This window comes from Pelodiscus sinensis, chromosome 1, assembly GCF_052426305.1.
Source record: "Pelodiscus sinensis isolate ZL-2025 chromosome 1, ASM5242630v1, whole genome shotgun sequence".
NCBI classification, from domain to species: Eukaryota; Metazoa; Chordata; order Testudines; family Trionychidae; genus Pelodiscus; species Pelodiscus sinensis.
Window position 1 is genome coordinate 194,592,055 of NC_143052.1, and position 144,179 is coordinate 194,736,233.

The following is a 144,179-nucleotide window of genomic DNA, read 5'->3' on the forward strand; positions in this document are numbered from 1 at the left end:
GTTAATGCAACATGGATTCTGGAAACACGTATCACTTATCCCTGGAAAGCCATGGCAGAGAAAGACAATACATTCCATTATTAAACTAATTTACAGCGATGCTAAGAATGCTCTTGCAAGTTAGTTTTGTTTCCCCTGATTACTGTCTGAGAATGTGGTTGGCGTCAGTGACAAGTGTAAAAGAAGAAAAACGAAACACACCATGAAATCAATTCACAGCAATGCCACCTGCAGGATGCTTTGAGTTAGTTTCATTTCTCCTGTTTTCTGTCATCACCAGCTCTACCCACAGTACAAAGCATAGAACAAAGATAATCTGTATTAGTTTCCTTGGACTGAGGATGAAGCAGGTCAGAATTTTTCTGTCTCCTCTTTTCAGTAAGTATTTAAACGTTTGTATCTCTTCATATCTGAATGTGGGTCGGTTGGCAGATGCTGCAAGGAAATCTGAAATGAGAGGAATAAATAAATTACTGAACCCAAACTTTTTTTCTCTATGAAATTTTAACTCTCTCTACGAGCATAAGGACACAACATACAAAATAAATACAACATTTGCTATCTCTTTATGACGATGTGCTAAATTGTTAAAGAATGATGCATTTTTAGAGGAGGTTTGAGAGACAGCCTGGATAACCCTCCAATAGCTTTCAGTGCTGTGAGCCCTTAAATTTCCTTGCAGTGCCTGCCAGACTTTCATTTTCTGTGTGGGGCTGCATGAAGTATAACAGGGGATGTGATTTAGACATAGGTGTAACTTGACTTCTTCTATATTGGGGGGGGGGGCAGAGGGTAGGGGACTTATACTTACTATTAATAGTGTTAACTTCCAGATTTACTGATTGACAGACCCCTCCAGACACCCCCACAGTTGCATAAGAGAACCCCCATATCCCATCCTCCTTGCCCCAAGGAGGGGCCGACAGACCCCCTGTACCCTATTTGGACTTCCCCAGATGCTGCACCTCTACTCTGGGAAGGGATGAAAGGCCCCCTGGATCCTGCATCCTCCTGCCCCAAAAGGAGGGATTGACAGATCACCCCTCACTCCCAGCAATGATCCCCTCCCCTACATTTCCATAGGAAATGCTCCAGAGCCTGCTGTCCTGTGGACTCCTCCCCCCCCCCCATAAGAAACTCCCCACAGGCCTGGCTACCCTGGGGCAGGACTGATGAGATAACCCTGCACCCCTTCACTCTGGGGAGGGACCAACACCTCCCCCCCCACACACACACACCTTCCCATAGGGAACCTGCAGCCAACTCTGGCATCCCCTGTCCTAGGAAGGAACAGATGGATGCAATACACACTTGCCTGGGAATACTCTCCCTGCATCCATCCACAGGGAATCCCCCAGGAACCCACCCTCTGACCTGGGAGGGCCCCAACAGAACCCCATGCCTCCCACACTCCCCTGAGGGAACCCCAGAATCCAGCACCATAACACAGGAACTCCCCAGGATCTCTCAGCACCTGCCTGTGGGTGAGACTGACAGACACACGCCCCACACTCCCAAAGCAAGGGAGGGACTGAGTGTCCCCCCCCAACATACTGCTAGCAGGGATTTTCCCTAAAATATTGCTTCTTCGCCACTCCAGGTAGGGCCCAATAGCCCTCCCCCCCCTCCCCACACACACACATTCCTTCCAGAGGACCCTCCTGCACTCTACATGGACAAGCCTGGCAAATTCCACTTTGGTCACTAGGAAAGGGGTGTAGGACCCCAGTATGAGTTCCCCCTCACCATGTAGGATTGCCCCACCTGCCCTTTGCAGGGGGTGGTGCAGAGTTGCATGGGGGATGGGGGTACAAAGCAGGGAGATCCCTGCACTCCTCCTCTACCGCCTTTCCTGTTGCTGGGGGAGAATCTCTCCATGAGAAGAGAGACACCTGCTGACAGGTATTTTGAAATAAATTACTACACTAAACTGGTGTGATTATATTGTTTTGACAAGTATAATATGCAGAACTGTACTATGTGCAGAATTTTTAATTTTTTGGTGGTGAATTCCCTCAGAAGTAAAATAAGGGGTCAGAACCTCAGCTGGTACAAGCTAACACCAACCCATGGGTTGGAAAAGAACTATTCCAGCTGATTCCAGCAATGCTCTGGCACCAACAGTAATAGACTCACTTTGAAATAGTAATAACTGTGTACAGCGCTAAATCCACTCACTCCGATCTCTCATTTCAGGAGCAGTATAGAAGAATTTCAGGACCAAACTTTTTTGCTTTTCAGTGACAGTTGATGAACAAGTCCTGTGGCAGCTGGGTATCTTCCTCTGTTAAGCAAAGGCGCAGGCTGGTAGCGCGTAAAAAGTCACAGCGTGCGATGCAGGCACCATCACCAGTGTTCCTTGGCACCCCAGTCATGCAGTCAAATGCAGCTGTTGCACCATTTTTGCCAACACAGGCAACAGCACTTTTGGGGGGATCACAACCAATCCAACCTAAAGAAGCTTTTGCAGTAACGCAAGCAACCACAGGAGCTACTGCAGTTCCTCACCTTTTGCTGCAGAGCGCCCCTCCAGAGAGGAATGAGGCACTTCAGAAACAGGTAGCAGCAGCCCAACGTGTGGAGTCTGGGAACTATCAAGAGAAGATGAAACAGCAAGGAGGAACCTATGACTTTGAAGAGCAACAGAATAAGGCAAGTTAGGTACTTAGCACATGAGTGAAAATTAATGCTTCACATTTCAGTGCTCAGCTGCTGATTCGTAGGGTTGAATTTTCAGCAATCTGGTCTCAACTTCTCTACACTGGAGTAGCGGACACAGATAAAAACAATTCTGTCTCTGTGATTGTGCATGCCAGTCTAGGCACCAGTCCTGCAAACACCTATGCACATGTTTAACTTTATACATGTGTGTAAATCCCTTTGACTCCTATAGTACTTTGTAAATTTAAGCACATGCATAAATCTTAACACGATCAGGGGCTAGGCGCTCAGTCATGTAATTACTAAGATTTGCACCTGCATCTCCTCTACAGGTATAAAAAAACAAAGGTAGGCAAATTAAATAAAAGGGCCACCGCCTAACTCCAACTTTCCCTAGGACATGTATATCTCGCCCCTGGTATACACTAGGGAGTAAGGTCAAATTAAGATACACAGCTTCAGCTACGTTAATTGCATAGCTTACGCTGAAGTATCTGAACTTGATTTTTGGTGCTGTCCACACTGCAGGAAGTCAAAGGGAGCACACTCTCCCTTCAACTTCCCTTACTCCTCATAGAAGCAGGACTACTAATGTGTCTTCACTAGACCCACTATTCTGAACTCTAGAAGATTGACTGTGGCAGCTCTGATCATGTATCATGGGATTTGGGTTTTTGTTCTTTCACATAAAGCTCCAGTGCATTCAATAGAGATACAGAGGCTCTTAATATTTCCTAAGTTTGTTCTTATAATCTCAGTGTTATGCATTTGAGGGTTTTACATTAAAATTAATAAACCAGTTCAGGGATGTTGAATTGCATTTAATCAGCTAATCAAGTAGTTGCTTACACCTCTAAACTAGTTATCTAGTAAGGTTATTAGATAATAATCATTGCAGTTATGATCGGAGATTCAAATATTATTCCCTTGGTGTTAAGAATTGTCGAACTTATCATAGAAGATAGCGATTCTGCATTTGTATTTCCATATATTTATTTCCTGAAACAGTGTTCTTAATTCAGGGTGGAAGATGTGCATTTAAATTTTTATCTATGTACACAGATACCAGATTTTAGATTAAAATAGGAAGCTACCTGCCCTGTCAAACAAACAAAAAAATACTAATTTTCTCAAAGAGACATGGATACCATAAATGCAGCAACCTGCTTGAGACCTGGAGAATTTGCAAGAAGGAAGAATTTGGAGGAGACAGCAGGATGTCAGTCAATTATGGACACTTAGGGTACGTCTATACTACAGAGTTTTGTCGGAAAAACAGACATTTTTCCGACAAAACCTGAGTTATGTCCATACTACAAGTGCATTCTTTTGACAGTAAATCGAAGGAACAGAGGAGTTTTTCTGGCATTGGTATTTCTCTTTCTACAAGGAAGAAGCCTTTTTGCAAAAGAGCTCTTTTGCAAAAAGGCGCATGTGGATGGGGAGAAGGGAATTCTTTTGGAAGAAGAGGGAAGAGGAAAAAGCACAGGTGCTCTGGTGGCCATTCTGTCTATAGCAATCAAAGCTTTCTTTCAAGAGATCATCCATTCAGTCTGGATGCTATCTTTAGAAAAAGCACATCGCTTTTTCAAGGTACTTTTGCAGTGTGGATGTTCTGTTTTGCAAGAAGTTTTTTCGGAAGAGATCTTCTGAAAAAAGCTTCTTGCGCAAGAAGCCTGCAATCTAGATGTAGCTTATTCCAAGTGTAGCTTATTCCAAGTGTAGCTTATTCCAAGGCTAAATCGAAAGAGCTTATTTTGAAATTTGGTGCTGTTTACACAGCACCAAATTTCAAAATAAAGCACTATTCCGACAAATACCTTAAACCTCGTGGACTAAGAGTTACAGGGATGCTGGAATAGTGCACTGACTAGTTCAGGAAATAGTGAGCGCTTTTACAGACACAGCATTGCTATTTCGGGATACTTCCAGTATCTCAAAAGAGCAACACAGTCTAGACTTACCCTAAGATGTATTTTGAAGAGCACCATGAATAGCAGCTCTAATAAAAAGGCAGTTTGTTTAATAAAAATGGAGTTCTTCTATGTTTATGCATCAGACATTACGTAATTAAATTTAAAAAAAAAATAATCCAGTGCATTTATTCTTTCCCTGGGCACAATATCCTGCCCTGGACATGAGGAGGTAGGTCAAGGATCAACATAAACCAAAAATTATTAGACCATAAAGAAATTACAGTAGATTCTCACTTTTCTTCTGCATTATCTGACTCACATGCAAACTATGTTTCTCCAGAGCACACAGCAACAATATAATAGGGATAATGTACTGAGGTTTCTTATTACTAAGACCATCATTATTTTACTATATATATATTGCAATAAATGTTCTAGCATATTATGATGCACTATAAAAATCTGCAGTTGCCAAAAATAACTGAACAACATACAGTATTGTGTTCTTGCTTTTCCTATGTATTCCCTTACCTGCTAAATTATTTATAGTGGATATTTCAACCATTGCTGCAAATTAGCTAAATTATGCTGAAATGGCAAATGTTCTTACCATATCAAGAATACTTCCGAAGGCAGGTAGCTCAAAGTACAAAGCTAGTGGTATTGTGGTTTGAAGTACATAGCTTGCTGATGTACACTATTTATGGCACAAATATATAACTGCCTGATTCTGTGAAATAAGAGCTCAAATTAAATGAAAGGCTATTCTAACAGAGTGCAGAATACACCTTGAGCAGCCAATATGAGGAGAAGATCCGTCCCTGTATCGATCTCATTGACTCCCTGAGAGCGCTCGGAGTAGAAAAGGACCTGGCCTTGCCAGCAATTGCAGTGATTGGAGACCAGAGTTCTGGAAAAAGCTCCGTTCTAGAAGCTCTGTCTGGAGTTGCTCTTCCCAGAGGCAGTGGTAAGAATTTACCTTTTGGCTTTTCATCTTGGAAATCTGACATTTGCCTAAGTTGCAATGATGTGTTTCTATCTGGCATTCTGTAATTCATGTCACTTTAGAATCACTGAAAGTGGGGTACATAAGAACGGCCATACTGGGTCAGACCAAAGGTCCATCTAGCCCAGTATCTGGTCTTCCAACAGTGGCCAATGCCAGTTATCTGTTCTGTTCATTCCCGCGGGGGGCAATCATCAACTGATCCTTCCCTTGTCACCCATTCCCAGCTTCTCACAACATAAGCAGGAACTCTATTCCTATCCATCCTGGCTTATAAGCATTGATGGACCTATCCTCCAGGAATGTATCTAGTTCTTTTTATAACCCTGTTTAAAGTCCTGGTCTTCACAATGTCCTCTGACAAGGAGTTCCACAGGCTGATGGTGGGTGGTATGAAGAGATACTTCCTTTTGTTTGTTTTAAATCTATTAATTTCACTTGGGTTACATCTAGACTGCTTTCTTCTGCCAAAATATGATATGGAAATTCAGAGCTAATTTGCATATCTTGTCCCAATAATACAATTGGAAGAGGTTTTGTCTAAAAGGAAAGCAGTTCAGATGAGGTTCTTTTGGGGGGGGAAACCCTTTTTCAAAAGAATCCTTTTTCCTAAAAAATATGAGGTGTGCAGAGTTCTTTTGAAAAAGGGTGTTTTTTTCCCCCAAAAGAACCACATGTAAACTGCTTTCTTTTTTGACAAAACCACTTCCAATTACGTGATTGGAAGATATGCAAATTAGCTCCAAATTTGCATATCTTCTTTCAGCAGAAGAAAGCAGTCTAGATGTAGCCTTGGTGACCAATAGTTCTTGTGTTATAGGAACAAGTAACTTTTCCTTATTCATTTTCTCCATACCAGTCATGATTTTATAGACCTCTATCATATCTCCCCTTAGTCTCTTCTTTTCTAAAATGAAAAGTCCTAGTCTTTAATCTCTCCTCATACAGAAACCATTCTAAACCCTAATTTTTGTTGACCTTTTCTGAACTCTTCCAATATATCTTGAGATGGGATGAATAACTGCATGCATTATACCAGTGATTCCCAATCTTTTTCCCATGGAGGAACCCCTAAAATAATTTTTCATATCCCAAGGAACCCCTACCTATGAAAATGTTTGCTTGGCCAGAAAATGTTGACAGCGGGGAGTGTAATTCCATTACTGCTAAATTATTGTCAAGAAAATTTATTTGTAAAGAGCTGGGGTTTTATATGTCAGCTTACATTGTAAAAAAACAATTTTTTATTTATTTCACAATTTCTCGTGGAACCCCTGACAATGGTCTGCAGAACCTCAGGGTTTTGTGGAACCCTGGTTGGGAAACACTGCATTGTACTATGAATTTATATAGAGGCAAAATATTTTCTGTCTTATCTAGTCCTTTCTTAATGATTCCCAACACGCTGTTCACTTTTTTGATTGCAGCTGCACATTGAGTTTTTAGAGAACTATTCACAATGACTCGGGGTTCTTTCTTGAGTGTTAACAGCTAGTTTAGATCAGGGCTTTGGAGCGGAGCCCGGAGCTGGAGCGCGGAGCAGTGGAGCTGCAGGTTTTTGCTGGGAGCTGGAGCAGAGCTGGAGCACAGAAAATCTTGACTGCTCTACTGCTCCAGGTTTTTTTTTTTTTTTTTTTTCATTTTCAATCCAAAATGAATGATATTTTAGCAAGAAAATCCTAAATGTGCCAAAAAGTTTCAGATTGTATAACAATTGACATTAACATCTACTTTACCACTTTACTTAATAAGTCACAGTTATTCTCACTTTGGCCGAAATCAAGATTTAATGTACAGATACAAAATTACAAAGTTTTTAGGAGATACGTTTTATTAAAGAATCAGATAATTATCAGACATCCGGCAACATTGCAGATTGCGTCCACTTTTGTGCCAAGGTTAGGCGAGTATGTACTCACATAGATTAGTTAGATAAGTATGTGTTTATCTTCAACCTTGTAACGTGTAGCCTCGTTATTTCCCAACAATTAATGTCGTAGAACAGCGATAGCATGTACTAACGCTACAACACAACACATATTTTTATAGTTAAAAATTAATTTGAGTCGGAGTGGAGTCAGAGCGGAGCTGGAGCAGTCACTATTGCTGCCGGAGCGGAGCTGGAGCAGAGCAATTAAAAAATGTGATTGCTCCAAATCCCTGGTTTAGATTTCATTATTGTACATGTATAGTTGAGATTGATTGATTGTTTTCCAAAGTCCATATCAAAATTGAATTTCAGCTGCCATTTTGTTGAGTAACCCTGTTTTGTGAGATCCTTTTGAAGCTCTTCAGTTTGTTGTGGACTTAACTTTTTTGAGCAATCTCACTGTTTACTTCTTTTTGCAGATGACTTATGAATATGTTGACAAGGCAGCAGGTATCACAGGTCGGGGAAACTTCCCAAACTGCCAGACATGGCCCCACCCACACTCCACTGCTAGAATGCCTTCTGTAGGCCCTGCCCACCCACCCTCTCTGTGGTGCTTCCCTCCCCTAGCGCTGCCTTCACTCACTACCCATGCATGCTGTATAGTCCTAGTACAGACCCCTGGTGGTACACTATTGCTTACCTCTCTCCATTCTGAAAACTGACCACTTATTCCTACCATTTGTTTCCTATCTTTTAGCCAATTACCAGTCCTTGAGAGGACCTTCCCTCTTACCCCATGACAACTTACTTTGCTTAAGAGCCTTTCATGAGGGACCTTGTCAGAGGCTTTCTGAAAATCTAAATACACTATGTCCTCTAAATGCCCCTTGTCAAAGTGATTATTGATTCCCTTCAAAAAATTGTTAATAGTGATGAGGAGTGATTTCCCTTTAGAGAAACAATGTCAACACTTCCTCAACAAACTATGTTAATCTGTCTGACAATATTATTCTTCGATGTAATTTCAACTGGTTTTCCTGGTACTGAGTCAGGTTTACCAGCCTGTAATTGCCAGAGTCACCTCAGGAGTCCTTTTTTAAAAAAATGTGTCACATTAGCTATCCTCCAGTTGTTTGGTACAGAAGCACAATATGGAGCCTTTGCTGGCACTATAGGACACTTGCCTATAGCTCTTATGATCCTGGCAGCAGTTTAGGCATTCAAAAGACCTTCTCTCTCAGCATATGCTGAAGCTAGTGTCTAAACAGGAGACATGAGCATTGAAATGCTCTATGTCACAGCCTGGCAAAATATGTTTTTCTGAGCCACTTTACTCTAAGAACAGAAGATCTGCCAGAGACAAGGCTGGTAAACCACAGAACTCTAGAACAGCTTTGCCATGCCTTTGCTTCACCTTCACACCTCCTGGGTGTGAGTTAGGCCAAAGTGGAAATCACACCTCTATTTGTACCTATCAAGTTCAGCTGCTATTTCCTATGGGAAAGACCCATGAAGATTAACAGACCCAAAACCAAGAGGATTCTATTTAAAAAAAATCAGGGCTGGATGTTTTTCTAAATCATATGCACTAGCATGACAGGATGCAGTACTGGCCTGAGGCAGGAGTCACAGGGTGCAGTTCTATGGCCTGTGTTATGTAGGAACTCAGACTAGATGGTCATAATGGTCCTTTCTGGCTTTAAAATGTATTCAAACCTAATAGAGTTCTAAAGAAATCACTCCTCATACCGATAGAAATACCTTACCAGATTGTTTAAGCAATCCTATACAACACAATCACTTCCCTATTCTAGAGCAGGATCAGAGTACAATTCTATAGTGGGTGCCTGATACATAAAATGTCTATTCAAGGAATAAAACATCTAGGGTTCACATGCCTTAAATGATTCCTCTCTGTTCAGATGTATATACCTGGTTTCCAATCCCCATGTTAACTGTATGAAATAGCTCTCAAACAAATGCAAGATCTCGTGAAACAAAGTACAGTACTTTAAACATGGTCACTGCCCAATGCTGCATACATACCATCAGGATGATAGTTTTACTCATTGCCCTGCCTATGCCGAGCTCTCAGTTATTCCATGGTGTGTAAGCTCTGCGAACACACTGAAAACCTTTGGCCATTTTTCAGCTGGCAGTAGGAAAAGCTACATTCTGTGGTTTGCGCTGTCTACTGTATCCATTCAAAGTAACAAGGACAATTGTTAATAGGATGAACTCTCTTTATGGACAACTTTAGGTATTGTTACCAGATGCCCCTTAGAGCTCAAACTGAAAAAATTGGCTCCTCAGCAGGAATGGAAAGGGACAATTAGTTACCAGGATATAAATGAAGAACTCCATGATCCTTCAGTGGTTGAAAAAGAAATAAGAAAAGGTAAGCAGCACTATTTCTTGCATTCTGATAAAATTAATCAGATCCTCCTCTTTCATCCTTTATTCCCTTCTGTTAGCCAGAATAACATGTCCCAGATTAACCCCTGACCATAACTGCCCAGGAAGCCACATTCACAGCTGGAATAACTCACAATTCAGCTGAACTCAATGGCACTGCTGCATTTTTACAGCAGAAGTTATTTGCTCCAGGACTTTTCAGGCCAGCTCAGGCCATAGAGTATCTGAGTTATCATCTTGTACTTGGGCAATATCAGGATTCTTAGGGAAGACTAAAAAAAAAATGCATGCAGCTAGCTAGTTGTGTTCCATGATGGGTGAGAACAGCTCTCAGGGATAGGAGAGATACCAGCTTATGTTCTGAAGCAAAAGGTTTCATTGTCCTTGTTTTACCTTGCATACTTACATACATTGTTCTTGGTTTTAGGTATGAGTCACTGCGTAGGTGGGTCATAGCTATGAACGCTAGCTCAGCACAGGCTACTAAGCAACAGGGCAGGGGCACTCCAAAATGGAGGTTATTCTGTCATTAAAATTCACCATGCCAGGAACAGTGGTGGGTTCCTGTGTCACCTTAGTGATGAATAAAAAGCCAAACCCATTGTTTCCTTAGGCATTCCAGCCTCTGGCACTCCACCCAGACAACAGGATTTTATGGTCTACATCATTTCATCAATGATGTAGATATTGGGATAGAGAGTATGCTTATTAAGTTTGCAGATGATACCAAACTGGGTGGGGTTGCAACTTCTTTGGAGGATAGGGACATAATTCAAAATGACCTTAGCAAGTTAGAGAAATGGTCAGAGGTAAACAGGATGAGGTTTAATAAAGAGAAATGCAAAGTGCTCCACTTAGGAAGGAACAATCAGTTCCATACATACAAGATGGGAAGCAACTGTCTAGGAAGGAGCATGGCGGAAAGGGATCTAGGGGTCATAGTGGACCACAAGTTGAATATGAGCCAACAGTGTGATGCTGTTGCAAAAAAAGCAAATATGATTCTAGGTTGTATCAACAGGTGTGTTGTAAGCAAAACTCGTGAAGTCATTCTGCCGCTCTACTCTGCACTAGTTAGGCCTCAGCTGGAGTACTGTGTCCAGTTCTGGGCGCCACATTTCAAGAAAGATGTGGAGAAATTGGAAAGGGTACAGAGAAGAGCGACAAGAATGATTAAAGGTCTAGAGAACATGACCTATGAAGCCAGGCTTCATGAACTGGGCTTGTTTAGTTTGGAAAAAAGAAGATTAAGGGGGGACATGATAGCGGTTTTCAAATATCTAAAAGGGTGTCACAAGGAGGAAGGCGAAAATTTGTTCCTCTTGGTTTCTGAGGACAGGACAAGGAGTAATGGGCTTAAAGTGCAGCAGGGGAGGTTTAGATTGGACATTAGGAAAAAATTCCTAACTGTCAGGGTGGTCAAATATTGGAATAAATTGCCAAGGGAGGTGGTGGAATCTCCCTCTCTGGAGATATTTAAGAACAGGTTAGATAGACATCTGTCAGGGATGGTGTAGACGGAGCTTGATCCTGCCTTGAGGGCGGGGGGCTGGACTCGATGACCTCTCAAGGTCCCTTCCAGTCCTATTATTCTATGATTCTATGATTCTATGAAAGGTTACTGAAAACCAGATTCACCATACATAAGGTTCTTCTAATGCCAAAGGGTCAAACATGCACAACAGGTAAAATTACACACTTTAGCATTTTACCAAATATCACACACATGTCAGTCCTTTAGTTTTAGATTTCTTTTATATCAATAAATCTTTAGCAAAGTGAGTTAGTACAAGATTAAACGGAACACACACAACTGATCTTTTAGAGTCTGTATGTCAGGATCAGAGCAAAAATACGTCTGCTAATTTACAAAGTCTCTCTGAGCCACAAACAAGTTGGGGATCATCAGTCCCTTGTTCAAAGCTGCTTTTCTAGAAAACAGTCCAGAGGGGTGAACCAGGAATGAAGACAAAGTGAGTCCCATTCTCTTTTTTTATACTTTCAGCCCATGTACCTAGAAAGTTGCCGGCAGAAAGATGGATTCTTAGGTCACATCTTGCTGAGTCTCTTGTCAGCCATTGCTCAGCCCTCTGAAATAGCTCAAGGAGGGGCACACTGGGTGTCTAAGTTGAGACCTTCAATAAGTCATTCAACACAAGGACTGTTAGCCCTGATCAAAATCTGACTGGCAGGGGCTATGCAGGAACACAACACATGTTTGAGATTGAAGTGGTATTTCTGCTATGTATTTCTAAAACAAACATGATCGGAGCCACAGGGGCAGATGACGATTTTGCGGGACCCAGGGGAGCACAATTTTGCGGGGCCCCTCTTTGACATGGTGCATGCACGGTGGCGCCACGGCGCATGCGTGGGGCTTCTTGAAGCGAGGAGCCCGGGGCGGCCGCCCTGCTCACCCTGCCCTATATCCGCCCCTGCGGAGCCATCCCATCCCTAGGGCTGACTGGTGCAACCACCCCCAGCCCTTGTGCTTTGGGGAACCCCACACTTTGAGGGATGCAGAGTCCAGAGTGGCAAGGGACAGAAACAGGCACCAGCAACAGCAAGCAACCTGTCCCCAGCCCCTCAGACTCCTGTGGCTCCTGGCATCCCTTGGGAGAGGAAAAGGTGTGGTGGGGGCTTGGTGGGAGGGGTGGAGCAAGTGCAAGAAGAGGTGAGATGGGGTAGGAACAGGTAGGCTATGTCTACACTGGCGGCTTCTTGCGCAAGAACATCTTGCACAAGGGTTCTTGTGCAAGAAGTCTTATGCAAGAAAATGTCCACACTGCCATGTGCGCGCTGTGCTTTTGCGCAAGAGCTCCCATGGCAGTGTGGATGCTCTCTTGCGCAAGAAAGCTCTGATTGCCATTTTAGCCATAGGGCTCTCTTGCGCAAGAAATCCCTGCCGAGCGTTCACACTGCCCTCTTCCACAAGAACTCCTGCGAAAGAGGGCTTGCACCTGTTAAAAAAGAGCTTAGCTCTTGCGCAAGAAGCCCTCTCTTACCACGTGGTACCGTAAATTTCCTTGCACAGGAACGGGCGGGCAGTGTGGACGCTCTGCGGATTCTTGCACAAGAACGGCCATACTTGCGCAAGAAGCTGTGAGTGTAGACATAGCCGTAGGGTTTGAGGGGTTGTCCTAGGTCCCACATCCCCTACCAACAGCACTGAATATGATACATGCATAAAAACAGCAGTCTAACTCTTTTCTATTACTACTTTATATGATACATTTTACAAAATTACCATATATTTTGTACTCCGTGGTAACTGTGATACACACTGCCATCTTCCTTTCACACAGCATCACAGTGTACATCTATTCTCCAAGGTTTTCAAGAAATAATTTACAAAAAACCTGGTCAGGAAGCAAGGTAAGTGACATGCAAGTGAAATAAGCGAATCATGCTTCTGAAGGTTTCTCATGAGTTGTTTACCAAATAACTTTTTCAAAGAAACTGCAGCAATCAACAGCTATAAAATGATGTTGCATTTAATTGATAAACCAGTCAAATGTACTTGCAGGCTTCTGTGACCTGGTGTTTGATTTTGACTGTGTGGTCGGATGGCTAAAATAGAGTATGGGAACGCAATATTCTTCCATTCTGGTCATAGCTCTGCCACTGATTTGCTATATAATCTTGGGAGAGATGTTAAAAGGTTAACTGGTAAGCATATAGCTTACTGCCCTTGTCAGCAAAGTCTGGTAGTGGCCAGACCCGCTGGACCAGAGCAACACCGGCCTGAGAGGAGGGACCCCACAGCTGTGGTAGGGTGGAGGGACTGAGTAAGGGGACCTCACAGCTGTGGCAGGAGCTTATAGCCACAACGGGGCTGGGTGGTGGGCTGGGCAGCAGGACCTGAGTCAAAATGGTTCAGAGCTTTTGTTTAACCAGTTAACCAGTTTAACATTCCTAAATCTTTGACAAGTCACTTAATCTCTATGCCTCATTTCATCCATTTATAGAATGTGGATAATAACCCTTTAGTACCTTGTAAGGTTGTCAGGATTAACTAATGTGTGTCTAGAATTTTAAAGATGAGGAACCATTTATGTACACGCTAAGTATTATAATAATTATATCACTGTTTTCTAAGCCATCTTCAGATATTTGATTTTTGTACATTGGGTTTTCAGAAAGTTTTAATTCACAGACAATGCGTTCTTTATTAGAGTTCAAATCCTGCACTGGAGTCCAATCCTGACCCATTAATTTCTATGGGATTTTGCCTTTGTAAAATAGAGTCCCAAAATACCTCCCTTAAAAAAGGCTGCAACAGGAACTTTCCACTTCTAATATGTTCTAATCTGAAATTCTCATGATGGACTTCCAACAATTTGCTTTTCTTTCCTTTTTCTCCTTTCTAGCCCAGAATGCAATTGCTGGTGAAGGAGTGGGCATTAGCAGGGAATTAATTTCCCTAGAAATTAGTTCCCCAAATGTTCCAGATCTGACGCTGATCGATCTTCCAGGAATTGCAAGGGTAGCTGTAGGGAATCAGCCACAAGACATTGGAGAACAGGTAATGCAACATGCATAGAAGAGCAGTGGAGATGGCAGATGTGGCCAGAGTGGTCGGAAGTGCAGCTGTGAGAGGCCTTTGGAGAACAATTATTTTGAATTAGCAGTATCAGATCATCCACAATAATGCTATTTTAAAATAACAATTTCAAAATAAGTGTTATTCCCTGAGGAAAGTGGTAGTAGATTTCAAATAACTAGCCTGTTATTTCAAAATAACGGATTTGGTAGTATGGACGCCCTGCGGAGTATCTCAAAATTAGGGGGAGGGGGTTATTTCAAAGTAAATTTCTAGTGTAGATCAGGGTTTAGAGAAATAGATTAGCCTTTATAGTGAGAACCATTTTCCCTCTATTTGTACCTCCCCATTTACTTCTGTCACAATTTGATACACATGATTGATACAATTCTACCTCCTCAGATAAGAAGAAGCCTGGCATCTAATGGTATTTGTCACATCAAACTTTACTGCTTTTCTTTCTTACCATATTTTATTACAGATCAAAAAGCTAATTAAAAAATTTATTGATAAGCAAGAGACAATAAACTTGGTAGTGGTGCCAAGTAACGTGGATATTGCAACAACAGAGGCCCTGAAAATGGCTCAAGAAGTGGACCCTGATGGAGAGAGAACTCTAGGTAAGACATGCTTTTAAATATACAAACGGGGGGAAGGCAGGTCGTAGAGTTCTAATATTTCCCCCTCTCCACATCCCTGCAAACACCTACCCACTATGGTGGGGGAGGGAAAGGGGGAACATGAATTTTGTGCATCAATAAAAGGAAACTGACATGTAATGCAGGGTTGAGGAAAATATGACCCCATTGGCTGGATCCAGCCAGTGGACACAGCAGGGCACCTCAGGCAGGCTCCCTTACCTGCCCTGCCAGCCCACACGCCACTCAGAAAAACGGCTGCCAGAGCCATTTGTCTTTCAACAGCTGCAAGCACATGCTCCCCCTGCCTCTGCCTCTTTGAAGCAGTCAGAATGCAGCATCTCTCCACCTCCCTCTTCTCAAGCTCATAGCTCTGCAGACCCATATGGCCCCTGCAGGGCAGGCACGGAGGCTGCCTGAGAAACCCATTGAGCTGTTGGCTGGTGGTCACTGAGATAAGTCTTCCAGCCAAACCCTGCCTCTGGCTCCCCAGCTCTTCCTCCCGCTCCTCCTGTACTCCCCCTCCCCCCGCAAGACTCTACACCCTGATCCATGGCCCCAGGTCACAACCCAAATGCCTTCAACCCCTTGTGAACCCTAGCCTCTTTCTCTAGGTCACAAACCCCTCCTTCGCCCAAACTCTCTCCAGGAGTGGTCCAAGGCGGGCTGCAGCAGCTGACGCCCCTGCCTGCATGGCCATCAATGGCTGTGAAGTAATCATTGGGTGCCCGGGCGCCCCGTGACATCATCATCGGGCGCCCCGGGCCGGCGGTGCCCTAGGCGACTGCCGAGTCTGCCTAGGCTCACAGGCGGCCCCGGACTCCCTCAGACTGCCCTCCCCCATGCAATCCAATACTTTACCCCCACACTCCCTTCTGCATCCATCCTCCATCCCAGACTGCTTACCTCCTCATTTAATATCATGGAACACTGAGGCTCTTACCCACTTATCAAATTCTTGGAGTGCCCCCTCCCAACAAAAATAATTGCCTGCTCCTGATCTAAAGGGATAGCTAAATTTAGGGCCCTACGGCCAATGATATTATGCCAATAAATACCTTGAAAACAGAATATGTTAAAAATCTTCCCTCATAATTTCTTTGATTATCTAATCTTCTCCTCATGTTACTCGACAGGGATCCTGACAAAACCAGATTTGGTGGACAGAGGAACTGAGGAGTCGGTTGTTGACATTGTCCGAAACCTTGTCATCCACCTAAGAAAGGGTTATATGATTGTTAAATGTCGTGGGCAGCAAGACATTCATGACAACCTAACCCTGGCCTCTGCAATCCAGAAGGAGAGAGCATTCTTTGAGGAGCATGAACATTTTAGGTACTTTTCAAACAGTTAAAAGGCCTAATCCACAATCCATTGAGGTCAATGGAAAGATCCCTGCTGACTCCAGTCAGATTTGGATTAGGCCCATAATGAGAATTATCCTCAGGTCAGTTTAGGATGGGGTGTTTCTTTGTTTAGTTTCCTTTTGTTTGTGTGGTAGTTTCCAAAATACAAGACTTTACATGCCAAACAACTTTTTGACTTATACCAAACAACACTTCAGATTCAAGTTTGATTTAAGCTCTGATCCAGAAAGAGAAGAGAAGATAGATAATTTTAAAGAGAAGCTAGATAATTTCATGGAGGTTAGGGCCATAAAAGGCTATTAGCCAGGGGATAGAAATGGTGTCCCTGGCCTCTGTTTGTCAGAGGCTGGAGAAGGATGGCAGGAGACAAATCACTTGATCATTGTCTTCGGTCCACCCTCTCTGGGGCACCTGATGCTGGCCACTGTCAGCAGACAGGATACTGGACTAGATGGACCTTTGGTCTGACCCAGTACGGCCGTTCTTATGTATGTTCAGAAAACCATTAAACTTGGTGATCATTAAACTCTGAAGTAGTCCCAATGAAGTCAAGTTCTGCACATGCTTTAAAGTGCCTTGCTGGCTCTGGCATTTAACATGTATAGTTCTATTCACTAGAAAATATGGTGAAACACACAGGAATGCTATGGTCTGTGTTAGGAGAATGCAGTCCTCCATAGATGATTGCTCTTTAGCATTTCATGCATAAAGAGTATTTTTAAACCTGAAAGAGGTTCTGAGTCACTATCCCTACCACGTAGAGGTACATTTATCTCTATAATACACAAATAAATATGGATATTCTTATCTTGTGATCTTTCTGAAACAGGTGTCAAACTTCTCTAATTCTCAGTCTGTTCAGCAAACAGCTCATTGTTTAGAATCCAATCTTGCACAAAAGCAGACTTGTCAGGATGTGTTGAGGCAACAGCTGTACCTTCACCAGCGTTCCCCTGCCTCATCAGAAGAAACTGTTACGTGTTTTGTTCTGCAGAACTAGGGAAGACCTTGCAATCTTGTTCAGCAAATGGAAGTTGCTGACATTTATATTCCTTACTCTTTCAGAGTTCTTCTGCAGGAGAATAAGGCTACTATCCCCATTTTGGCAGAGAAACTTACAGCTGAGCTTGTGGAACACATTAATGTAAGCTAACAAAGAAACTGTTTACATCGGTGACCTTTACAAAATAGGATTCAATCTTGCATTTTTTGGAGGACTGGGCCTATAAACATTATTTATTTGAATAGTCTTTAATTATCTTTCTGGATTGCAGTCTGCAAGCACATGGCCCATTATGCTGAGCCTGAGTCAGATGTAGAGCTGAGTGGATAACTGTTTTTGGTTGGTTGGTTGGTTTTTTTAGTTCAGCTGCCAATCCAGAGGTATTATCAGGGGATTTTTCCCCCCAAAGTGTTTGGAATCTATCAGTAAAATAGAATAGTCCAGCTCTTTCCCAGTTAAAATTATATGAACTTGACCTTATAGTGTCAGCTTGTCCAAAACTGCTTCTTTCTGTGGAAAAAAAAGCAATCGGAAACATTTCCACCAGCAATAGTCAGCTGATCCCTGTTATGTTTAGCCTTGTTGCTGTCCTACTATTTAACCATGGTCAAATCACTTAATCTATGACCCCCCCTCCCTTCTCCTCCTCCTCTCTTTTTAAAGTAGGGATTCTGATCCTTGCTTTCCTTTGTAAAGTGCTTTGAAGCCTATGGATAAAGTAGTGTTAATTAGAGCAAGTTATCAGTTAACTTTTGGAATCATGAAAAATATATAATAAATGAAACATTTCAGATGCTACATAGTCTTTTTATTCACTGTTTAATCATAAGAAAAAGACTGCTGAGATGCACTGCTTCTCCAAATAGGATGCTGCACTAGACAAGCAAGATACCTTTAAAAAAAAAAAAAGTAAGGAAAGCACAAAAGAACACTTCCTCACAGCCTGCTCTGCAGTCTAAAATCAACACTGCCTTTCTTGATTTTTATGGGCAGCACAGGATTTATATATCTCCATGTCATACCCTGAAATTTCTTTCTACTTAAAATGGAATTGTCCGATCTGTTCAAGTATTTTTTTTCTACCCCTAGAAATCTTTGCCTGTTTTAGAAGAACAAATAAACATCCAGCTCCAAAAAGCAACTGAAGAGTTACGCAAATATGGCAAAGGCGCACCCAAAACAGAAGGCGAGAAGCTGTTTTTCCTAATAGATGTGAGTATAAATGTGTATTTGCTTGTGTGGCGCACCTAAGGGAGCAGAATAAATGACTACATTTTCATGAATTTCAAAAGGGAACAAATTCATTTCTTCCATTAACTTTGTAGGGCTTTCATGGCTTACAACATATAAGGCTAAGTGCATCCCTGGATTTAAACCATAGCTGTGTTTGGCTCATGGTGGCCAGTTGAAAGAGCTTCAACAATCTCCTTATTATGAGCCCCAGCCTGATGTGATGGGTCTATTACTGGTGGGGTAGGTCAGACCCAATGGCCTGAAATGTACAGGAGATCTGACTGGATGTTCATGGCAATCCTTTCTGCCCTTTAACATCCATGAGACCTACTGTGGTGAATGGTTGTTCCCGTAGTACTAATTAAGCTGCTCCCACAGACACCACCTTCCAGTCTTTCAAGTGCACCCCTGTCATAATGCAGAACTGTGCCTCCACTTCTCTTCAAAGTGCAATACTCTGATCCAACTCCCACCCCCCAGACTGGGTCTCCAGCTTACACCTCCCTGGCTGCCAATTGTTACCTGGGCTTTGGCCTGCTAGAGTTCTCCTCTGGGATACTGTTATCATATACATGCAGGGAAACAAACACAATATATTTTCTCCAAAAAGTTCACAGGCCTTAGAAGTGGATATAAAATATCAGACTTACAGGTCTTACTCAAGCTTACCCTCTCTGGCCACAGCTCAGGCAGGTCTAGCTTCTTTTCCATCTCGGAGCTGGAAGAACCAGTTTACACTGCTTACACAAGCTCCCTCTGCCTCTGAATCAGACCTCAGCTGTTTCATGGATACACTCAAGGCTACCCCTTCTCGCTCACTTGGATCCTTTTGCTCTATAGCAGGGGTGTTCAAACTTTTTTCAAAGAGGGCCAGATTTGATGAAGTGAACATGCGTGAGGGCCGACCATTTTGCCTGACATTCTTTGAACCATTAAAATTAAATGCAAATTAACTATTTTATGCAAAGTTTATTGCAAACGGCATACTTTTCATTTCGTCACATGGATGACAAATCTAAACAGGTGTTAAATCACTCTGCCTTTCATATCTGAAGGCCAGATGAAAAAAAAATCCAGGAAGCTGAAATATATGTCAGGAACATTGTAAAGTACATTACATATTATTGGTAATAAAGGTTGTCTGTCAACTTTTAAGTTCAAAAAATATGAACAGGAACATAACACCAAGTATACATGTTGTGTCCAAATATATTTATAACTGATTTAGACCAACTGACATTAACTGAGATTTTACAATGTATTCATCTCAATACATATGGATTCGTTGGGGGCCATAAAAGATAGATATTGCCAAATTACCTGTGGGGCCGTATTAAACCGGAACACGGGCTGCAATTGGCCCGCGGGCCGGACTTTGGACATGCCTGCTCTATAGTCTGTGAAGTCTCAGCTTTGGCAAAACAATCATTAATTTCACTGGCACCTGGAAGTAGAGTCTCCCACTAATGGCCACATTGCTCTTGTAGCTGCTATGAAGGTGTGCACCTGAAACTGGCTGACTTGCTCATTCTAGTTTTGTTTTCTGTATAAGCCAATCTCCAACTCTGGTCTGATTTAACCCTTTGAGTTCAAGTAAGCAGCAATACAAAATAGAACAGGGAAAACAGGTCACACATAATATTCAGAAAAAATAATACAGAGAGTGAACCCCTTATATCCACATATCTAGCTGGTCTCAGCAAAACTGCATCTCTTGGGCTGAAAAATGAAGCTGACAATAGTAGGATAGCATATGCTATCTTCTACTCAGCCTTGCAATGACAATAGCACCCTTATTGGTCTCTGTAGAAACTGGTTACTGCTAACTATTGTGATGCCTGCTCAGTGGTCTGTATGAAGTGATTTGGTCTCAGCAGTTCTCAGTGAAGTGTCCATAGTAAGGAAAAAATAAACTCCTCAATCCATGCTTATTGCTAGCTCTCTCAGCTAGGACTAAATGAGTACTGAGAATGAATTACCCCTCGGCTACGTCTACACTGGCACGTTCTCACGCAAAAACTCTTTTGCGGAGGAGTTCTTCTGCAAAAACTCTTCCAGAAGAGAGCGTCTACACTGGCATGTGCTTTTCTGCAAGAGATGTGCTTTTGTGCAAGAACATCAATGCCAGTGTAGGTGTTCTCTTGCGCAAGAAAGTTCTGATGGCCATTTTAACCATAGGGCTTTTTTGCACAAGAAATTAATGTTGCCTGTCTACACTGGCCTCTTGCGCAAGAACAGTTGCACAGAAGGGCTTATTCCTGAGTGGAAGCATCAGAGTTCTTGCGCAAGAAGCCCTGATTTCGTACATTAGAATGTCAGTTTACTTGCGCAAGAACACGCGGCCAGTGTAGTCAGGCAGCAAGTTTTTGCGCAAGAGCAGCCGATTTTGTGCAAGATCGCAGCAGTGTAGACACAGCCCTCCAGAATAAAACTGAAACACATGCAGAATGTTGGGGAAGAAGCTTGTACATCTGCTGTCCTTGCAGATAACTAGATAACTTCAGACTCAAAGGCTCTCAGGAGCAGTACATTTTTTTTTTAAATGAACAAGATTTTCCAAAAGTAGATGTTTAAAATTGGGGACCTCAAGCCGTATATAGGCATCCAAACAAAAGGTCTGGTTTTTCAAAAAAATGTCAGGCACTCATCCATGGCCACAAATATCAGACCACTTATAGGAGCTTCAATCTAGATTTAAGAGCCTCACTTTAGGCATCCATTTCTGAACAGCATGGCTGAGGTTAGATCAGACTGTAGAGTAAAGAGAGAGAGGGACAAAGAAGGTGAATTACAATTTAAGTTGGGATTTTCAAAAACATCAAAATAAATTAGCAGCATAAATCCCATGACTTTTAAAGAAGTTCAATGCTGGACAGAACTTGGTCAATATGAGAGTGTAGTCCATGTTTGTCTCAATGATTTCCATAACAGACATCATTGGTTTACAAATATAAGATGGTTGTCTATTTTTCTAACTGCCAGACCTGCAGTCTCAACCTGGGATCTGCAAATCAAGCTGGAGACTTTTCTTTTTTAATGCCCTCCCCAGTAATAGGTTCTGCAGACCAAAATAGGCCCACATTGATACCTCTGCAACTCTACCAACTCTCACTGGCTTTTCATAAATCTAACTGGAATTTAGTAAAAGATTGCCTTGATCCACAAGGGAAATAAAATTCAAGTTCACTCTTGCTTAGCTGTGTTGCCTTTACAGAATTCAGAATGGGTTTTTTTGTTTTTCTCTTTAAACCTCATTACAGAAAATCAAACTCTTTAATCAAGAAATCATGAATACAGTGGTGGGAGAAGAAAAGTTGCTGCTTAATCAAATTAAACTATTTACAAAAATCCGTGCAGAGTTTCAAAAATGGGGGAAAATACTTGATGAGAGCGCATTGACTGGTAAGTACAGGGGGGATTGCCTGTAAAGCTGCTATGAAATACTCCATTTATATTGACTGAAGTTGTAATACAGCTAATAGATTATGTTAATGAAAATAAAAGCTTGAAGTGATGAAAACTTATCTGTCAAGATGTTGACTAATTAATGCTTAGATACCTGGTTGGCGATCCCCCAGCTGTTGTGAATTCTCAGAGCGCCACTGAAGTCAATAGCATGCTCCCACCTTCCATTGAGGCCAATAGTGCCAGGGCAATTTCAGCAGCTGACAATATGCCCCCTGGTTCTTTGAATAATTTATGTTAAAAGGAGATTTTAAAGTGCAGAGGTAGCAATGTATGTGTAATAAAATAACCATTACAAAAAATAGGTTTCACATATAACCCAGATCTAAAAGGAGACTATAGCTCACAGACATTTAATTTTAAGGTAAGCTCAAAACTTTTTTAAACCTCTCAGAACATCCATTAACTCTTGTGAACATGTAGCACCACCTTTTTGTTGAGCAACCCCTATTATGTTTTTTTTAACTGTTTATGCATATGTACATAAATGTTGCTAAATAATTCTTAAATGAATAGTTACATGATGAATAAAGGGGTATTCTGTGGATTGAATATAAGGACATACCTCACTGAGGGACAACTACATTTAGACCTGGGTATAGTCTATTGTCTAATCTGTCTTGTCTCACTGCATATCCAGAACCAGTTAATCTATATGTATTCGATGCATGGGAAAAAACCCCACAGGAAAACAAGGGAAAAGATGAGAGAGCAGGTGAACAAACACAAGAAAAATAGGAGAGCAAGTAAAAACTAGTTTCTTTATGATGGGACTTATTCCCTTTGAGAATCAGCTGGGGGGGGGTGAATGGGAGGCACACCTACATTGAGGGTAAAATGGGATACCTCCAGTTTCATTTAGAAAGCAACTTGAGATTCACATAGGAAAGGCACTGTGTGAGGCCGGTATTAGTTATATAACTAGAGTCGTTGTAAGTTCATGAAATGGTTCTAATTAGAACAGAATAAGTATTAAAAATAGCCTATAAATGAAAGTTCAAACTTAGGAAATTATGCAGGTTTTGGAGCATCCTGTTCTAAAGTACATTGGAAGATGTTCTAGGTGACTGGTTAATTTTACAAACCTTGTACACCTTCCTTCTAAAAGTGGTGTGTTGTGGTTTTGGTTTGCTTTGCTTCCCAAATTCCTCTTTGATACATGAAACTACACAATGATTTTTTTGTAGTGTGACTATAAGCCCAAAATTTCCTGTAGTCTCTTGGAACTCGAGAGGAATGGTTTCTAAAATCAAATGCAGCATTACCTGTGTACCTCCTGTCTCCAGTCATGCTTAGTTATGATATATTTTTCTAAATCCACCCATGATCAGTAAAGATTGGATACATTTTAAAGCACTTGTACACACATCAAAGGGAATAAATACGATTTAGGATGGCAAACTTCTATAGCGTTAACATTGTTTTAGAGATGGTGCCTGAGCATATCAGAAGGCCTAGAGTAGACTTCCTTGTTTGTGGTAGTTTTTCATCTTCCTCTAAATAAAGCATCAAGTATTGGCCACTGCTGATAAGGTATCAGACTGATAGGAGATGCTATACTGGCCCTTGTTCCAGCTTTCCATTAGTTTACATACTTAGTGAATGAAACAGCTCATTCTTAGAAGTAATTGCATATTTTGGCTCATAAATCAACCTGCATAAATGCCCAGCTGAGTTCTTTCAGTCAAGTATCTTGAGAACAAAGCTAAACTTTTAAATCCATAATTTTTTTAAATAAAATGATTGGATATAGTGTATTTAAATAGTGCTATTTTAATGTTCTAGTTAGAAAAACTATACAACATGAAGTGTGGAGATTTGAACAACAGTATCGTGGAAGAGAGCTCCCAGGTTTTGTCAGTTACAAGGCATTTGAGACCATTGTAAGACAGCAAATCACAATACTAGAAGAACCAGCTATTGAGATACTGAAGAAAGTAAATGGTGAGTTTCATTTATTAAGCTTATCCTAAGCTTCAGCAATATTAATTTGTCTACATTTTGGTTAACATGCCGAGAGCTATATTTTACCTGCTTCAAGCAGGGGAAAACTAATCTGAATCAAACCAGGGTCAAGCCATGAAACATTTCTAGACCTTAATCCTCTGTGCCTGACCTTTAGACTGTGATAGGACACATATCTAAATGGACAGTATTTCTGAAAGTTGTAAATGGACCACAATAAGAAAATAGGAAAATGAAAAATCATCAGATAGGACATGAATCAAACATTGAAGAGCTAAGCAGAGTTCCAAGGCATTGACCTTTGGATAGATATGCTGAATGACCAAGTTTTCACAAATCTGGTGCTGTCAGTAGCTCAGTAATCACATTTATGTTGTTAGCTTTATTTTATCTCTCTTTTCTCCCCTCAGAAATTGTCCGAAAATCTTTTACCAAGGTTGCCAAAGATCATTTTGAGGATTTTCACAATCTTAACAGAGCTGCTAAGGTGAGACGCCACATCTTCTCCAGAGAAGAGCACAAAAAATGGTTAAACTTAAAGGCCTGGAAAACATGACCTATGAAGGAAGATTGATTAAAATTGGGTTTGTTTAGTCTGCAAAAGAGAAGACTGAGAGTGGACTTGATAACAGCTTTCAAGTACCTAAAAGGTTGTTACAAGGAGGAGGGAGAAAAATTATTCTCCTTAACCTCTGAGGACAGGATAAGAAGCAATGGGCTTAAATTTACAGAAAGGGAGGCTTAGGTTAGACACTAGGAAATGCTTCCTGGTTGTCCAAGTAGTTAAGCCCTAGAAAAAATTGCCGAGGGAGACTGTGGAATCTCTTTCCTCTGAGGTTTTTAGAACAGGTTACACAAACATCTGACAGGGGTGATCTAGTAATTCCATAGTCCTGCCTTGAATGGTGGGAACTGGACTAGATGACTTCAAGGTATCTTCCCACCTGATACTTATATCAGGTTACATAGACCCATAGAAGACAAGTAATACTGAATGCCAATAATTTAGTGTGTATAAAACTATATTTTACTTCTTCACTCTTGATCACTTATTTCATTGTTGTATCTTTAAACAACTTGTGGAGATTCCTGCAGACATATCATCCTTATGAATGTCATGCAATAAGGTAACAGAGAAACTGAAATGGAAAATGTTATATACGGCTGTTTTGTCATTCAGTAACATTTTGTCACCATTTCACACCATATATGCATAAAGCACTATACACAAAGATTGAGTCCAGTCCCAAAGAGTTTACAAGCTCAGATTTCAGTCAGTCCCAGAGATTTAGTCAAACATGCAGCATGCTGATGGGGCTGGTTAGGAGACTTTTATATACAATGGGACTTTAAAAAAAAAAGTGACTACAGTTACTGAAGTAAGTTTTGAAAAGACTTTAAGGGAGGAGAGGTTAGAAGATATAAATGGATAGTCAGGGAGATGCAGGGGCTCGGCAGCTCTGAAAAAATCAGGCAGCAATCAGGTGAGCGTCTGAGCAAAGAGGGAAGGGAGAATAGAGGGAAATGATAGGAGAGGGAGGAAGGAAAGGAGTTGTGATGTGGAAGTCCTGGAAGCTGAGAACAATACAGAATTTGGCTCGGGAAGGAGTGTAAATCTTGTGAGGATTTTAAGAAGGCTTGAATAAATTGTAGCACTATCAAGAACTGGACGATTTGTCCATCTATTTGGGTGGATTGGACAGGTAAGGTATCCAGAAGGCCAAAGAGAAAAGGTTGCTATACCTGACCCACTAGCTGAAGGTTGGTTTGTTTGAGAATGGACAATGGTGTGAATTTTCATGATGAGACTGAGGGGAACTAAGTTCATGTCAAGGCCTGCAGAAGTCAGGCAGTTAAAATACAGCAGTGTGGGGGCAGGGGATGGGGGGGGGGATGACAGACAGAGGCTGTATGTAGCATCATCCCTAACTATGTGCCATATTCGAATATATTGCATGATCCAGGGAACTATAGGCCAGTCAGTCTTACCTCGGTTCCTGGAAAAATCATGGAAGGGATCCTTAAGGAATCCATTTTGAGGCACTTGGAAGAGAGGAAAGTGATCAGGAATAGTCAGCATGGATTCACAAAGGGCAAGTCGTGCCTGACGAATCTGATTAGCTTCTATGATGAGGTAACTGGCTCTGTGGACATGGGAAAGTCAGTGGATGTGATATACCTTGACTTTAGCAAGGCTTTTGATACGATCTCCCACAATATTCTTGCCAGCAAGTTAAGGGAATGTGGATTGGATAAATGGACGGTAACATGGATAGAAAGCTGGCTAGAAGGCCGGGCCCAGAGGGTAGTAATCAACGGCTCGATGTCAGGATGGCGGTCGGTTTCTAGTGGAGTGCCCCAAGGTTTGGTTCTGGGACCGGTTTTGTTCAATATCTTTATTAATGACCTAGATGAGGGGATGGATTGCACCCTCAGCAATTTTGCAGATGACACTAAGCTAGGGGGAGAGGTAGATATGCTTGAGGGCAGAGATAGGGTACAGAGTGACTTAGACAAATTGGAGGATTGGGCCACAAGAAATCTGATGAGGTTCAACAAAGACAAGTGCAGAGTCCTGCACTTGGGACGGAAGAATCCCAAACAATCTGTAAGCATTGTTACAGGTAGGGACCAACCAGCTAAGTAGTAGTTCTACAGAAAACTGGCGGTTATAGTGGATGAGAAGCTGGATATGAGGCAACAGTGTGCCCTTGTAGCCAAGAAGGCTAATGGCATTTTAGTGTGCATTAGGAGGAGCATTGAGAGCAGATCTAGAGAAGTGATTATTCTCCTTTATTCAGCTCTGGTGAGGCCACATCTGGAGTATTGTGTCCAGTTCTGGGCCCCCCACTACAAAAACGTTGTGGACGCATTGGAGAGGGTCCAGCGGGGGGGCAACCAAAATGATTAGGGGGATGGAGCATATGACCTATGAGGAGAGGCTGAGGGAGTTGGGTCCATTTAGTCTGCAGAAGCGAAGAGTGAGGGCGGATTTGATAGCAGCCTTCAACTTCCTGAAGGGAGGTTCCAAAGAGGGTAGAAAGAGGCTGTTCTCAGTAGTGACAGATGGCAGAACAAGGAGCAATGGTCTCAAGGGGTATGTCGACACTACCCTCCTAGTTCGAACTAGGAGGGTAATGTATGCATACCGCACTTGCTAATGAAGCCCGGGATTTGAATTTCCCAGGCTTCATTAGCATAAACGGGGAGCCGCCATTTTTAAATCCCCGCTGCTTCGAACCCCGTGCAGCGTGGCTACACGGGGCTCGAACTAGGTAGTTCGGACTAGGGTGCCTATTCCGAACTACCGGTATACCTCGTTTCACGAGGAGTAACGGTAGTTCGGAATAGGCACCTAGTCCGAACTACCTAGTTCGAGCCCCGTGTAGCCACGCTGCACGGGGTTCGAAGCAGCGGGGATTTAAAAATGGCGGCTCCCCGCTTATGCTAATGAAGCCCGGGAAATTCAAATCCCGGGCTTCATTAGCAAGTGCGGTATGCATACATTACCCCGCTAGTTTGAACTAGCGGGGTAGTGTAGACATACCCAAGTTGTGGTGGGAGAGGTCCGGGTTGGATATTAGGAAAAACTATTTCACTAGGAGAGTGGTGAAGCACTGGAAGGGGTTACCTAGGGAAGTAGTGGAGTCTCCATCCCTAGAGGGCTGTGTCTAGACTGGCAAGTTTTTCTGCAAAAGCAGCTGCTTTTGCAGAAAAGCTTGCCAGCTGTCTACACTGACCACTTGAATTTCTGCAAGAACACTGACTTCCTACTGTCTGAAATCAGTGCTTCTTGCGGAAATACTATGCTGCTCCCGTTCGGAAAGGGCCAGTGTAGACCCAAAAATGGCGATCGGGTCTTTTTTTCGCAAAAGCGCGTCTAGATTGGCACGGACGCTTTTCCGCAAAAAGTGCTTTTGCGGAAAAGTATCTGTCAGTCTAGATGCTCTTTTCCACAAATGCTTTTAACGGAAAACTTTTCCGTTAAAAGCATTTGCGGAAAATCATGCCAGTCTAGATGTAGCCGAGGTATTTAAGTCTCGGCTTGACAAAGCCCTCGCTGGGTTGATTTAGTTGGGATTGGTCCTGCCTAGAGCAGGGGACTGGACTTGATGACCTTCTGAGGTCTCTTCCAGCTCTATGGTTCTATGATTCTATGTGCCATATCAGAATATATTGCATGATCTCTTCACTGTTTCCCCAGCTCTGCAGACAATCTCTCGGGAGCAGCTGGCTATTGGCAGTTCTTGCCCACACGTGTAATGGACAATGTATACTCTCCTGCCTCCTTGAACTGCCTGACAGGAAGCTAGAATCTAGCAGTTTACCATGTGCTCTTTAGGAACCCTGGGACACCATGTCCCATGTTACCAGTTAGATGGGCTAGTCTTGTACTCACCTGCATCACCTGATGCTTAGTAGATATTGATAGTTCTCTTTACCCCTTCCAATCCCTTTACAGGACAAAATTGAAGACATTAGAGACAAACAAGCCCAGGAAGCTGAAATGATGATCCGAGTCCAGTTTAAATTGGAGCAGCTTGTATACTGCCAAGACAATGTTTACAGCGAAGACTTAAAAGTTATCAGGGAAGAAACCCCAAAGGAAGCAACCAAGAGTCAGAACCCAGTCTCCTTGAATTTCAATTTTGGAACTATTCCAACCCAGAACCACTCTGCCATTAAGGAAATGGGTTATCACCTGACAGCATACTTCAATGTGAGTTTATGGATTTCTTCCTCCCCCTTCATGTCCACAGATAACCACTTTTGTTGCATTAACTGGAATTTTGAACAGCCAATGAAAAATGTCTGTAGGCAAATTCAGAAGTGATATGAAAGGCATGTATAATATCAGTGATCAGAATCGTTACTTGGATGTAGTTACAGAGTTCATAGATAGCAGAGGCCTGCTTCATCCTGCTCTGATTTTTGATTGTCTACCTCAGTTTTCAACTCACACCAACTTAATGACCATGCTATTTCTGAATGTATCCCCACATCAGATGAATGCCTTGCTTTTTAGGGGAGCTTTAGCCTGCTTTGCAAAAATGCATCACTGGCAAAATTCAAGTGCAATGGCACAAAATGGATGCATGTATAGTATAGATGCATTGATTTGTATCTACTACTAGAGGCAGCTACTGAACAAGCAGGGCTCTGTTCCCTCCCTAAAAAAAATAGAAACCATATCTAGCTCCTGTTACTAGAAGCAGTTATTTTAACTATAGATGCTATGAATTAGGGTGAAAAGACAAAAAAGATCCTACTTTTAAATCCTCTCTCACACTTACGGAGTCCTAAAGTGCTCCACATGGCAATTGGTTAAATAATGTCAGAGCAGTGAATCTGTGACAGAGAATCATTGGGCACTTGGAATAGGCTTGCCAGATGTCTGGCCAAAAAGGGACCCTAGCAGTAAATGGCAGTGCTTACTAGAAGAGCCTAGTGGGAGGTGCAGTGAGGCTAAGGTAGGCTCCCTGCCCAGCTTGACTCTGTGAACCTTCTGGAAGCAGTGGCATGTCTGTTTCCTACCCCAACAGCTTGCCATAGGGGCAGCCAGGGGACTGTAAGCACTGCCTCTGCCCCATGTGCCAGCTCTGCAGCTTCCACTGACCAGGAACAGCAGGCAATGGGAGCTGGGAGGCGGTATACAACATAGGCTCCTCAACACTTCACCTAGAAGCTGGACGGGGGAGACATGTCACTGCTTCCGGTAACTGAGGTAATTGCTCTAGAGTCTGCATCCCAATCCTCTGCCCCAGAAGTGATCCTCCTTCTCCTGCTCTCAATCCCAACCCAGAGCCCACATCCCCGTGAGAGCTTTCTGCCTCTCCTGCACCCCAAATCCCTGAACCAGCCTGGTGAAAATGAACAAGTTTAGTGAGGGTGAGGAACGGGGGGAGGGGGGGAAGAGGGAGGGCAATGGGAAGAGAAAGCTTTGCAGGCGGGGCAGGTCACTGGGAAGGGTGTTCAGTTTTGTTCAAGTAGAAAGTTGGCTACACTAACTCAGCAGTATTTTCAAGAGACCCTATGCAGTTAGTTCCACTGAATTTTCTAGCGGAGTTAGGCATTTTTGTCACTTAAAAAAAGAGGGGGGATTTAAGCACTGAGGAAAATGTTACCCTACAGCATTTGAAAGGAATAATGTTTGGCAATAGACTGGAATTTCTCTCAAAGTGAGCTTGACTTATGTTCCTTCTGTTAGTCAGGTTGAATAGCTTGTCTGAATTATGAATTGCTGCCTCACTTGTACTCTGGTTTGTTAGATTAAAAGGGAAATAGCTTTCCTTTTCCTTGGTTCTAAAACTCCTCCCAAAGATGACCTCCTTTAAGCCTAGGGGAGCCCTGTACTTCCCAGGACTAATAGACATGCCAAAGTAAGTTCTGGATCATGGGAGTTGATTTTGAGCTGTGCCCGTTTGATTGTCCCAAATGGGTTACATGTTAAAGGATTCAGGCTAGAACCTTAAGAATTGAAATCTGTGATATAATTATGAATGTAGGAGATAGTATATTAGGTGGAGTCCCAGTCCACTAATCTTCCCCCTCCCCCCACACACACACCCCACCCCAGCAGTTTGTAGAAGCAGGTCCATCACGTACTATGGCTTCTGTGGAGGGAGTTTGAGCTTGCACTTCTCAATAGCCTTATTTACTAGGTAGCACTCTGTTGGCAAATGTCAGCATTGATCTGGTTATAAAAGCAGTTACAAGTGACTGGTCTGCCTTGTGTTCATGCTCATGAGAAAATGTTGAGACTTTTTAAAATTAAGAACAGTTTCATTCATGTTTTCAAGTGTGAGGAAAATATGCATCTCAGCTGTCAATCATTTCATGAGACTAATTCATGAAGATATTTACTGAAAATCACTTGACACAATTTTGTAGCTTCTTACTGACTTTCACCATAGTGTCCTTCTCATATTGTCTCTGATAATGTTTTGTACCCATATTCTGTTTCCAGAGTGCAGGTAAACGTCTCTCCAGTCAAATTCCTCTGATCATCCAGTTCTACATCCTTCAGGACTTTGGAGATAAACTACAGAATTCAATGCTGCAACTTATACAAGAAAAAGAGGAATTAAGCTTCTTTCTTCAGGAACGGAAAGATGCTGCTGATCAGAGGCAGTTTCTGAGTGGACGAATTAATCGTCTGACACAAGCTCGCCATCGCTTAATAAAATCTTCTGTGATGTAGCCTCTCTGCTTAAACAGTCTGTTTCAAATATTAGTCTTTGGTTCTGAAAAGATCTATATCAGAGCTTTGTATAACCCATTAGAAATTGTGCATCTGTCTACACTGACCTTATATACTTCAGTTTATTTTATAGTATGAATTTTCTATGTTTTCCTGCAATTGTTAATGAAGGAAGTTTGATTGTGTTCATTTTAATAAGTGAGGACATGGGCCCTCCAGTATAAAACACACACCTTGTATTGGCAAATGAATTAAACCATGTTCCTGTGCTGTAGAACAGAAAGTACAATTTTAAAAAATTGTAGAAGAAAAATGTATGTTTTCTTCTACATACTCTTTCAGTTGTGAAAACTAATTACACTGGTCTACAATTTTTTAGAAGTCGTCTGCTTCAGAGATAAAATGTGCTATTTATTATGTATTTTGATGTGCTGAATTCAAATATGACAATTAAAACAACTGATTGGCTACTGTTTCCAAGATATTTAAGTTTTTACACTTTACGTCTATGTATATTGTGTAGATAGTAGAGTTTTAATTATAAATTGTAAACCTAGGTCTTTTCATGTGTTTATGGTTGCTTTACATGATAATATTTCACCTGTCCTGTTTATGTAACACTTTAAAAATCAGCAAAAGGGTTATATAAATAAAATGTATTATGAAACAAAAGGCAAAAAACTATTATGTACATAGTTTAGTCCTATTCAGTGTCTACTCGGTGCTTCTTGGCTTGTCTCTTGTATTCATGAAATGGAGCATCTCTTGTCACTGTCCAGCAATAGTCTGCAAGCATTGATGGGCTCCATTTGCCCTGATAGCGTTTCTCCATTGTTGCAATGTCCTGGTGAAATCGCTCGCCGTGCTCGTCGCTCACTGTGACATGTTGCAACCAAAGCTTTTGTATGCCTTGAGGAGGTTTTCCACCAACAACCTGTAGTTGTCTGCCTTGTTGTTTCCGAGAAAATTTATTGCCACTAACTGGAAGGCTTTCCATGCCATCTTTTCCTTGACACGCAATGCATGGTCAAATGCATCATCTCGAAGAAGTTCATGAATCTGAGGACCAACAAAGACACCTTCCTTTATCTTAGCTTCACTTAACCTTGGAAATTTTCCACGGAGGTACTTGAAAGCTGCTTGTGGTTTGTCCATGGCCTTGACAAAGTTCTTCATCAGACCCAGCTTGATGTGTAAGGGTGGTAACAAATCTTCCTTGATTCAATAAGTGGTGGATGCTGAACACTTTTCCTCCCAGGTTCCAATAACTGTCGGAGTGGCCAATCTATCTTGATGTAGTGGGAATCTCTTGCACGACTATCCCATTCGCAGAGAAAACAGCAGTACTTTGTGTATCCAGTCTGTAGACCAAGCAAGAGAGCAACAACCTTCAAATCGCCACAAAGCTGCCACTGATGTTGGTCATAGTTTATGCACCTCAAAAGTTGTTTCATGTTGTCATAGGTTTCCTTTGTATGGACTGCATGACCAACTGGAATTGATGGCAAAACATTGCCATTATGCAGCAAAACAGCTTCATCTTCGTCTTCGATGAATCAATGAACAGTCTCCACTCATCTGGATCGTGAATGATGTTGAGGGCTGCCATCACACCATCGATGTTGTTGCAGGCTACAAGATCACCTTCCATGAAGAAGAATGGGACAAGATCCTTTTGACGGTCACAGAACATGGAAACCCTAACATCACCTGCCAGGAGATTCCATTGCTGTAGTCTGGAGCCCAACAGTTCTGCCTTACTCTTGGGTAGTTCCAAATCCCTGACAAGGTCATTCAGTTCACCTTGTGTTATGAGGTGTGGGTCAGAGGAGGAGGATGGGAGAAAATGTGGGTTCTGTGACATTGATGGTTCAGGACCAGCAGTTTCATCCTCTTCCTCGTCTGACTCAAGTGAGAATGATTCTGGTGCATCAGGAACCGGCAGTCCTTCTCCGTGCGGTACTGGGTGTATAGCTGATGGAATGTTTGGATAATGCACAGTCCACTTTTTCTTCTTTGACACACCTTTCCCAACTGGAGGCACCATGCAGAAGTAACAATTGCTGGTATGATCTGCTGGCTCTCTCCAAATCATTGGCACTGCAAAAGGCATAGATTTCCTTTTCCTGTTCAACTAGAGCCAATCAACAATTGTAAGCATCATTTTCATTCTCAGTGACCCAGAACTAGTAACGTTTGACTACATTTATTTCAGAAGCATTTTGGCTGTAGAGCAGTGTTAGTGTAACATTTTGAAATTTTTGTTCTTTAAATTTTCTATATATTTAAAAAAAAAACACACCACCTTTTCCTGGGGGACAATAGCCTGATGTCATCATGTCACTCTGGCATTCCACAGGCTGCCTGCCCCAGACACGGACTTGCACTAGGGCCACTTGCTTACGCCGCTGTTGTTCTTGGTGCTCATGGCTGCTGGTCCAGCCAGCTCAAGAGAAGCTCCAGGTGCAGAGAGAAGCACCCTGCCTACCACCCCATCTCCACCTAGCCCAGAGTGGCCACCTCCTCTGCCCAGGGCCAAGCCACTCTACTGAGACCTCAGACTGCCTCCCTCCCATCCAGCCTCATGTGGGGCTGCAGCAACAAGTAGCTTTTCTGCAAGGCAGGCAAGGAGATGGCTGGCAGCACTGACCTGAGCGATCTGGGCCCCCTTTGCCTGGCACTGCAGACCCTCATCCTCTGTCCTCTCCCGAGCGGTGCTTGCTTCCTGCTGCGGGGCGGGGGCAGGATAGCCCAGAGCCTTGCTGCACAGGGAAGAAGCGCTCCCGGGCTGGGTGAACAGCAGTGGACGAACATGCTCTTCTGGAGCCTTTCCCTGTGCTCTCATTGGCCAGAATCTGGCTAACGGGAACAGCAGGAGGACAAAAGACAAGTGCCCCCACTCCCTCATGGCCAGCCCCTCACTCAACCCCCCACCCAGAACTGCTTCTGCCCCCTATCTCCCATCCAGACCTTGCACCATCAGCCCCTCCTGCACCCCACCCAGATCCTGCAGTCCCATCCCTATTCCACTACTGGCAGCCCTGTCCTGCACACTCAACCCCTCATTTCTGGCCCCACCTAAGATCCTGGGGGGGGGGGGGGGACTACAAAATCCACTAACCCTGGACCCCCAGAAGAGTTAATCTGGCCTCAGTCCTCTCTCTCCCCTCCTCCCTCTGGGGCTGGAGTATCAGGGTAGTGAGACTGATTTTTCAGCAGGTCAGTTGCCCCTGACCCAAAAAAGTTCCCCACCCCTGGCATTAATGAAGACAATGTTGAAACCTTTTTGTGTTGGAAATAATATTTTCCTTTACTTAAAATGAAGCCTGGCCAACAAGTCCCCAATTAGGGCCCAGACCACATCTGGCTGCAGCATCCTGTTCCCAATCCCTATCCTGAGGCAGGCCCTGCAGTCCAGTTCCCAGCTGGCTACAGAAAGGGCTGGCGGCGGCCCCGCTCCTGCTACAGCATAGGTAGGAGGAGAGGCCACGATCCCGCTGTGGCAGATGGAGGAAGGTTGGTGAGTGCAGCAAACAGGGGGTACAGCCACCTAGTAGTATGTCACTCTGCCAGTGGAGTGTGAGGATCTGAAGTTGTTCGAACGTGAGACACCTGATGCCCTGACCCAAGCACTGGCAAAGAAACTAACCTTAATGTGGTTCAATACATTTAGTTGAGACTAAGTAGTTTCTATCAGTGTGCGCTGTAATTACGTTTGTATGAAACTCTCAAGTATAGTGTAACTGAGGTTAATACCATCAGACAGTTCATAGCCTACCCAAGGGCACCTTTGGTCTGACCTAGTATGGCCATTCGGATGTGCTTATATAAAGCTAAAATGCATTTGCCCCCCTCTAACCCACTAGACCTCACTCCCCTTCAAGAGCAGAGAGCGCGCCCAGGAATCCTGACAGGGTCTCTTTCTCCACAGAGTTAGTAACAAAGTAAGAATATACATTAAAATGTTAAGTCTAACCAGTGTTCCTTAAGTGACATACCACAAGATGTCAATGTTAATTTTGTTTCTTTTATATAGGAACTAGGAGACTGCACCCCCTGCTCACTACGCTTGCCAACCCCCCCTCATCTGGGGAGGGATAGGGTCTCTTCCCCTCCTGGTCCTCTCACCCCTCGGTCTCTCCCCCACTCCTGGCCCTCTCACCCCAGCTCTCTCCCTCATGCGCACCCTGGGGCCCACTTATCCCTCCTCCCCCATCTTCCTGGCTCTCTCATCCCTTCTTCCCCCACTCCACTGGCAGCTGGGGGGGCCAGGCCAAGGCTGCACCAGCCCTGGCTTTCCCCCCAATCTAGGGGTTGTTTGAGGAGACTGGGGGCGGGAGAGAAAGGAAGGGGGCACAGCTCCTGCCCCCCCCCCCCCAGGAGGGGGAGCAGCTCGCAGCTCCCACTCTCCCCTGAGCACTGGGGAGGGAAGAGGCTGCGCAGCTCGTGGCTTCCATGAGAGTGCCGGGAGTGACAGGCAAAGGAGACCCAGGTAAGTGCTACTGGATGCATCCTCACCCGCCTTGCATGGCACGTGGTTGAGCAGGAAGGAGCCCGGCTGGGCTTGGGTCTCCTCAGATGCCCTTAGCAGGGGGCTGAGTGCCGGGAGTTTCAGGTTGTTTGTGGGTGGGGGGGGGGGGTGTAAATGAGGGGGCTGGGGGCAGTGTGTGGAGAGGCTGCAGCCGTAGGGCTGGTAGCATGGCGAGAGGCTGTTCTGGGTGTGGAGCTGGGGGCAGGGCCACATGAATGACCTGTGAGGTCACTGTCATCCCACAGGAAGAGGGATTAGATACAGTGCTCCTGTCAGCTAACTACTAAATGGTCTGATAAAAGAAGTACAGTTTTTCAGGACCTTCGTAGCCCCAGATGGAGATGATGTGGGGGAGGGGAGCGGAGGAGGGTTGTCTTCCCTTCCTCCCCATCTGGTGCTTGGCTTGTACTGAGCATGCTCAGTAATGCTGCTGAAGCCTCTGTCCTCAGTCTGTTCCCCACATGCTCTCACTCTTTCCACCCTGCCCCCCATCACGGCATGCACAGTTTGGCCCTCTCTTACCAAAATCTGAAATGGCACCCTTGAGACTACCATAAGGTAGTCCCTGGATAGAGAGGATGTGTGTACATAACTCATGGTTGACCTATGTTTGTTAGCCTCTATGGAAGAACTGAGGGGCTAGTGAGAGTTATCTGTAGTGTTAGCTTCCATGTTACATCATTGCAGCTTTCTTAGTCCTACTTAGCTCCAGAAACCAAAGTATCTCTTCATAAGATGTTCATTAGTGTGATTCAGTCAACAGTAATGTGGGATTGTGGTCTAAAAAGAAAAAGCACTGAAAGTGTAACACTTCTATGACTCACAACTTTTCTCTGGTTAAACTTTAAATTATCCTTCACATGCAATCAATATCAGAGGGGTAGCCGTGTTAGTCTGAATCTGCAAAAGCGACGAGGAGTCCTGTGGCACCTTATAGACTAACTGAAGTGTAGGAGCATAAGCTTTCGTGGGCAAAGACCCACTTCGTCAGATGCATGTAGTGGGTCTTTGCCCACGAAAGCTTATGCTCCTACACTTCAGAGTCTATAAGGTGCCACAGGACTCCTCGTCGCTTATGCAATCAATAGCGAATAACAATCTTTAGTATCTTCAGAACACAGCATGTGCCCCTTACAACTAAAGATAGAAGGTTGAATTTGAATCTGTACTAGTACGATCCATTAATGTAGCAAAAGAGCTACTTCCCCTCAACCTTTACAATGATCAGTAGACTCACAGCTGGGGAGAAAGCTCAAGTATCACTAGATTTGTCCTTTTCATTGAAGTTATTTGGTGGGGTGGAGGTGGTACTTGGCACTTCTGAAAGTCAGGCCAAGTAACTTATTTAAAGGACTGCCAGGAATCTTGCTAAAAGGTTGATGGAAGCTCCATAGATGACCCATCAAGTGCATAAATCCAAGTATGCTTCATCTCTTAAGCTCCCCAGGTACTTTATAAACTTTCAATCAAAACAAAACAATTGAAGGACGTAGAACTAGGATAACAAATTACTGCAAGGAGAAATGATTTGTAAAAGATTTATTAGTTGTGCCACTCGTGTACAAGACAACTGCATTTGTTTTCTTTATATCACAAGAAGAAAAAATTGTGCTTAAAAAAAGTCATTGCCCTGAAGAGTCATTTTCTGAAGGAATGACTAATGGCCTTTTTCCCCCATTGAACATTCTAGCCTTTACAACTATTTTAAAAATTATTTACGTGGCACTGATACATAAGATTATGGCTCCAAAACTAAACTGGAGTTTTCACCAACAGACGCTTTGGTCATTCCACTCCATTAGAATTGAAGAGTAGGGAAAGAGACATACAAAGTATCATTACCATTGATCAATTTGTCAGAGCTATACCAATGTTTAATTTAATTTGTCTGCTAAAATAGCTAGAGGTTAGACATGTTCAGAGAACATTCTATGGAGTTAAACATCAAATTACTGTACTCTAAAACTGAGGTAGTAATGTGTTTAGATGGAAAGGGTTTAATTTTCTTAAATCTCTATTTTCAGCCTTCTCTACCTACGCTGTGATCACAGAATGACCACATGGAAGAGCACAGCAAAGCATTGTTCTTCGCATTTCAGAAGGGAATTTTCAGAGTCAAATAGCAACACCCACATCATAAACCTGAACATGCTGTTAATACACGGTGTCCTGCAACAAACCAGAAGAGCTTGTCAAGATAGGCTGCTGGGAACAGCAGTTATCATATTTCTCATGTATACTAGATGTAGGACCTAGGAAAGGCAACAGTGAAGAACAATGGCACATTTTCAATTACAAAGCTAAATGCCGATCCTGTTTATGTTGGGAGTAAATCCAAAGAGATCAGCCTGGCTGTTACTGCTCTTGCAAAGATCCTGAGGATTTTTAATTACCTGAATATATGCCATGACATTTCTCCTTGTCTCTAGTGTCCAATACATGAAACAGCTTCCCTTCAAGAAAAATGCCAAGACTGACATTCGCCATGTGTTTTCCTCTTTAAGTCACTAGCTAGGACCCCAGAGATTCATATTCACACCATGAGTTAGTTTAAAATTAAAGTATGCCAATAAGGCAAGTGTCAAAAAACCCTGCTTGTAATTGATAATTTCAGTTACAAGTGATAATTTCAGTTACAACTGTGATTATAGAAAATCCTATACATTTGGAAGCGACAAAATGAAAAGAACATGTCAGTTACCAGTTTAAGCAACTTTGTGCCACCAGTCACCATCATGAGAAAGGTGCGTGTTGTGAATCTTCTACTTCATTAAATAGATCAGTCACTGCAGCCAGCACAGAACTGAGTGTGCAAAACTTGACGACATTTCCAAGTAGTTTAAAAAATAATTAAGAACCTACAAATTCTTTTAAAAAGTACATAAACAAGAAAGCCATTGTTCCATTTAGGGCTGTTCTTGAAAGTGATTCAGCAAGAATAGCAGATACCATGATCATCTATTTGCCTGTTTAAAAAAAAAAAAAAATAGTAGTGAATATCAAATGGCTCAGTTTAAAAAGTGCTCTCAATTATTTGATATGATAAAGCCAATTAATGGCTCTCAAAATGTGATGGTACTTTTCATAATTTGAGTAATGAGGATTTGGAATAGTAAAATCAGGATTTCCTTTAACTCAAAGTACTTAAATCATGACTTGAGGACTTCAGTACATCAGCCAGTGGTTAGGAGTGGGTGGGTGAGGCTCTGTGGCCTGCAATGTGCAGGATGTCAGACTTTCCGGTCATGATGGTTTTTTCTGACCTTAAGTCTAAATTCAATACGTCTGAATGAAATACTGAAGAAAGAGCCTGAATATATATTGTACCTGCATATTTCTGTAAATCCAGTCAGTGAACACAGTCATATTTCCATAAACTCCAGGTTTTCTCAAACTGGCACAGCCAGATCCCCAGCTTGTGTCGCCAACTAGCCACCACACTGAGTTTTTCTCAGTTACTAATGGACCTCCACTGTCACCCTGGGCAAAGACACAAGCACACAAGCATGCTATTAGTGACCTAGCCCGTTGGAAAGAGCTGATAAATATAGATTAAAAATTGCAGCCAATTCTCAGAGCTAACAATAAAAATCCCACTAAGTATTGCTTCCCTACTGCATCTAAAACCAAACGTATTTTGCTGCAACGCCCTGTGGAAATCCATGTCCAAGGCATGCCCTTCTTTTTATAAGAAACAGAGATGTAGGGTCCAGAACCCCACCCCACTGCTCCCTGGCCCAGGACATATTTCAGGCCAGCAGCCTCAGCAGGACACAGCCAGTTATGCTGTGCACACTCCTGTGTCTCTGCCTCTGGAACCTGCCAGTATCACTAACAGGCTGCTAGCCTTGGCATGATCCCCATCGCACGTGTGCAAGAGCCTAAGCAGAAAGAGAAAAACTGCCTCCCAAGGGAAGTGGGGGCATCTCAGCCTTTGCAGAGGTCAGAGAATTGCAATGACCCATCCCATCGCTCTTGCACTGGGAGACCGAGCCTCTCACAGTCCATCTCTCCCTCCTCATTATTCTAGCCTGGCAGCAGGAGGCTTAGGTATTGAAGAAATTCTTATTTTATCAGTGATGTTTTGAAGACACAAGATTCTTGTCACATCCTTGCTTCCCTAATATGGTTGGGAAATGGGGCACAAGGTTAAAAGGGCACGCTCCTCAGTTTCACACACAAATGATCTAACAAGTGCTACCTCAGTCACAGTACTACAAGGTTAACTTACATGCCCCCAAAAAAACAAAAACGAAGAACAAACACATTGTCAGTTGTGTATTCAGGGTGAGAGAGGACTGGTTTCCCCTTTTCTCAAAAGCAAGAGAAAAGTGCTGCTAAATTTTCAAAAGGTCACTCATTTTCAGGGCTCCGTGAAATTGTTACAGATTTGCATGTGAAAATGAGGATCTAGCACTTTTCACAAATAGAGCAACAAGTGGATACTGGCATCAATGACTGAGGAACTGGGATGGGAGAATGCAACTAGCAGCTCTCTCTCGAAGTTCTCTCAGCATGATGAATATGGGAAGTCCGACTGCAGCTCCAAAGACAGTCACTTGTCTATTTAGATGGACCTGACATAGTCACTGGCAAGTGTTAAAATAATTTAAAAAAAGTCTTTAAGAGCTTAAATAAACAGTTTATTTACCTGGCAGGAATCCTTTCCTCCTTTCAGATATCCAGCACATATCATGGTAGGCAAAACTAAGCCATTATAGACTGTGGCAGAATTACATGTATTGTGGTCTATTAAAGGCACCATTACAGCATTCAAGACGTCTGAAGACTTACCTAAAGTTGAAACATACACGCACACATACAAAAATGAAGTTAGAACAGGCACATGCCCTAATGATGTTCCACCCTCCACCATGGTCTGAGAAATCTCTCCTTTTCCTACTCACTCACTGCAGCTTTACACATACCACTACAGCCCTGTCTTCTTGTCTCAAGGAGAGAAGGAGACAGAGGATATTCCTTCTAAAGAATATAAACACCACACCACTCTTATTCCCTCCGGGTATGTCTACACTACAAAGTTAATTTGAAATAACAGCCATTATTTCGAATTAACTTCAATAGCATCTACACATACAAACTGCGATTTCGAAATAAATTCGAAATAGTGGAGCCCTTATTTCGAATTTGGTAAACAACATTCTACAAGGAATAACACCAAATTCGAAATAGCTAATTCGAAATAAGTGCAGTGCAGACACTTATTTTGAATTAGGGGGCCTCCAGCCCTTCCCAGTTCCCCCTGGTGGGCACTCTGGGCACAACCAGGAGAACTCATCTGCTCCCCCCCAGCCCCGGAGCCCTTAAAGCGTCAAACTCTGGCCACATGCAAGAGCCAGGCCTGCCAGCAGCCACAGACCCTCAGCCAGTGGCCACATGATGGCAGCCAGTGGCAGCCAACTGTCCCCCGTCTAATCCCATAGCACCCAGGGGCCATAGACGGTGTGTGCCCTCATGGACTAGTGCGGAGATCATGGACCACATTGAGTTTTGGGGGGAGGCCCCCAATGTCCATGATCTCCGCACTAGGTGGAGGAATGCGGCTGTCTATGGTCGCATAGCAGCCACTATGGCCAGGAAAGGCCACAAGCACACCCAAGAGCAGGTGCGCCTGAAGGTGAAGGAGCTTCGGCAGGCGAACACCAGGGCCACCAGGGGCGGCACCGCAACAGGGGCTGACACCTGCCCCTGCTTCCCCGCCCTCGACCGAATCCTGGGTGGCAGGGCAGTCTGCGCCAGCCTGGGAGGCAGCGAGCTGGGACTGGAGGGCCCTGACCCGGGCACACCAGAGGGGCCACCACCAGCTGTCCCAGCACCAGGGTCGGCAGGGTCATCCAGGGAGGCCATACCAGGTAAGTGCCAGCACTGTCCCCTACCCGGGGGGAGGCGAAGACGGAGACCAGGGATGGCACACATGGGCTATGCCTCCCACGGATCACACAGTCACCTGTGCACGTGAGAGCATGTGCCATGCCACCCTTGGGCAGGTGGCTCCAGCTGCGTGACACCCAGGGGCCGTGGTCCAATAGGCACATGAGTGTGTGAAGAGACCTGACACACTCCTGACCCCAGGGCGGGACCCAGCAGGACGCTCTCCCTTCACATACACCCTCTACACAGAGGCAGGGGACATCTCCCCCCCGCCACCCCAGCCACACTACACACAGCACAGGGGCATGGGTGTGGTCTTGGGGCAGCTCCCAGTCCTGGGGAGAGCCAGACATCCTGACCATGGCCTCTGTGCAAGCACAGCGGCTCTGACGGTGCAGGGAACGGTTGCCCTCACGTCGTGGGGGGGCTGGGCATCATCCACTGTGTCCCCAGGGAGAACTGACCACTTCTCTTCTTTCTCTACAGTTGCACCAGCTGCTCGTCCCGGGCGCACCACCCAGCCCGGGACATGCTCCTGCACCCGCGGCCTCAGCAGGACCACCACCACGTGGCAGGAGTACCGGGACCAGCACCTGGGGGCCCTGCGAGCCCTGCACTGCACCATCCAGACCCTGCTGCAGAGCATGCTGCCCTGTGCCGGTCCTACGCCTGCTGCCCCCCCAACTACTGTTCCTCCTCCCACTATTGCCCCCCTCCCACCTCTTCCTCCTCAACCTCCACACCCTCCTTCCCATCCCCCCCGGGGACGCCGAGGCCCCCTCCTTCGCCGTGCTGGGTGGTGGCTGGCCTGGTGAGACCCCCAGCCCTGAGCTTCCCCTCCCCCTTCCTTGCTTCCCCCTTCTCCTAGTTTTCCCCCTCCCCACTCCCATCCTCTCCCGCCTCCTTCCCCCCCCCCCCCCCCCCCCCCCCCCCCCCCCCCCCCCCGCCTCTCCAGAGTTTCATTCTCCCTCCCCAGTTGCGGTAAATAAAGACAGTTTCTATTTTTGAAAATACGTGTCTCATTTGATATCAGGAAGGGGGGCCTAGGGAAGGGTAAGTGGAAGGATGAGAGGGAGGAATGAGGCACAAGGCCCCAGTGGGGCAGACTGGGGAGGCTTCTCAGGGTGAAGCTCTCCCACAGGGTCCCCTGGATCCTAACAGCCCCTCAATGGCGCTCCCAGATGGCAGCCTGCAGACAGCGCAGCCAGGCTGCTGGCAATGTGTCCATGAGACGCAGCAGAGTCCCCGGGGGGCAGGACTGGTTCCATGTTGCAGAATGCCGTGATGTCCCGAGTGAGGGCAAGCAGAGCACAGTTCTCTTTCCAATTGCCTGCTGTGGCAGAGTCAGTCGCTCTCCTGAGACCCTGACCACTGTTCTGACCACTGTCCCACACTTTGAGGGCTGCAGCAGGGCCCTCACCTGCAAAGTTTTTGTCCTTGGGCCTTCCCGGCCCTTAGCATAAAGGATGTTGTATGGGGCTGAAGCCCTGGGCCATTCACAGCTGCCCAGAAAGCCCTCTTTCCCCCCCAAGTCCTTTAACCTGGTCTGTCACACTACCTAACCCATGAATACCCACAGTCTGCTGGTGACGATGAGCATTTTTTAGTTTAGTACAAACTAAGAACAAAACTGGAAGAGCGTCCCAGTATGAGACAATCAGAAGTCTCACCCCCTTGCTGTACTGCTCCCCATCCAGATATCCAGCACTCTTGATTAGATTGGAACAACATTCCAGGGTTGGGCAAACAAACTGGTCCGACAGTATCTGTGAAGTAAGAATATAGTGATCAGCAAGTCTAAGTGAGAGAACATAAACAAAAAAGCCAATTTAATTAGGGAGTCTCCCACACAGGAGACCCACACTACATTGAATACAAGGGACTGCTGGTACACAGTAGCTCTTTTAAATAAAAAGGCTTCTCCCCTGTCCCTTTAGCTTCCTAACAGCTATGCAAACGTTGGGGTCACAAAGGCTGCCAGCCTGAGATCGCTGAAGACCTCTATATTCACAAGTATTTGAGACTGGGGAGGAGGAGGAGTGTAGGCTTCCACGTTTCTCAGCCTGCACCTAAGGTTTCAGCCTCTGGGGATTCCGAGGGAGAGGAGTTCCCTCTCCATCACTCAAGGAACTGTTATTTAACTAACAAGTTGGTGCCAGGGAGGCAAAGGGGGGAAAATTGCCCAGGAGCCTGGGCAATTTAAAAGGGCCCAGTAACCAGCAGCTGCTGCCAGCAGTGCAGCTAGGCTAAAGCAAGCTTCCTACCTCACACCACGCTGATCTGAGAAGCGGTGGGCCACAGCCCCAGCAGGAGGTGTTGCTGTGCACTTCCCCCATTTTGAGCACCAACTCGGCAGCTCCCATTGGCCAGCTGCAGGGGGTGATGCCTGCAGGCAGAGGCCTGTGGCAGAGACACACACACCCTCATCCCCAGTCTAGGAGAGCTGTCACAGGGGTGTGCTGATCTGTTTTAGGAGCTGCCCAAAGTAAGCCCCACCCTTTTCATCCTCCCTGCCCTAGCCCAGAGCCTGCACTCAAACTCCCTCTCACAACCTCACCCCCTCCCATACCCAAACTCCCTCCCACAGCCTGCAACCACACTCTAACCTCCTGTCCCAGCCTGGTGAAAGAGATGGGGGGGGGGAATGAACAATGGAAGGAGGGTGGATGAAAGGAGTGGGAATAGGCAAGGCTCTTGGGTTTGCAAGATGTGACTGTTGACAACCCTACCAGGTGGGCATGTGCAAGCCCTGGCTATGACGGAGGAGAACTCCCAGTAGCACAGTAAGCAGCTCATGGGGACCCAGCCAGCAGAGACACCATTGCTCAAATATCAGACAGACTGTAGCCATATGGGCACAGCTCCTGTGAGCATGGGAGCCCACTGTTCTGCCCCGAGGCCTGGCATTACTGTTGGCGAGCCTAGTTAGTGCTGACTGTTTTGACGTAGTTGGGTTTTTGTTTGTTGTTTTTGGTGGGGGGGGGAGGTAGAGGGAGCAAGACATGGAGGTGAGACACTGATTCACTGGGACACAGGCTGAGGGCAAACATTGGTCAAGAATGCTTAATTCACATGAGCATTGTGTACTTTCCACGCAAAGTCCCATAGAAATTAGCATGCTGCTTCTTCCAGGGATTGCAAATCAGTTGTGTACCACATGTCTACTCAACCGTAATGTATTTGTTAAGCAAAACTTTGTCTGCACTCTAGCATGTAGGACTCATGCTATTCTTAGTGAAAGACACACTTGCCTATCATTAGCCAGAATTTTCTTCATGCTTTTCCTGTCATTTTTCCAAGTGCTGTGCACTGTTTTTCTTCATGGCATCTTAACTGAAAAGTCTTAGGACTTCAAATAATTTGAAAAGTCTCATGAATGCCTTCCAGTTTGGGGCAATGGAGTCGAGAGCATCCTCTCTGACATGTGGGTTACACAGGCATCTCTCTCTGGGTTTGCACTATCCACAGTCTTCCAGTTTTCACCTAGTTTGAAATGAAGCTCAGTGGCCAAGAAGAGCCAACCTCAGTTTTGCACACTCTTGCAGGGATCTGAAATTGTTTTGTTTCTTTCAGTAACCTGTTTTAGGTGGTCTTGATCCCCAGTGCACCATTCAGGGCAAGGTACAGAAGTTTGTAACAGAGCCTGGGAGTTCTGTACCTCCAAATGGACTATGATTTTAAGTGAATTTCATTATCAAGTGCTTTGTAGGTGTCTGCTATTTTGATGGACAGGACACTATGAGTTCTAGCTAGACTGAAAATCCCTGACAAATGGACAATGTTGGGTACGCACACTGAAGTTAGTGTCTTTCCCTATGCACTTCCTCTTTTCATAAAAAGATCTCTCATCATATTAGATACTTAAGTCCCATTTGCTGCAGCATACCCCTTGCACATACCGGCTCTCTAGAAGGCCACTTTGATTAGTTAATAAAATGACCAGGTCATCAACACATAGCAAGGATTTCATTTCTCATTCATTAAGAATCCTAGGGTCCAGCAGAGTTGGCAGGTTATTTAAGCACTGATGGCTGATAAAACATAAGTTTAATTGGGTGCAAATTTATTAGAGTTTCTATTTTGTAGCTGCTTAGCATTCAGTCCTGGCTCACTGACCATGTGTTATTAAAGTATCTTTCCATGCTTTGTCTTTTTCTCTCATTTTCTAAGTGTCCCAAAAGTAAGCCCTTCCTCTTTGATGGCTGACAACAATTAATAACTAAATAAATGAATGAAAGGAGGTGGGCAATTTTTGCAGCTGATTTTTTTTTTGGTGATAGCACCCAAACACAGAATACATACCAGTAAACCTCAGCGGTGTCTGTAACTTCATCAGGGCAATGTCATTGTCTTTAGAATCTGAATTATAATTTGGGTGGGAAATTATTTTCGTCACTTTGTATCCGCTTCTGTAGCGTGTTTCTGATTGTGTCAGAATCCCAGCATACACAGTCCAATAGTATGGAGAAGAAAGCTGTCTAGAGAGTAAAATAAGATTATTTGCTTCTGTGTTAACCCAAAGTCCCATCTACTCTCTCTTGCAACAATCAAATGATTTCAGATCTCCCTGACTTTTATCCACAATCAGTGGCGCTGGAACTACTTTACACATTTTCACCCCTCACTGCCCCAGGCTGAGGAGCTCCAGGCAGAGGCCAAGAGCAGAGTCCTAAGCTGTTGGAGGGTCCCAGCAATAGTGGAGCCTCCAGGGCTGATGGCCTAGACCCAGGAGCCAGTGAACTGCAGAGCTGTCAGGGACAAAGCGCAGCGAAGCCAGCAGGGCCGTTGGGACACTGGAGGCCTGTTGGGACCCTGTAGGCTGCTAGGAAAATATTAGAGTCCAGGATCTCCATGGCAGTATTCTCTGAAATGAATCCAGTTTCACATACAGGCCAGTTAGACAGGCCGAACTGCAGAGTCTCTGTGCGTAGATGAGACAGTGATGTTCAGAAGAGGAATTTGGGTTTAGCAGGAAGTGATGAACCTTTTGGGTAAGGTAGAGCTTATACAGAAAGGACAGGCTGTACCTAAACCAAAATGGAAGCAGACTGCTGGCAATTTAAATTAAAAAGGCTGTAGAGGAATGGTCTGCAGTGTAAGAAGTTGGGCCTGTTCGAAGAGATCTGTTTGGGGTTCTGGCTCAATACTTTCATCACAATGACTTAGATAATGACATTCACTTGTAAAGTTTGCGTAGGATACCAAGCTAGGAGGGGTTGAAAGTGCTTTGGAGGATAGAATTGTAATTCAAAATGATCGGGACAAACTGGAGAAATGATCCGAGGCAAATAGGATGAAATTTGACAAGCACAAATGCAGAGTATTGCCCTTAGGAAGGAACAATCAGTTGCACAGATACAAAATGGAAAGTGACTACTTAGGAAGGAGTACTGAGGACAGAGATCTAGGGTTCGAAGGGGAAGCTAAATAGGAGTTAACAGCATGACACTGTTGAGGGGGGAAAAAAAAGCAAACATTATTCAGGAATGTATTAGCAGGATGGTCTAGATGGTGCTTGGTCCTGCCATTAGTGCGAGGGTGTGGACTGGATGACCTCTCAAGGTTCCTTCAGTTCTACTATTCTGTGATTGCTGGAGATGTTGTGAAGGCAAAAGTAAACTGGGTTCAAAAAGGAATTAGGTACATTCATGGAGGCCAGGACAATCAATGGCTATTAAGCAAGATGGCCAGAGACAGAATGCCATGCTCGGACTGCTAAACGCTGGGACTGGACAACAGGGGGTGGATCATCCCCCTCAGTAAATTGCCCTGTTGTTCTATTCACTCCCTCTGAAGCATCTGGCACTGCCAGTGCTGAGAGAAACAACACTGAGCTAAATGGACCATTGGTCTGACCCAGTATGGCCCTTCCCATGTTCTCCTGTCAGATCCCCAAAACTCCTGCTCGGGTGCCACTGAAAACTGTATGTGCATCCATGCTGTCTCCTCAGTCCTGAGCTGCTTTGTCATCTCAGCACCTAGCTCACACTTAAGATACACTGGGATTCACAAACTAGGCATTCCCCACCTACCTCATCTTCAGAAACTGATATGCTCTGAGAGCACCTTAAAGCAGAATCACTGGATTGGGTTCACAAAAGCCAGCCAGAAGAGATGGTGGTCATTTACACCCAACAGCACAGTGGTTAGGGCACTCATCTGAGAGGTGGGAGACCTGGGTTCAAATCCTCTCTCAATATCCAGCAGAAGGAGGAACTGAACCCAGTCTCTGACATTCTGGGTGAATGCTCTAATGATGGGACACCTGACTATAAACCACCACCAGAGAGAGACTCCTAAACCAGGTCAGTCCTAACTCCCAGGAAAGGCACACAGTAGTGAGTCTCAGGTGGAGATACAGACTTTTCTCAGATCCAAAGTTAGACACTGACATCCCTCGGAGAGGTAGGGCTTAGCACCCACCCCTCTCCTTACCATTTTCTATTGGCTAACTCAGGCGGCTCCCTGCTCAGCTTGCTGCTTTTGTATGGATCTCATCCTTAGTGCATAATACTCCCCACGGTATTGCATAGGGAACCTGGGTACTGATGATTCCACTAGGGGCAACGTGCCTAGATTTAGGCATTGCAGTGCTGAACCTTAGTCCTCTGTGGCTCTCGCCCTCAGAACAAGATGGGAAAGGCAACAGAAAACTACTGATTTTTATAGCATGAATTTACAATATGGGCCCGGGCCATATTTAATATTTCTGGCAGAGATTCTAAGAGGTCTTAAGGGAAAGACTGTATGAACTGCACTGCTGACCCAGGCAAACAGCTTAAAAATTGCATCCATTTTCCATGGTGATGATACATTTAAATAAAAAAATTGTATTGAAAAGCAGAGGTAATTAGTATTTTGTATGGTCTTAACTGGAATTAGCTTTGTGCTTTCTGAAGTAGGTTTCTTCCCCCAAGCAATCAGCATAATTACGCAAAGCTCTCTGTATCCTCAAGTGTACCCTATATTATATAGCAGGGCTGGATACAATAGTGCCTGCAGGGCAGATACAGTCCATCTAACATTTCTGTCCAGCTGGCCATGACTCCTGATAACTGCAGCTCTCAAGCTACATTAGGGTCTTTAGTTGCCCTCTCACAATTTCCAGGCTGAAAAAAGTCCCACAGCGCAGTGGGGCCCACTGTGGAAACTGACCAACGGGAGCTGCTTGAGGTTGCAGGCACAACACCGAGGGCCACTGCCTCTCTCCCCCAAGAGGCTTGCAGAGATATGCCAACAGCAGCCAGCCGCTTCTGGGAGCAGTAAGGGGCCATGGCAGGCAGCCAGCCTGCCTAAGCCATGCTGCACCACTGACTGAGAGCGGTCTATGATAAGTACCACCCAGCCAGAGCCTACACCTTGCACTCCCTCCTGCACCCAAACTCCCTCCCATTAATTAATACAGGACAAATAGGAGGCCTGTGACAACTTACCAAAATTCATGAAGTGGCCCCCCACCAAGAAAATTATTGTCCACCCCTGCCATATAGGGATGTACAATTTAAAAAACAAACAAAAACAAACAAACAAACAAAAAAAGAGAGAGAGAGAAAGGAGCAGACCCCATCCATGACAGGAATGGAACAGATATTTCCCTTTGAAGGAAACAGCTAATTTCCAATTACCCTCTTACTAAATGATTTTCCTTTAATAGGATTTAAAATGGTGAGAAGTTAGAATACTATAGAATTGCAGTGTCCAACCAGTTCTGAAGCAGTCGTCACCTATAGTGGCTACTGCTACAGCAAACTAGCCACACTCAACCAGCCAAATCACCAGTATGGCTAGTGGCTAGCTGCTGGACACCACAGCCATAGAACATACATGCAGATCGTCTCTCCCTACCCCCACGTGCACATGCAATCGGTGCAAGATGTGTGTGGACAACGGGGGGAAAAATGATCAATTCCGTTTGAAATCCAGGAGTTCTCTCAGATTTAACTTTCCCTACAACCAAAAGTCAGTTTGTCCACCATCCCAAACATCTATACCCAACCATATGTTGTACAATATTAGAATTTCCTCGCTTTGGGGAATCAATTGACAGAAAGCAGTGACATGGGACTTACCCTTCCACACAGTGAGCTGCTGTCACTATCCATTCAGGGGTGATAATGGAGCCTCCACATACATGGGAGCCTTGGACTTGAAGGCTGATCTGCCACGGCCATTCCTTCAGTGCAGAAGCACTTCCACCCACAATTCTGCCACTGGGACTCACATTTTTACTGGACAGGCCACACTCTGAAAAATACACAAAAATGGGGTGTATGGAAGAGAGGCTGTGTGCAGCTCTTATAGTCTGAAAGTCTCAGGACAATGATAATTCAAAATTAAATTGGGATTTTCCCATTTTAAAAAGCCATCACCAATTAAAGAACAGGAACCCTGGAGGCTGAAGATTTTAAAAGAGGTTCATCAACACAAGTGCATCATGACCAGTGTTCCCTCTAACATTTTCTAGCCTTGGGCAGGTTGAAATTTTGGGCAACACTAATATTGAAATAGCGTCTAGATGTGCACCAATACAAACAAAAATACACACACACACACACACACACACACACAGTAAATTAGCGTATATAGCCTGCAGGTTGTACACGTTTTTACAAACCCTGTCCCCCCCCTCCCCCCCCGGTGGGTATACAAGTTTATTTTTACCCATTAGAATTGGGTCAGCTCCACTCTGCTGTGGGGAGGGACTGACGAGCTTCCAGTGCACCTGCGCTGTGCTCTCCATTCCCCCACCCGCAGGAGGGTGGGTTGAGTCTCGCTGCGGCTGTACGGAGCCTGGGCGTGAGTGCGACTCCCCTCCCGCAGGCCGGCCAGTTCGCCTGCGCTGCACTTTCCATTCCCCCCGGTATGTGTAATCACTGTGCATTAGCCTACAGAACTCATGGGTTATACACATCCATGGGTAATCCAAGTGGGTTTTTTTTTTTTTTTTTTTTTTAAACACAGCAAAGAAAACCACAGGTTATACAAGAGTGCGGGTTATATACGCTAAAACACGGTGTATATATTAGAGAGAGAGAGATAATAAGGATGTTAAAATGGTTAACCATTTTAACTCGGAGCTTGTTGCCCAGTCCTACTGCAGCAGTGAGGTCCCACTGCCCAGCTGCCAGCCCCTCTGTGGCTGGGGTTGCTCCGGCCTGGTGAGGCTGGCTGTCACCAGAGTTCACAGGCAAGGGCTGGTTAACTGTTAAATGTACCAATATGTCTCATGCTTACCAGTTAACAAACCTAATATATAAAGCCCCAGAACAAATGAATACATGGCTTCAGGATTTGTAGACAGATGCACGTTTCAAAGAGCTTGCAAATAAGGTTTCATCTCACAAAACAACTAGCATCACACCTAGTACTTGCTACTTCTGTCTCATAAAAGCCAGAATTCTACCACATAGCAAATATCTGGCCTTAATGCAATACAATATACCATGTATTTATTAACAACACAGGATTTTTAAAAAAATTATTAAGATCAGAGTCTGCAACACTCCAAAAAAGTCTGTTAAAAGAATCTTTTTCTTTCTTACCATATGCCACTAATACCTATGTAGACTTTATTTGAAATGTAATCATGCAAATGTCCTGGCACACACACCCCACACCCCATGGAGCCTGCTTTCCCCCACCAACCCAGCCAAAGAGGACTGCAGTGAGTCAGGGACATCCCAAACAAACTGCCCCCACCTTACTGCACAGATACCAGCACCCACCAACCTCCTTCCCCCACATCTACACCTGTGCTGTCTGCTCTCCCAGCCCATCTAGGGGCTAGGATAAAATCCTGCTTCTCAAACTAGCAGGCACCAGCAGTCTGTCCTGTTCTAACTCCCAACTAAAGCACAAACAAATTATTCATAACTCCCCCTCCCCGCCTCCACCTCACCCAATGTCAGCACCTACCCACCCTCTTTTTCCCCCATGGACCCCAATCAGTCAGACCCTTATCTCCCCCTTTCTAGGAGGCTTAAGTGCTGAGTTTCTGCCTCCCTCACCTCGCACATATGGTATCCTCCTAGGGTTACCAGATGGGTTTCAAAAAAATACCGGACACACGTGATCTCAGAATGGGGGGACGGACCAGCTGGGAGGGGAACAGGGCTGGCCAGGAGAGGGTCGGTGGGAGCAGGGCTGACCAGGGAGTGGAGAGGAGACCGGCCAGTGGGAAGCAGGGCTGGCCGAGAGGATCGGGGCTGGCAGGGGCAGATCAGGAGGAACCAGCTGGTGGGAAGCAGGGCTGGTTGGAGGGGGTCGGGGGACCAGGGCTGGCAGGAGAGATCGGGGGAACCAGCAGGCAGGGAGTAGGGATGATCAGGATGGGGTCAAGAGAAGCAGGGTTGGCTGGGGGAGATCAGGGGAAGGAACCAGCTAGCAGGAAGCAAGGCTGGCTGGAAAAGGGTCGTGGGGAGTGGGGAGTGGGGCTGGCTGGAGGGAACCGGCCTGCTGGGAGCAGGGCTGACCCGGGTGCACGCAGATCCCAGAGTGCTGCCCATCCCACACATGGTCCCGACGGGGCACACGGGCGAGTCCAGCCCCAGGGATTCCATCATGCCCCCACCCTCCTCCTCTCGACTGCATAGCTGCGTACTGTCTGACTGGCAGACACGCTCATGCTGCGTGAGCATGTCTATGAGCCAGGCAGTACGCAGCTACGTACCAATACTCCTGATAATAATAAAACTTATTTAAATTAGAAAATACCAGACATTGATATGTCCGATATTTTCTCAATTTGTTTCCTGGACAGAAAGCTCAAAAACCGGACTGTCTGGTTCAAAACCAGACACCTGACAACCCTCGATCCTCCAAACTCCCCTCCCCTCTGACACCCACCTTGGCCAATCACTCCCTCCCTCTTCCTCCTCCCCTAGCCACTTATTGTCTCCTTATCTCCCTTGTTATCTGCTCTGGGAGCTACTCAATTTCAAACACGGAGTAGCTCCAGTTAGCTGCTTGCTTAGCAAGAGGACGCCCCATCCACCACCAGTTGAACTCCCTGCCTGTGCAGGAGCTTTGAACTTCTGAATGGAACTCAGAAAACAGCTGTGTGGTCAGGCAGCTTATGGAACTTAGGTCATCACATTCTGGATGGGTCTCAGACTGAATTTGAGGACCTTTGGCTCTGAAAGCATATGCCAGTGGGTCTCAGGGGTACATCAAGTAGGTATTTGCTAGTTTTACAATAGAAAACATAAAAAGTGCTAGTGAAGTGAATGCATACTACAATTTCATACAGACAGTGACATATTTATACTGTTCTATGTATTGATACACTGAAATATAAGGGCACCCATTCCAATTGATTTTATAATTATATGGTAAAAATGAGAATAACCATTTTTTGTGTGTTTTGAGACTTCTGTATTTTTATATCTGATTTTGTAAGCAAGTAGATTTTAAGTGAACTGAAACTTGGGAGTAAGCAAGATAAAACAGACTCCTGAAAGGAATACAAGTACAGGCAGTCCCCGGGTTACGTGGATCCGACTTATGTCGGATCCGTACTTACAAAGGGGGCTTTTCTCGCCCCGGAGGACGTGGGCGGCGGGACCGCCCAGACGCGCCGCGGTCCTGCTGCCTACTTCCTCCGGGGCGAGAAAAGCTGCTCCGCGTCTCCCTGGGGGGGGGGGGGAAGAAGCCAGCAGACCAGGCAGACGCGGAGCAAAGCCGCGGAGGACGCGGGCGGCGGGACCACCCAGACGCGCCGCGATCCCACCGCCCGGGTCCTCCGTGGCTTTGCTCCACGTCTCCCTGGTCTGCTGGGGGGGGGAAGGGCGCGCAGCTAGTGCGCTCCCCGCCCCCCCCAGCAGACCTTCTCGCGGACGCCTGTGGTAGAGCAGCTGGTTGGTCCCACTGCGCCGCTCCTCAGCGCTACTGGACCAACCCGGCAGCACCCCAGCTGCTCTGCCCCAGGCATCCTGATTCAGCCACTGCTGGTCAGTTACAGCAGTGGCTGGTCAGTTACAGCAGCGGCTGAATCAGGACGCCTGGGGCAGAGCAGCTGGGGTGCTGCTGGGTTGGTCCAGTAGCGCTGAGGTGCGGTGCTGCGGGGACCTACCCGGCAGTGCCCCAGCTGCTATGTCCCAGGCATCCAGATTCAGCTGCTGTTGAAACTGATCAGCAGCTGATTCCAGGAAGCCCGGGGCAGAGCAACTCTGCCTCGGGTTTCCTGTAGTCAGCCGCTGGTCAGTTTCAGCAGCGACTAAATCTGGACGCCAGTTCCGACTTACGTACAAATTCAACTTAAGAACAAACTTACAGTCCCTATCTTGTACGTAACCCGGGGACTGCCTGTAGTCTGGAAAGATTAAGAGCCACTGGCATAAGCTTCTGCTGCCTAAGCTTCTGTGCCATTGCCAGTAGCAGAATCTTAACCTGCCTTACATGGTTCACCCACTAGAGGGGGACGTAGACTCACACTAGTATCTACATAGACGACATACATACATCTTTTCTACTCTTGGTGAGTTATTCAGTAGCTTTGTAAATTGTTTGTCAGGGTGTCTAAATTAGTCAGAATCAGCACTCTCACAAATGCATGAGTTCCAGATTCTATACTAAAGGCCCAGTTCTTGCTTACACTGCTCTTGCAGTGAGAACTTTTGTAGATAGCCTTTGGATGGGAAATGAAAGGGTGGTTCCTTTTAATCATCAGCATTTCAGGTGTAAGACAAGCAAACCCCCCTCCTTTTCCGCCCCCTCAGTACGTGGTCCCCAAATTTAATCCTTAAAAAAAAAATCTTACTAATGAAGTGATAGAGAGGAGTGGCCATGTTACTTCAACAAAATGTTGTGGGATTAGCTTAATTTTTCATTCCACTTTTCTTTCCATCACACTCAGGGATGTAGTCTGGACACAGCATTTTTGGGAAAAAAAGCAGGAGTTTAGACAGAGCATTTTCAACAGAAATGCCCCGTTTTGAAAGGTCCTATACTCTGTCAAAAATGCCCCGTCTAAACTGCCTATATTTTTTTTTCAAAAAAGCCCTGGTTTTGAAAAAAAAAAAAAAAAAAAAAAAAAAAAGCAAGCAGCGTCGGCCACCATTATGCAAATGAAGCATGGGAAATTCAAATCCTGGCTTCGTTTGCAATATTGACATGCCTAATTTACATCCCTTTACTGAAAAGGGGATGTAGTCTAGAGGTAGCCTTAGAGAAGGCAGATGCATGATTGTTTGTAATTGACCGACAGGAGAATGACGACTGGGGTGAGCGGAGAACAGAGTTGTATAACTGTATGAATCTGTACCACACCGTCACACATGCTAGCATTCTTGTACTATCCCCCAGACAAGGGAGAAAGAAGAGCTCGTCACAGATATAGGCTGAAAGGCCAGACAACATCGTATTCTGATAATTCTGGATTGTATGCGCCATTGTAGGGATAAATATAAGGACTTAGGACCAGAGAGGATCTTCTGGGTCATCATGTTCAGCCCCCCTCTACTGAAGATAAACACTGTCATAATAAGTCTTCTATATACTGTAAGTATGTGAATTATCATTACTACAGATACAATGATCTTCCCCCTAGGTGCTTGCCAGGAAGGCAGACTGTCCTTGCAAAACCATATAATTAAATGCCCCTTATCTATTTAGAACAAGGTATCTTACCATCAAGCGGGGGAAACTACACATATGCATAAGCAGAACTGAGAACGTTTCTGCCTCCGCCCCCCCGAGACACAGAAAATAAAAATTACTATGAATGATGAGAGCATCCACATATAGGAGTTAAAGAAACTAGAAGGAACATTTCACAGTCAGGATTCATGAAAAAAAAAATGCTACTGGCACGTCATTCCTCAATTGCCCTTTATGATGGGCTTCTCGGACTTGCCTCTAACACATTAGATACTTGGCACTGTCAAACATGAATCTGGAGTAAATGACTTATTGATCTGATTTTTACAGGGCAATTTCTATATACATGTAATCTTGAGCAGATTATTCAAAGGATCTGATCAAAGTTGGCAACAATACTTTAGACAAAGAACATTTAGGATCCACCAGCCAGCATGTCTCCACTAACTCTCCCTCAATCTGCTAGTCCCTCTCATCCCCGATTCTGCATGTAAACTACAATCACAATACATAGCTCATCAGAATAAGATGTGCTTCAGCACACAATCCTTGCACATCTTGACTTCTAGGCAGTCACTGGAAGCAGACAAATTTAAAAGTTACATTCTTCTAAAGAAATAGAAAACACTTACTTACGCAACGCAGAGATACCACCGCTCCCGATACACAAGAGGCACTAAAATAAATCAGCACACAGTTAGCCTTTACTAGAACATATAAAAACTCTGCTTAGAGAATAGTAGTCAGACGATTCTCTAGCCGCAGATCACATTGCACCCTCTATCCAGCCTCATTTGTCTCCTTCCGTTTCAGAAATCTCCAAGGTATTAATCCTTCCCCCACTCACTGCCCTGCCAGTGCCCACCCAGCCTTCACTTCTGTCTCCTCCATTCACCATGAGAGCATTAGTGGGAAGCATGCAGCTCTGACAGTAACACAGACTTTGAGACACATCGGCTGAGTCTACACTGCCACCTTTCAGCCCTACAACTTTAGCTGTTCAGAGGTTTGAAAAACTCACTCTGAACTCTAAGTCTTTGCACTGAAAAGCACCAGTCTAGATCTCCCAGCAATAAAGCATAACTGCCTACGTTACAATCAGTACAGTGAAGAGTGAAGTGAAGAGCAGAGAAAGAGAGGCGTGAGCACATTAGTCTCTATCCCTCCAGATGGAGGGTGCAGTCCTCAACTCTTCATCTTTACTACATAATTTAGAAATGTGCAGCTATCTGTCTGTCCATCTGTGAGCATGTTTGTCCAAGACCTCCTAAATGGTAAGAGCTAGGACCTCCAACTTCAGTGTACAGCTTCCTCTTATGTTAACTTAAAACAAGGTTTTAAGGTGCCAGGACATTGGGATGTGCCTAAAGTTAGATTTCCCCCCCCCCCCTCATAAAATGGAAAAGGAGGTAGACAGAGCCTTTGCGGCAGCCTCCCCTACCCCCACATTCTGCTGCCTCTTTTAGAGGCACTAGCGCAGGGGGAGTGGGCAGATGGCACTGTGGAGACGGTGCTGGGGGAACTGGCTTTTAAGTTGGCACTTCCCCACATCCCTCTGATAGGGCATGTCTACACTACCACCCTAGTTCGAACTAGGGTGGTAGTGTAGACATACCCATACAGAGGCAGCAAGAGGTGGGGGGGGGGGGGAAGCGAGTAGTCAACTCAACTAACCGATAAGCCTAGGCTTATCAGATAGTCAACTACTCACTTACGTTCCTAGTAGGTGGGAGTTATACCGCATGATGACCATGGGTGGGGAGAGGGCAGCAAGGGGCCAGAGATGGGGACCAGGACAGGTGTAACCCCACTGGGCCAGCAGAGTACAGGGGTGGAGAAAGGGACAGCTATCTACTATGTATTTCAGAGTTTGTGTCTCTGTGTCTGTCTCTCCCCCCAGTTGGGATACATGCAACCCTCCTTCAGTTGTGCCCACTGCAATCGCAGCAGCCATGGACAGGTGTTTCTCCCCTTGGCTCAAGACGTTGCAGTAGTCTTCTCTCTCTCCCTGGGGCAGCCTGCGTACTGAACGCTCAGCCCCATCTCAACCCCAAAACGATGATTTAAATGACGAAAACTTATTTGAGTTAAGGACCCAAGCAATGCTGGATAAATCTTCTAGTACAGCAATATTTTATAAAATAAAAAGGGGGAGGGAACTGAAGAATTTTCTAAGCACAGCTATCAACACACCAGAGAACTGAAATAAGAACATTTAGTAAAATACTTTAATTTAGGATCTATTATTCTAGTGTCTTTTTAACTCTGCTCCCTGAATATTCATACAATTCTAAACAAATAATACAAAAATAATCCTGAGAGTAATTTAATACTTTATGGCTAACGTCATCAGTTTTCCCCAGAACAGTCTTTTGGATGGTGTGCAAGAATTAGGATGGAACACAAGAGGAGGGGGGAAAAAAAAAATCAGTATCCTCAAGAAATTAAGCTTCAGTAAACGGGAATTAGAAAAATAAGTTTTAAAGAGACATTGCCAGGAATTATTTAAAAGTTGTGGATTTAATATAATGAACAGTAGTTATTGTGATCAGCCACAAGAACTTCTCTTCCCCCATGTTAAAAAATAAAGTAGAACAGGGTGAATAATGGATTTAATTCAATTCACTGGCACGTGTGAAAGAGTCCAAACATTGTTTGATGTCAAATTAAATGTTTTATTTGACCTGAAACAAATGGTTGCATAAATTTTAATAATTTAATATAATTTTTAAAAAGAAAATTGACTCAGTCATTTCAAAACATCCCATCTTAAAAAAAAAATAATAATCCCCACACACCACCACATCCATACAAATGTTTGATTGTTTTTTATAGAGGGGAAAAAAAACAAAGAAAAAAAAAGCAATACAATTTGGCAAAAGTTTACATGAATTGGTGAAATCTCATTGTCACCAAACGTGCATATTTTGCCAAAAAAATAATAATGCAAAACATTTTGACTAGCTCTAATAATTCCCAGAGGTGTTTGCATTACAGTGATGAAGGAAGCTGCCTTGTTTCCAATTGTTAAAAGTAAATAAAAATAAAAAATGCTTATATGAAATACAAGTACCTTTTATACAGTTTTTTGTACAGGTCTATGTTCCCAGCACTTGTATTCAACTTCATAAAGTTTGTAGAAACTCTTTCAGCTATTCTTTGACTATAGTAATAAGAATTTCTGTACAAAACAAAAGATTTAATAAGAAACTCAGATATTTCAAATCCTATCAGAAAGTTCTTCTAGTAATGCGAAACTATCCACTAAAATGTAAAGCTTACAACATGAACGACAATATTATGGAATATTACATCATAAAAACCCCAAGGATAATGTACCATGGCAGAACTAAAATTTAATTTCTAAGTAAATATCTTCTATGTCCACTTTTACAGTTCAATAAGACCTTGCTTTCATCTAACTTTTTCATGGTGAAAATTTCCAAGTTCTGACCACACTAACCCATCACTCCAATCACCTCCTGGATAGAAATGCAGCCACACCAGCCCATCTGCATTTGAGAGTCTTTCCCTTCCCCCATCTATCACTCCCAGCAGCAGCAACATAGGTAAATTGCAGCCTATTTCAAGTAGAAAAAAACAAGTTACTGTGCTTGGAATTTGTCCAGAAATTGCAGTTAAATGTCAACGCACTTGTGAAAGAGCATAATAAATCCTTTAGTGTCCTCCTAAGTCCGGGTTGTCTATGTAACATGGGTCACAACGAATAGGTTTCTATAAAGTTTTATGTTCAGTTAGTATGTTCAGTCCAAGAAAATCTTAAGCAAGCAGGGCTGTGGGGGCGGGGGAGAAATGAAAAGACAGTTGCTATGGGGCACAGCCATTTAAAAGGGCACCGAGATCCAGGCCCTTTAAACTGCTGCCAGAGCCCCACATGGCATGGCCCGAGTAGAGCTGGAGTCAGCTGGGGGAGGCACGACATGGTCCAAGTGGTATTGAGGGGGGCTGCCCCTTCTGACTAAGTGTCCACCACTTCTGGGGGCCAGGAGCCAAACCCGCTCTCTCCCCCAGTGAAGTCTGTCACCGGCACTGTAAGCGAGCACTATGTGCGTGCATGTATTGCTGCACAAAGACAACTAACAACTATTGTTTCTTCAAAAACATGTAGTGCGTATGCCATCTACATCACTGATTCAGCAACACCTAGTGATTTTCGTTTTAACTGGGACTGTTTTCTATTCATGAAAATTAAACTAGCAACAGAAAAACGCAGTAACTGATTCTTTGAAAAATTTAATAAAATGGTTGTGTTGACTGTACACCTTTCATGATTAGATTATTATACTTACTCATTGTATCCCATATCTTTACAAGCTATCTTTCCATGGTCATCATTCCAGTCGTCATAGCATACTGGATGCCAGGATTTGCTGACAGATGAATAGACCTCCAAGATAAAATTTGGTCCATAGAGTCTAACTGCAATCAAGACAGAAAACATTGCTGACCATCTTGTTCCAAGCCTACAATTTTCATATTCCTAAAATGTATTTTACACCTATTACTTTTGCGAGCAAGCTCCAAAAGCAGTAGAACTGCAAGATTAAAAAAAATAAAAAGATAGAAGGACATTGTTTCAGTTTAGTTCTTCATTTGATGTCACTTTTTCGATCACTAGTTTCAGAGATTCCTTTTACATTCATTTTTTATGAAATATAAATCAAAAAAGCAATTGTTGCTTCCACAAAAATTGTCAGGGGCCCTAGAGACAGATGTAGCACCTGAAATTACCTTTTGCTTTTAAAGAAAAAAATTCCAGATGATGCTATAATTTGACACTCATTATGAAGTTTTCATTTACTAAATTTTTACATGTCAGTTTAATTCCCTTTTCTAAAGCCATCTGAGTGAGTTATTACCTTAAGTTGTATTTACATTTTAAAGTTCATTTTATGAACATTTTAAAATTAACACAACTCTTTCCCATGCTCCACCCTCAGCCTGAGTTTATGGCAATAACAGACAAGGTGATGAAAGGGTAAGAAATTGTCCTGTACGAATATAAAAGATCATGAAGCAAAGAATTTAACATGGAACAGCTTGCCTCATAACATCAAGCCCTAATACTTATTTGATTTGAAGAGATAGTGTGTCCTAAAGGTAAGACAGAAAAGTTCAACATGAAAAGTTAAAGTGAAAGATAATGGTTGGAATAAGCTATATTACTGAAAAGGGACCCAATTATGCAACCAAACTAGAAAAATCATCCTTTAAAAAAAAAAAAAAAAAAAAAAAAAAAAACACAGCTAACTGTTGGTACTATGCAGAATACATTGGAAGATCAGAGTTCCAAATACATGTATAAGTGGTGGGATTTTTTTTTTTTAAACAAAAACCTTTGTTTGGTTAGAAAACAAACTTTTGCAGTAAAGGTTCGGTTTCAATGGTCCAGGACAGATTCTCTGGCCAGAAAGAGACTGATGATCGCCACTACCATAAGTAGTTGGGGTAGTTACTGAGACATAAGGAACCCTCATATAAATCCCAGTTCTGTCTAAACTGGAGCAGGGACGTGAACCCAGGTTTCCTACTGCCCAGGTGGACTATTCTGATCTGGATAGCCAGTTGTTTCTCTGAAGTGTTTGAAGAGAGTGAAATCTCAAAAACATTCATGGGAGAGGAAAATAGTTTCCCACCCAGCTTTTATAATACGATCAAATGGAGCAGTATGTCCTCTTCAAGACCATTTTCTGGGAAGTCATATTATGGAACACAGATATTAAGAACAAGGTAGATGTGGCTTTTCAGTGTGCACATTAATGATGTTCACAACCAAGTATTCTCTGGTGACTACAGCCAGCTCATCATGAAAGTCTCCCTCTCTTCATTTCTTCAGCTGAAATCACTAAAATCAGTCAGTCTCTTATGCTGAAAGTTATTATAAAGCATTCTTTGGAAGGTGATGCTTTTAAGGGTGGTACAGGTTGGACTTCGTTGGTCCGGCACCCTCAAGATCTGTCTGGTCTTGGACAAGGGGATTTGTCAGACCAGGGAAGGTCCCTCCCCTTGTGGTTGTGCTGCCACCGGGCTAAGGCTCCAGCCTGCCCCTTCTGCTGCTTCAGCCCCCGGGACTCTCCCCAGCCCTGCTGCTGCCAGGGCTGGAGTGCCACGGCTAGACCTGCACAGCCAGGGAAGAGCTATGCAGCTGCCAGGCTCCATGGCTGGGGCTAGAGTTCTGCAGCCAGGGCACAAGAATGGGGCTTGAGCTCTGTGGCCTAGGCCAGAGCTCCCTGGGTGCCGCTGAGGCTGGAGCTCCCCAGACGCTGGAGCCAGAACACATCCAGAGCTCCAGAGATGGGGCCAGAGGTCCATGGCTGCAGCCAGGCTATAATTCCCTGGCTGCTGGAGCCAGGGAACTCTGCTGGGGCCAGAACTCCACACTATGCCATCTGTCCTCCACCCACACATAGAGATAGCTGGGAGCCCCGAGTGTGAGTCACCGGTGCCCCTTACGGTGCTCCTGCCCTGCCGCCAGTCCTCCCTCTTCCTGGGTTCTGTGATCCAGGAACATAGGTGGGTGATGCTGGACCATAGATGTTGCCGGACCAGGAAGCCACGGTTAAAGGAGATACCACCTGTAGCAAGCTTCCATCTTTGTTTTGCTTTTGTTACGCTAGCACACACTAAGGGTATGTCTACACTACAGCACCAATTCGAACTAACTTAATTCGAATTAGTTAATTTGAAATAAGCTAATTCGAATTAGTGCATCTAGACTTAAAAACTAATTTGAATTAGCGTTTCGCTAATTCAAAATAGCATGTCCACACTGAGCGGACCCTGAACCGAAGTTAAGGCTGGCCAGAACCAGTGCCGGTAGGGCATCAGGTTATGACTTAGAGTATGGAGATGCTGCCTCAGGCTAGCCGAGGGCTGTGCTTAAAGGGACCCGACCCCCACCCAGGAGAGACAGTTCTCAGGGTTCCCCGCTTGCTTGTCTAACTCGATAAAGGACAGCAAAGCAGTCCTGTCTTGGAGTGCCCTGAGTGCCCACACTCGGCACATCATAGCACTCGGCCATCAGCCCGGCTGCACTTGCCGCAGGCTGCCATCTGGGGGAGGTCAATCATGGGGCTGTCAGGATCCAGGAGGCCCTGCAGGAAAGCTTCCACCCCGAGGAGCCCGCAGAGCCATCCCAGTCCTCCCCATCGGCGGCTCATGCCCCATTCCTCCCTCACCTCCTTTCACTTACCCTTCCCTAGGCCCCCTTCCTGATGTAAAAAATAAAGGACACGTGCGTTCAAAAATAGTAACTCTTTATTTAACAAAACTGGGGAGGGGGGATTAACCTCTGGGGAGACTGGGAAAAGGAGGTGGGAGAGGGGAAGAGAGAGGGTGGGAGAGGGGAGGGGGAAACCTGGGAGGAGGGAGCTGGTAGTGGGAAGCCAGGGGAAGAAGGAGGAGGGGAAGTATCAAACTATGGTATGCCATATCTTCATACTCCATATCTTGGAAAGGGTGCAGAAAAGGGCAACTAAAATGATTAGGGGTTTGGAACAGGTCCCATATGAAGAGAGGCTAAAGAGACTTGGACTTTTCAGCTTAGAAGAGAGGAGACTGAGGGGGGATATGATAGAGGTCTATAAATCATGAGTGGCGTGGAGAGGGTGAATAAAGAAAAGTTCTTCATTAGTTCCCATAATATAAGGGCTAGAGGACACCAAATGAAATTATTGGGTAGCAGGCTTAAAACTAATAAAAGAAAGTTCTTCTTCACACAGTGCATAGGCAACCTGTGGAACTCCTTGCCACAGGAGGCTGTGAAGGCTAGAACTATAACAGAGTTTAAAGAGAAGTTAGATACATTCATGGAGGTTCGGTCCATGGAGTGCTATTAGCCAGGGGGTAGGAATGGTGTCCCTGGCCTCTCTTTGTGGAAGGCTGGAGATGGATGGCACGAGACAAATGGCATGGTCATTGTCTTTGGTCCATCACCTCTGAAGTACCTCGTGCTGGCCGCTGTTGGCAGACAGGCTACTGGGCTAGATGGACCTTTGGTCTGACCCAGTATGGCCATTCTTATGTTCTAAGCTCAGGGCTCAGGGTCGAGGGTCTCACTGGACCAACTTGATTTTCATGCAAACCTGCTCCTGGGTTCGCATGCGGCCTTTGGTGGCCAGGCTGGCAGCTATCCTGCCCTAGACAGCTGCTTTCCTGTGCCTGCTGCGGAGATCGTGGACGTTGGAGGCCTCCCCTCAAGCCTCGATGAGGTCCACGATTTCCGCACTAGACCAGGTGGGCGCCCGCCTCTTGCAGCCCCAGGCAGGCTTCTGTGAGCCGCCAGCCCGGTCCTGGGAAGAGGCGGAGGGCTGGGTGGCAGCGGATGGCTGGGTCATGCCGTGCCAAGTGCAGGGTCTGCTGGCTGGATGCTGGCAGGCTTGCAACTGGCACAAGCACTGTAGCCAGACCATGCCCCTTTAAGGGCTCCGGGGCCGGGAGGGGGGCAGAAAAGTTTCCCTGGTTTGGCCCAGAGTGGCCACCAGGGCAACCTGGGAAGGACTAGCCTCCAACTAGTTCGAATTAAGTGCCTACACAGCCCTTAATTTGAACTACTTAATTCGAACTAGGCGTTACTCATTGTAGAATGAGGTTTACCTAGTTCGAATTAAGCACTCTGCTAGTTCAATTTAAATTCAAATTAGCGGTTTGTATGTGTAGCCCCTATTAAAGTTAATTTGAACGAACGGCTGTTAGTTTGAATTAACTTTGCAGTGTAGACATACCCTAATATTGAGACAGATAGATTTTTTTATGGGTGAAGCATGCTAGGGAGAGGTTGAAAAGTGAGGAGAGCGGGTGGAAAAAGAAATGTAATAAGAAATGAGCCAATCCATGTCACTGAACTCAAGAAGATAGTATCCCCTGCTCTGCAAGCCACAGACTGCTGTAAGCAAGCAGCTGCCCAACAGGCAATGCAGACATTTCTAGAGCTTTGTCTATATTAGTCTTTTGTCTACCTTAGTTTAAAGTCACACCTTAAACTAAAACAAAATACAGGATTATGTAGCACTTTAAAGACTAACAAGATGGTTTATTAGATGATGAGCTTTCGTGGGCCAGACCCACTTCCTCAGATCAAATAGTGGAAGAAAATAGTCACAACCATATATACCAAAGGATACAATTAAAAAAATGAACACATATGAAAAGGACAAATCACATTTCAGAACAGAAGGGAGATGCGGGGAGGGGGGAGGTAAATGTCTGTGAGCTAATGGTATTAGAGGTGATAATTGGGGAAGCTACCTTTCTAATGGGTAAGATAGTTAGCGTCTTTGTTGAGACCGATGCATAGAGTGTCGAATTTTATGGTTGTGACTATTTTCTTCCACTATTTGATCTGAGGAAGTGGGTCTGACCCACGAAAGCTCATCATCTAATAAACCATCTTGTTAGTCTTTAAAGTGCTACATAGTCCTGTATTTTGTTTCAGCTACACTAGACTAACACAGCTACATTTCTATCACCTTAAACTAAGACAGTGCCACTTTGTAATGCAGACTAGGGCTTAGAAAGGAAAATGCATCAAGAGGCTTCCAAGGAGTTTTATGCACACTTACCACATCGGTTTTCATCTTCTCCGTTGGAGCAGTCAGCCACTCCATCACACCACTGAGATGGTGACACACATGTTCCTGAAGATCCACACTGTATTGATGAGCCAAGACAGCTATTGGTCACTACAAGAGGATCGGCGTGCAAAGGAGACAGATGTGTGGGCATTAAAAAGGATCTTTAAGATAAGAAGTCAGCTACAAATGGTTATGATTTCTACTGAGTTTTCTGAGACAGTTTCAATTCCACCAAGGCATATGTTGAAAGACCTTTGGATTGTACAATTTGAGGAACACACATGCAAAAGAAATATGGGCAAGAGGGTTGGTAAAATGGAAGACTGTATACAGTAAACCCTTTTAAATGCACATTTATACAGCACATTTTTGACATAACACAATTTTCTTTTGTAACCCACTTTTATGTCGCGTGCATTAAATAGAAGGCTCCCAGGAGAGAGTTTGAGCGCAGAAGAGTGCTTGGGGTAGAGAGCTGAGGGCTCAGGGTTTCAGATCTAGAGGGTGCTCACCTTGGGAGGCTCCCCATACTTGCTGCTCCCGGCAGAGGATGAGGCATGGCCAGGCTGCTCTTCACACTGCCTCTGCCCACAGGTGCCCTCTGCCTCACCACCTCATAGTCAGGGCTCAGCGAGAGATCTGCCTAGCCATGCCTCCACCAGAAACAGCAGGCACAAGGAACTGTTTGTTTGCAGAGAAACATCTGATGTAAGCCCTGCCCCCCCAAATCCAGTACCCTGAGTTTGCTCCCACAATCCAATTCCTTGCCCTGAGCATCCTCCCTCATCCAACTCCTTCCCAAGGTCCACACCTTCCATCCCCTCTTCCACCCCCAACATGTGCAACATTGTCATGTCTGGGAATATAACCCTATTTTCCCCCCTCACTATTCTTCAGTTGATCTAAACACATTTTTATGTGTGTGAGAGGTCCCAGTTTATGGGATTCCAGAGAATTCAGATGAGTAAGAGGTTTCTGCTGAGTCAAGGACATTGATCAAATGTAAATATATTTGAAGTTAAAGGAAAAGACAACAGTAACACTGATTACAACAAATAATTAAGTTTTAAAAATTTAAAACAAGTTGCATTCCTAAAAGACAGGTAACAAAAGTTTTCTGTTCTAATTTACCACTCACTAGAAGATGAAAATCAAAGGCTCAACACATTTTAGCTTTGAACAGAAGATCTACCACCACAAACAACACATTCTTACCAAAATACCAGATAAGGACAGCTGCAATTACGGCACCAATCAGTAGTATTGCAATAGAAAAAATGATGCACAGAGTTTTCTTAAGATCTGCAATTAAAAAGGGAAAAAAAGAAGAGTTAGATTTACAAACAAATTATTGTATTAGCCTAGGTCCCATACCTATCTCCCTGCAAACAAACTCAGATGGACAGCTTTCAGTCTCTGCTATGCAGATGTGAATCTACAATTCAGATGTTCAATCACTCCATCTCATCATTTCACAGAACCACCCAGCTCTGCACACCTTTTACAAAAGAAGTACAATAGTAATGGATTTGGGTCTACCTACCACCCTCAGGGACCAAGAAGTGCTTCTGGGATACTCCCTCAAGATAAGAGTTTAAAGGAAATAAGTTTCATCTGTTGGACACATGCAATAAGTCTACATGAAAAGTAATCCAGACAAATCTTACTTGATGTGCACAGTTTCGCTGATGGCGGCTTTGGCTGTACTACTGGGGGAGCTGATTGAGGAGTAGGAACTCTTGGGACATAATGTGGCACTGATGGAGGATAATACGTAGGAGGGTATTGTGGATACATGTTAGTATTCACAGGCTGTCGGACAAAATAGAAGTTTTCTGGCTGATAGCCATGATTTTCATAGTATGGTGGTAGTCCCTAAATAGAAAATAAAGGTGAAAGTAAGGGGGGAAATAATTTCAAAGTTAGAACAATATAAAAGTTCCTAAAATACTTTGTCTCTTATGTAAATACAATGAACACCCAAGAATTCTCATTGGACAACATCTGGGTTGGTATTTGGTCCTGCCGTAAGGGCAGGGGACTGGACTCGATAACCTCTCAAGGTTCCTTCCAGTTCTATGAGATCAGTATCTCTCACTAATTCAGAAATTAATCATACTCATGAACACAAAAAATAGATATACTCTTAGGGTTGCCAGGTGTCCAGTTTTGAACTGGACAGTCCAGTATTTGAGTTTTCTGTCCAGGAAACAAATTGAGAAAATACCAGAGGGGGTGGGGCAGGGCCAGGGCAGGATGGAACCCCCAGGACCAGACTCGCTCGCACGCCCCACCAGGGCTGTGAGCAGGACAGGCAGCTCCCCGGGATCTGTATGCATCCTGGTCAGCACCACTCCCCGCCAGCTGGTTCTTCCCCAGCCAGCCCCACCCCCCCAAGCCCTCCTGGCCAGCCCTGCTCCCCACTAGCTGGTCCCGCCCCCCCCCCCCGATGTCCCCTGGCTAGCCCCGCTCCCCCCAACCCCACTCCCCTCCCAGCCAGTCCCCCCCATCTGCTGTTCTGAGATCAAGTGTGTCCGGTATTTTTTTGAAAGACATCTGGTAACCCTATACACAAACTCTCCTGGGAAGAGGAGCAAAAGACTTAAAGGGACATTTAACTGAGGGATTAATTTAAAAAAAAATACAACTAGTTTCCAAATAGATCACCCTTTAGGTTTTAAATTTAGATTTTAAATTCCTTTAGAAAAAATAGATTTTTTTGCTTCTTTATATTTATAAAGGTCTCTTCCATAGTTAGTTTCTGCTTTATTTTCACTTTTTTTTTTAAATAAAAACTGGTAAAATAGCATATTTTCTGACAAGTTATTTCAGCTGAAATAACTTGGAGAATAGTTACTATGTTAGATTCAAATTTTTTAGTGATAAATTTGTTTTTCCAGTTGACAGTGTTCCTTCATTGCTAATTATCAGATCTCACTATAGCACTCTGCCAAAACGTCATTACTTTTAACAAATACACCACAAAATACATACCGCTACATTCTATATTCTAACACTAACATCTCATAATAATCAACAAGATACAACTTGTCATGCACAACGTTTTATGTTGCATTTTTTCTCCTCTTAGCCATAGAACATAATCAACAACTTCTACTGTAGTTGTATGATGGGCAGTTTTGTATTCTCATAGTACCCTGAAGAGGGTAGCAGAATACTAGATTCATAAACTACATCCATCACTGTGAATCACTGACTTGAAACATTAGTTCATTAATCTATCCCCACATTACCCTAGCAGGCAGGTAAACATTTTTCTCATTTTATAGATTAGGAAACTAAAGTCAAAAAACTTTTTTTAAGAGAAAGATATGTATACCTATGCTCACTTTTAATGACCCTGGTTATTAATTAATTCATTTAATTACTAGGCTGCTACACACAGAAGACAAATCTGAATATTTAACTACTTACTGAGTTTGCAGACATCTTTGCTTTATCAAAAGTGCTGAGACAGCAAAAGTGTTTGGAAAACTTGGGATAACCTGTAAATATAGACAAAAGCAAAAAATACACATTCAGAACATTCTGCTTAGAGCTGGCTGAAAAACTTGTGAGCAGTTTTCAGCTGGATAATGCCATTTCCACAAAATTAACACATTTTGCATGAATAGATGATCTCAAAATTAATAATAGGGAAGTACTGAAATATGTATGTAATATGTAAGAATGTTTTGATCTTATCAAACCAATAAAGGTTAAAACTAAATATTTCAGAATATTGCATTTGTTAAATAAACCTAATAGAATAATATCTAAGAGCTAAGCCTAACAGGAAAACTTCAAACACACAACAATATTGTTGAGGAGGATGGTCAATGACTGTTAACTAACAAGAATCAAAACTAAGAGAGCTGTTTCCCTCTCCTACACTATAAAATAAACACGGATTCTAAATTATATTATGGACTAAGAATGAAATGGCATTAAAAAATTCAATTTTCCAAAGGCAATTCAGTTGGATCAACTATGTGCACCCAGGAAAGAAATCTGAAGGAAGGTGCTCTCTGCTAAGCACTCCTGTTGTGAGCAGTGAAGGAGAGGCAGAAAGGAATGTTCCTGTTCAAGTATAAGCTCAAAGTTCATCTTTACATTCAAGATAAAGGCAAACAAATGTGCTTTATGAAATTTAAACACACTGATGCAGCCTTAACTATTGTACAGCAACAAACAACAGCCAGCTGCCAAACTGTACCCTTCCCCCCCCCCCAAGGTCAACTGTGCATAATGCTCGCTCTGATCACAAAAGTACTAACACACTCAAACCTTGTCTTCACCTAAGAAAGGTGCAATTTTTTGTCTCAGGGTACACCTATAAACACACACCCCTGTGCGTCCAGCTCACAGGGCTATGTAAATGCAGTGTAGATGTCCAGGCTCAGGCTGGAGCCCATGAATGGGGAGGGGAAGGATGCAAGTGTGGCTTAAACTGTTAGAACAGGCCTGCACAACTCAGAAAGCGGCAAGGGCCATATTACTCCAAAGAAAACAGCTGCGAGCTGCAAGGGTAGGTTTGGGGACAGGTGATACTTTATTAAGAAATTTTCAATTAAAATCAGGCATGCACAACATACAGATCCCAATGCCCTTACCCTCTCCTCTCCCAGCATCACCCTATCCCCACTCCCACTGACACCTTCACTCCTGCCCTTTTCCTCATTGTCTCCACTTGGCCCCCTGGCATTTGTCTCTCCTGCACCCTGTCCCTTGGTGCCTTCCCCTTTCTCCTGACTTGCCCCCTCCCCTCAGCACAAGCTCCTTCCCCTCCCCTACCTGGCTTCTGCCTTCCAGTTTGCGGGGCTGCCGGAGCCTTTTTGAATCGGGTGGTCGCCGGCCGATATCACGACAACATGTTACGCCAGCATCCTGGCGTCTGCCAGAGTCCCACCCTCTAGCTTGTGCCAGAGCTACTCGCTGGTAGCCCGGCGGCGAGAATCACCGCACTTTCCTCTCCCTGGTGGCGCTCCGTTTCTCTGCCCGGCCGGCAGATCGGATGGGGCCGTGCTGCCCGTAGTCATCACGGGCTGCACAGTGACCCCCTGCAGGCCGCATGCAGCCCGTGGGCTGTATGTTGTGCAGGCCTGTGTTAGAACATACCAACACTCCACAGCAATTTAAAATAGGAAGGCAGGCAAGGGGGAGAAACAAAGGGGGGCACACAACAGAACCAGTCAAAGCTACAGGATAAATTTAGGTTTGCAGAATGCTAATATAGAAGGCCCCCGACTTGCGACGTGATTTGGTTCCAGGGGAAGCGTTGCAAGTCGGGGGCGTTGTAATTCGAACCCTCATTTACTATAGGCGCTGTGCACTATCATAAATGCGGGCCAAGGACATAAGTCGGGGGTATTCAGTAGGGTTGCCAGGTGTCCGGTTTTGAACCGGACAGTCCAGTATTTGAGCTTTCTGTTCAGGAAACAAATTGAGAAAATATAAATGTCCGGTATTTTCTAAGTACGATGTAATGTAGATTGTCATGTAATGTCAAGTGTGTCCCGTATTTTTGTTGAAACCATCTGGCAACCCTAGTTTTCAGCCCTTTCCACACTTACAAAAATGGTTTTAAGTGCAGGGGGTCAGAACTCGGGCGGTCGCAAGTTTGGGGCCTCCTGTAGTCTCATTTGGGCAGGACGCAGGAGTTAACAGCATTTTCTTTTACTTACAGGAAAGTCAATGAATCCAGTGAACGCAAGTTGGCAGAACCTCAAATTTATATCTCATCCATTCTTACTTAGTGGTGTAAACTGGTGGCATGCAATTCTGCCCCACCTCAGTGGTTAAGTAACACTTTACAGAAAGAGTTCTTCCACTCTCTGGAAAAACTAAATGCAAACAGAATGGTAATCAACGCAGCCTAAAACTTGCTGCTTTGTCTACCTCTTAAGTAAAAGACTTAGTTACATCTTCATTACAGACACTTCATGGCCCAGTTACAAAGCTGCCATAACGCGGACAATTGCTATCACAACAGAAGGGGGATTTCCACTGCTGTCATTAATCCACCCCTACCCCGAAGAGGTGGTAGTAAACTAGATCAATGGAAGAATTCTTCCATCAACTCAAAATTATTTAAATTGGAGCTTAGGTTGGCCCATGTCTCTCAGAGGTGTGAATTTCTCATGCCTCTGAGCAACATAGCTAGGTCGACCTAAGTTTAGTTATAAACTAAGCCAGGGCTAGTCAACACCCAGCCTGCGGGCCACATGAGGCCCGTGGTCCATTTGTTTGCAGCCCGTGGTACAGTTTGGGTTGATATGCATTTTAGTAGTTACATTCCCGCACTGTCATAGCTCATTAAAAGTGTTGTCGTATGAGTTGAAATTGGGTAAATATTGCAGTTTATTAATATCAGCAGAACTGACTTAAATGGGGCCTGCATGTTGTGTAGTCTTACCTTAATCTTTGTATTTGTGCCTGTCCATGTGAAAGAAGCAATTTGCATGTATATGCAACCACACTTAAGCTGCGGCACTTGGCATGTGCTGTGGCCCCCGGGGCTTCCAAAGTTGAGTAGCCCTGGACTAAGCCTTAAGCCTTCTCTGCACAACAGCAGTACAGCTATGGCCTGTTGGCAATGCCTGTGTAAACCTACAATATAAAAGTAGACTACAGCAATAGAAGATTTTTCCCATCTGAGCAATGGTAGCTAGGCCAACAGAAATATTTATTCTGCCATTTTAGCTGCACCTACAGCATGGATTAGGTCAGCATACTGCACAGGGTTGTGGATTTTTAACACTACAGATACTATAACTATGTCAACCCAAAATTAAGGTAGATCATGCCACATACTGCCACTACGAAGAAAGAACACTAGGCATGTTTACCCTCCATAGTATAAGATACTTCTAGGAATTTTATACATGTCTCATTCCCCCATTATCCTTTGTTATTTCACCATTTCTCTGTGTTTTCAAAAAGAACTCAAGATGTAGCGTACAGATGTAAGCAATTACTTGACTATCTGATAAGCAGCGAGAGAGGATGGGGGAGGGAGCAGAAGCTGGTGGGAGCTGACTTTTAAGACGGCTTCCCCCAGCACCATCTCCGTGGGGGAGGGCAGTGGTACAGAGGGCAAACAGCGTGAGTGGGGACTGAAACAGACCCCGCTCACACCGGTTCCCACTGGAGCGCTTCAGCCTTTGAAATGTACAAGAGTGCTGTGGGCCTCTTGTACAATTCAAAGGCTGAAGCACCGCAGTGGGAACACAAGGTCAGCAGAGACTGCCTAAGCACTATCTCCCTTGTGCCACCTGCTCCCCCTGCTGCCTCTATCTTCAGCCTTTATCAGAGGCAAAGGGGACGGGAGGGATAGGGGAGGCTGCTGCACAGCCCTGGCTGTTGTGAACAGGGCCTGGTGCTAGAGTATTGCTGTCTGCTGCAAACAGGGGCTGCTGGACTCAGCATGAGCTGGAACTGCACAGCCCCGGCTTACATTTAAAATGCAGAGTTGCAACATAGGTGGCTCCCAGAGCTGGCATGTACTGGGACTGCTCAGTCCCAGCTCGAGCCGGCTCCTGGAGCTATGCTCTGCAGAGTGGCCCTGTCGACTAATCGTGTAGTTGATACAAGTTGTATGATTAGCCTGATAACAGCATTTTAACATCCTTAATGTAGTGCCTTGTCAGTCAGTGGCTTCTGTACCAGAATTACCAATACAAGTGTTATTAACCTGCCCTCCACTTGCAGACTGACAATTGTTGTGTTATCAAGTCATAAAATATAGGTCCTAGCAATATACCATCTATTCATATTTATACAAAAGTACTAAAAGTCATATTATATTTTGAAATATTTTAAAGTACGATAGGCTGTATATCAATGTCTATTTAAAATACCAGCCTCCTTATATAAAATAGTACTAGATTTTAAAATGTCATGAGAGTAGTGACATACTAGCTATTATGAGTGACTCTTCATCTTCTAGCAATTAAAGCTGCATCTGATATCCATACTATGTAAAAACAAACTACATGTTTTTTCCAGAGTATAGTGTTAACTCTCAAACTAGAATTTTCTTCTAATAGTATAAAAGAAATGGCAGAAATGAAAAGGTTTTAAGATGACTGACTTTTAATAAAGCTTAACTTTAATATCTCTATGTTGATAACTGAGATAAATGCCTCATTATTCACTTGTGAAATAACTTTCCATCATATCCTTATTTATAAGATGGGTAGGAGCTTGTCTCCCTCCGTCCCCCCGCAGCCCAATGGCAGTAGATTAAAAATGCCAATTCAACTTCCATGTAACTCATTGGGACTGCTTATCAGACTGTAGCTCTCTTGCTGAAGGAATTGTGAATTTTTAACATGCCCAGTCTACGGAAGTTGAAGTGGGCTCCTGACTAGATACCCTCTCAGAACTCTTTTCCTCGGCACTATATCCATGCTCGTGAACAGTGCCTTGAATATGAGAGCCTTATAAGGCTGTACCATTGGCTGATAACCCATTTACAGAGAAGGAAACCTTTTGGAAGACCACCAGCAATACTTCCTGAAGCACTTTTGCTCATCTTCAAGACTAGCCATTCAAGGTAAAATACTGAACATTCCTGCAACAAACCCCAGTGCCAACTCTGTCTACACATCTATCTATACAAGTGACTCCATCACAGAAGCCAACCACATAAGCCACGACATTCAGGGCGCATACAACTGCACATCCTAATGCAGGGCTTGGCAAAAATATGGCCCGGGGGCTGGCTCCGGCCCACAGACACCGTGCAGGGACCCTCAGGAATGCAGCTGCCGCAGTACAAAACGCAGTCCTGCGGCTCTCTGCTCTCAGCCACTCTCTCAGCTCCTTATGGCTGGAAACAGCCAGCCAATCGGAGCGGAGAGATTGGCCTGAGCAACTGGGGCAGCGCAAGCCTTTGCCCACCCAGAGTTGAGAGCCACGTGGAGGGAGGAGGCTGCATTTTCAAGCGGCCTGGGGCTGCAGCAGGTAGGGAGACCATCCTGCATTGGGGGTGCTGCAGCCTGCTGGCCAGGAGACACTTAGGTAAACTCCTCCCAGCCAGCACCTGAGTCTGGCACCTCACCCCCTTCTACACCCCAACTCCCTCCCCCAGGTCACCATCCAAACCCTCTGCACCCCCTGCCCCACGTGAAAACTCTCTCCCAGACCCTGTACTCCCTCCTACACCCCTTCCCCAGGCCAGAATCCTCTCCTGCACCCACACCCCCTCCCTTACCCTGTACCCCAACCTCCTTACCCAGATCACAACCCCCTCCTTCACTCTGCACCCAACCTCCATCCTAGACCCTGCACCCCCTCCACGGAAAAGTGCGGCCCTTGATTACTTACCAAAACCTTGGAGTGCCCCCCCCACCAAAAATTATTGCCCACCCCTGTCCTAATGGGATATATCCTATCAAGTGCTAGCAGTGCCTCCCTCCGCCATGAATATTGGCCAAACCAGACAGTTTCTACAAAAAAGGATACAAACTCATACATCAGAAATGGTAGCACACAAACCTGTAGGGGAACATTTTAACCGGCCTAGACACTCAATCATGGATTTAAAAGTAGCCTTTCTTCTACAATGAAATTTCACCAACTAATGACAAAGAGAGCCTAGAGCTGGAATTCATCTCAGTTACCCTGGTCTTGAACAAAGACATGAACTAGTTGGTGCATTACAAAAGCAATTCTCCTGCCTTTAATTTCCACATAAAAAGCTATGTATGAGACACATCCAGCCCACTTAATTAGCCTCATTGACACAGGTACTACATTTGACAAGTACTACTTCTGCTGTTATCTTTTTGGTTTCTGTTACTTCCATTCCAATTCATCTGATGAAGTGGGTTCTGCCCATGAAAGCTCATGATTCTATGTATTTTGGTTCGTCTCTAAGATGCCACAGGACTATTCATTATACTTACTTTGGGGTGTCCAAAAAAGGTTTTACCTGCCTTTGGACACGTGTATAGTTTTTTGCTTATTAAAATTTCCACTAAAGTTATAGATCAAATTAATTATGATATTGTGACTATGTGGTCAGTCCAGGATCGGGGAAAATCTGTTGTTTTTTCTCTTCAAAAGATTTGTTTTGTCAGCTTGCAGGCCTGCCAGTGCATATTTGTAAATAAAACCAGTAAGAGTATCTCAAACCATGAATCAGAAATGTTTGCGTAAATAAAAATTACTATGACTGAACCAGAAACTTTCCAAAAGCCTTATGTAAACGGATGGGGTTAATTTATTTTCAGTACAGGCAGTTCCCGGGTTACGTACAAGATAGGGACTGTAGGTTTGTTCTTAAGTTGAATTTGTACGTAAGTCGGAACTGGCGTCCAGATTCAGTCACTGCTGAAACTGACTAGCGGCTGACTACAGGAAGCCCGAGGCAGAGTTGCTCTGCCCCGGGCTTCCTGGAATCAGCCGCTGATCAGTTTCAACAGGCTGAATCTGGACGCCAGTTCCGACTTACATACAGATTCAACTTAAGAACCCCAGGCATCCCCAAGTCAGCTATTGCTGAAACTGATCAGCGGCTGATTCCAGGAAGCCCGGGGCAGAGCAGACCAGGGAGACACGGAGCAGCTTTTCTCGCCCCGGAGGACGCGGGCAGCGGGACCGCGGCACATCTGGGCATCCTGCCACTCCCGTCCTCTGGGGCGAGAAAAACCCCGTTCGTAACTGCGGATCCGACCTAAGTCGGATCCGCGTAACCCAGGGACTGCCTGTACTTATATGGGAAATAGCTTATTAAAGGAGGGAAAAAAGGCCACATCACGGTTCTTTGGTAGTCAAAAGAGAGAGTATCTGTTAAGGAGGGAGAGGCCTATTCAAATATTCTCTATAAAAGGTTTTTCTTCACATTAAAGCGCTGTTGCAGCAGCACTTTAAAGTGGCAGTGTGGCCACAGTAAAGCACTGAGAGAGCTCTCCCAGTGCTCTAGGTCAGATGTGACCAACCTGAGCCTGAGAAGGAGCCACAGTTTACCAATGAACATTGCCAAAGAGCTACAGTAATTTGTCAGCAGTCTTCATCAAGTGCCTCCTCTCCCATCTCCAGCATCTTTTGCCCACCAGCAGCCCCACTGATCAGCACTTCCTCTTCCTGCCCTGTGCCTCCTGCCCATTGCAATCAGCTGTTTCATGGCACTCAGGAGGCTCTGTGGGGGAGGGAAGGAGTGAGGGCACAATATGCTTGGAGGAAGAAGTGGAGCCAGAAGTGGAGCACTGGAAATTTGGCATGTCATTACAGCCCTGGAGTCTGTGCCTGAGCAAGCCACCACATATTAACTTTAGAAGAACCACATGTGGTTCTAGAGCAGTGATTCCCAATCTTTTCCAGATGGGGACCCATTTTGACAATTCAGGAAGACTAGGTGACCCAGGGCAATTCAAAAAATGTGTAAGTGGCTCCTTAAGAGCCACCCGGTGACCCTTTTGAAATGTAATGGCGACCCATATTTGGGTCTTGACCCATAGGTTGGGAAACCCTGCTCTAGGTAAACTACCTTTACAAAAGCGGTATCTATGGTGGCTGTAAAGTGCCAGTATGAGCCAGGCTACAGCACTGGGAGCCACTGCTAACTTGCTGCACTTGGGGTTCACATCCCTGAGCAAGACAGTTACAGCACAGTAACTTGCTGGTGTAAACAAGCCTAAAATATGGGTTGTTATTAAGTATTTCCTTGGCTATGCAAGACTTGATCATGACACACAATTCAGAACTTTTTCCTTAGATGACCTCACAACCCTCAAACAAAAAAAAACTGTGAATCAATACATGAAAGATGTTTGAATAATCAACATGCAAATAATCAGAAAGAATTCTGAAAACATGGGATTTTTTGTCATCCTTTCTTACCTCTTCCCTACCCCTAACCCCCTCCCCCCCACACACATAGTTTCTCCCCCAGGCACTTCCTCCAGAGTAGAAGAATGTCACATAACAAGCACAGTTGAATGTACTGTACAGGATTGCCAAGCAGAGGATGCTGTAAAGCTTATTTGGAGAGTAGATACATTTTCCAAGACTAACTGAGCTTTAGACATATCCCTAATATATCATTGAATCTGAACCATTGACCTTGCCAAAACCCCTTTAGTCACTGCTGTAATCTGCTGCCCCCAGGGACCTGGCAAACCACTGTGCAACAACAAACATGGAATTTTAGCCATGAACACGCAGCATAGACACTGGCAATATCCAACCAGTCATAGATCTCGGGAAAGGGAAGCTCAAGTCCTACTGTATTTTAATTATTATTGTATAGTTACTAATATGGCATTTTAATAGTTCTAATGTTTAATACAGAGTACAAAGTGCTTCACTAATGTTCTTAAGAAATTGGGGAAAATTCCTCCAAAAGATTACTAGCCAACTGATTCCATGCTATGGGAAATCTTCAGCTACTCTGTGTCAATGCTACCAATGTCTTAATTCAGTTGTAACAGTAAGTTTTGAACCTCAAAAAATACAGTCTGTAAAAATCAGGCATTTCCTCCCAGTCTACCCAATTTGAAAATGAGCCAAACAAACTATTAAGAAAAGACAACATCAAATCCCTGTTTGCTTGTTCTAATCAGTCATGGTTCAAACATGCATGTGTAGCTAAAACTAAAAATAGAACAAAACACCTGTAATTGATCACTATTCCTTTGTTCTAAATGTCGTAGATTCTTTACATTTGAACAATACCATTAAATATTTGAAATCATTGTGGTATTTGAGAACTTATTGCACACTGTAAGAAAGACCTCTCAGAGCATAATGTCCCCAAAAGTCCCACCAGTTAAGTGCATTTACTCAATTACTAAAACAAGTAAACCAGGGGCAGGGAACCTTTTTTGGGTCTAGGGCTGCTGACCTACAGAAAAATCAGTTGGGGGCTGCACACAAGTGAGAAGCAAAAAACAAAACAAAAACAAAGCAAAAACAAAACAAAACAAAAAACCCTCAAAAACAAACCCCTCACTGATGTAGCCCCCAATTGAGGAGAAAGACACTCCCCACATTCCCTTTGCCCACTAGAGCCTGGAGGGAGGGGCAGCCTAGTAAATGTTGTATGCTCCAGTCCTGTGGTGGGGCAGCAGAGGGGCTGGAGCACCAGTGCAGGCTCCCAAATGCTGGGGAGGTTCTGAGCCTCGGGGGCTGGATCCAGGCAAGGTGGGGGCCACATTCGGCCCCTGGGCCTAAGGTTCCCCACCCCTGAAGTAAGCAGTCTCACAGTGGAACAACCAAGGTCTGAGTTTAAGAGCCAAATTCGTGATCAACATTGCCCAAAAAAGCCACAATAGTGCTAATGCATAGTTTTATTTACATTAGGAATATATATTCATATTTAAACAGTATGACAAGAGAAATATTCAGCATTTTCTGTATTATTTACCCAGCAAAATAACTGACCATTATTATGTCAATTACAATGGTTAAAAGCATCCTGACTGATTAATAATTAATTCACACAATGGTTAATAGCATGCGTTTCAAAGAGCCACGGGGGGCACTTTAAAAAGCCACTTATGGCTCACAAACCTGAGTCTGAGTATCACTGCTCTAGGGGAAGGAATTGATGCTCACAAATTCCTGACTTTTAATCTCGGCTCTACCAATGACTCAAAGTTCAACAGTAAGTAATCTTTTTTCTGACTCCATTTCCCCCTCTGAAAAATAGCAATAGCACTTACACACCACACACAGCATTCTGAATTACTGAATAATCGCACAAAGCTTTGGAAATGAAATCTGCTATTATTAGTTACATTCGCTTCCTCAGAATTGGCTATGGCTACACTGGAGAGCTTAGAGTAGAGCGGCCATAAACTCTCTCAGGTAGCCACTCTAAGCCAACATATTCCATCCAGTCTCCATGAGTGACAATAGCTATGTTGGTGCTAAAAGCTCTCCCATAGACATAGCGCTCTCCACACTGGTGCTTATATCAGTGTATCTTATGTCACTCAGGTTTTCACACACTACTGAGCAACATAAATTATACCAACATTAATTGTAGCATAGACACAGAAGGAAAGACAGCATTAGTTTTGATAGCAACAAAACAAGGCAAGTAGTACTTTCAGGGCAAGTACTTAAGCAAACACACTCACCTTAGTCTAGATATCTCCAGCCTCAAGACAACAATGTAAATGTCCTCCACCTTTGTACTCACTATACATTTTTAGCACTCTAGCTTCCTGAAACTTGAATCTTAGAGGATTACCTAGTTTCAGACACATGAATCAGCAGCAATTATTTATAGCTCTATGTAAGAGCAAGTATTTTATGAGGAAGGATAAGGAAGTATAAAATAAAACATAAGTAAACAAGCTAAATGGTAAATGATGCAGAAGCATGGCCCGAAACAATAAGTCATAACTAAACAAAATACGCAATTAAAAGTTAGCATTACATTACAGCTCGAAAAGTTATCACAGAATGGTTACTTTAGATAGGTCTACAAAACAGAGCTTCCAATGACACAGCTGTACCACTGCAGTGGTGCCATTGTAAGATCTCTTGGGAAGCCACTCTATGCCAATGTGAAAGCACTCTCCCATATTCATAATTAAACTACCCACAATGAGCAGCATTAGCTTTGTCAGCCCAAGAAGCTCTCATGCTGAAAAGTACTAGCCACACTACCACTTATGACAACATAATTTATGTTTCTCAGGGGGAGGGGAGTTTTGCCAATATAACTGGTAGGGTAAATATGCCCTTACCTAGCAATGTACATTGCAGTCTATTAAAATCTCCACATTATTATTTGTTAGTATAGTAATTCCAGCGGATCCTGAGCCAATTGTGCTAGACATTACATACATAAGAGAATCGCTGCCCCCAAAATTAAAATGTAATGGGAGAAAAAAAAACAGAATTCCCATTTCACAGATGGAGAAGTGGGGCACAGGCAGATTAAGAGACTTGTCCAAATTCACATAGAAAGCAGTAGTACAATTCTATTGCAAAGCTTTATCTTTGAAATGATATACTGTACTATACTTTATAGCCCTTTTGTTATGGATACCACAAATCATCCCTCCCTTTTATCAGTTCCCATAACTCAATTGTGATCACCTCCAGCTTGTCAATAAGATTACTGAAGAATTTTAGCAGGGTGGGAAAGGAGAAAACAACAGGGAAATGAATTGTTTTACAGATTCTCTTTGTGTGGTCTTATCACACATTGCCTAGTCTTTCCTACTCAGAGAAGATGTAGGGAGCAAGGGCAATATGCCTACTTAACAAGCAATACCTATTAGACTAATACACTTGTGTGTAAACATATTTTGTAATACAATTGTTAAAATATTCCAATTACTTTTCAAAAAGTATTTAATTTCGATAATCCATGCTCATTTGAGCTCTTGAACTGTATGTTCATCAAAATATTGACATCTTTGATTTCACCAGGGAAATATTACCAAATGCTTCTGTTACAATGTCCAAACACATTCTGGGGGGGGGGAGGAGAAAATCATTCCTGAGCCCTCTCTAAAGGTGTTCAAACAACCCCTCAACCACTCTAAGCTCTTTACTAGAAGCAAACTCCACACAGACCTGGTCACACCAATTCAAAGCAGCATCAGATCCTGCCACAACAGATGCAAAAATCTGCAGGCATATCTCCACTGCTACAGCGATCAACACACCACATAAAGACCAGACCCATTCCTATCACAGCACCCAGTGTACCTCATCCAGTAAACTAAATGTTCCAACTGCAACTATGTAGATGAAATAAAGCAACCACTATGTTCTCAATCTCTCACAGGAAAATGATGCAAGACAAAAATACTCCATTGCCTGCAACTGAATACTTTCCAGGAAGTGATCACTCTATATCAGTCTTCATCCTCAAAAGAGCCCTTCACAACACTTTCAAAAGATGAACCTGGGAGCTTAAATTCATCACTTAGCCAGACACAAAAAGTCATCCATTGAGCAGAGGCAGTGGGCATTGTTACAATAATATGTAACTCACTAACAATGCTCTGCTCAGATGCTTTCCAGCTCCTTTCCTCCCTATGACTGGCCAGGTGTTAATGGGCCACTTCGTTATGCTAAACAATCTGTTCCAGCTTGTATTTATTTACTGTGACACTCTGAATTCAAATCCCAGACCTCAAGTTGAGCCTTGTGAGGCTAGAAAGCTTCCCTCTCTCACCAACAGAAGTTGGTGACTATTACCTCACCCATCTGATTTCTCTGAACACATTGAGATAATTTAGCACTCTTGTTGGAATTTATCCTTGTGCAAAGGGGCCAACAGGAGATCTGTGTGCCACTGAAGTTCCACTTAGCCCTCAAAAATGTGCTTTTGTTGACATATGAGTGTGAGCTGGTACTTCACACCGGAGTGAATTCCATCTAATGCGCATAGGCTGAAGCACAGAGCCTCAATCACAAAAACCAAGATATTGTGAAAAAGATCATTCAAGTGTCAAGTAGAACTGGGAATTTTTTGACAACATTTTTCTTCTTGAAAAATGCTTCTTTGCTGAAATCAAAACTATTTTGCAGGAAACAGTTGGCTTCAATAAATTGTTAAATTTTTTAAAAAATTCAGAAAATGTGGGATCAATTTGGACATTTTCAAGATGAAGAATTCCAGCCTTCCATTTTGAAACTTAAAAAAAAGTAAGAGAAAAAAAATCAAAAGGAAATATTTTGATGAGCACAAACCAATTTGGAGGGAGGGGAATTTTTCAGTTCCTAAAAAAATTAACCTTGTCTTGATTCAGCACATAGAATTTCATCCCATCAACAACAAACTCAAGATGGGAAAATTATTTCAGCTTTAGTATCTGGAGAGAAGACTCACACATTGACAAAACATAAAGCTCCTATGTTCCTTGATGGTTTCAGAATACTGTATAACTGCTGTACTCTCCACTACAGTACTTAAAAGGTTTAAGAAAAACTGAAATGGTTCTATTTACATTGCATGCATACATTTCCAGTCCAGTCCACGGAACAGCAACGTTCCCAGGGCTCACATGCCACTAGTGCTCCCTCCAGATAAGTGTCACAGGGAAGAACTAGAGAGCCATATGGCAGTAGCAACATCCAATTTCAGCAAAAGAGCAACTCACCACACCCACATCACCTGACCCAGCATTCATAACAGAGGTACTTGTGTTTTTATTCTGGTAGGGAACAAAAATAATATCATGTGACTCAATTGGCCTACTACTATTCCACACTAGCAAACCAGAAATGGGAAGCACAAGGGGCAATGAAAAATGTTTGAATCCATTTAAAAAAATAGGTGGTCAATACTTGTCATTTACTAGTACTTGCTTTAGGAGAGAAAAATAGGCTAACTCCAAATAAGTATTCTGCTCTACAATTATTTATACTACAAAAGGTATCTAATTTATTATTTTGATTCTGCAACTTGCTCTGCATGTATAGACCCATGCATCTATATGTCATCCATTGACTTTATTAGAATGGTGCATGGGAACAGGGAACAGCAGCTTGAAGATTGGGATTTTAAAAACCTGAACTCCTTCAAAAAGTTACCTTGGTCAATACTAGGTATGTCAGTGGTTAACCAGTAAGCATCACCTTTATTGAGTGACGCTTACCAGTTACCAGTTAACCCATGTACCGGCTTGGTCCAAACATTCCCACACCGTGGGCAAAGGGCATTCCAGCCCAGACAGTGCAGCTCCCACAGGGCAGGCAGGGAGGCCACTCCACCCCATTTAAGCAGTTAACCAGTTAAATGTAACCTTTAACCAGTTAACTGATTAAACAGGATTTTACATCCTTAGTCAATAGCAATGTTCCCTGTAAGCTGTGCACTCATGTGGGAACACTGGTCAATACCCTAAACTGCTATTTAAAGTTGGTAGGATCTTTCCTGGTAGCACTACTGTGCTATATTTTACCTATATTAATAGTTTCTAAAATTATACTAAACACACAAGACAGACAAAAGTGTCAAAATAAAAGTTAAATTTCTCAGTCTGTTTACTTTAGTCAAGCCTTAATTTGTATTTCTCAGCTTATATGTTTTAACCCAACCTAATTTGAACTTGTTTTTCCTATAAGTCCCATGCACATTTGTATATCAGCAATGATTATAGCAAATTGCCTATCTTCATTAAATTTACCTCTACAGAATTTTTTCCTGATGATCAGCTGAAGTAACAAATCATTGAAATCAACATCCTTTACCCTCATTTTCCACTGTGGGCTGTTCCTTCTAGGTCTTTTAGAATATAAGCTTGCTAAGAAAGGACTGTCATTTCATGCCTTTTACAGAGCCTGGGACATTGTTATCACTTAATAAATGAGGTTTTAAAAACTGGGTATTTAAAAGAAAGAAAGGAGGAGTCCTGTGGCACCTTATAGGCAACCCGAAGTGTTGGAGCATAACCCACAGGACTCCTCGCCGCTTTTGCAGATTCAGACTAACACTGCTACCCCTCTGATAAAAGAAAGAAATTAACTCAAAATATGTCTCTCTCTTTAATCTACTTGGATTAATCCAGCCCTTACTGAAGAAAATGAGAATTGTTCTATTGACTTCATAGGTGTCAAATATTTCATTCCTAGAATCCATAGTTAATTTGGGCTGGGATTGAGGGGTGAATAGATTGGGGTTGGGGAGAGATACTGTATTAATTTAGTTTCAAGTGCATGACATTTGTACCTAAAATCCTTTGTACGAATCCATACAGATCAATGCTATTGCTAATGAATTATGAGTACAGGACTAGTAAAGAATTCTGAAAAAAAAAAAACCTTAAAAATAACCAATAGTATTGCAATGACTTAGAGACTAATAAAATTTGTAGATAGTATCATGAACTTTCATGGCACAATCCTCTTCTTCAGAATTCTGAGTGAGCTATTCTCAGCTCTGACAGGCACTCACAATAGTGTGACCTTGGACAATTGCTCAATCTCTCTCCGTTCCCCAGTTCCCTTCCCCCAAAACTGTGAAACATGGATAATATTTATCTAGGGAAGTATTAGGAGGTACAATTTAGTGCTTGTAGAACACTTATGCCTTTTTTCCAGGGATATCAAAGTATTCTATATTCCACCCGTGGTATTCACTCACCCTTGCCCATTCCTCATACCTACTGAGGTGCAGAAGATGGAAAAATATATTTGTCCAGGGTTTTGTGTTGTGCCCACTGCTGTACTCAAGAGATGTGTATGATGAGCAAGGGCATACCATGGTAGGTGGCTGAGTTATGCAGTCCCTAATCCTTCAGTCCTTACAAGAGTAGCACTTGCTATTGGCCCCATGGAAACCCAATGAGCTACTCGCATGGGTAAAGACTATTTGCACAATATCATAAATCAGACATTTCTCTGATAACAATATAAGGAAGTGTCCTTTTTTGCCTGTCAGATACTCTGTTACTATTATATACAGTTACTAAATATAAAGATCGGGATGTACAGGTTATTGTTTTGCACTTCAAAATGCTTTCCACCCAAGGACCTCAAAGTGTTTTGCAAATATTAGTAAAGCCTCACTGTTAGCTACTCTGTGCCTCGATTTCCCCATTGGTGAAATGGGGATAACAGATGCTTTCCTATCTGAATCCCCCACTAGCAGATAGCACCTGGTATTAACAACAAACAAACGTGCTAGGCACTCCTGAGATTATGTTTGTTAGATCCTTCTTCCCCTAGATTAGAACATCAAAGATGAGCCTAAAACTGACAAATGTCCAACAGCTAAGAAAAGGCAGGTGGTAGCAATCTCATTCCCTTTGTGCTTAGATGATCTCAGGGACAAAAGCCATCCTTTCCTCGTCTAATTACATCTCTTTGTGGGACACCTGCCTGGCACGGAGGATGGGTTATTTATGAAGTACCAGCTGTCATACAGAGGGACTAGAAGGGGCATCATAGGGTCCCTTTGGAAAGGCAACATTTCCTGTTCCCCACACACTCCCAGGGGAGACGGGCTGCTGAATGTTTGCCCAACACCCTGCAGACGGAAGGGGTCATTGCTCAGCAACAGCGACCCACCCACTAACCAAATCCCAGGCTGATCTCTCCCCCAACCAAGTCCCCGTCTTACGGCCGCTGTAGACAAGCCCGCCCCCGTGATTAACAAACGGAGCCGACACGAACTCCCAGGCGAGGCTCCCTGTCTTGGCAAAAAACTGCCGGAGCCACCGAGGCGCTGCCTTTGCCCGGCCAGCCGCCAAGTCCCTGCCAAGGACGCCCACGACGTTGCCGGTCCGGCCGGCAGGGTCTAGCCCCGGCACGTGTCCAGCCCCAGGCCAGCGCGCCCCACTCACCAGCCCGCTCAGCCGGGAAGCCTCGGAGCTCTGCCCAGCGGCGGGGAGGGGCCCCGGGTTTGCCCTGCTGCTCCCCCGGGGCCAGGACTGCGCCCCCTGCCCGGCGGGAAAGCCACGGAGCCGGCTGCAAGCGGGGAGGAGCCTGGCGGGGGCAGGGGGAGTCCCCGCCCTCCCTTCCATCGCCTGCCCCGGCGCGGAGTCCCGGGGTGAGCCCGGGCTGGAAAAGCCTGAGCGCCGCTCCCTGCGGCTGGCCCGGGCAGACCCGCCCCCAGGGGAGCGCCCCCCGGCTCGGGTGGGGAAGGAGCTGTCGGGGGTCGCGAGGCCAGCTGGGGAGCTCTGTGCGCTTACAAAAGCCGCGGGCAGCCGCCGAGTCTCCGTGCGCCCCTCTCACCGTCCCTAGGCAAGCGCAGCCGGGCTGGGGCTTGTCCTGTAGCCTTTGCAACCGCCCCGCTCCCGCTGAGCCCGCACGCTCTGCTCAGGGGAGTGAGGTCCCGCCTGACGGGTGCCAGGTGCAGCCCGCCTCAGGGGAGCGGGAGGCGGGCGTTCAGTCAGGCTGCCATCTCGGAAAAGGCAGGAGAGGGGCCAGTTAGAGGAGCAGCTGGGCTCGTCCCCCTCAAGGACCCTGCCGGGTGTCTTTGATTCGGTCCTTTCCCCTCAAGAAACCACGTGCAGCAGCCACTTCTCCCCCCCGGCGATGTCTGCCGCGCACACATTCCAGGAAAGAGCAGAGCCCTTTCTGACACCTCACCTTCCCCGCCCTTTGCTTTCATTGGTCTTGCTTTGGCACGGGAGGGGACAAAGCGTTACCCTTAATGGGCTCAGACACCAGGAGGATACGGGGCAAGGTTATTCCTGTTTTAGACGTCGTCTTTATTATTTGAAGCAGCCTCTGCCCATAGTGGCCCAAAGCTCACTATGGGCAGAGGCTACTCTGGCAGCAGCACCTGTCTGTGGGGTCCCAGCTGGGAGCTGGACCCTCCCTGGACAGGGACACCAAACAGACCCAGTTCGTGGTGACCCGGCTGGCCGTGCACAGGAGCTGCTGGGCTCAGCGTGAGCCAGGACTGAGCAGTCCAGGCTCACCCTGGTCTGCAATGCTGTGCTTCTGCATTTTAAATGTAATAAGCGCTTAGCAGCTCTTACTACACTTAAAATGTAGAGCCACAGCACTGTGGCTCCTGGATCTGGGACTGCGGGATCCCAGCTTGAGCCAGCTCCTGGAGCTAACCCAGCTGTGGCTCTGCAGAGCAACCCTTATTAATTGTGTAGTTGATACAAATTGTATTAACTATGTGATTAGCCAGATAACCACAATTTGACATCCTTATTAGGCCCAGGCCAGAGTAAATAACTCTGACATGGTTTTCTTTTACCTGAGATAAGCTATTGCTGTTTTGGGTAAGAATTTCAAGTAACAAGTTTCTTAGTGGATTAGAATAAAGTGGATTATTTTATTTATTTTAACTTAAGTAACTTTGACCTGTTGGTTTTCACTTGCAATCACTTAAATCACTTTTGTTTATTATCAAGAGCAGTGTCAATAATTGTTACCTGGGGAAGGAGGAAGAAGCAACCACTGCACATATCTCTTGTTCATTGATAGAGGGCTGACTTAATCTTTTTCTGTGTAAAATTTTACACAGAGTTAGATGGATTTATTTGGCATTTGGTTTCCTGGATGCTGAGACCTTATAGCTGAGCCCTTCCAGAGCTGAACTGGTTCAGCATCTGTATTGTTCTTCAGATGGCCAATAACCCCAACTCCGTGCCATGGCTGTGGGAGACTGGAGCTTCTGGCCCAGCAGGGCAGGAAGGTGGGCATTAGTTGCTTGATCAGCACATCGGGGGACATCTCTGTGATCCAACTCCTCCCAGAGACCATATGGATCCACACATATGTTTGCCAGTGTGGATTCAATTATTGACTGAGGTAGGGGGTGTAGTGTAGTCTAGGCCTCAGTGCAGTTCTATTGAAATGAGTGAAGTTCCATCAGTTTACACCACTTGAGGATCTGGGCCAATGAGTGCACGTCAGATGTGGACATATTCAATCAGTTTTTCAAGAAAAATGTTACATTCCTATTCATTGCTTGTCAGCTATCTAGACCCCAGGGAATACATCCAATCAAAGAATAGACTGCTATTCCTCTTGACCCCAGGAGCCAATCACAGTTCAGGGCCCTGAAAGCTGGAAACTGGTACTTTTGATGAAAACTTATTTATTTACAAGAAAGGTACAAAATCCTGTTTTCCCAAAAGAAGGAGACACCAAAAAACAGCAGTCAGTTTCTTTGTTTGCCAAGTCCCTTTCTAGCCAACACTATGTACCCCAAAAGCTTTTACTTGTCACTTTATCTCAAGGCTGTATTTCTGTTCTTCCAGGCTGTGTGCGCTTGGCATTCTCTCTCTCTCTCTCTTCTGTCCCCTCTGTCTCTCCTTGTGTGATGTATCTGTCCCTCACAAACAGACCAAACTTCTTGGGACACAATACTGAGCTGCTACTCAGCTATTCCATGTGCCTGTGTTTTTTTGGGAGCTCCTGTTATGTTTCAACCACCTAATTATAATAGTTCTGCACATTTAGCCTGAATGGAAAGTGGTGACCATTCCAAATTGTCCTTAATCTCTGAGTACAGGACAAGAAGCAATGGGCTTAAATTGCAGCAAGGGAGGTTTAGGTTGGACATTAGGAAAAACTTCCTAACTGTCAATGGTGGTTAAAACACTGTAATAAATTACCTAACGAGATTGTGGAATCTCCATCACTGGAGATATTTAAGAGCAGGCTAGGCAGAAACCTGTCAGGAATTATTTAGACAGTGCTTGATCCTGCCGTGAGGACAGGGGACTGGACTTGATGACCTCTCAGGGTCCTTTCCAGTTCTAAGTATTCTATGATTAAAATTTTAGGTACTTATCTATATGCCTAAATATAAATGTCTTTATTTTCAAAGATTCCTACTATGTCTTAACTCTGATTCTTGCCTTCTTGTGACATGCTCTCAGCATTATGTGCCTTATGTTCATTTTGCATGTCCATTGATCATCAAAACAATACAGGCTACATTATCTTCATACCTATGTGCACTCAATTCTTTTTCAAATCAACTTGCATCCAACCTGTAACTTAGTCCACTCTTTATATCACTATTGAATTTTGAAGACATGTTTAACAGAGATGTGGTTAAGACTCAAGAGAGCCTGAGGTAAAGCCTTCTCAGCACCAGGGCCCAGGCTCTCAAGTACTGCTTCAAAGAAAATCTGGAAGAATCTAACCTTTTTTCATGTTATGCCATAAACCTCACCTTTTTGCCATAGTTTTTCTTTCAAAACTAGAGTACAGGCAGTCCCCGGGTTACGTACAAGATAGGGACTGTAGGTTTGTTCTTAAGTTGAATCTGTATGTAAGTCGGAACTGGCGTCCAGATTCAGCCGCTGCTGAAACTGATCAGTTTCAACAGCGGCTGAATCTGGACGCCAGTTCTGACTTACATACAGATTCAACTTAAGAACCCCAGGCATCCCCAAGTCAGCTGCTGCTGAAACTGATCAGCGGCTGATTCCAGGAAGCCCGGGGCAGGGGCTTCCTGTAGTCAGCCACTGGTCAGTTTCAGCAGCGGCTGACTTGGGGACGCCTGGGGCAGAGCAGCTGGGGTGCTGCTGGGTTGGTCCAGTAGCGCGGCCGCTCCTCGGCGCTACTGGACCAACCCAGCAGCACCCAAGCTGCTCTGCCCCAGGCGTCCTGATTCAGCCGCTGCTGAAACTGACCAGCAGTGGCTGAATCAGGATGCCTGGGGCAGAGCAGCTGGGGTGCTGCCGGGTTGGTCCAGTAGCGCCCAGAGCGGCGCTATGGGACCAACCGGCAGCGCCCCAGCTGCTGTACCACAGGCGTCCGGAGCAAAGCCGCGGAGCACAGGGGCAGCGGGACAGCTCAGACGCGCTGTGGCTGTCCTGCTGCCCTTGGGCTCCGCGGCTTTGCTCTGCTTTGCTCCCCGTCTCCCTGGTCTGCAGACCAGGGGAACAGGGAGCAAAGCGGCGGAACACGCGGGCAGCGGACAGCCCAGACGCGTCTGGGCTGCCCGCGTGTTCCGCCGCTTTGCTTCCTCTCCCTGGTCTGCTGGAGACCAGGGAGAGGGCCCCATTCGTAACTGTGGGTCCGACATAAGTCGGATCCGCGTAACTCGGGGACTGCCTGTAGAAGTAAACATCCAAAGTAAAGCTCACAGTTATACCAAAGAGTAGCATAGAGGATTTAGAGGCTTTCAGTATTCAGAAACACAGAATATTGGGGGAAGGGAGAAATTCTTCTCTATCACCTTGCCCTGGAGGAGCAATACTGTCAAGAGTCTTCATAAGCAACCCTTCCTTCTCTCTATATGCATACCACAAAGTGAGCCTCAGTGAGCAGCTTATCTGTTATCTAAAACTAGCAAAACAAGACTGAAAAAAAATTCAAACAATGTCCTTGGTTTACACTCATTGAAATTCAGTGTAAATATAATTGCACTGTTACCGAGAACAGAAAAGCCTGCAACCTGAATCAAAATATTGGAGTGTAGTATGAAGAAAATAAGCATTTAACCATTTTTATGTATTGTATACTTTTATACCCATTTGGGGTCATTTACACTGATACATGCTGGCTGTCGTAATCTATCCCAGTAAGGCAAAACTGCCACAAATCCAGCATAATTGGTCAATTATGACTACTTTTGTGTCAGAGGGGTTTGATATAACTGGAATGCAGCAATAAATCTAATCACTGAAGCAGAATAAATGCATATTGTTAATAAACATGTGAATGTTATTTGAAAAGTGAATTTTTAAAATGTTTTTATATGAAGGAAAGTGATTGGACTGTTAATTGAATTGATATCAACTAACAACAACTTTGTCAGTTCTGATTAATTGCTGTTGGAGCAAATTCATTGGCATCAGTGATACACAATCAGATATTCTGAAAAGCAGGAGAAAAAGCTAAATAAAATGAAACCCAATAAATAGAAAACTCCTAGGTCCCCACTTCTGAATAAGTACGACTTCTGACAAGTGGAAATGAGAAGTGAAATCATGCCCCTGCATAGTTAGTGGCAAAACTCTTAGGGTAGGTCTAGACTACATGCCTCTTTCGACAGAGGCATGTAAAATAGGCTACCCACCATAGTCAATGAAGCGGGGATTTAAATATCCTTGGCTTCATTAAAATAAAAATGGCTGCCACGCTGTGCCGGCTCAGTTGATCATCGGCACAGCGCGAGAGTCAAGATGCAGATCGGTTGACATGAGAAGCCTGTGTTGACCGCTCCGTTATGCCCCATGAAACAAGGTTTACAGGAGTGGTCAACAAAGTCTTCCCTTGTCGACCAATCCGCGTCTTGACTCACGCGCTGTGCTGACGATCAGCTGAGCCGGCACAACGCGGCGGCCAATTTTATTTTAACGAAGCCAGGGATATTTAAATCCCCGTTTCATTGACTATGTCGGGTAGCCTATTTTACATGTCTCTGTTGGCAGAGGCATCTAGTCTAGACATACCCCCACTGATTTCAACTGAGTCAAAATTTCATTCCAGATGTTTGACGCTCGTGTGGGGAGATATTTAGAAGGAGATATTGTAAAAAGATCAAATGCTGATTCTGAAATAATGAACTCTTAGATCAACTGATAATTTCTCTATTGCGAATAGAAAACCTATGGACCAGTTGTTCTTCTGGATCATTATTTCATCAAGTGTGGTCCGTAGTTCCCTCTAAGGTACGCACCTGTGCGGGCATACACCAAAAATTTACCTCCTGACCACCTTCTCAGCAGAGCTGCACAGTGGCTGCTCGGCTGCTCCTGGGTGGAGCCATGTGGAGGGCAGCTGCCCCACCCCAGGAGCGGCTGAGCAGCCACCACACAGCCCTTACTCTAGCTTCAGCCCTTTTCCAGGGCTGGAGCTGCAGCCAGGGTAGGCCACATGACAGCTTCTGAGGCTGGAGCCCGGGCCACAGTACTAGAAATAACAGCATGGCCCTGACCCAGGAGCAGGTGCACCACAGCCCCGGCTCCAGTCCCAGAAGATGGGGTAGCCACCTACCATGCAGCTGCGCCTCATGTGCTGAGGCTGGAGCTGGAGCCGCAGAGCTATTGTTAGTACTGTGGTCCCGGCCCCAGCCAGCATGCAGCTTCAACCCCAGCTGCTCCCAGGGCAGGACTGAGTGGCAGGTAACTGCCCCATGTGCCGGGACTGAAGCTGGGCAATGGTGCAGCTGCTCCTGGGCTGGGGACAGGATACTACAAATAGCTCTGCAGCCCTGGCTCCAGCCCCAACACATGGGGCAGCTGCCTGCCATGTGGCCCTGGGGGATAGAAGGGGTTGAGGGGTGCAGGTGTCAGGAAGGCAGAAGGTGACGGAAAGGGCAGGGGAACTAAGGGGAACATGGGGGTGAGGAGAGGAAGGGGCTTGTATTGAGGAGGGGGGCAGGGTGGGAGAGGAGGGAGCCAGAGCTGGAGAAGAAAGGGGGAGGCACCAAGTGACAGCTTGGAGGAGAGACAAATGCCACGGGGCCAAAAAGAGACAATGAGGGGAAATAGCAGGGGGGATGGGAAGGTGTCTGTGAGGGTGAGAGAAGGGAGGGGATAGGGTGATGCTGGGAGAAGAAAGGGGAGGGGCAGAGGGAAGGGACAATGGAGGCAAGAGGAAGGAAGAGGAGAAGGGGAGGACTGGGTGCTGGGAGAAGAGGGGTTGAAAGGGGTGGGAATGAAGAAGTGGGGGTGGAGCAAGTCATGTGAGAGGGCACAGGGGTGTGTGAGGAGAACTGGGGCAGAGGCTGGTGAGAGGGTAGGTACCAGGGAGGAAAAGGGCAAGGGAGGAGGTGTAGGGAGGGCAGGAACACTGAGGGAAGGGGGAGGCACCAGGAGAGTGCAAGGGTTAAGGGAAGGTGCAGGTTGCCAGGGAGATTGTGGGAGTGAAGCAGAAGGGCAGACACAGGAAGGGGAGGGATGGGCACCAGAGGGCAGAGGAGAGAGGTAGGGCAGGTGGATAGAGGGAGATGTTAGAAGAGGGGAGCTAGAGAAAGGGTGGGCTTGGGGGGGAAGGGCAGGTGCAGGGATCAGAGAAGATGGGGGGTGGAGCAGGTCCCAGGAGGGCTGGGGGAGAGTGAGAAGGGCAGGAGCCAGGACAGTGGGGAGGGAGGGGGTAGCAGCAGGCACCATGGGAGCGGATAGGGTATGGGGAGGGTGGGAAACATGGCAGCAGAGGGGAAAAGGGAGAGATTTATAACTTAGGTGCCACAGTGGCAAACATCCGAACAAGCGCACATGACCTCAGTATTGATGAACAAGACAGAACTCACTCCACTCATGGATGGAAAGTCTTAGAGGGAACACTGTGGTCTGAAGCGTGATTAGTGCTTGACTATAACTGCTGTATTACTTTACTGAGCACTTGCATGTGATAACTAGAGATGATTTGTGGCAGGAAAGCATGGCCTTCTGCTAAAACATCTGACCAGGAAGTAGAATGTACAATCCTATTTAATCAGCTAACCAGACAAACATTTTGTTTAACCAGTTAACTGATTAAAGGGAGGGGGAGGAGCAGCAGGGTTCCCTTCCCCCCCCCCCCACCTGCCACTGAATTGAAGCACCCCCTCCTCCCTGCCACAGACAGAGGATGCTCCAGCTCTGCTAGAGCAGTTACTGCCCTCAGAGATGAAGTATTAATACTTATATTTGTAAAATGCTTAGAGAGGTAGAATGGAATATGCTTTTGAAGTGCAAAGTAGTCATAATTTGTACTGTTACCATTCAAGTTTTTATGTCCCATCTACGTCAGTTAGAACCATTCATTTATCAAGAATCAGACGTTGTTTTCATTACAAGATAAACTATGTAGATTAAGTCTTAAAACTGTAAATCATTAATGACTTCTTGTAGCCAAAATACGGATATAGCCCATTAGGTAAATCCAGATAAATTATAAGGAAGTCCTCTGTGAATGTCAAATAGTTATAGATTTGCTGCAAAAGTGCCCAAGATTAAACAAGCCAAAGTTAACATAATGATGTATTGACGTAAAATAAATTTTGCAGTAAGTGGAGTTAACATATTCAGATCATGAGAGCAAATTCCTAGCACTGGAAAAATAAATTTAAGAGGGGACTCCTGAAATTCTTTAGCATGCATTAGTGAAATTGCACATTGCTTTAAATGCAATGATATCTCTAAGATAACTCAATGATACTTTCATCTTCTGGACCTCTGACATGGAGTGGATTTCCACCACAACTTTTCAATAGTCACCACCTGCCCATCAAACTCCCTTAAGAGCATTCCTACACTAGCATCAGTTTCCTGGACATAATGATCAGCTTAATCAGTGGACCACTGAAGACAGGTATATATAAGAAATCCACCAATCACCACAGCTACCTTCACAGATCTAGTAAGTACCCTAAACACACCATACATCAGTCATTTACAGTCAGGCATGCAGCTATCACAGACAGGATATGTACCTTAACACATTTTAGACCTCCTTCACCAAACAAGGACACTCCCGCAGAGAAATAGATCATATCTTAGAATGGGCCCCCCAAATAACCCAGGAGAACATGCTTCAATACAGGGAGGAAATCCCTCTGACTGCATACTCCTAGTTGTTACCTATCAACCAACATTGGAATAATTGTGGAGTACAAAACAACTACAACTCATAGGGTACATCTACACGACAGCGTTATTTTGAAATATCTTAGATAGAGTGTCTACACACAAAATGCATTTCAAAATAGCGTTTTGCTATTTCGAAATAGCGCATCCACACTGATTGGATGCTAAATTGCATTTAAGGCCAGCTGGTTCCAGCCGGGTATCAGGTCAGGAGATACTTTGTGTGGCTGCTGCCTGAGGCTATCTGAGGCCTTGCTTAAAGGGACCTCCCAGGACAGCCGGTTCTCAGGTTTCCCTGCTTGCTTGCCTACCTCGATGAGGGACAGCAAAGCATTTTTTTCTCTGCGTGTTCTGGTTGCCCTCACTCGGGACACCACAGCACTCTGCAACACGGAGCCAGAACTGCCCCTGGGCACTCTGGTGCTTCTTTTGGATGTGTTGCTGCAAGCCTGGCAGCACTTTCTGGAGTCTGCCTCATAGCATCTGCTGCAGCCCAACCCCCCGGCTGTCATCCGGACCCTCCTGGGATATGTAGAGGAGCAGCTGCAGCTCCTGCATGCCAGCGTGCCCCGCCACATCTGGCATCTGGACACCAGCAGCAACTCATGGGACCACATCATCCTAGAGCACTGGGGGAGACCAACAATGGACCCAGAACTTTAGGGTGAAGAAGGACACCCTCCTCGAGTTCTGTGAGTGGCTCGCCCCTGCTCTGCACATGAGGCCCGCCATTCCCCTCCACAAGTGTGTGGCCATTGCCCTCTGGAAGCTCTCCATGCCGGATAGCTACCAATCCGTGGGGAACCAGTTCGACCTGGGGATATCCACCATCAGAACAGTGCTTATGCAGGTATGGCAGTCTCCAGCCACTGTGCCAGGAGAGGGGGTTCAAGGAGGGGATGAGCTGACCTAGGGAAAAGGGAGAGAGGTGGTGCAAGTCCCCTCCATGGGAGGGTTTGTTCTGTCCCACCTGCACTAAGGACTGCCTGTGGTGGCCATGATTACTAGGGGGGTTGCTCCTGGGGAATGGGGGTGCGGGGCAGTGGCGGGGAAGGAGCACTCTCAGCCACCCTGGCACCTCATTGACTCTTAGTTTTGTATGTCCTTCTGCAGGTGATCAAGGCCTTCAATAGAGTGCTGCTCCACAGAGTCATCCGCCTTGCCAATGTCGACGTGCTCATCAAGGGGGTTTGGCGCTCTGAGCTTCCCCAACTGCAGGGGGGCTATTGATGGGACACATCCCCATCCATGCCCTGGAACACCAGGCCTCCCTCTATTTCAACCACAAAGGATACTTTTCCATCATTCTGAAGGCTGTGTCTGACCACCAGGGCCACTTTGTGAACATCAATGTGGGCAGGTCCAGAAAAGCACATGACACACATGTGTACCACAACTCCTCCATTTGCCAGAGGCTGCACACCAGGACTTTCTTCCATGACCGCCACATCAGAGTCTGGGAGGTGCACATGCCTGTGTGCTTGGTGGGGGATGCAGCCTATCCCCTACAATCCTGGCTCATGAAGCCCTACACAAGACACCTTAACCCTCCCCGACAGGCATTTAATGCCAGGCCCACATTGTGGTGGAGGGTGCCTTCGGCCAGCTGAAGGCCCATTTTAGATGCCTCTTCACCCGCCTGGACCTCTCCGAGCGGAATATTCTGCACGTGGTGGCAGCATGTTGTGTGCTGCATAGTTTGTGCGAGAGAAAAGGGGAGGCTTTCCTGCCAGTCTGGATGACAGAGGCCGAGCACTTAGCTGGCCTGTACATGCAGCCCCACATGGCTACCAACCAGGAGGCCTATCGGGGGGCTGTCCATATCCAGGAGGCCCTATGGGAGAGCTTCCATGTGGAAGAGGACTAAAGTCTCCCTGGTGTGCCCCACTGGGGGCTTGTGCCTCATTCCACCCTCACGTCCTTCCACTTACCCCTCCCTACCTCCTCTTCCTGATGTAGAATAAAGACACGTGTTGACAAAAACAAACTCTCTTGATTGAACAAAACTGATTGATTGAAGGTGGGAGAGGGGAGGGGTAAACCTGAAAGGAGGGAGCTGAAAGAGGGAGGCAAGGGGAGGAAGGGAGAGAAGAAGCTCAGGGTGGGGGGGTCTTGCCAGCCCACCTGTCTCCCAGCACTGCAGGTGCGGAGGCCTCAGCATCCCCGTGGAGGGGAAAACGGGGGAGGAAGTAGCAAGAGTAGGAGGAGGAGCAGTAGCTGGGGAGGCAGCAGGGGCTGGAGTGGCAGGAGGCAGATGGCACAGCCCTGGGCAAGCAGCTCCTGCCCGCTCTCCCGCTGGAGCTGCAGGTCTTCGTGCACCCAGTAGTCCGGGGTGCGGTGCAGGCCTCTCAGTATCCCCAGGTGCTGCCGCTGGTACTCCTCCTTACGAGTCAGTCTGCTGAGTGCCCGGTTGCGGGAGGATGTCCTGGGTGGAGTGGTGCGCCCTGCACTCACAGCTGGTGCAGCTGTGGAGAAACAAGAGAAGTAGTCAGTTATCCTTAGGGACACAGTGAGTGAAGCCCAGCCCCACCCGCAAAGCGAGGTCGACAGATCTCCATACCATCAGAGCCAATGTACTAGCACAGAGGCCATGTTCAGGATATCCTGCTATTCCCTGGAGTGGGAGCTGGCCTGGGAGTTCACCCATGCCCGTGCGCTGTATGTGGTGTGGATCTATGGGGGGAGGGGGAAGATGTCCCCTGCCTCTGTGTAGAGGGGGCGTGTGGAGGGAGGGCATCCTGCTGTGTCCCACTCCGGGTTCAGGAGCATGTCATGTGCCTTCATACATACACGTGTGTGGGGAGTGGTATGGCACATGCACAGGTTGCTGCGTGAGCGATGGCCAGCAAGGCCCACGTGAGCGGTCCCTGGTCTCCCTCCCATCCTGCCCCCCATAAGGGGACAGTGATGGCACTCACATGTTGCCTCCCTGGCTTCGGACGACACCAGCAACAGGTCCGCTGGGATGGCTCGGGGGCCCTGGCTGCACGGCATGCTCCCTCTGGGATCCTGCGGCTCCTGGCCCCCCTCCTCCTCCTCTTCTGTGCCCTGGTCAGGGCCCTCTGCCCCAGGGTCGATGACCACCTGGGGGGCACGGACCGTCTAGCCCCCCAGGATGCAATCTAGGGCATCAAAATAGGGGCAGGTGTCTGAGTCTGCCCCTGTTTGGGAGTGGCCCCCATAGGCCTGGCATACACCTGCTGCAGTTCCTTGGTTTTCATCTGAACTTGCTCCTGGGTTCGGATGTGGCCAGGCTGGCAGCCATGCGGCAGTAGACAGATGCGTTCCTCCGTCTAGTGCGGAGATCATGGATGTTGCAGGCCTCCCCCCAAACCTCAATGGGGTCCTTGATCTCCACACTGGACCAGGAAGGCGCCCACCTTTTCTGCAGGCTCCTGGGAGCTGGCAGACTGGTCCTGGGGAGCGGTGGAGGGCTGGTTGCCAGTGGCTGGCTGGTTCATGCTGCGGCCTGGCTCAGGGGCAGCAGCAGAGTACCTCTGGGTTGAAAGGCCTGGTGCTAGTCACAAAAGACTTTAGCCAGACTCTACTCCTTGAAGCACTCCGGGGAGGGAGGGAGGAGAGGAGTTTTCCTGTTTGTACCCAGAGTGGCCACCAGGGCACCCTGGGAAGGGCTAGAGGCACCCTATTTCGAAATAAGCGTCTACACAGCACTTATTTCAAAATAGCACTTTCAAAATAGGCGCTATTCCTCGTGGAATGAGATTTACCAATTTTGAAATAAGCCCTCCACTATTTCGAATTAATTTCAAAGTAAGAGTTGGCCTCTGTAGACACTAGTACAGTTATTTCAAAATAACGGCTGTTATTTCGAAATAACTTTGCTGTGTAGACATACCCATAGTGAATAGGGACCACATCCTGAAAGAAATCTTTCCTGGACCCCCTCTTCTGGCCTTCAGATAATACCCCCACCCTTCGGCATCACCAAGCTGGTCATTACAAGCAAACTCCTCACAGATCAGGCCACACTAACTCAAATACCATCACACCCTATCACTACAACAGATGCAAAACCTGCAGCATACCTCCATTACTACAATAATCGACCTCTCCTACAAAACACCCTTCAACAACCCTACCAGTCTTTGTCCTTAAAGGAAACCTGCACAACAATTTCAAAAGACAGGCCTGCAAGTTTAAATTCATAACTGTACTAGACACTAAAAAAATCATGAACTCAAAGGCACTGGGTTTATGGCAAATTGCAACAATCAAACGAGTCCCTCTTTGTCCTATAATTGGAAAGGTAATAATTGCCCACTTCACCTTGAATGATCTCTTACAACACATTAACTCCTTATACTCTAACCATCTGTTTCCTTGTATTTAGCTGTGACACCAGAGTACCTTACCCAGACCTGAAGAAAAGTTCTGTGAAAATCGAGTTTGTCTCCTAATAGAAGTTGGTCCAATGAACGATATTACCTCACGCACCTGGTCTCTTTAAAACAATGGAATTTTAGTCTTCATCCTGAAAACTGTCACCCCCATTGTCACAGAATAGAATTGCACCAGCCTCCAGACACCAGCGGTAATGGCATAGTTGTGATTTTCAACTACTTAATAGCCCATGGATAAGGCTGCATGTCTGTCATGAAAGTCACAGATTCCATGAATTTCTGGGACCTCTGTGACTTCTGCAGCCTGCCAATGCACCCAATCCCAAAGCTCACCAAACAATTTGGGCAGCCCTGAGGACAGCCTCACTAGTTTCCCACAGCAGTGGCAGTCATGGTCCCAGCCAGCCCCCCCTGCCACCAGCTACAGCTGTGGCGGCACCCCCCTCACCATTGCCGCCGGCAGCAGCGGTCCCATCCCAGGCAGCAGCAGTGTCAGCAGTCTTGGACTGCTCCCTGGCAGTGGCAGTTCCATGATGCCCCCGCCCACGAGCACTAGTGGGCTTCCCCCCAGGAGCACCAGCAGGCACCTCTGTGCCCATCCAGAGCACCAGCGGGTGCCCTCAGAATATCCAAGATTTAGTCAGGAGTATATAGTACAAGTCACTGACAGGTCACAGGGCTGTGAATTTTTGCTGATTGCCTATGACCTGTTCATGACTTTTACTAAAAATAACAATGACTAAATCTTAGCCTGGGGTGGATTTTGCTTTAAGATCCCTTTCAAGGCTTTGTTTTATTTTCAGTACCTGCTGGGTAGTTCATGCACCTGTGCTTCTCTGCTTTTTGTTTCCCATGTTTTGGGGCTTTCATTTACTACTTTTAATAGGGAGGAAAACAGAATTTCATGATGGTTGTGTTACAAGAGCTAGTGAATAGCAGGCTAACGTAGGCTCTTTCCTGGTGGAAAGGATTTCATGTGAGTTCTTTTATTCTGCCAAACATGAACCAAGGTTGATCAAAAATACTTCACTGGGAGTATTCTCTCCAAACTTCTGTGGTACAGGCTATCAGAACAATTTGTACTTCCTGGTGCCAACATGCTTTCTTTGATCACACTTCTGTTTATCATACAGCCATCAGAAAGAACTAGAAGAACATTTAGCTGTGCACACTACACATTGTACAACAAGCAAACTAATGTTTACCTGGTGCATACTGTTTTCTCTTTGTCACCATCCAAATGGAAATTGCACAAACAAAAGTACAAATAAATCTTTTTCCCAGCACTGCCCAGGAACCATGTTCAATGCATTGTGCTGTTGAAGCTGCATAAAACTATTCAAGCAGTGTAGTATTTTGTAATCATTTACTCCTGGCTGAAATATCAAGAGGCCTGCCTACATTCCTGATTGCTTTCTTCTGGCTGCTGGGGGAGGAATAAAAGAGGCCTTCATTTTCTCCATTTGACTGTTGGAAGAACAAATGTACGGTGCTATACCCTGTTTCTTTGGTGAGGGGAAGGTAAATTTTTCCAAACCTCCTCCTGGCACTCTACCTTGCTTGAGCCATATATGCACATGTCAGAGCAGAGAGCGTTCTGCAATTAGATCAGGTACGATCAATGAAGTGTCAGCAGAACCAAGCCACATGTTCAGCAGTTCTCTCAAATCACTGGTTTTAGCTGTCTAGAGAAAAATAATCATGTTTTGTAACAAAGCATAGGGTATGTCTACACTACCCCCCTAGTTCGAACTAGGGGGGTAATGTATGCATACCGAACTTGCTAATGAAGCCCGGGATTTGAATTTCCCGGGCTTCATTAGCATAAAGCCGGCGCCGCCATTTTTAAAAGCCGGCTAGTGCGAACCCCGTGCCGCGCGGCTACACGCGGCACGGACTAGATAGCACGGATTAGGTAGTCCGTGTCGCGTGTAGCTGCACGGCACGGGGTTTGCACTAGCCGGCTTTTAAAAATGGTGGCGCCGGCTTTATGCTAACGAAGCCCGGGAAATTCAAATCCCGGGCTTCATTAGCAAGTTCGGTATGCATACATTACCCCCCTAGTTCGAACTAGGGGGGTAGTGTAGACATACCCATACTGAACAACTTTGAGCCTGTCACTCACCATATCACGTAATTGGGCTTGTTATTGGCAAAAACATTGGTGTTAGCTCTGTGTAAGAAGAAAGTCTATTCTTGAGATGAGCCTTTTGTTGAAAAAGTTGAAGAAATGGTCTAGGTCGGTCTAAAACGAGCCAATAAAGCTTATAACAAACTTCACATTTCAAAAATTTCCTGTTAAAAGGGAACACATTTTTCACAGAGTTTTTCATGAGAGATATTCCCATATTTTTCACTGGCTCTACAAAACATGGTGAAATTCTAACCCCGTTTAAACAGATCAGAGTTTTTCCCCACCTTTAGAATGCAGTTTTGCTTAAAAGAGTTATTCTTAAAGTTGGCATTTTGTAGTTCTGTATATCTTGCCTCTCTGATTTCCAGATGAAATCCACTTAGTTTTGTGAAATTGTATTTCTAACCACTAACCCTGCAAACTCAGCCTGCAATCTGAAAGCTAAATTGGGTTTTGTGCAGCTCATGCATTACAAACATTAAATATACCTGGTATAAAAGTAATGGTATGTACTTAGCTACTTTGTTGATAATCCCCCAATTTGAAATAGAATTAAGTTCATTCTTCCATAGCTATATTGTTCCATCCTGTGGTACTATATTATATAGGGTATACTTTAATAACAAGAAGCAAGGCCACACTAACAACTTGTGAAGGCCCAAGCTGGCAGAAAAAATGAAGATTGCCAGGCGTGGTGATGACTCCTTCTGGTATGAGTAACCTGGTAATGACTTTGGTCAATTGCCAGAAGGTGAGATATGCCAGTCAATGAGTGACTGAGCTTGAATGCAAAGATCCAAATGACAATTATCTTTGCTTGTATCTATGGCTAGGCCTATACCATGGGTAGCAGGTATCACAGGACCACTCAGTGTGGCCCTGTTCACACTTCATCCCCAGACTCCCTCCAGATTCCCTGCTCTTCCCCACACTTGGGGATAGGGAAGCTTGTAGCTGGAACTTGGAGCAGCTCAGGTCAGTGCTTGCACCACCCAGCACTCCAGGGCTGCTGGGGCCCTAGCATAAGGGGTGAGGACATCGGGACTGCGCCATCCACTTGGTGTCCCAGGCTGGGGATGTTGGATTTACAGCAGCTGATCAGCACTCTAGCACTGGAGACACACAGATAGCCCAGGAGACCAACAGGGTCTCAAGCAGAAGGAGTGGAGTCAGGAGCTAGTCTTCCCCAGTGGGTGGCTCATGTGCCACCCACCCTCTATTTGCCTCCACCATTCTGCTCTGGAAGTCTTAATGACCTGTTTTATAAGGGCCTTACACGTCTAGAATCCAGGTGTATAGAGCATCCAGGCAGCAGATGGCTTTAGGCTACCACACAGCAGTACCTGTAACCAATTTGTGCTATGCTTCCCATGACAGACTGGGGACACAGCCCATGGGAAGCTCTCTCTTCAGGGTTTGACAGACAGCAGCTCCATGGCTTCGGTCTGCTTCCCTGCCTATATAAATCCAAGTGGCATTCCAGGCAGTGTGCAGGCAGCCATTGGCTCTTCTGCAGTTTCCAAAACTAATCCTTGGTCTTGAATTCCTGACTTTACATCAACTTGATTTGGCCTTTGCCTCCTGACTCAGACCCTGATGGCCTGTCTTGGACTCTTACCCATGGTATTGCCCCTGAGCAGACCTGACTATTGACTCCTCTGCTACTCCCAGCCTCAGATTTGCTCCTGCTCTGATCTTTGGCCCTGACAGGCCTACTTGGGATCTTGACATGTTTGTTCTTTTTTCCTCACTTCTAGATCCATGCCTTTTTCCCTGTTGCTTCTATACCTAGAAAATCGTTGCAGTCCTGGGTTTGCAAGATCACCAATATGTCTCCGTATTCAAATCCCTTCCCAATAGTCACTTCTTCTGTGGTGTACACAGGTGTTCTGAAGAAAAATGTGGGATAGAAATTATTTGTCAGTTCTTTCTCTAGTTTTCCTGGTTTGTCCTGCCTTCTCTAGGCCCATTTAGTAAACTGTAAACTCTTCTGGGTAACACCTGTCTTTATCTGCGGTGTAGAGTTGTCAGGGGGGTGCGCGCCTCAGTGCCCCCTGACTGTCCTCATATAGCCCCTTGCAGGGCCAGTTACAGTCTGTTTGGGGTTGCTCATCATAGGCATCGGGGTTGTCTCAACTGTCCTGCTTACCTAGGCTGTATCAAAGTCCACCTCCAAACCAGAGCTTTGCCTCCAGCCCCTAACCAGGGGAGTCTTGGCTGGCCCTCTTCCAGCTATTACTGGCTATCCCCAGCTTGTCTCCCTCCAAGGAGCTCCTGCCTCCTCTGCAGTCAGCTATCCACTGGCTTTCCCCTCAACAAACTGGGCTTCTCCCTTTATAGCTGCCAGCTGGGCTTGCCTAGCCACCCGGGCTTCCCAGATCCCTGACAGCTGGGGCTCATTAGCCTACCCCTTTCAGCTGGGTTCTTCCAGCCTCCCTAAGGCTCAAGGCCTGAGCCCTGGGCTTAAAGGCCCAGTGCAGGGCAGGCACCCTGTCACAATAGTAAAAAGCTTATTATTGGTATTAAACAAATCATAATGTTAGTATTAAAAATTAGGGTTTGTCTATACATGACAATTTCTCCAGAATAAATTAAGATGTAAATTTAAAGCTGATTAACTATTCCTAATTAAATCCATATGTGGTTACTTTTATTCCAAAATAAAAATGCCTGATTCTGAATTATCTTAATCCACTTTAACTGTGGGGAGGGGAGATATGTCAAAGGAAGGCATTCTTATTCCAAAATAAGTGTTTATATGTGAAGTTAATCAGGAGTAACTGATCAGGAATAGCTACTCCAGAATAATTTCCTATGTATATAAATCTCACTTCTAAGAGTTTGTAACAACTTGCAATTGATTTATCATAGACTGAGCCGCCATTGCAAAATAAAATAAAATAGTATTTCAGAAGTAAGGAATGCAGTTTGCTTGCCTGGTTCTCAGTAGAAATTAGTGTTAACACTGAACTATGGAAATAAGCTGCATTTGCATCTGAATGTTCCCACTTGAAGTTCATCTTTGAACAAATATTGCCTAAGAACCCAAGATAGAAATGAACAACATTGCAAGAAATGGAACAAGATTTCCCCCACTTGCTTACAACACACATAACAGTAAATATCTGCTGCTCTTCCTGTCACTTCTTAGAGCTGAAGTTTCCAGGAATGACAGGTATCCTCAACGGCACACCCTCGCCTGAGAAACCTGCCTTCTCAGAGTATGTTTACACTGGGAGATTTTTGTATTCAAGAACTAAAAGGAAGCAAATGAGTTTTTATACGTCCTCCATGGTCTAATCCAGTCCTTTGTCCCAGTATAGACAGATAGTCTATACTCAGATAGTCCCTCAGACCCAGACTTTGGAGTCTGCAGGGCCTGTTGTAAAACATGTCTGATCAATCAGGCAGTCATGTGAATCTCATGTGTACAAGGAAAAGGAAAGGGATTATTTTACTGAGCCATTCATAGAGAACTCTGAGTAATAATTCTGTTAAACTACAATACAGAAATGTATTTCCTACACCCCTCAGAAGCAATGCAAAAGCTTGGTGGAGTCAAAGGTAATAAAGGAGCTTAAGGACAGGGAAGTAATTATTGAGAAGGAGACAAGGAGTAAACTTAGAGGGTGGTTAGGTGCAGGTGGCAGAAGTATGGAATACCTTTCTTGGGAGGCAGGGGGGATTGTTAGGGAGTTGGGAAGCCTTCTTCCATGCAGACCCTGGCTGAACCCCTCGCTTCTCCAATTCAGTCAGGAACATATGCCCCATCCCCATGTGTCCCTGAACTCACTTTCCTTGTCCCCATGTGGCCCTGCAGCCCCAGTCAACCATCCCCTGTCTCTGTCCTCATATGTCCCTGCATTTTCTGCCTCAGCCCCATATATCCCTTCATCCTGGTCTTTACTATCCTTATGTGACCCAGCAACCCCATTCCTAGTCAGCCCCTGTCCCAGTTTGTCCTCCCACTAGCCCTTCTGAACCTCCCAGTCTCTGCCCCCTAGCAGTCATGTGACCCCCCCTCCCCAATATTCCATGCCTCCTAACCTAACTATACTGGCAGGACACACTGAGGAACACCATCGCTGCTGGTTGCCAGTGCTGATCAGCCTAGTGCTCTCTGTTCTTGCACAACCTCAGAACTGAAGTATCTGTCTTGCAGAATGTATTTTCTGCCGAGAAAAAAAATTGCAGGGCTCATGAATTCTGTGTGCGTGTGCACTGTGGTACAGAATGTTCCCAGAAGTGATTTTTGCATTCTGATTATAATTTGAGGTGCCCATATGTTACACCAGTCGATGGAGTCAAATAAATGACTCCAGGAGGACCCGATTCAAAGCCTATAGAGTCAACAGAAGTCTTTCCATTGATTTCATGCTCTTTGGATCAAGCCCTGAGGTCCACAAAAGGACCTAGGAATCTAATCCCCAGATTTAGGTTCCTAATCCCATTTTAGGCACTGTTGTGATGCACAAAATTCCTGCTTACTCCCATTAGACGCTGAAAGCACCTGAACTCACTCAGTACCTGATTTTTTTTGCTGTAAAAATTTCCCTAGACACTTATGTTTATGTCATTGAGCACATGCTGCCTCACCCTAAGGCTACATCTAGACTGGCATGATTTTCCTCAAATGCTTTTAATGGAAAAGTTTTTCTGTTAAAAGCATTTCCGGAAAAGAGCGTCTAGATTGGCACGGACGCTTTTCTGCAAAAGCACTTTTTGCGGAAAAGCGACTGTGCCAATCTAGACGCGGTTTTGCGCAAGAAAGCCCCGATCTCCATTTTCACGATCGGGGCTTTTTTTGCGCAAAACAATACCACGTTGTCTACACTGGCCCTCTTGCGCAAAAGCAGCAAACTTTTCAGAGTATGTCTACACAGCAGAAGCTGTGCAATGGACTAGCCAACCGGAGTAAGCTTCCACCCAGCTAAGACAGGTTATGATATCAAAGGAAGATATCACCATGTGGACTTCAGAGTGGGTTAGTGAGCCAAATACATACCCAGGCTTTGTTCTGGGCTTTTACTACTTTTGCTGAAACCTATGCTTCTGTCTTCACCCACAGCTTAAAGTAGTCTAGCTTGGGTAGACTAGTCCTTGCATAGCTTTTGCTGTGTAGACTAGGGATGTAAATGGCTAGTCAACTATCCAATAAGCAGGACTCGACAAATAATGCAATCTACTTGCCCATGGTGAGTAGATTACAACCCGGAAGAGCCATAGCAGAGCGATCTGCGCATGCGCAGAATGCAGAACCGTGTGAAACCGCGCGGCTGGTGAGTGGGGCTTGCCACCACTTGGCAAGCCCTGCCGATAAGCATATGCTTATCGTATAGTCGACTAGTGACTCGATTAGTTGCTTCCCCACCCTCCTTTCTGCCTCAATCAGAGATAGGCAGCAAGGGGGGACAGGAGCCGGTGCTGGGGGGAGCTGGCTTAAAAGCCCCCCAGCACCATATCCACAGGGGACAGGGGAAGCAGAGGACTAGTGAAGACCAAGTGCAAGCTGAGAATCAACTGTCCCCACTTGCACCTGGTCTCCCCCCACACACTGCACTTCAGCCTTTTAAATGTAGTAAGAGCCTGCCTGCTCTTAACACCTTTAAAAGGCAGAGGCTCAGCAGGGTTAGCTCCCAGGGCTGTTTATCAACTATTAATTGATGGAAATTCCTTTGATTAGTTGATTAAATGCAAATTAATATCCCTAGTGTAGACATCATGGACTGTATCGGCAAAGCTAGTGTAGAATGGCCTACACCCAACAAAATAGAGATGAATGATTCCTATTGACTTTAATGGGACTTAAACACATGCATACATTCATCCATGGGACATGATGGTCTATGTGCTTAGCAGTAAATCCTGTAGTGCCTTAAATGTTAGTGTAGTGAAGAGGCGTGGGCCCCCTCAGCTGTAGATGCTGGGAAGATTCCTCAAGCAGGAAGGCCACACCCTGCACACTGGAAGCAGAGGGATGGGATGGGAAGAGTAAGTAAAAGTCCAGCTGCTTGGCTGGGGGGAATGATAGGAGGCAAGAAACAAACTCCAGGGAGAGCCAGTTACCCCAGGGATCAACCTGAGGCACTGGAGAGCGCTGATGTTGCCCTTGGCAGTGTACCTCGGGAGCTGGAAGATGCCAGAGGGGGGCTGATGGAAGTGACCTGAGGCTGGGTCAGCATGTTGTGGACAAGTCCCCATTACCCAGTGGCAGGCCGCTGGGTTGGGATGCAGTGGAGCTGGGCAGGCCCATGTCCAACCCCATGGTGGCAGTATTCCCCTGCTAGAAGGCCTGTACTACACTGCATGTCTCCTTAACTGAGCTGGTGGACTGCAGTGGCATCCATCCCTGTCTGCATGGAGGCCAGGAAGCCCGAACTGCTACTGAACTGGTTTGGTCTGACTCTAAGGCTACGTCCAGACTACAAGTCTCTTTTGAAAGAGGCTTTTTTGAAAGAATCTTTCGAAAAAGCTTCTTTCGAAAGAGATTGTCTGGACAGCAACCAATATTTTCGAAAGAGAGAGCCGCTTTTTCAAAAGAGAGCACCCGGGCAGTCTGGATGCTCTCTTTTGAGAAATCTCTGTGTTCAATAACACCTTTTTTCGAAAGAGCACTTTTGAAAAAAGGCGTTACTCCTCGTAAAATGAGGTTTTCTGCAGTTGAAAAAACTGCCGCGTTCTTTCGATTTAATTTTGAAACAACGCGGCAGCAGTCTAGACGCAGGTAAAGATTTTTTTCAAAAAAAGGCCACTTTTTTCGAAAAAAACCTGTAGTTTAGACACATCCTAAGAGCAGAGCCTCCAATTGCTAGCTACCCTGTCCTGCTTGGAGGCCAGGGAACCTTAACTGTTAAACTCCGGCCCTAGCAGAGACTACTAATTCCCTTTTTGTAGGCCAGATCTCAGAATACTGAAATGAGGAAGTGTTGCCCGCCCCCCCCCCCCCCCCCTCAGCTACAGGCACCGGTGAGTGTCTATTAGATACTGCCTACTAAATAAGAGCTTTCTTGGATGAAGGTGAGAAAGTTATACTTTCCCCCCACCACCACGGAATTATGGCTGATATGTTGTAGAAGAGCACAATCCTGACAAATGCTCTGTTTGATTCCTTTCTTCCTTTTGATATTATCCTCTAGCTGCAATCTACCCTGAGTTATGATAGTTAGAGGATTAATTTCTAAGCATGCCCCAGTTTGTTCTTGAATAAACATTAAGAAACTTTGTCTTCACTCTTGCACATATAAGTCATTGTTAACTTCATACTATTTAAGTGAATATAGAGTGTAAAATATTAATGACATGGTTTCAATTGTTTCCTTATCCTTTCAAACCACAGCTTCCATAAACGTAATGTTTGGATAAAGCGTGTTTATACTTAGCCAGAAGCAAGATAAATGAATCACAAGAGTCGGATTGTTTACAAAGTGAAGTTTATAAAGTGGGGATTACCTTTTGGGTATGTGAATTACATTTTAAACTGCAGTAGTCACTGTGGTCTGAAATGTGCTAGAATTTTAGGGCTTACTCCACCAAACATATATATGGCTATGTCTAGACTGCAAGCTTCTTTTGGAATAAGCTTTTCTGGAAGAGATCTTCTGGAAAAGCTTATTTTGAAAGAGAGCGTCCACACAGCAAAAGTGCAGTGAAAAAGCAAATGCACTCTTCTGCATCTACACACACCTTTTTCCAAAAAAGCTTTTTCAGAAAAGTCATTCTTCCTAGTAGAAAGAGGTTTACCACCATCAGAAAAAACCCTCCGTTCTTTTGACTTTTTGTTGAAAGAACACAATAGCAGTGTGAACACAAATACTGTTTTTCCAGAATAATGGCCGTTATTCCGGAAAAACACTACAGTGTAGATATACCTTAAATGAGGAGTTTTGCTTGTGTGAGGAATCTCACTGAATTTAATGAGTTTGCTCATACAAGCAATGTATCTTCATGCTTTAATGGATTACAGGTATAGGTCCATGAGATTGGATACCTCCCCTTCCATCGGAGGCACTAAGTGCAAAAAATTCCCATTGATTTTCATTGGAGTTATAAGTGGTTGGATCTTTGGATCTTCTGAAAATCAGACCTTTAGCATATACCTGCTGCAACATAATGTATGAGTTTTGGCAGAATGATAAGAAACCTATTCAAGCACAAGCATGACTCACCTCATTAACTCCCAGAGACATAATATAAGCAAGCAATCTGGCTGTTCTATTATAAACTGCTTTAGCTGAATAGGAAAACATGTAGAAAACTATATATGACAATAATGACCATTTGGAGATACTGACCTAGCCTCCAGACTACTTACAGCTTCAGTTTTAAAATCAGAGCCCTCCATATCTTGTCCCAAGAGCCTTCACTTTCTAGGAAGCCACAGAATTTAGGAGTGGAGACTTTCCAGATCATATGAAATTATTGGATTTTAAAAATCCTTGACCTTGATACTGATTGATTTACTTTCTACTGTATATTTAAGAGAGTTTGTCTGTCTGTCCAAGAATTCCTCCTAAACAGTAAGAATTCCTCCTAAACAGTAAGGATCTCCACATTTGGTATAGAGCAGTGGTCACCAACCAGTGGATTGAGATCTACACATAGATCTTGGAGCCTCTGACAGGTGATCCTGGCTAGTTTGGCCAGGAAGCTATCAAGCACTGGCACTTCAGTTGTCCCTCCACCCCCTGGCCCACTGCTCCTGCCCTCTACCTTGCAGCTGCTCCCTGGGAGCCTCCTGCTTGCTGTGTAGAGTGTGGGAGGAGAAAAGGGGGTGCTGATGTCAGGGTGTCCCTCTGCCTCCCCCTTCTGTACCCCATCTCCACACAGAGAGAAGGGGATGGAGGGAGCTTGGCAATGCAAATCTCTGTCACTCTCACACACTGTGGCTACGTCTACACTGGCCCCTTTTCCGGAAGGGGCATGTAAATTTCATGAGTCGTCGTAGGGAAATCCGCGGGGGATTTAAATATCCCCCGCGGCATTTAAATAAAAATGTCCGCCGTTTTTTTCCGGCTTTTAAAAAAGCCGGAAAAGAGCGTCTACACTGGCCCCGATCCTCCGGAAAAAGCGCCCTTTTCCGGAGGCTCTTATTCCTACTTCAAAGTACTTCAAAGGGCGCTTTTTCCGGAGGATCGGGGCCAGTGTAGACGCTCTTTTCCGGCTTTTTTAAAAGCGGCGGACATTTTTATTTAAATGCCACGGGGGATATTTAAATCCCCCGCGGATTTCCCTACGATGACTCATGAAATTTACATGCCCCTTCCGGAAAAGGGGCCAGTGTAGACGTAGCCTGTGTGTGTCTCTCTCATTCTCACAAACACACAGGCTACGTCTAGACTGGCATGATTTTCCGCAAATGCTTTTAACGGAAAAGTTTTCCGTTAAAAGCATTTGCGGAAAAGAGCATCTAGATTGGCACGGACGCTTTTCCGCAAAAGCACTTTTTGCGGAAAAGCGTCCGTGCCAATCTAGACGCGCTTTTCCACAAAAAAGCCCCAATTGTCATTTTTGCAATCAGGGCTTTTTTGCATAAAACAAATCTGAGCTGTCTACATTGGCCCTTTTGCGCAAAAGGACTTTTGCCCTAATGGGAGCAGCATACTATTTCCGCAAGAAGCACTGATTTCTCACATGAAATCGTCAGTGTTCTTGCAGAAATTCAAGCAGCCAGTGTAGACAGCTGGCATGTTTTTCCGCAAAAGCAGCTGCTTTTGTGGAAAAACTTGCCAGTCTAGACACAGCCACACTGTCCTTTACTCTCATCTCCCGACCCAAGTCATACGTGGGTTGTTACTTCTTGTATTGCTTGCAAAGTGGGTTATGTTTGGTTTTTGACTGGTCTGTGCATTTCATAATTTTCATTTCTCTCTTACGCTTACATTTAATTATTTGAGTAGTGAGTTCTAAAATGCCTAACCTCTCATGGCTGGAATAATTATCCCTGTGGTAATTGCTGCTCTTGGATGTGACTGGCATGTCCCTGCAGCCCTTGAGAAAGGCAGAGCAGGGGGGTCACCACATGCTGTTCTTGCCTGCAGACACCACTCCTGCAGCTCCTATTGATCAGTAATGGGGAATCAGGGCCTTTAGAAGCTGTGGGCTCAGTGCCCGTAGATAAGGGGCAGTACATGGCACCATGGAGCCATTGCTGTACATGCCAGCTGCTTTTGGGAGTGGGGCAGGGCCATAGAGGATTAAGCCTGACTTAACCCACTGCTCCACCACCCGGAAGCTCTCTCAGCTACAGTGAACCCCTCTCCCAGGCCTGAACCTCCTCCTACACCCAATCTCCTGGCTCAGACGTGAGTCCTCCTGCACCCAAACTCCTTCCCAGAGCTTGCACCCTGTACCGCCTCTGGACTCCAATCCCCCATCCAGAGCCCCTCCCACACTCCAAACCCTTTGGCCCAAGACCAGAGCCTACATCCCAACCCCCTATCCCAGCCTGGTGAAAGTGAGTAAGGATGGAGGAGGAAGGGGGATGGAGTGAGCAGGGTGAGTGAGGCCTCGGAGAAGGGGTGGAACAGGGGCAGGGCCTCAAAGAAGGGGCAGGAAGGAAGCAGGGCAAGGGTGTTTGGGTTTGAGGTAGATCTTGTATTGCACTTAAATTGAACAAATGATCTTGTGGTTAAAAAGGTTGGAGACCCCTGGTATAGAGCTTTCTCTTATCCTAACTTAAAGCAAGGTCAGGGTTTAGTTGTGTCAGGACAATGGAATGTGCCTGAAATCCAAAGGTTTCTCATAAAACAGAAAGTGAGGGCTCTCCTAGCAGGGACAGCTATACTATATAATAACCACTGAAGGTAGCAAGAGGCAAAGATGGGGACTAGGACAGCTATAACCCTTTTTGGGCAGCAGAAGACTGGAGTGGAGAAAGGGGCAGTTAGCTACTATATATTTCAGAGAGTTTGTCTGTCCCCATGTCTATGTCTCCCACAGTTGTGCCCACTGCAGCAGACATAGATAGGTGCTACTCACTTGACCCCAAGTTGCTGCAGTGAGAAAGGGCTGGAGTAGACTTCTCTACTGAGGACAGCCTGCACACTGAACCCCCAGCCTCACCCCCAGCCACTGAACCCCCAACCACTCCCAGCCTCACCTGAGACTCCCATCATCCAGGCATCCTTAGGGGGGACTGGCGTATGTGTACACCAGCAGGGAAATCACAACCCTAGCATTTAGAGTAGTCATAGCCCTAGAAAGGAGAACACTAGAGCAGTGGTCCCCAACACGGTGCCCACAGGCGCCATGGCGCCCGCCGGGGCATTTGTGCGCGCCCGCCGACAACCTGGGCCGGCCCCGCCCCCGGCATGCGGCGCACTGGAGGCACCGGCCCCAGGCGCGCAATACGCACCGGCGCCTGGTGCGCGGCGCTCAGGCGGCCCCAGCCCTGGGGCACATGCGGGCACGCGGTGACGGTGCCAGCCACAGGCGCGCAGCTCGGGCAACAGCGCCGGCCCCGGGCCCACGGCACAAGGCGCTCGGGCAGCCCCGGCCCTGGCCCTGGGGCACATGCCGGCGCCGAGTGCAAGGGCATCCCCGCCCCTGGCGTGCCCCAGGATGCGTGGCCCCATGCCCGGCGTATGAGTGGCCCCACCCCCCGGGCACCCAGCGCATGAATGGCCCCGCCCCCAGGCGCCTCTAAAGGCTGGGGACCACTGCACTAGAGTATCTCCAGCAGGGATCTAACTTCTAACAGATTTTCCCCATTTCCGTTTTATTTATCACTATAAAATGGGGGTGAGGGAGGAAGGTAGAAGAAGAAAATAGTGTCAGTTGATTTGATCCTAAACACTTTTCCCTTCTTCTGAATCAGAGCTGTTTTAGTTTAGCACTGAACAGGAAATAGGTCATTGCATGTACTGCCTTCTTTCAGAAAATTGAACAAGATGGCAGACAATGGAAATTGAAATACAATCTAACCATATTTGATTTTTCATAAATGTCCATAATACGCTAGATCCCTGTACCAGGTTTCTCAAGCAATGTATCTCAAGACTTCTTTAGCTGCAGAAACATGCAAAACATGAACCAAAGTCCCCACCTGGCACCAGGTCACAAAGTTCTCTTGTTTTCCCACTCAAAGATGTCCATTATATTTCCTGGACTCCTAACAGTCTCCTTTTTCACCCCACTCCTGGGCACAGCCACCAGCTTTCTAGCCAGGGAGCACTGAACTGGATTCCTTCACTGCTCCTTACTCAGACTTCAGTGGGAATGAACTCAGCTCTTCTGGGAGTCTTTCCATTGATTTCATTAGGAGTTGACTCAGACATCCTGCTACTGCTCAGGTTGTAGAATTCTGTGTAGCACTCCTCATCTCTTTCCAGTCTTCACTCCTGATGCTAAGCTGTTGTGGATCTCACACATCCCAGGCGAGTTATTGGCTATTCTGGGTTTGGCATCTCTGACTCTGGTTATTCATCAAAATGACTTGGTTTGGTTTTGTCCCACTGTACAAAACTGATAAATTTTCATGCTATAGAAAAATCATTCCCAGCTCTAGGGCTGCACATTGTGAACAGCTGCTATATTTCTCTGCAGAGCTGCATGAAGAATTCCTACATATCCCTCTTAGAGAAGAGGGTCACAACAGGAATTTGTTGGGCAGAGAGGGGTGTCCCAGGCCTCTGTTTTCCAAATCTAGGAATGGACAACAGGAGCTGGATCACTTGACGATACCTGTTCTGTTTGTTTCCTCTGGGACACTTAGCATTGGCCACTGCCAGAAGACAGGATCCTGGGCTAGATGGATCTTTGGTATGACCTAGTACGGCCGTTCTTATGTTCTTTATTTATTCTTACTTGCCACACCCATCCAATTCAGTCACTATTTAATTTGCTCCGTAAGACCAAGATATTTCATTTCATAATCAGTTATAAACAAGGAAATATGTTTTCATCTCTGACTGCTTGTTCAGGAACTGCCACAAGATGACAAAAGATATTAATCAAGATGTGTATTTTGACACAAAATTAAGACGCTGCCCATAATGACCTTACATAATGTGAATAAATCAAAACTCATTTCCTTTTTACTGTGTTTATCAGCACTCTACCTATTGTTCTAATATTAGTTATCAGTCACCCAACTGCATTCCTCTTAATCATCTTCTATCCAATAGGTCACATACCCGTCATGTGCAGTTTTCTTGCTTACCGTCCCAGCAGAAATTAGATTGTGCTATCATCAAACAGTAAAATCTGCAATAAACAGTTGGGGCCTGATTCTCATTTACACTAGTCAGACTCTTTATGTACTGAAGAGAGATCCATAACCACATGTCATGCACAATATCTCCTACCATATATTCAGCAAGAAGCTTAGAAACATGTGAGCTGTGTATGTGATGCTGGTATCACATCATTTCTCAGACAGGCCATTTGTGGCCAAAGTGAGAGACCAAGGCATAGCCTCTCTTTTCCACAGGAAGGCCATGGAAAGTGTAAGCACAGTAAGACCCTTTAAAAGAAAGAAAAAGACTGAATAGGAGAGGCAGAACTGTAGGCACTAGCCTAGAGACTAGAGACCCACATTCAGTTTCCTACTGTCTCACACTTCCTGTGACTGTACACTAAGCCTGTCTGTTTTGAGGCATCTTTGAGCAGCTTAAGTCCAGCAGCATGTCCATTCCATAACTTTTGGATGGCTGTTTATACTTCCTTGAGTGATGGATGAACAGCACTCACAACTGGATCTGCAGCTATGCTGTTTTCCAAGTTAGATAGCTCTGGACAGTCATCAGCAGGTCTATGGTTTAGCATGCTTTCATAATGCATTTTCCACATATTGAGAATGTCATCCATGGTTGAGTCTGGTTTCACAGCAAGGACATTAGAAAGCTGAATATGGCTACCAGCCAGGCACACGATGGCTCCTTAGGTAAGACACAGATACATGGGGTATGTCTACACTACAAAGTTAATTCGAACTAACGGACGTTAGTTCGAATTAACTTTCATAGGCGCTACACTAGCGCTCCGCTAATTCGAACTTAATTCGAACTAGCGGAGCGCTTAGTTCAAACTAGGTAAACCTCATTGCACGAGGACTAAGCCTAGTTCGAACTTACTAGTTCGAATTAAGGGGTGTGTAGCCCCTTAATTCGAACTAGTGGGAGGCTAGCCCTCCCCAGGTTTCCCTGGTGGCCACTCTGGGCACCACCAGGGAAACTTGTCTGCCCCCCTCCCGGCCCCGGAGCCCTTAAAGGGGCACGGGCTGGCTACGGTGCCCGTGCCAGGTGCAAGCCTGCCAGCACCCAGCTAGCAGACCCTGCACCTGGCATGCCATGAGCCAGCCACCCGATGCCCCCCAGCCCTCTGCCTCTTCCCGGGACCAGGCTGGCGGCTCTCGGGAGCCTGGCCAGGACCGCAAGAGGCGGGCACCCGCCTGGTCTAGTGCAGACATCGTGGACCTCGTCCACGAACTCCGCACTAGGCACAGGAAAGGGGCCGTCTAGGGCAGGAGAGCTGCCAGCCTGGCCACCCAGGAGCAGGTTTGCATGAAAATCAAGGTGGTCCACTGAGACCCCCGACCCTGAGCCCTGAGCTTATAATGGCCATACTGGGTCAGACCAAAGGTCCATCTAGCTCAGTAGCCTGTCTGCCACCAGTGGACAACCCTAGGGACCCTGGAGGGGATGGACCGAAGACAGTGACCAAGCCATTTGTCTCGTGCCATCCATTTCCAGCCTTCCACAAACTTTGGCCAGGGACACCATTTCTACCCCCTGGCTAATAGCACTCCATGGACCCAACCTCCATGACTTGATCTAACTTCTCTTTAAACTCTGTTGTAGTTCTAGCCTTCACAGCCTCCTGCAGCAAGGAGTTCCACAGGTTGACTCTTTGCTTTGTGAAGAACAATTTTCTGGTACTAGTTTGAAGTCTACTACCCATTCCTTTCCTTTGGGGTCCTCTAGTCCTTCTATTATGGGAACTAATGGAGAACTTTTCTTTATGCACCCTCTCCACACCACTCTTGCTTTTATAGACCTCTATCATATCCCCCCCTCCATCTCCTCTTCTCTAAGCTGAAAAGTCCCAGTCTCTTTAGCCTCTCTTCATATGGGACCTGTTCCAAACCCCTGATCATTTTAGTTGCCCTCCCCTCTCCCACCCTCTCTCTTCCCCTCTCCCACCTCTTTTTCCCAGTCTCCCCCAGTTTTGTTCAATAAAGAAAGATTCTATTTTTGACCACACGTTTTCTTTATTTTGTACGTCAGGAAGGGGGGCTAGGGAAGGGTAAGTGGAAGGAGGTGAGGGAGGAATGGGGTACGCGCCCCCGATGGGGAGGACTGGGCTGGCTCTGCAGGCTTCTCGGGGTGGAAGCTCTCCTGCAGCCCCCCGATAACCTCCTCCCCCCAGATAGCAGCCTGCGGCAAGTGCAGCCGGGGTGATGGCCGGGTGCTGTGATGTTCCGCGTGTGGGCACTCAGGGCACTCCAAGCCAGGACTGCTTTGCAAGTGGAGAACCCTGAGAACTGTCTGTCCGGGGTGGGGGTCGGGTCCCTTTAAGCACAGCCCTTGGCTAGCCTGAGACAGCAGCTCCACGCTCTAAGTCCTCATCTGATGCCCTGCTGGTACTGCTTCCGGCCATCCTTAACCTCTGTTCAGGGTCCACTCTGTGTGGACATGCTAGTTCGAATTAGCAAAACACTAAGGGTACGTCTACACTACAGTGCTAATTCGAACTAACTTAGTTCGAATTAGTTAATTCGAACTAAGCTAATTCGAACTAACGCGTCTAGAACTAAAAACTAGTTCGAATTAGCGTTTTGCTAATTTGAACTAGCATGTCCACATTAAGTGGACCCTGAACAGGGCTTAAGGATGGCCGGAAGCAGTGCCGGCAGGGCATCAGAGGAGGACATAGAGCGTGGAGCTGCTGTCTCAGGCTAGCCGAGGGCTGCGCTTAAAGGGTCCTGACCCCCACCCCGGACAGACAATTCTCAGGGGTGCCCCGCTTGCAAAGCAGTCCTGGCTTGGATTGCCCGGAGTACCCACACTGGGCACATCACAGCACTCGGCCATCAGCCCGGCTGCACTTGCCGCAGGCTGCCATCTGGGGAAAGAGGGCAATCGGGGGGCTGCAGGAGAGCTTCCACCCCCAGAAGCCCGCAGAGCCAGCCCAGTCCTCCCCATCGGGGGCTCGTACCCCATTCCTCCCTCACCTCCTTCCACTTATCCTTCCCTAGCCCCCCTTCTTATTGATGTACAAAATAAAGATAACGTTTGTTCCAAAATTGACTCTGTCTTTATTGAACAAAACTGGGGGAGACTGGGAAAAGGAGCCGTGGGAGAGGGGAAGAGAAAGGCTGGGAGAGGGGAGGGCAAGTAACATGATCAGGGGTTGGGAACAGGTCCCATATGAAGAGAGGCTACAGAGACTGGGACTGTTCAGCTTAGAAAAGAGGAGATGGAGCGGGGACAGGATAGAGGTCTCTAAAAGCAGGGGTTGGGTGGAGAGGGTGCATTCAGAAAAGTTCTTCATGAGTTCCCATAAAGAAGGACTAGAGGACACCAAAGGAAAGGAATGGGTAGCAGGCTTCAAACTAGTAAGAGAAAGTTGTTCTTGACAAAGCAAATAGTTAACCTGTGGAACTCCTTGCTGCAGGAGGCTGTGAAGGCTAGAACTACAACAGAGTTTAAAGGGAAGTGAGATCAAGTCATGGAGGTTGGGTCCATGGAGTAGTCTTAGCCAGGGGGTAGCAGTGGTGTCCCTGCCCAAAGTTTGTGGAAGGCTGGAAATGGATGGCACGAGACAAATGGCTTGGTCACTGTCTTCGGTCCATCCTCTCCAGGATCCCTAGGGTTGGCCGCTGTCGGCAGACAGGCTACTGGGCTAGATGGACCTTCGGTCTGACCCAGGACGGCCATTGTAAGCTCAGGGCCGGGGGTCTCAGTGGACCCCCTTGATTTTCATGCACACCTGCTCCTGGGTGGCCAGGCTGGCAGCTCTCCTGCCCTAGACGGCCCCTTTCCTGTGCCTAGTGCGGAGTTCGTGGACGAGGTCCACGATGTCTGCACTAGACCAGGCGGGTGCCCGCCTCTTGCGGTCCTGGCCAGGCTCCCGAGAGCCGCCAGCCTGGTCCCGGGAAGAGGCAGAGGGCTGGGGGGCATCGGGTGGCTGGCTCATGGCATGCCAGTTGCAGGGTCTGCTAGCTGGGTGCTGGCAGGCTTGCACCTGGCACGGGCACCGTAGCCAGCCCGTGCCCCTTTAAGGGGTCCGGGGCCAGGAGAGGGGCATAGAGTTTCCCTGGTGTTGGCCAGAGTGGCCACCAGGGAAACCTGGGGAGGGCTAGCCTCCCACTAGTTCGAATTAAGGGGCTACACACCCCTTAATTCGAACTAGTAAGTTCGAACTAGGCTTAATCCTCGTAAAATGACTTTTTCCTAGTTCGAACTAAGCGCTCCGCTAGTTCGATTCAAATTCGAACTAGCGGAGTGCTAGTGTAGCGGCTATGAATGTTAGTTCGAACTAACGTCCGTTAGTTTGAACTAACATTGTAGTGTAGACATACCCTAATTCGAACTAGTTTTTAAGTCTAGCTGCGCTAATTCGAATTAGCTTAGTTCGAATTAGCTTAGTTCTTTGTTTCGGTCTTCACCGAGAAGTCTGGAGGTGTGCCTAACGTAGTGAATACAAGCAGAGAGAGGGTAAGTTTAGAAGATAGGATACACAAAGAACAAGTTAAAAATCACTTAGGAAAGTTAGATGTCAGCAAGTCACCAGGTCCTGATGTAATGCATCCCAGGATACTCAAGGAGCTGATAGAGGAGGTATCTGAGCCTTTAGCTATGATTTTTGAAAAATCATGGCAGACAGGGGAGATTCTAGAAGACTGGAAAAGGGCAAATATTGTGCCCATCTATAAAAAGGGGAATAAGAACAACCCAGGAAACTACAGACCGGTCAGTTTAACGTCTGTCCCAGGGAAGATAATGGAGCAGGTAATTAAGGAAATCATATGCAAACACTTGGAAGGTAATAAAGTGATAGGGAATAGCCAGCATGGGTTTGTGAAGAACAAGTCTTGCCAAACTAATCTGACAGCTTTCTTTGATAGGATAACGAGCCTTGTGGATAAGGGAGAAGCGGTGGATGTCATATACCTAGACTTTAGTAAGGCATTTGATACGGTCTCGCATGATATTCTTATTGATAAACTAGGCAAATATAACTTAGATAGGGCCACGATAAGGTGGGTGCATAATTGGCTGGATAACCGTAGTCAGAGAGCTGTTGTTAACAGTGCTAAATCCTGCTGGAAAGGGATAACAAGTGGAGTTCAGCAAGGGTCTGTTTTGGGACCCGTACTGTTCAATATCTTCATCAATGATGTAGATATTGGGATAGAGAGTACGCTTATTAAGTTGGCAGATGATACCAAACTGGGTGGGGTTGCAACTTCTTTGGAGGATAGGGACATAATTCAAAATGACCTTAGCAAGTTAGAGAAATGGTCAGAGGTAAACAGGATGAGGTTTAATAAAGAGAAATGCATTGTGCTCCACTTAGGAAGGAACAATCAGTTCCATACATACAAGATGGGAAGCGACTGTCTAGGAAGGAGCATGGCAGAAAGGGATCTAGGGGTCATAGTGGACCACAAGTTGAATATGAGTCAACAGTGTGATGCTGTTGCAAAAAAAGCAAATATGATTCTAGGTTGTATCAACAGGTGTGTTGTAAGCAAAACTCGTGAAGTCATTCTGCCGCTCTACTCTGCACTAGTTAGGCCTCAGCTGGAGTACTGTGTCCAGTTCTGGGCGCCACATTTCAAGAAAGATGTGGAGAAATTGGAAAGGGTACAGAGAAGAGCGACAAGAATGATTAAAGGTTTAGAGAACATGACCTATGAAGCCAGGCTTTATGAACTGGGCTTGTTTAGTTTGGAAAAAAGAAGATTAAGGGGGGACATGATAGCGGTTTTCAAATATCTAAAAGGGTGTCACAAGGAGAAAGGAGAAAATTTGTTCCTCTTGGTTTCTGAGGACAGGACAAGGAGTAATGGGCTTAAAGTGCAGCAGGGGAGGTTTAGATTGGACATTAGGAAAAAATTCCTAACTGTCAGGGTGGTCAAATATTGGAATAAATTGCCAAGGGAGGTGGTGGAATCTCCTTCTCTGGAGATATTTAAGAACAGGTTAGATAGACATCTGTCAGGGATGGTGTAGATGGAGCTTGGTCCCGCCTTCAGGGCAGGGGGCTGGACTCGATGACCTCTCGAGGTCCCTTCCAGTCCTATTATTCTATGATTCTATGAATTAACTAATTCAAACTAAGTTAGTTCGAATTAGCGCTGTAGTGTAGACATACCCATGTTGTTTAGGCTATTCTCTGTTTCATCAGCCAGGGGCTCACGGGCCTTGTGGTCGTGTTTTGCCAAATCCTGGAAAATGCCTTTTAGCTATTTTTGTTCTTGGATATCTCAGCTTGCATGGTTTTCACTGTTTTGATAACATATCAAAAGCCTCTTCAGAAAGTCTAAGTTTCTTCAGTTGCCACCTGAAGCTGATTATCACATTGCCACCACTGGAATATAGCATATATACCACTCCAAGAGATCTCTGTGTTCTCCAAGAGAGTATAGAGGTATTATGTGATCCTCAATGGACTGTGCATACTTCACTGCTTCAACCGGATCCTCAGATGTTGGACATTGCATTGTTCATCGAAATCTGGCTTGCAAGGAGGTGCAAGGTACAGTGAGAGAGCTGAGCAACTAGTCTATAGTCTGAATTTTCTAGTGCTTCTGTGCCACCAAAGAGCTGGTGAGATTTCAATACATCGCCAGTGCTCCAATTTCAATGTCTTGACTGGCTGCAGCTGAACCAGGTATGAAGCTGTGATAGGTCCCTCTGGCTCAGGGTTCCCCAAAGGAGAAGACCACCTAGCTTTTGATGTTGTGTGCCTCTGAGACCTTGTCTGTTGTTAAGGCACCTGACCCAGTGGTCGTGCCCTGAAGGAATGAGTAATGCTCCAGCAGTAATGAAACCTTCAGATAATAAGCAATACAATCTGTTTCTCAGACAAACTGAATAAATGTTTTTATCCATAAAGATGGAGTCACTGCACCAGCTGACAGAACAATGGAAGTGGTTACACTTTTCAAGCTCTATATTTGTGTTACTTAGCAACAGCACAGCAGTTAAGGCCCGCGGGCTATTTTGTTCACACAGCGAATAATGAAATTATTTTGAATGTAAATAGACTTAGGAAATCAGTAAAGGAGAGAATTTATAGCCTTCTTTATTCAGTTAATGTTTTGTGGTGATCTGTCTGTCTAACATCTGATTTACGGACACTAATTTTCTATCTAGGTAAATAAGTCACTGAGTAAACACATGAAGGATTAAGGAATTGATTTTGAACACTATAATTTTCTACATTCTATTTATTTTTTATCTGTGAAATGATTATACATTAGGACAGTGAAAGTCTAGCTGCTTTTTAGGACTGTCATTAGCTAGTCATTTAATCTACTAATAGTAAATACAAATATTTTAAGTTATTTAAACTATTGGGATTTTAGAGAGCTGCTAGTATAGTAAATCCTAGAACATCCCTATTTAATACATGCCAAGGAGACAGAGAAAGGATAAGGAAGAAGAGTACTGACCATGAGAGGTATCTCAGAATAAGCCCTGGGTCAGGCCTTAGTTTCCTCTATCATATAAAGCTATGAATTCCTTATTGAGGGGAAACTATTTATCAACCGCCACTGAACCAGTATAAAGGCATAACCCAGCCTTATTCTTCTTGCCTCTTTCTCATCAATAAATTGCCAGCAGTCCCGCTTGCCTCTCAGACTTAGCTGCTCTGAACCTTGCCCACACACTAGGTTTCAGCCTCTGGTCCAGCTAATCCTTCTGGGAGAACTAATTTACGGTGCATCTACACAGTACCCTAAACTTGAAATAAGATACGCAATGTGCATATCTTATTTCAAATCTATTTCAAAATAACTTATTTTGAAATGTGGCACATCTACACAGTGCCAAATTTCAAAATAACATGCTATTTCAAGCCATCCTTAACCCTCATGCAACAAGATTTACTGGGATGGCAAAATAGCACACCTGTTATTTCAAAAAATATTTCAAAATAATGGGTGGCTTGTGTAGACACGGAGTAGACATATCCTTAGTTATTTCCTATTTACCTTCACACTCTTCCTCTTCAGCCAGGCTCCCATTATAGGCCTCTCTGTTCTAGGGTTGTCACCAGCCCTATTCCTGGAACTTACTGACAGGAGTTTCCAACTGTCTTCCCTCCCCCAGGGTGTCTGACAGTCCTCCAGAAGTCCTTATTGTCAACACTAGCCCCTCTTCAGGGTCTGTTTCCCCACAGAGGCCTATTCTCCTCTCCTGTGGATTCCTGTTTCAGCCACAGGACTTACCTGGAGAAAGCTCTCCTTTCCACCAGGGCAGCTTCCTTATTATACTATTCTATTAGCCTCCTTTTAACACAGCTGCTCCATTTCTAATCAGCTAGAGGAACATCACCTGAAATCTGGTTGCTCTGAGGTGTAGCCACATGGTCATCATGGACCAATTAGGCCCAGTTCTCCTGAAGGGCCATTAGTCTCATGACAGCTTTTCATGAAGAACATTGCAGCACCAGCCATGGCAATGTTGAAGGCCAATGCTCTTCTATGCTCTAGATCAGTAAATTCCTAGTGATTAGGATGTGCATAGACAGGAATGAAGTTAGGTTTGGGTCTGAATTCTAACTCTGGACTTACAGTGCAGTGTAGCCATACCCTTAAGATTCTTTTCTCATCTTTGCCACAACAAGATTTTGTTCTGTGACCTTGGTGAAGTCACTCACCCTGTCTCACTTTACCCATCTGTTAAATGGGTAGATAATGCTTTCCTGCCTCACATGTACTTTTATGAAGCACACAGAGTTTGAGACAGAACAAAGGCCAAAATAGTCCAGCTTTAGACACTTACATCTATATTTAAACACTGAAATAAATGGCTTTGTTTTCAAAGGTCACAAGCAGCCGCAGTTGACAGTAATGTCAATAAGCTATGTGAAAGGCTGGCTGGCTCTCTGCACAAAGGGGATTTTCATTATTAGGTCTTCAGAGAGATGTTGTATTTCTTCCCCTCTCTCCGAGTGTTTGTTTTAATCTACCATATGTCCACAGCCTTAGCCTCTGTATTATGCATGTGTCCATTACCAATTTTTATTCTATAATATTAAACATAAGACAAAGTCCATGACATTAATCATCAATGTCTCTCGGTTATACATGATTGTTCAATTTTGGGGCAACTTATTAGTTTAGTTTGTAGAATTACAGAGGCCACTTGGGAACCAAAATGGCAGAAAATTGGACTTTGGTCTGAATTAATTTGTGTAAGGGTCAACACACTCTCCATGCAATTACTGGTAATAGACATTCCTTGACCAATGGGAATTCCATGGTTATTTTTCAGTACATGACACTGAATATGAACAATGTTACCCTAAGTAACAAAAGGGTTTATTACAAAAATGCCTCTGGATATTTGCACAACTTTACTTACACCTCAAACATTGCTGTTGTACTACTTTATATAAGACTGGAGGACGGATATTTTTCTGCTGGATGCTTCTCTGAAGTTAGATTGAATACTAAATAAACTTATAATTATATCTGAGAGCGTACAGAAGCAATCAGATGTTTTCATCCATATATGTGAGGGTTCAGTCACAGAGATCCCTTTGAGACTGTCCCTTGATGAACTGATCATACCACTGAATCCACCTACCTGCCCTTTGGGGCACCCTCCTATCCCATCTTGTCTCCCTCAGCAGAGGCACAGAGTGGCAGTCACAGACTGTAGCAGAACAACATAAGACACTGAAATCAGCTCAGCTCTCAGAAGGGTCATTCATAGCACCCAGGTGCACACCCCCAATGGGACCAGAACCCCAGATAAATCTGTCTAACTCTGCATAAAAGTTTTATACAGGGCAAGCTCATATTGTCCACCCTCTTTCTTACATAGCGATATGCACAGTTGCTTGTCCCCTACAAGGTCACAATTATTTACACTGGGTTTAATAATAAAAAAAAGTGATTTTATTAAATATAAGAAGTAGGAGTTAAGTGGCTGCAAGTGACAACAGATAGATCAAAGCAAGTTAATAAGCAAAATAAAACAAAATACGCCAGCTAAGCTTACCTTAGGGTACATCTAGACTACACGTCTCTGTCGACAGAGAGATGTAGATTAGGCACGTCAAAATTGCTAATGAAGCGGGAATTTAAATATCCTGTGCTTCATTAGCATAAACATGGCCACCACTTTTTTTTGAAATGCAGATTTTTCGAAAAAAACGGCAGTCTAGATGCAGATCTGTTGAAAAATAAACCCTTTTTTCGAAAGAGCCTGTAAACCTCATTTTTTGAGGAATACATGATCTTTCAAGAAAGGGTTTATTTTTTGACAGATCTGCATCTAGACTGCCATTTTGTTTTGTTTTTTCGAAAAAGCTCCGTTTTGGAAAAAAGTGGCATTCATATTTATGTTAATGAAGTTAAATCCCCACTTCATTAGCAATTTCGATGTGACTAATCTACATCTCTCTATCGACAGTGACGTTCGGTCTAGACACAGCCTAAGAAACTTGTTAACATGCAATTTCTTATCCTAATAGTAATTTTAATTATCTGTCCTCAAAAACTAGGCAGCCTGCTGGTGTGGTCCCAATCCTTCCCCCTGTTCAGTTTTAGATGTTTCCAGCAGTCATATATGTAGTAAGCAGGGGTGTCTTGGTGCCTGGTCACTGCCCACTCCTCCATTGTTTAGTTCCCTGCCTATAAATAGATTTTTCACAAGGTGGGCAAAATATCACATTCAACATGGATGTCAGCATCAGGTGACCTGACCACATGCCTTCACAGGACCAAGCATAGTTCAGGCTTATAGGAAGAAGACTATTCCCAGATCATTGTCATGAATATTGGGTCATTAAGTTCCTTGAGTACTGCTAATGGCCTTCACTTGCACATCTAGATATATAAACAGGTTTCTACTTCATATCTCTAACTTCAAATCCAGGAATGACAGATGCACAAAAATACAATATACACATTCAAGGGATTACAAGCTCTCCAGTGATAGTTACATGCCCCATTTTGCATAAAGCAAGTTAGGCATATTCATTTTCAAAAATGTGTTGCCATAAAAAAATGGGGACACAACATCACAGTAACCTCTCTGGAGACGGGACTATCTTGTTTATCTGTCCAGTGATAGAAATAATACTCTTACAGCAGGTGCAAGCAGCCACTGCAGTGGAGGTAGACAAGATTTGTAACAAGTTTCTTACTGCAGTACAAAGTCTGTACTGCACCCATAGCTCGAAATAAACTATGCAATTTGACCTATGCAAATTGCGTAGTTTATTTCAACTGTATTTCAAAATAGCTTATTTCATAATTTGACGCTCTTTACAGAGCACCAAATTTCAAAATAAGCTATTCTGAAATGTCCCTTAATCCTCGTGGAATGACATTTACAGGGATGTCAGACTAGCAAGCCCATTATTTCGAAAGTTATTTCAAAATAATGTGCGCACTGTCAAGATCAGAATATGCTATTTCGGGATACTGGAAGTATCCCAAAATAGCACCGCCATGTAGACGTACCCATATGCTACAGCTACACTGTAGCCTTCTTCCGGGAAATCTTATGCAAATGAAGCGAGGCGTGGAATATCGCTGTGCCTCATTTGCATAATAAATGAGTGCCCATTTTTGCACAAGAGGTTTTTGCGCAGAAAGGAGCCATCTACACTGCTCCTTTATGTGCAAAAAACCCCTCTTGCACAAGAGCCATTCCTCCTCATTTTTTCAGGAAGAACGGCTCTTGTGTAAGAGGGGAGGTGTTGCACAAAAAGGAGCTGTGTAGATGGCTCTTTTTTGCAAAAAAGCCTCTTGTGCAAAAATGGACACTCATTAATTATGCAAATGAGACATGGTGATATTCCATGCTTAGCCTCATTTGCATGTGTTTTTCTGCAAAAAGGCTATAGTGTAGCCATAGCCTTAGAGCATTAAGACAAATCAATCCCTGGATGCTGCAGCAGAGGAGTGTAGAAAGGAAGTGACTTGGAAGGAGGATAAGGTAGTAGGGGGTAAAAGGTTGGAGCAGAAAATGGGGCTAGAAAAGTCAACTGGGAAGCCATTTGGACCAGGTAAGAAAATTAGCTTGGAGGCCAGAAGGGATTCAGGTGGAGCGGAAACTGTACTGAGGTGATTATGCTTAGGCTATGAGGAACCTAGAGCCTATTGAATTGGGATGATGGTGAACTGGGAGCATTAGAGGAAAGAGAGGCCTGAAAGGGATCTAGGTAAGTAGTTGTGCTGCTGTGAGGTAGGAAAAAGAGTAGTAAAGATGAAGGGGAGGGGAGGATCAAGGAGGCTTGGGTGGAGAAGGGAGGTAGCACTATAGCAAGAGGACCAGTTTAGACTGAGCAGCCAGGGATGGAATACACAGGGCAGCTATCCAAAGGTGTTTTGGTTATGAAGAGAGATTAAATAAAACTGGGACTTTTTCATCTTAGAGAAGAGGAGACAAGGGGGATATGATAGAGGTCTATAAAATCATGACTGATGTGGAGAAAGTGAATATGGAAAAGTTATTTACTTCCTCCTATAACACAAGAACAAGGGGGCACCAAATAAAATTAAAACACAACAGGTTTAAAACAAACAAAAGGAAGTGCTTCTTCATACAACACACAGTCAATCTGTGGAACTCCTTGCCAGAGGATGTTGTGAAGACCCGGACTTTAACAGGGTTCAAAAAAGAACTAGATACATTCATAGAGAATAAGTCCATCATTGGCTATATTAGAATGAGTGATTGGTGCAGATAGGCCCTGCTCCTCCATAAGGAGGGGAGATTGTGGGGCATTGTGCCAAGCATATCCCCTCTATGGGGAGGGAAGGGGTGAGCACCAGTCTCCCTGGCCCAGAGCACTGGAGAGGGAGGAAGGCTCATGGCTCCAGCCTCCCTGACCCTGCAGCACTGGGAGGGTGGGTGCTTCAGGGCAGCAGCACTCCACCTCAGTTCACCTACACTAGGCATTCTGGGGGTGAGGGAGAGGGCGGGGCCAGGCTGGTGGTTTGGGAAGGCTGTGCCTTCTCCTGCCTAGGATACTGGATGTGCAGCCAGGTGCGAGAGGAATGCACAGAATGCATGTGCTTTCCCCTCACTCCCTTAGCGGACCAAGAAAGGAATGAAAAGCTAGTAACATCCCAGAGTGCAAAGCTGCTGCCCCCCTACGTGCCCAAAATGGCGCCCTTGCACCGTAGAGACTAACAAAACATGTAGATGGTATCATGAGTTTTCATGGGTACCACCCACTTCTTCAGATGAATGGAGTTTAAGGGGTGCAGTTTTCAAATAAAGAGCACAGAGAGGAGATGGGGAGGGAGAAGAGGAGGAAAAAGAAGAAAAAAAGGGGAAAGAAATTGTCAATTAGAATGTCCATGCTAAATGACAAAAATACTGATAAGAATACTTAGTACCCACTTTAAGTACCCTTTATTTGGTTTTTCATGTCATTAGGGTGTGGAATGTAGTGGGCCTCTAGCCAATGTCTTTGTTTAGACTTCTGTGGTAGAAATCAAACTTGTAAATGAAATTAAGTCCTGTAGCTTCCCCCTCAAATTGACTTTTGAAATTGGTTTCAAATAATATCTTAATAATAATATCTTATTAATAATAATATAATATATGATCTAGATAAATATACTTATTTAGTTAACACTGACCACAAACCAACTTCAGCCAGAAAAGCTTTCACCTCTTTCATTCTGAAATAGGTACCCTTGCAGACTTGGACCAGTCTGGAAGCAAAGTAGCCGTCACAGCTCCTTCAGAATGTTTTGCTCTTTTGTTTGAGAAGACAGGATCTTCCTATATGCTTTATATTGGTCTCCTACAAAGTGACAGACTGAATTTTATTTAAAGTGGAATGACTGTTTTCTAAAGCCACTAGCAATTTTGGTCATAGGACTCAGGTTAGTTCTGTTTCTTAAGCCTCACCTTGAAAGCTGTTTTAGGCTCATGCCAATCAGTCGCGCATCAGGTTTTGTCTATATAAGAAAAGTTTGACTGATGAAACAATTTGTTTTGAAGTCACCAAGGCACAAGGGTACCAATATCCTGTTTAGATGCAGTTAAATCAATTTACTCCTGCTAAATTTGGTAAAATTTGTTTCAACAAATTATGAGTGAATCCTCCCTTAAACCCTATCTTAAACTAGTTTCAGGCTATCGAGAGCAGCAATTCTCAAACTGTAGATAGAGAAACCAAAGTGGGTCACCACATTACCCCCATTTTAATGTGGTCATCAGACCTGGCTTAGACTTGCTGGGGTCTGGTTCAAAGCATAAGCCTCACCCCCGTGGCCAAAGCTGAAGCCTAAGGGTTTGGGGGGCTTTGCCCTCCCATCCAGGGCGGCAGGGTTCTGGTGGACTCAGGCTTCAGTCTCCCTTCCTGGGGTCATGTCGTAATTTTTATTGTCAGAAGGGGGTCAAGGTGCAAATAAGCTTGAGAACCCCTGATCTAGAGCTCTTACAGCTATAAGGGTCACCTTAATGTGGTAAAACAATTTACCCATGAAAGCTCATAATACAATATATATTTTTGTTAGTCTTTAAGATGCTACAGGACTGCTCATTCTTTTTAAAGTTACAGACTAAAAAATCCTCAGATTTTTTTAAATGGCCAGTGTCAGTTGTGTAAAATAAAAAGCTTTAAAGACACTAGAGGGCGCTTTTAGTTAAGAAATCAAACAACTAAGCCTAACAGTTTTGATTTAAAAGCCACAAAGTGGTAGAGAATAGGGATGTAAAGGTGTAACGGTGTATATGGTTAACTCCATGAACCTGGGCTTATCAGTCAACCTTCATGGTTACATCCAGGCTCCTTGTATGCATGGGAAGCCAGCTTAAAAGCCATCTCCCTGTGAACGCCGGCTCCCAGGGAGCTGCCTCTCCCTCTCCCCTAATGCTGCTGCCTCTGTATCAGAGGCAGCAGCACAGGGGAGCAGCTCCCTACACACACCAGTTCCCTGAAGGCACCAGCTGCCGGGGGGCTGACTGCCACCCTGCGTATAACTTATATACAGGGCAGCAGTCAGCCCCCCAGGAGCTGGTGCCTGCAGGGAACTGGTGCATATAGGGAACTGCTGAAATTTTCATCAGTTACATGGTTACTTAATTACATTCATTTTAACATCCTTAACACAGAGAAAGTATCAATTCATTCGTAGAAATAATTCAAGGGCATGCAGGTGCATCATGAAGTTTGTGGGGAAGGGACTCCAGATTTTTTAGCTCTTTTATCAATGTTTTTTTTGTGATCAATGCCTGGGAAGGACTGTTCACACAATTCAGTCACTCTCATAGGAATTTGCAGGTTTAGACTCTTAGGGTATGTCTACACTACCCCGCTAGTTCGAACCAGCGGGGGTAATGTAGTCATCCGCAGTTGCAAATGAAGCCCGGGATTTGAATTTCCCTGGGCTTCATTTGCATGAAGCCGGCCGGCGCCATTTTTAAATGCCGGCTAGTTCGGACCTCCGTGCCGCGCGGCTACACGCAGCATGGACTAGCTAGTTCGGATTAGGCTTCTAATCCGAACTAGCTGTACGCCTCGTGGAACGAGGTGAGCAAGTGCAGAATGGTGCTTGAATGTGCTTTTGGACATTTAAAGGGTAGATTAAGAAGTCTCCTGACTCAGTTGGACCTCAGTGAATGCAGCATTCCCTTTGTGGTGGCAGCCTGTTATGTGCTCCATAATCTGTGCAAGAGCAAGGGGGAAACTCATCTAGCAGGGTGGGAAGCTGAATCAAAGCACCTAGCCAGAGAGTATGAGCAGCTGGATACCAGCACAATAAGGAGAGAACAGCAAGAAGAAGTACAAATCGGAGACGCTTTGAAGGACAGTTTTAGATGGGGCCAGTTTTAAAACTCTCCCTCATGGCTCTCCACAAGGGGACCCTGCATTCCCTGTGCCTTTAATCCCCCACCCCGCCTCTGCAGTTCAAGCAATAAAGAGACCAATGTTCAAAGAACATGAGTTTTTATTAGGAGAAAACAGCAGGGAAAGGAAAGAAGTGGGAACCCAAAGGAGTGAGGGGGCTCAGGACTGAGGGTGGGACTGCCTTCTGCTTTCCAAGGACCTGGAGAGTAAAGCTGCCCTTAAGTCTCTCCTCCCCCTCTCCCCCCATGTCCTGGGGCCCAGTGGCTCCTGGTAATGGAAGCAACAGGACTGTGCGAGGAGGCAATGGGGGTGTCATCATGGTGGGCAGCATTCTGGAAGGAGGCCCTTTTTAGACACAAAGCCAAGTGCTCAATCATAGCAGTCAGGGAGGCAAACATCATCTCCTGCTGCCTTGCCGGCTGCTCTTCTCTCCTGGTGTTCCATGATCTGGTCCAGGCTCTCTATCCGCATCTCCTCCATGAGGGAGTGCATACAGTCCATCTGTTCATGGAACTTGTACTCCCTTGTGTATTTTTGCCTGTAGATCTGAGCCAGGTGGGCAGATGCTGTACATAGGGAAGTATTCATCGAATTGGCTGCCATCGAAAGGGCAGACATTACAGGTGATACATTGTGTTATGCCTAATCCTAATCTGTTAACCTCACTGAAGTCTCTTTAAAGGCAATGGAGATGTATTCCATGCAAGGCCAAATGTTTGCTTTAAAGTGAGCACAGACTTCTCAGGGAAGCACAGACTTCTCAGGGAAGCACAGACTTCTCAGGGAAGCATTGGGAGGCACTCAATCTGGAGACAGGCAGGCATGATAAATGGCCAGCCAGGGCAGCAGCCTACAGGCAAGAGGGGAATGGGAGAGAGTGGCTTCCTGCTGTGTCCAGCACATGTTGGATCCCGCATACACAGCCCCACAGGGACACTGCTTCTTTTCCTGCACACAGGCGGGGATGGGGGAATATGTGAACAGCATCCGTGACCTCCTGAGAAGAGTGTTTTTTTCATAAAATCATAGAATCCTAGAACACTAACACTGGAAGGGACCTCGAGAAATCATCAAGTCCAGTCCCCTGCCCTCACAGCAGAACCAAGCACCGTCTAAATCATCCCTGATAGATGTCTATCCAACCTGCTATTTGCCAGCCCGCAGAAGTGGGGAACGTGTGTCTGGCACATTTCGCCTCAGGGGAAGAGTGCTAATAGGTTCCCTTCCTTCTTCTTCCAGGCTGCCATGAGAGATCTTCTCCGAATCACACCAAACGATGGGGAGTGGATGCTGACTGACTGTGGTCATAAACCTGGGCCTTCTGCTGCAATGATGCCAGACCACTTACTGGTGGCTTGACATCAGAAGGTGTCCTATAGTGATGTCCACATGTAGAAACTACACAATTAACCAGTAAGCCTAGGCTTATTAATTAATCTTGTCAACTACACATACTCCCCCCATTTTGCTGCCTTGGTATCAGAGGCGCTGGTGGGGGAGAGTGGGAGTAGGTTCCCGTGAGGAACTGGTTTAAAAGCCAGCTCTCCATGACCACTGGATCCGTCTGTCCCCCCACCCTTACACTGCTGCTTCTGATAGAGAGGCAGCAGTGCAGAGGGTGAGGGGGTCAGGTGGTAGTCAATAAGCCTGGGGAGTTGGCTTTTAAGTTTTCTCTCTGCACATGCTGGCTCTGCGAACCCACATGCCCACAGAGGCAGCAGGGGGAGGGGTGGCAGGAGCCGGTGCTAGGGGAGAGTTGGATTAAAAGCCAGTTTCCCCCCACACCAGCTCCGCAGTGCCACCTGCCACCTGCGCTGCCCATGCTATTAGAGGCAGAGCATGGGGCAGGGCAAGGGAGACTGCCACAAAGCAACCCCTTATCTGCGGGGTTCCAAGCTCCAATGGAGCAGCCTCTGTCTGGAGCAAACCTGGACCCACTATGGAGAGAGGCTGTGCTGCTACAGCAGCCCCTGTCTGTGGGGAGTCCAACCTCCCCATGGACAGAGGCTGCTGCTGTGGAGTAACCTCTGTCTGTGGCAAGCTTGGAACCCCATGGACAGGGGCTGATACAGAGGCAGCAGCACGGGGTGGCAGGTGGGAGCCAGTCTGCACAGGATGATGTTTTTTAAACTGGCTCCCCTCATGGACTGGCTCCCACCTGGCACCAGTGTTCCAGCTAAACAGGTGATAAATCAGCCCCACCCAGTCAGTCAGCTCCATGCATGAAGCCCTGAGCCTCTGACTGGGCAGGGCTGATTAATCACCTCTGAAGCTGTGTTGCCATGCAGCTTAGAGGGACACTGCCTGCCACCCCACACTGCTGCCTCTGATAGAGAGGCTGCAGCATGGAGTGGCAGCGGGCTCCTTGGGAATGGGGCTGCTTCCTAGCCTCCCCCGAGTCAGCGGTTCGTGGTCCCAGACCATCAGCTCTTACCTCACCATAGTACGCAGGAGGCTGTCCTGTGGCCCCTCCGGAGTCCTGGCTTCCCTTCTCAGCTGGGGTGGGAGTTTTGCCTCCCTGGCATCCTCGCTCCGGCTCCGGCGTGGCTTTTGAACATCCCGTTAGAGGTCACACCACCCTTCTCGGCCCTGCCCCGGCATTGCCGGCCCCCTTACGCAGGGCCGCAGGAGGCGGGGCTGCATCCTGGCACTCCCTGTCCGGGGCGCGCACGTCCCAGCCGGCTCATCAGTCGGCGCAGCCTGCCATGGCCGCAGAACTCCCCTCCACGCCGGACTCAGGGGATGCAGCATCCCGGCAGCATGCTGACTGGGCAGCGCCTCCTGGGCTTTCTATGGGGGCCGGGGCCATTACCTCCACCCCCGCTCTAGTGTGGGCCACCGCTGGCCCGTCACACAGTGACTCTTTTTTTGTGTGCGGTGGTTTTGGGGTTTTTTTGCTCAACAAAAAAATCCTGGCTGCAGTGGGCCCGTCGAATCTGTTTGAATTGGGCCCTGCACTTCCTAAAGCCAGCCCTGCCCCTGGTAGTTAGAAAAAGTTTGTGAATTCACCAGAAGTGCCCTCCCCAGAGTCGGTGCTGGACTGGGAAATATCCTGGGAGGAGCGGACTGGCTCCAACACCTTGACCAGCTCTTGGTTCTTGGGGATCACCAGATGACTAGTCTCCTCCACTACACTGTCCTTCCGGTGACGCCAGGCCTGTCTTGGCCAGACTCCACAACCACACAGGAGAAGCTGGCCAGCCCCCGCCCCCGCCCCTGCCCCCGCCCCCGCCCCCACCCCCAAATTGTGTCCAGCTGCTCGTAGTAGCTGTATGTGTGAAGTGCTTCCCCGGACCATGCACTCACTTCTTTTGCCTTATGGTAGGACTGCCTCAGTTCTTTGATTTCAACTTGGCACTGCTGGGCATCCCTGGAATAGCCTTTAGCCCCCAGGCAGCTTGCAATCTTGCTGGTTTGGAGCTCAGAGTATGTCTACACTACAGAGTTTTGTTGAAAAAACATCTGTTTTTCCAACAAAACCTGAGTTACCTCCACACTGCAATCAAGTTCTTCCGAAAGAGCTCTTTCAGAAAAAGGCCTGTGTGGACGGGGAAGAGGGAGTTCTTTCTAAAGAAGAGGAAAGATGAAAAAGCACAGGTGCCCTGGTGGCCATTCCGTCGACAGTAATCACAGCTTCAATGCAAGATAGTATCCATTCAGTGTGGACACTATCTTTTGAAAAAGCAGATCGCTTTTTCAATATGCTTTTGTGTGTGAACACTCTCTTTCGGAAGAAGTTTTTTCAGAAGATCTCTTCTGAAAGAAGCCTGCAGTCTAGACATAGCCTTAGAGAGGATATATTTATCTCCCCACACCTCAGTGAGATCCAAGATCTCCTGAACACTCCTCACTGGTGCTCTTCTGCACCCCTGGAAATTGGAGCCTGCGGGAACAGCAGTATTCAAAGTCATTGCAGTGTTAGGATTTCTCGAAGTCATTTCCATGTGTGCTGCAGTTGCTGCTTGCTCTTAATGGGCTCACAATGCTAGCCTCATGGGAAACGCCATTCTGATTTACCCGGGGCTTTTTCAGCTCACCAGGAGAGCAGTGGAGATGCAAGTTGTGACCAGAATGGTCAGAGCAGAGAAGTGCAGAAAGGGTCCCAGACTTCCACCCAACACTGCATTTATACTACCATAAATTCGACCGTGCAAGGTCGGGAATAGTGTTACTCCTCATGAAAGGCAGGAGCACTAAAATCGACTTCAGTGGCCCCTAAGGGTGACATGAGAGGCTTGGTAATGTAGCCGCATCACTTAGGGTATGTCTACACTACCCTCCTAGTTCGAACTAGGAGGGTAATGTATGCATACCGCACTTGCTAATGAAGCCCGGGATTTGAATTTCCCGGGCTTCATTAGCATAAGCGGGGAGCCGCCATTTTTAAATCCCCGCTGCTTCGAACCCCGTGTAGCGCGGCTACACGGGGCTCGAACTAGGTAGTTCGGACTAGGGTGCCTATTCCGAACTACCGGTACACCTCGTTACACGAGGAGTAACGGTAGTTCAGAATAGGACCCTAGTCCGAACTACCTAGTTCGAGCCCCGTGTAGCCACGCTACACGGGGTTCGAAGCAGCGGGGATTTAAAAATGGCGGCTCCCCGCTTATGCTAATGAAGCCCGGGAAATTCAAATCCCGGGCTTCATTAGCAAGTGCGGTATGCATACATTACCCCGCTAGTTCGAACTAGCGGGGTAGTGTAGACATACCCTTAGAAAACCAACTATATGAGGCTAAATTCGATGTAACGTCCTAGTGTAGACCAGGCCTTAGTGTGGTGTTGGGCCCACCCACTCCAAAACCCTTTTGCCTATACATTCTTGTTCCAGTCCCAAGCAGAGCTTGGAGTCAGACTTCATAATACAAGGCATGCCCATAATACTTCTCAGCCACAGATTTCATCCACAGATATTGTACTCTTCAGAAAGTTGAGTAAGCATTATTCCCGTTTACAGATATTAGCCATTCTAAATTCAATCTAAGAGCACTTAGGTCACCCAGAGAACAGTCAGACATAGAACCCGGTCAGTGACATGTCCATCCTTTTTTCCCCAATCCAATCTGACTACTCCAGGTGTACTAAAAAAAGTCAGCATGCAGGTCATATGTGATCAAGACCCACAGTAGAGAATTAACCAAAAATCATCAACACCTACAGTTCTTCCCTAAGAAAGAACAATCGACAGGACAAACCCTACAGATGATGGATGTAAAACAAGATGACAACAGAATTCCAGACTAACCACAGCCAGATGTTGCAACTATTGCACAGCCAGATGACCAAGTTATGCACTCATCTTTGCTCCATTCAGCTGGTTGGCAAGCCATCACCAATCTGCTACTGTACTTAATCATGTCTGAGCCATGGACAATAATTTGGTCCATTACAAATCTGTCAAATTTGATCAGTAGCTTTCAAGATTTTTACCATTCCTTTAGGAAATATCTTCAACTAACATATGCCAGAAATCTGTATAACGGCTGATCTAAAGCTTTTGGACAAACCACTTTCCCACTGGAAAACAAGTTTAATCAAAACTGATTTTTTTTTCTGCTGGGGAACAGCAGGAAGGAGGGGAAAAATCAATCTTGGTGGAATTTTTTATTTGGGCAAAACAATATAAGAAATGTTCCATTTCAGATTGATCCAAATGGAAAGATGTATTTGTCTACCTGAAATTAAACATTTTTATTTAGGAATGTTAAAACATTTTATTTTGATGAAAAATATCAAAACAGTATTAAATACATTTTTGAATCAGAATCAAGCCAAAAAAATGGGATGAAAATTCATTACTTAATCAGCTCTAAGACATCATTACATCTGCAGTGAGAAATATCTATTAATCTATTCTATTTAATGCAGCTATTTTCATCATTGCTTGTACAGACTGGACCTCCCTGGTTTGGCACCCTCTGGACCTGACCGGTCCCAAACAAGGGAATTTGCCAGATCAGGGGTGGTCCCCTGCCACCTGCCCCACAGCCTGCTGCTGGCTCCGCTTCTGGCTTCAACCAGCCCCCTTGCTACCAGCCAGCTGTGCTGCTGGCCAGCCCCCCTTCTACCGGCCTCCCGGCTGCACCACCAGACCCCCCTGCTGTGGGGCTGCCGGCCACCCCACTAAACTGCCCCCTGCTGTGGGGCTCCCTGTGCCACAAAACCACCCCCTGCTGTAAGGGTCCTGACCATGTTACCAGCTTTCCATGACCCAAGGCTCCCAGCTCCATCACTGCCCCCTTTTCCCTGGGCTCTTTGGCCCAAGAATATACTTGGTCCTGCCGGACCATGGATGTTGCCAGACCAGAGCGTCCCGGTTTAGGAAGATACACGCTGTACCCCTTTGTATTGGTTCTTCACCTGTATACCACACTTTTTGTTTATTCCAGATGCAAGAAAATCAGATTAGGTTGGATACCAAAGTAAGTGGATGAGAGCTGCTAGATGTAGAGACTATATGGAAAGCCCCTCAGCTCTCCAATTTGAGTTTCACACAGATTTCTTAACCCCGGAATCTAGAGAGTAGAACAGAAGTTTGCTAGGAAGCCAAGCTGGGGGAGGAGCTGGGGCAGATATAAAGAGAGGAGACAATTTTTGACAGAAGATCTACTGACAGAAATTTAGACTTTGTCCACTGATGTTAGGTAATAAAGTGTTCCCTCATTCCTGCATCCTCATGGTTGCTAACTTTTCTTCCACATCAAGTCCCTCTTTCCCATAGCTTTTTCTCACCACTTATCTTACAATATTCAGTTGGAAGTAGCCATGTTGCTTTTAGTCTAACCTGCGCCTCTGTCTGACCTGCACCCTAGAAAGTCCCCCTTCACTGACTTCCCCTGCAATTCTCACTTCACTGAAGCTACACAAGAATTTTTAGGCAATCTAAGCCAGGGCTACTCAACTTTGGAAGCCCCGGGGGCCACAATGATACTCACAGTATATGTCAAGGACCGCAGCTTAAGTGCGGTTGCATACACATGCAAATATATATGCAAATATATGCAAATAACTTATTTCACACTGACGGGCATGAATACAAAGATTAAGGCAAGGCTGCACAACAGGCAGGCCCCATTTAAATCAGTTCTGCTGATATTAACAAAATGCAATATTTACCCAATTTCAGCCTATATGACAGCACTTTTAATGAGCAATGACAGTCCAGGAATTTAAATACTACAACACATATCAACAGAAGACTATTATATTGACTACTTTTTTGTTTTGGCTCCCACCTGCAGGCCATGTGTTGAGTCCTGCGTAAACACAAACCGCACCACAGGCCGCAAATAAACAGGCGGCAGGCTGCGGGTTGAGTAGCCCTACTCTAAGCACTTGCCTGGAAAGAGTCACAGGATGAATTTCAGAAACTAGAGCTGGAAAAAACTGTTAGACCATCTAGAATTCTAGATCCTTTCGTTGGTGCTGCAAAATTGTTCTGTACTCTAGTATATTTTATAGTACGTTGGCCAGTCTAATTTGAAATGTCTCAAAGATTGAGCCTCCACCTCTAGTCTCAAGAGACTCTCTTCTTGCGTCTCACAGACAGAAGGGTATGGATAGAAGCTGTAACATGATCAAACCCACTGGCTACGTCTAGACTGGCATGATTTTCCAGAAATGCTTTTAACGGAAAACTTTTCCGTTAAAAGCATTTGCGGAAAAGAGCGTCTAGATTGGCACGGACGCTTTTCCACAAAAGCACTTTTTGCAGAAAAGCGTCCATGGCCAATCTAGACGTGCTTTTGCGCAAAAAAGCCCCGATCGCCATTTTCGCGATCGGGGCTTTTTTGCGCAAAACAAATCTCAGCTGTCTACACTGGCCCTTTTGCGCAAAAGTTTTGCGCAAAAGGGACTTTTGCCCGAACAGGAGCAGCATAGTATTTCCACAAAAAGCACTGATTTCGTACAGTAGGAAGTCAGTGCTTTTGCGGAAATTCAAGCGGACAGTGTAAACAGCTGGCAAGTTTTTCCAGAAAAGCGGCCGATTTTCTGGAAAAACTGGCCAGTCTAGACACAGACACTATGTCAACTGCTATAGGCAACGAATGTCAGACTCTTAGCTGATGTAATGCTGCATGGTGCCTGTAAAGGGGATTGTTTCAGCAGCCAAGGAAGGGATTCAACACCCATACTCAAGTCTTTCTGAGGTTTGCTCTCAGGGTCTGATTTTTTAAATACAAAAATGCAAATCCAGGATAAAGCAACTCAAATAATCAAAGCTGGATATGGGCCTCATATGCTCTTCCCTTGTTCTAACAATCTGGGCCCAGTTTTTTGCTCTCTGATAGGTATCTCAACCATTTGACAAGAGAGGGGCCTTAACCCTTTCCAGACTGCTGCCTCACCTTGTCACAGAGCCTGTTTACACCAGCAGAGGATCTGGCCCTGAATTCTTCCTAGACCCTTGGATTTAATGAAAATGTCTAAAACTGAAAAAAGAAAGTGAGCAGCATTAGAGTTAAGTAACACTGCTAAATGCCAGAAGCTCTAGTCACCCAGACAGTTAATTAATTGTTACTGTAAAAGGGTGTACTACTCATCACTGGGGCACCTCTTTGTGTGACTCATCTGCGGATTAGCTCTCAACCTGTCTGATGCCCCCCCCCCCGCCTTTGGTTTCTTACCCTATGATCTTTCTCTCAGGCTGCTCCTTCTTCATGGCTCAGCCTCTGGCCAGGTTACTATAGTTTTCCCCTTCTGGGGCATTAAAGTGCCTTTAGACCACCTATCTCTGACTCAGGCCATCTTCTGTTCCACTTCCTTGGGGGCTAGTAGAGAAACACAGGCCTGTCCTTGACTCTGGGTGCCAGCTCAAAGACCCTATATCCAGCAGCCACAGCCTAGTCAAGATCCAACCAGTCTGTTTTCCCAGGCAGGATGCCAGGGTTTACTCCCCACCAAGATTCCTCCTTATCTTTTGCCAACCGCCTTTCTTTCTAGAGAGTGACAGTAGAGTTCCTCCCTTCAGTCCCCTCTTTCCACCAGCTTCCTCTCTTTATACCCACCCCAGCTCCTCCCCCAACGAGGCTTCATCAGCCATTAAGCCTTATCATCCACAACTCTCCCCCAGGTGCAGCCTGCCACAGAGTCAGGGGTCCCTTGTTACCAGCTCTGCATGCGACTCTCCTCCCAACAGCAAAAACTAACCTCTTACAAATAATGAATCTACTCTCCCAGCCAATAAATCAAAGCAGTAAAACAGCCCTTCCTCAGCCCCAGGATATTTTCCCAAAAATAATGTCAAATAAAGTCCAGGGAGCAGTTGGGTACCTCTCCTTTGCAGCTTATTTGCCTTTGGGTGTAAAGGCTATTTCAGGAAGGTAATATGTTATGGGAGAGGAGAAGGAAACAATGATTTGTGACACATAGATGCTAACATATTTTTGACATTATTGTGTAAATCACTTTAATACTTTGCACACGCAGGACCAGCGTTAGCAGGGAAACCCTCTGGGGCTGATTCTGCTCTAATACCCTGGCAGAAATCTAATGCAACTCCAATGAAATCCATGCAGTTACACCAGTATTATTAATGAAAAAAATCAGGCCATTCATCAGCTCTTCACAGGAATCTATGGGGAGGAGGAAACAGATCATTTAGTTGTGAGGAAAGCAGCACTGACATTCATAAAGTTTTTTCCTCTCCACATTTACCCCATAAAGTAGCACACTTGAGGCAGCAAACACACTGACTCAATGACCAGTCTATATTTGAGATTGTCGGTCTCTAATTAAATGGATTTGGAATCCTTACTAACAATTTGAGCCAGACCTGGAATACCGTACATACGTTGATCCCAATCCTTAGCTACCCCAGAGTCTGCTCTTCTGCATAACACAGAGTAGCTTCGGGGCTTCTCTAAATTACTGAGGCTTGTCACTGCCTCCACAGGCATACAACGTGATATATCGACACTGGAGCTGGAGATGTAATTTACATTTCGGGTAAACACGCCTGCACTGGCTCAGATCAAGCTAGCATGCTAACAATAGAACTGATGCCTCTGCAGTGCAAGCACAACATGGGCTATGCACCCCAAGTATGAGCTCACCTGAAACAACTCCAGCTCCAGTGTAGACATCTCCACAGTAAGTAGGAGATGCAGTGAACATTGGTCACGCCCATTGCTCACTTCAACTCATCCCTTCTTCTATCTAAAGCCATCGTGTCCTCCACACTAACCACTGGCCACATGTGGCTATTTGGCTGGTTGAATGTAGCTAATTGGATTGAACAATGTGGCTATTTGGCCAGTTGAGTGTGGCTAGTTCGCTATAAGGGTTCAGAACTGGTTAGACACCACGGTAAAGAAACAAGAAAGTGGTGGCTACCGAGCTGGCTACACCAGATGAAGATTTCTGAATGGTAGGGAATCCATTTCTGCTGCCCAGTTTTGAGGACCCTTTGTACCTCCAGAGCAAACAATGGACTTTTGCATAGGCCAGTTTCTAGCCCATTGAATACAAATTAAAAATTAAGGCAACATTAACATTGACAAATTAATCATACAAGGCAGGAAATGTAAAAGCGTTTCTATAGCAACATTTATGAAGACATATGGCACATGCGGCATTCTGTACGCCTTGTTAAATGTATACAATAATATACAACTGTTTAACAAGGAAACAGGATAGATAGATAGATAGATAGATAGATAGATAGATAGATAGATAGATAGATAGATAGATAGATATTAATGCAAGAGATTGAGATTTTATGTTGAAATTTTAATTGCACCACATTCAGAATGGAGGTTCAGAGCTAAGGAGTCCTTCCAACTGAGTTTCATTCTGAGAGCTTGACTCTTGATTTGACTTATGCTTACTGCGGTAAAAAATCAGGTGTAACAGCTGTGTAGAGCTGGTGGCAGACCAGAATCTGGCCTTTTGCATATTGTCAGATGTACCACTTCAATTGTGCCTCATTTTTTAAAAAGTGGCTTCTATGACTATTCATTTATGTATTTATTGCTTGTTTCTTGCTTTTTCCTCTTTCCCATTTCCTGTTTGTCCATTTATTTACCTATTGTATATTGACAATCCTAGATTGTGACTTGCATCAGTAATCTGCTGTTTTGTGTTGTTTATACTGTACAATGTGGGGGTAGGATCTAATCCTTATTTTGGGATCCCTAGGGTGCTACTGTAGTAAAAATAAACAGAATTAGAGCAAAAGAAAAACCTTCTACACGGTGCCATTGTCCAAACCAATTGAGGTACAAATTCTAATATGCACAATCTAATCTGCCCCACGAGGGCTCTGCTGATGGGCACACACTAAAAGATCTCCAATGCACAGTAAGATATTCCCATTTCCAACAGTACAACTTTAACGTGCGCTAGGGAACTTTTAGTGAACCTCAGCAAGGTCAGTTAGGGTATGTCTACACTACAGCACTAATTCGAACTAACTTAATTCGAATTAGTTAATTCGAACTAAGCTAATTCGAACTAGTGCATCTAAACCTAAAAACTAGTTCAAATTAGCATTTTGCTAATTCGAACTAGCATGTCCACATTGAGTGGACCCTGAACCAGGGTTAAGGATGGCCGGAAGCAGTGCCGGCAGGGCATCAGATGAGGACTTACAGCGTGGAGCTGCTGTCTCAGGCTAGGCGAGGGCTGTGCTTAAAGAGACCCGACCCCACCCCGGACAAACAGTTCTCAGGAGTTCCCCGCTTGCAAAGCAGTCCTGTCTTGGAGTGCCCTGAATGCCCACACTCGGCACATCACAGCACTCGGCCATCAGCCTGGCTGCACTTGCTGCAGGCTGCCATCTGGGGGGGACCAATCAGGGGGCTGCAGGAGAGCTTCCACACCCAGAAGCCCGCAGAGCCACCCCAGTCCTCCCCATAGGGGGCTCGTACCCCATTCCTCCCTCACCTCCTTCCACTTACCCCTCCCTAGCCCCCCTTCCTGATGTACAAAATAAAGGACACGTGTGTTCAAAAACAGAAACTCTCTTTATTGAACAAAACTCAGGGAGACCGGGAAAAGGAGGTGGGAGAGGGGGAGAGAGAGGGTGGGAGAGGGGAGGGCAACTAAAATGATCAGGGGTTTGGAACAGGTCCCATATGAAGAGAGGTAAAGAGACTGGGACTTCTCAGCTTAGAAAAGAGGAGATTGAGGGGGGATAGGATAGAGGTCTATAAAAGCATGAGTGGGGTGGAGAGGGTGCATACAGAAAAGTTCTTCGTTAGTTCCCATAATAGAAGGACTAGAGGACACCAAATGAAATGAATGGGTAGCAGGCTTCAGAGTAATAACAGAAAGTTCTTCTTCACAAAGCAAATAGTCAACCTGTGGAACTCCTTGCTGCAGGAGGCTGTGAAGGCTAGAACTAGAACAGAGTTTAAAGAGAAGTAAGAAATTCATGGAGGTTGGGTCCATGGAGTGGTATTAGCCAGGGGGTAGAAATGGTGTCCTTGTCCTCTGTTTGTGGAAGGCTGGAGATGGATGGCACGAGACAAATGGCTTGGTCATTGTCTTCAGTCCATCCCCTCCAGGGTACCTAGTGTTGGTCGCTGTCGGCAGACAGGCTAATGGGCTAGATGGACCTTTGGTCTGACCAGGACGGCCATTCTAAGCTCAGGGCTCAGGGTCGGGGGGTCTCAGTGGACCACCTTGATTTTCATGCAAACCCCTGCTTCTGGGTGGCCAGGCTGGCAGCTCTCCTGCCCTAGACGGCCACTTTCCTGTGCCTAGTGCAGAGGTCGTGGATGAGGTCCACAATGTCCGCACTAGACCAGGCAGGCACCCGCCTCTTGTGGACCTGGGCAGGCTCCCGGGAGCCACCAGCCTGGTCCCGGGAAGAGGCGGAGGGCTGGGTGGCAGCGGGTGGCTGGCTCGAGCCGTGCCAGGTGCAGGGTCTGCTGGCTGGATGCTGGCAGGCTTGCACCTGGCACAGGCACCGTAGCCAGACCATGCCCCTTTAAGGGCTCCGGGGCCGGGAGGGGGGCAGACGAGTTTCCCTGGTGGTGCCGAGAGTGGCCACCAGGGAAAGCTGGGGAGGGCTAGCCTCCTGCTGGTTCGAATTAAGTGGCTACACAGCCCTTAATTCGAACTAGCTAATTCGAACTAGGCGTTAGTCCTCGTAGAATGAGGTTTACCCAGTTCAAATTAAGCACTCCTCTAGTTCGAATTAAGTTTGAAGTAGCGGTTTGTATGTGTAGCGCCTATCAAAGTTAATTCGAACTAACGGCTGTTAGTTCGAATTAACTTTGTAGTGTAGACATACCCTCAGTGTGTGATACACTGGTGCACACTAGAATTTGCAGCCCAGCTTGTGTGAACTAAGGTACCATGTGGAAAAGCCCTTAAAGGAAATAAAGGTTTCATATGAGACTTTACAGTAGCTATAATGAAGCTAAGACATCTGTCAATAGTTGATAGTATTTCAGCATTTGAATAGTACATAGATATCCGCTAGGAACAGTTCAACAATACTGTCATTACGGTGGTCTCAGCCTGATGACAGCACACCATGAAACATGCATTTTCTATCTTTCATGCTATGTGGACAATCCAGCCCGCCAACAGGGGAGGCAAAGGGAGTGGCTGCCCCAAGGCCTGCCTGGTGATTTAAAGGGGCCCAGAATTCCTGGTGGCTGCGGCTGTTACTGGGGGAATTAATTATTGTCTGACAGTTGATGCTGATATTAAAAAAAGCTAAAGCTTGATATCCATTAAAACACAGATCATCAACATTATATGTCCAAATATATGAAATATATCTTTAAAAGAAACATTAAGTCCTCAAGCAGCATATTCCATTCTTTGTCTGTGCATTTTTTTTTATCGTTGATGGAAATATTTTTTAATCGGTTTGTGTTTGTATAGCAAAGTTGATGTTTTCAGATAAAAATCAAATCTTTCCAAGTCTATCATGCTTTGCTGTCGTAGAGGAACACGCTTTAATGTCAATGGGAGTCACATGACTAAATCCTTTTGTTTTTATAATGTGGGTGTTGGGAAGAAAAACTCACACACGCATGCACACAAATGCTGTGGCCTAACACTTTGTGTTAGCGTGAGATGTGTGCTCCATTTAGATGTGGTATACATACCGAGTCAGAGCAATGGAATTGTGTTTGGCATTCAAGCTGTCATGCAGCCCTGACATGTTAATTCATGTCCTAATAGCTTTGCTTTTCATATCAGAGCTTTGCTTTTCTCTTGCTTTCTCCTTTTAAGCCAATGGCCTCAGAGTGACACTTTCTGATAACAAAGTGTAGGCAAAATACCATGTCATGTAATATGAATAACTCTTGATCGGAGGAGAAAAATAGGCTCCATTGTTAAGTTAAACTCCTACCCTTATTATTTGGGCTCACATTATGAGGTGCTGATAAAGCAGTGCCAACCACACAACAGGGAGGAGGGAAATCAATCCTGCTGATGCAGGGCAGGATGATCCAGAGCAACCCAGAGAGGAGGAAACAACATGTGGGTGGACCCCTTGCTTGCTACTGCTCCCAAGAGTGGGAGAAAGAGTTAGGGTATGTCTACACTACAAAGTTAATTCGAACTAACAGCTGTTAGTTCGAATTAACTTTCATAGGCGCTACACATACAAACCGCTAGTTCGAACTTAATTCGAACTACCAGAGCGCTTAATTCGAACTAGGTAAACTTCAGTCTACAAGGACTAATGCCTAGTTCGAATTAACTAGTTCAAATTAAGTAGTTCGAATTAAGAGCTGTGTAGCCACTTAATTCAAACTAGTGGGAGGCTAGCCCTCCCCAGCTTTCCCTGGTGGCCACTCTGGGCACCACCAGGAAAACTCTTCTGCCCCCCTCCCGGCCCCGGAGCCCTTAAAGGGGCACGTCTGGATACGGTGCCCGTGCCAGGTGCAAGCCT

General features: G+C 45.4%; 2 protein-coding genes and 1 long non-coding RNA gene across 6 annotated transcripts; 1 reads left to right on the forward strand and 2 right to left on the reverse strand.

Moving 5' to 3' along the window:
- The first annotated feature begins 236 nt into the window (after positions 1-236).
- On the forward strand, positions 237-33,476 carry LOC102450348 (interferon-induced GTP-binding protein Mx2-like). The gene is made up of 14 exons (XM_075912149.2): positions 237-378; positions 2,197-2,652; positions 5,352-5,544; positions 9,717-9,854; positions 14,242-14,396; positions 14,896-15,034; positions 16,189-16,387; positions 17,485-17,563; positions 18,512-18,634; positions 21,916-22,057; positions 23,906-24,064; positions 24,496-24,572; positions 28,548-28,805; positions 31,053-33,476. Exons 2-14 carry the CDS (start codon positions 2,251-2,253, stop codon positions 31,284-31,286), a joined length of 2,298 nt encoding a protein of 765 aa, XP_075768264.2. The 5' UTR covers positions 237-378; positions 2,197-2,250; the 3' UTR covers positions 31,287-33,476.
- A 3,861-nt stretch (positions 33,477-37,337) lies between these two features.
- On the reverse strand, positions 37,338-85,872 carry TMPRSS2 (transmembrane serine protease 2). Of its 4 annotated transcripts, none has more exons than XM_075912161.2 (14): positions 85,554-85,872; positions 68,334-68,404; positions 66,566-66,773; positions 66,114-66,200; positions 64,887-65,006; positions 59,616-59,745; positions 58,379-58,486; positions 55,938-55,981; positions 49,779-49,953; positions 46,012-46,187; positions 43,380-43,475; positions 40,469-40,611; positions 39,145-39,297; positions 37,338-38,783 (listed from the first exon to the last, which is right to left on the reverse strand). In XM_075912161.2, exons 2-14 carry the CDS (start codon positions 68,346-68,348, stop codon positions 38,772-38,774), a joined length of 1,467 nt encoding a protein of 488 aa, XP_075768276.1. In that variant the 5' UTR covers positions 68,349-68,404; positions 85,554-85,872; the 3' UTR covers positions 37,338-38,771. The 4 variants fall into 4 exon arrangements, with proteins under 4 accessions (XP_075768276.1, XP_025044184.1, XP_075768272.1 ...); XM_025188399.3 differs by having other exon boundaries at positions 85,511-85,872; XM_075912157.2 differs by lacking the exon at positions 85,554-85,872 and adding an exon at positions 85,163-85,291.
- A 9,918-nt stretch (positions 85,873-95,790) lies between these two features.
- Positions 95,791-98,790, reverse strand: LOC142826975 (uncharacterized). The gene is made up of 2 exons (XR_012901287.2): positions 98,627-98,790; positions 95,791-96,282 (listed from the first exon to the last, which is right to left on the reverse strand). It is a non-coding gene; the product is annotated as an uncharacterized LOC142826975 (long non-coding RNA).
- Between the last annotated feature and the right edge of the window lie 45,389 nt (positions 98,791-144,179).

Bases quoted from the DNA above. Each gene is read 5' to 3' on its own strand.
- LOC102450348 (XM_075912149.2), top strand. From the start codon at position 2,251: ATGAACAAGTCCTGTGGCAGCTGGGTATCTTCCTCTGTTAAGCAAAGG. The intron at 24,065-24,495 runs GTGAGTTTCATT...TTCTCCCCTCAG, and splicing joins GATACTGAAGAAAGTAAATG to AAATTGTCCGAAAATCTTTT. The intron at 24,573-28,547 runs GTGAGACGCCAC...ATCCCTTTACAG, and splicing joins ATCTTAACAGAGCTGCTAAG to GACAAAATTGAAGACATTAG.
- TMPRSS2 (XM_075912161.2), bottom strand. The intron at 65,007-66,113 runs GTAAGAATGTGT...ATCCTCTTGTAG, and splicing joins TGTCCTTATCTGGTATTTTG to TGACCAATAGCTGTCTTGGC. The intron at 55,982-58,378 runs GTACTTGTATTT...GATTTATTTTAG, and splicing joins TACAAAAAACTGTATAAAAG to TGCCTCTTGTGTATCGGGAG.